A 136,717-nucleotide genomic window follows, 5' to 3' on the forward strand; every position below is an offset into this window, starting at 1 on the left:
TTGCAGCATATTCTGCTGTAATAACCGAAACTATTACCCTGAAATCAAGAACAAACTGCTGGTAATTGCCCAAAACATTAATACTCTCTCTAGTACAACTTCTGCAGACTGTAATTTTTATCCATGGTACAGTAGTGATTACACAGCAAACACAAAACATTTTTACAATGTGGTATTCTGGTTGCAACTAAGTAAAGTAGTGGAATTTTTTAAAGCATTTTAAAATCACACCAACATTTTTTAAAGGGAACATTTTTCATCAGATGCAAAATTCACTTTTTCATGTTGTTTGAACATTAATGTGTGTTGGCAGTGTATGTACAAATCTACCCTATAATGATAAAAATCCATGCAGTGGTTTTTAAAAATAATATCACCTTTTTCAAATCGAGCCATTCTCAGATGCCTGTCGGTGTGGCGTCACACCCACAGAGGCTGCTCCCACGATAGTTGATTGACATGAGCGTCTTACCTCAGACCAGCTGTCACAGTCCAAAGTAGCCTTTCCTTATAACGTGGTAGTTAGGAAGTTTAGCGGCTAAATGCGGCTAAAGTAAACAGGCTCGTCACTCCACAGAGAGAAGAGAGGGGCGGGGCGAGCAGAGCTCATTTGCATTTAAAGGAACAATCCCTTAGAATGAGATGATTTTTGCAGAGCTCATTTTGACAAGGTAAAAAGGGTGTTGTTTTACACAACCATTGAGAATTTTAACAAAAGTATATTATAGACTTTTCATTAAGAAGCTGAAGAATCATATCATCTTGTGGAAAATGGGCATCCGATGACCCCTTTAAATAATCTAACCAAAATATCCACCTTATTCTTCAACAAAAAGAATAAGCCTACGGCAAATCTTCCGGTTCAGTAACCACTACAGGGAAATAAAGAGAAGAATAACAACGTGCAGTAAACAGTAAAAATGTTTGTACTACAAAATAGTGTGTTCATAATTAAGGTAATGCATTAAAATAATATGCTAATTGTGTGTTTACACCAAACACAAAGCAAATATGTGCATCGCGTTTCTTGCTTTTCGTGTCAGTTGCGTGCATAACAGGGCGCAATCAACTGTTGTGCCTGTTGTGGAAATCCCAAATATGCTGGAAAGCCAAACGCTCGCGTGTCTTCATAGCACCATCCAGAGGTGGATAAGAATTAATCTAAATATTGTGTTACATTTTACTACTGCATATACACTGACTTCTCTGTCATCTCTGTTGCCATGCTAATAAAATACAACTACCACTACAGCTGATATTAATTGCTTTCTATGCTCCAGATACCAACTTTGTCAATAAGCTCTTCACTGATTGGCTTGCGCAAGAACGCCTTGTGTGAATTTTCCAGTCGAGCTGAATTTTTTCAACTTGCACAAAAGACGAGATTGAAGTGAATATTGCATATTCGCGGCAAACGAGTTGCGCATTTTGCATCATTTGCGTTACCCAGGATGAATTAGCCTCTATTTGTGTCTTTGCATTGACTTGTAATTTACTCTCGTGAATAATTACATTTGTGTTTGATGTGAACACAGAACGGAACGGAATGTATCAGTGATACTTCTTTGATGTGGATTTTCTGCACGAGATCCCTCTGGCATCCAGTATGAATGAAACCCATTCTATTTTGTGTAAAAAAAAAAAAAAAAAAAAAAAAAAAAAAAAAACCTCTCTCAAAAGAAAAATTAAGCAGACATATTAAACCACACTTTTTCCAGTGTACAGATGTTTACGGTAGTATTTTGTTCATTTGTTGCAAAAAAAAAAAAACAAAACAAAAAAAAAACCACATTGAAGTGGCAAGATATCAGAACCGATCCGAAAACCGTGGTTAAAAACCAAGGTATGTATTGAACTGTGGACTAACTGTATTGTTGCATCCATAATATTCATACTTTCTGGTTTCATACTTGGCACTTCAAATTTTGCTTATCTGCAACGTTTTAAAAAAAACGTACTTAACCCGAAAAACATCTGTCGCATTAAGATAATACATTAAAATAATATGGTATACACACCAATTTGTAATATCAAGAAGCAAAACGAGCTGTTTTGTACAGCTAAAAACAGCTGGATGCAGATGAGACTGAAAAGCCAGACCCATAAAATTTACATAATATTTTTCTTCTTATGGGAAAAATAAGTCTGATAAAACATTTTGCCAAAATAGCCTATCAATCATGTTTATGAAAACAAAGCTAGATCAATCTACTTTCACATTATGTAAAAAAAAAAAAAAAAAAAAAAACAATTAGTAAAAATATCTAATTTGTGAACTCTTGCATCTCTTCTCTTGATATTCCAAAATATTCAAATCGAATAATCTACATCCATATTTTGCGATTTCATACTTGGCATTTCGAATTTCGCTGATCTGAAACGTGAAAAACGTACCCAACGTGAAGACACATCTATCGCGTTAAGTACATGGATTTTAAGACCTGAAAAAAGTTTTTACAAGGTACCTGTGTTTGCTGGTTAGCAGCATAATCTTGACAAACGAACTTATTGAGTGATTTATCAAAAGTGCAGGTGATAACCAACATTATTGCACCATATTAGCACGTTTCACGGAACATAACAGCAGGGAGACAAATGTGGTTTCACAAAAAGACGGGACAAGAGGACAGTTGGACATATGGTGTCTGCCGCTCCTCCGCCTCAGACGGTTTGATCCACCACATGCCGATAGCGCGGCGGACCCTCGTGAGCCATTTCCTTCACATGTTGCTAACGGTTTTCCACCGACACGACTGGCCTTTTGAAGTCCCTTTTAAGAGCACAATTATTCCCCCTTCCAGACAGTACACTCACTTCTCACCTTTTTAATAAGCCACTCATAGACAAGTGTTTGCCTCTTTTACTCGCTCTCTCTTTCTTACTTATTACTAAGTGCTCCCATAAATTCCCTGTCACTTGGCTGCAAACACGGTCGCCCCCCTCACCAGGTTGATTCTCCTAATAGTTCTGAGTCACTGCGAAGGGGCCTCCACACTTTGATTTTCAATGAGTCAGGTGTGACTGAATATAAAAGAAGCCATTAGAGCAAACGAGACCGAAGAGCCTCGAAAGTCCCAAGGCTGCGTTAAGAGCGTTAAACTAATGAACTCGTGTTCTATTTACAGTCTGCTTAACAAAGAGAATGACAGCGGATCATGGAATGATGTCATTAATACTATCATATCGTCTATTATGATATACAATTACTAGCATCTGGTTCCACTTAGGCGTATCAGATTATGATGGCGATGCTGTGGAGGTTTGAAGAACGCCTGCGGTCGTTCTGAGGGCGAAATGCGTCGACAAATATAGAGATGTAATTCGAATTATTACATGTACATGTCATATTCATCATCTTGTTTTCACAAATAGTGTCCTAATTTTAAATACAACAGTTATTATTTTATATACATTGTTCTGTTATTCTTCTGAAGGCATTTTTAAATACAAGACATGCTGCATAGCCTACTTCGACTTCACTTTTGACTTGTATATCCTCAAGACATTTTCTAAGGAATATTGGTCAACAGCACCATCTAGCTGAGACAACACATACTTTGGTGTACGACGCTAAAGGTCCAGAGCAGAGGTGGGATGCGGAGGGATTATTTCTTGCGACAGCAAAAGAACAGCTGAAAGTCTTAAAATTAATCCGCGACGAAGTAAACAGTTTTCCACCACGGAGTTCTAAAACTATAAAACTGCTACTGGTATTTCTGCCAACTTCGATGTTTAGTCTTCTAATTTAGATGGTATTCTCTTTGATAAAAAGTTAGAAAGGGGCATTTTAAACGGGTCGACCACAGGGTACAAGTGGTGACATTACCCAGAATTCAGCTGGCATGATATCTAAGAACATTCTGCTGCTGTGTGCTCTAAGTGAGATGGACTATTGTCTCTGGATCGGCCTCAGGCGCTGACAGTTGTTCTTCTTGCCAGAATGGCATCTAAAAACATTGACAGCAGCCTTCTTCATCAAAGCAGCAATTTTATGAAATTACCAACAGGAAATGGAACTCACATGCCGGCCTGTATTGTTTTTGTGTTAGTTTTCTTTGAGAGAGCTGTAAAATGGAGACGTATTAAATATGAAAGTCTTCAATTTGTGCAGCATTACTTTTACAGCTTTGGGATTTCAGAAAGCATTGTGAGCAACTACTCATTAAAATTCTACAGAATGATTAAAAACAATGTTTTGTACTGATTGTAAAAATGTATTAGTAGTACTTATTTTAAAGTGTTACTACAGAACTGTTATTCCTAGTTTGAATTCAAAGCAAGTTTGATTACGACACATAAGAAGCTCAAGCGTCAAGTTACAGTGATCCTGCAGATTGTAAAATAAAATGTAATAATAATAAAAACTCTTTTGCAGAATTACAAATTGCTATGAAATTGAAGCCAGGGTTGAGCTTTTCTTTTCAGGGTTCAGCTGCGTCTGTGAACCTGTTTTTCAAGCTGTGTTCACATTTGTAGAATACAAATTACGAACCTGGAAAGCATTTTGTCGCACAAAATGTTATGTACCCCTAGAACAATCTGTAATATATCAACCTTATATAAACTACGCTACAGTGACAAAACTTCTCTGAACTCAAAGTTAAACCCAATATTTTTTTTTTAGATTTTTTGCTTCATTGAAGACAAATAAGAACCAATTCATAAGTTTAATAACTAGGAAAAAATACTCAGCCAACGACATGTGGTCTAACTTAAAAACAAATACAAATACATACGAAACAACTCAAATGACTATGAACTGAAACAACACTTATAAGAGCTTAATAACAACATCATGGGAATTCAACAGGGCAGTTTGATATTTTGCATTCAAAATGTTCACTTTAGAAACTGATGTTATCAGACATTTTCAGATGCAATTGGTGCTATATGATTTATGAAAAATGTGAATTTTGAACTTGCAAGGGCACTCTGCAAGCATCTGTAATGGATCAGAAACAAAAAGCAAAGTTGGCACAATAGTGTTATTTCTAGGTAACGGACACATTAATACAAAACTGGTATATTTTCTATGAAAGCAATTACTCATAAACAAGTTTATATTTTATGTGTCCCTCAAATTACATTCAAAAGCTACAAAACTACTAAAACAGGTACTGAGCTTGGCTTTAGTGCATGGATAAATTCCATCTACACCATGCTCTACAGGTGAATAGCATGTTTTCAAGTGCGACTATGTATTTCTTAACAGTTAAAACTTTTTAAGTGGCAAAAAAATCCTTTGTATGGCCCACAGTTTAAGTGGGGAAGTGTGTTTATGCTTAAACTGATGTAGTTTACGTATTCCATCACATCTTTTTCAAACCTTACAGTTAAGGTCAAAAGTTTACAACCCTTTCAGAATCATTTAAAATATTAAATATACAAAATACATGCTGTTGTTTATTTAGTACTGACCTGAAAAAGATATTTCACATAAAAGATGTTTACATATAGTCCACAAGAGAAAATAATAGATGAATTCATAAAAATGACCCGATTCAAAAGTTTACACCCCCCTTGATTCTTAATACTGTGTTGTTACATGAATAATCCAGGGTTGTCTTTTTTTTTTTTTTCCCCCATGAGTCGCTTGTTTGTCCTGAACAGCTTTTTGAATTTGAAGATTAGGGTAAATTTAACTTATTTTGTCTTCTGGGAAATATGTATCTTCTGTAGCCTCTGAGGGGCAGTACTAAATGAGAAATATGATATTTAGGCAAAATAAAAAATAAAAATGTATACATCTCCATTTCAAAAGTTTTCACCCCCGGCTCTTAATGCATGTTTTTTCCTTTTGAAGCATCAGTGAGCATTTGAACCTTCTGTAATAGTTGCATACGAGTCCCACAGTTGTCCTCAGTGTGAAAAGATGAATCTCAAAATCATACAGTCATTGTTGAAAAGGGTTCAAATACACAAAAATGCTGGAAAACCAAAGAATTTGTGGGACCTAAAGGATTTTTCTGAAGAACAGCAGGCAGTTTAACTGTTTAGGACAAACTATCACTAAACAAACAAACAAAAAAAAACGCTCAAGGGGAATCAGAATCAAGGGGACTTAAACTTTTGAACTGGGTCATTTTTATAAATTCAACTATTATTTTCTCTTGAGGACTATATGTAAACATAAAGTGAAATATCTTTTTCAGGTTAGTACTAAATAAACAACAACATGCATTTTGTATAATCCCTCTTATTTTGGTAAAATAATTTGTACTGATTCTGATGAATGATGATGAAAACTGACCTCAACTGCATTTGTTGTAAAAACCACAACTACACTGAAGTGCTAGGGCTAGCGCACCCCTCACTGTGCCAATGGAGTCTTTAGTACACTACTAACTACAGTAACTGTTTAACGTGCGGTGACTTCATTACTAACTACAGACAACATATTTAGGATGCGCAGGCAAATTGAAATCTAAAATTAAAATGTTGTAGTGCAGAAACCTGGTTGGACCAAGTGTAATGCTTAAGAAATATAGTGCAGCTTCAAATATTACGGCTGTGAAATACTACCACAGGCCTTAAAAATGAGCAGAGGCACATGGACCCATTAGGTGTCCTAGAAATGGCAGGTAAATGCTGGCATCAAAGAAAGACGACTACGGACTAACAAAAGTGCATTTGCGCATGGGCATTTTGTTAAAGCACCTACTCTGAAAAGTGGAGAATTCAACGCTACTGAAAAAGGAGAACAAATATTGAGCCACTTCACTTTTCACAGCATGCAGATACTACAGGTGGCTGCAATTTTAGAAAGTCCGCACACTACGCGGAAAAACACAGAAAACATGGTTGTAAAAGGTGCATTGCAATGGACTGCTATGCAGGCAAACATACCCTGTGCTTTGTTTTTTTGCATTCTACCCCAATGCAAACTGACAACAGGATTAAATACTGATCATATTTTTGGACAATGTACAAAAATAGACCAATTTTCAAAACAGATTGCTGAAAATCATTGACTGTAGATTGTGTTTCTTTGTCTGGCACTGTGTGAGCTAGAAGATTGTGTGCAAATCAATTGTTTTCCTCGTTCCTACGTATCCAAAACATCAGGGGAAAAGCCAATGGTGATTTCAATTGCAGTGTTTGACTACACATGTCATTCTGATTGATGGATTCTGGACTGTAGTTCTCAGATGAATATCCTTTGATCACTGTTTTTTGGCAGTTCATGAACAACTGCAATACTGGCTCCTTCACTTGGCCTCGGTTGGCATTTTGCACATTACAAGTATCTGCTTCAAAGCCTTTTGCACATCTTCATCCATCTGACCCTAAAAAGAAAGGTTTGAGAGTTTAAAAGTGCTATTCTGAACTAAGTGAAAAAACACAAATCATTTAATAACAAGTTAACAGTATATAGACAGAAGCAAACTCAAATGAATAAGTTGAAATCAAAAATAAAGAGGGAGAATTTGATATGTTGATACGTGCTTCACTGTACATAAATACAGACCTGGACAGCATAAAGAAGGTGCATCCGGTACACTGAGACAATTTCATGGTGACGTTTCTTTGACTCCTATTGTGAAAAGAAAGCAACTACTTTCAATGTTTGGAAATCAGCTGTACTCATGCAATACTTGCAATATCATTTTCTCTGTTGATTACACAATACTGTATAAATGTGTGGGGTCAGTAACATTCTTTTAAAAAAAATTACTCAGCAAGGAAGCATTAAAGGGATAGTTCACCCAAAAATGAAAATTCTGTCATTAATTACTCGCCCCCATGTAGTTCCAAACCTGTAAAACCTTCATTTATCTTCAAAACACAAATTAGGATATTTTTTATGAAATCTGAGAGCTTTTTGACCCTTTCGCAACTGAAACATTCAAGGCCCAGAAAGGTTGTAGGGACATTAAAATAGTCAATGTGACATCAGTGCTTAAACTGTATTGTTATGAAGCTATGAGAATACTTTCTGTGCACAAAGAAAACAAAAATAACATTTAACAATTTCTTCTCTTTTGTGTCAGTCTTCATCGCACGTTTATGAGAGTACCGCGAGGCATGTGAGTGCTGCTGCTGATGCAGGAGCCGGCTTGTTTCAGAAATAGAACGTCAATCTCTTGATTGTTTGTATATTTTGTTTCATGCAGATGCCGTCTGAGTTCTATGTCAGAATGCTGGCTCCTGCGTCAGCAGCATCACACGCATCCATCGTGATACTCTTGTGAATGTGTGGCGAAGACTGACACAGAGGAGTAGAAATTGTTGAATAAAGTTGTTAGGGGTTCAAGCGCATAGGGTTGAAACTTGTTAGAATGGCCAAGGTTCAGGAATCTCCACGTAAAAAACTCATTGGGCAGACCAAAACCGCAAGTCGCAGAAACACGAAACTTGGAGGGATGGTATAATCACACTGTATACAACGTCACCTAGGCTCGCCCCAATCGGCCTAACAGGGGTGATACGGAGATCAAAAGTACAAAATCGCTCCTTAACCATTCGTCACAGGCTCAAGTGTCTTGTTGGAATCTTTGGCTCACGTCAGACAAAATTTGTCTGTCACTCTGGCAAAATTGTCAGGTATTTTGCCTATTTTGAAAAATCTACTTTTGCAAACTAGTCCTAGGTTTTTCACCCGACTGGAACCAAACCAGTGCAGGAAGATTCTCTGAAGAGTGAATATAAATAAAATGAAAAAAGTTGTCAACCCTCTGTTGCAAAGGGACGCCAAAATATTTGAAAGGGGCAGGGCCACCTTTACAAAAATGGCTATAACTTTTGAAGAGAATGAGATATCTTCACCAATCTCGCAATGTATATGTAAGACCTGAATCTGAGGTCACATGGAAAAAAAGCTGTGGAGCTTGGCCACTTGGTGCCGCTATAAGAGGGAAAAAACAAAACCAGCAATAACTATGCAACCGTTTGTCCTATCGACGTGAAAATTGGTACACATTGTCTTGGTCCAAAGTGCCACAAGCGTCTAAGGACATTTGCGTATCTCAAAAAACATGCTCGCCACAGGCCGCTGAACTTTGAGCACTTATTAGACAAGGTTAACTGAGGGTGATCAGAACAAAACTCTGTGGGCGTGTTTGACATATTTTTCAAGGGTGTAAACGACTGCATATTGCATGGTTTTTCACACATACACAAAATATTTGTATCATATGACAGACACCTCATTCCGAAACGACTTTACCTCTAGAATCTCTCCTGTCAATCAAACCATTAAATGATTAATAAGATGTCAATAAGATGTTACTTTTGTAAACAAGTCCTAGGTTTTTCCTGTCAATCTGGAAAAAAACACTGTAGTACAATTCTCTGGACTCTCTTGGTCAATAATTCTCAAAAATATATTGCTAGCTATAATGTGGTCATTTAGAAAAGGGGCCTGTCCAAATACACCCCAAAGCCAATAAAGCCTAAACAAATTTATGATTTATCATGATTTAAGTGATTACAGGCTTGATAACTAATATGTAATGTCTTTTTTCATAAGTGCTTAAATGTCTTAAAGCGCTTGAACTCCGAAATTGCAGGGTCAGAAAGCTGTTGGATTTTATCAAAAATATCTTAATGTGTTCCGAAGATGAATGTAGGTCTTACAGGTTTGGACAACATGAGTAATTAGTGAAAGTGAATTATGCCTTTAAAATTCATTACAAACTCTGAACAATTGCTATATGTCCTATAAAGAAATACAAGATTAAATGCCATTGTAACGTACAGCAAGTTGATATTGCAGTTGTTTGATCTGCTGCTGGAGCGAGTCCACCTGCTGGTTTTGTTGTCTCTTAGGAGTGCTAGTGGTGTACGACAGCTGTGAAAGGCTGTTCAGAGCTTCCTTTAATTTCATAACCTCCTTTGAGAGCTCATCAATCTGTAGATAATTAACAAACACGACACATTAGTTGTTAACATGACACATCTGCATCATTTAGACAGGAACACGAGTGGGAGAATAAAAAAACAACAACAAAAGAATTCACCTTTTTATTCTTGTCTCGCTCAGATATCACATGGTTTTCCACCTGCTTCTTAAGCTGGACAATGACCTCCTGAGCCTCCCTGTACTTGGTATTCAACGCACTGCACTCCTGCTCTCTAGACACTGCCAGCTCCTGCGCTGCTTCTCTCTCATTCCTAGCATCCTTCACCTCTTGCCAAGCGGTGGTCACCTCAAGGGCCAACTCATCCTGTTTCCTAAGAGCATCTTTTAGTAGGTGGTTCAGGTGACTTATCTCACCCTCCAGCGTTTTTCTCATTTGCTCATATTCAAGGCGAGATAATGAATCATTTGGAGTTACATCCTTCTTAACTGTCAGTCTGCTCTGCAAAGCGTCCACCTGCGAGGTCTTCTGGGCAAGCTGCTCTTTAAGAACTTCAACTTCTGACTCAAGGTTCTTCATGGCGTTCCCCAACGACGCCACAACCTGGGTGTGGTCTGCAATAGCCACAGACGATTGTGCCTGGTTTTCAGCGTCTTGTTTAACCTGGGCTATTTCTTTAAGTGCAGCTTGATGCTTCGCCTCAGTGTCCTTCAATACTTTCTGCATGTCCTTCATCTTGAACACCAGCTCTTGAATTTTCTGCTCATGCTCTTCCTTGGTGACACAGGCCACATCTGCCTTGTCCTTAGGCTCTGAAGCTTTGGACTGCAGCTGGTTGCGGGCGGCGCTAAGCTCGCTTTTGGCCTCGCTGTACGATTTCGAGAGCTCCAAAAGCCGTCGCTGCAGCCCATCGATAATCTCGCCGAGCTCTGCCTTCATCTCCTCAAAGTCTTTGGCAGCAGCTTCCACCGGCACAGTGCCACGAAGAGCCTCCTGGAGCATCCTGATCTCCTCTTGAGACTCCTTGTACTTCTCGATCAGCAACGCTTTCTCCTGGTTGACGTCCTCCACCAAAGTATCATAGGTGTTTTTTAGTTCTTGACGCTCTTCCTCAGACAGACGGACCATTTTGAGCTGAGCCTGGAGGTCCTTTATCAAACAAGAATCTTGCTTTTGCTCCTCCTGCGATATGGCCAACTTTTCCTTCAGGTCTTTGACCTCCTGCTCCAGGCAGCTCTTCAAATACTGAAACTTCTGCACCACATTGTCCTCTTGTAACTCCTCTTGGCATTTTTGGGTATCTTCACCCATGCTTTTAGATGCAACTTCAATTTTCTCGAAGTCAGTGTTCAGTCTTGCTTGAAGGGTGCGGTTCTCCATTTTGGACTCTAGAAGTTTAGTTTGCAGATTCTCCAGCGCATCCCGCAGCAGTCTGATTTCTTTATCCGCACTAGGCCTTGTGTCATCCTCAATCTCATGTTTGATTGGAGAGCCGCTGATGTCCAGAACAGACAACTCTGAAAGATCCTCTTCGTCACCAGTTTGGATATGCACATCGCTGGAGAGCTCGAAATCAGCACGGGTGGAGTGGTACGAGGCATTCGATTCAATGCTGTTTGGACGGGAACTTCCCTGGCCTTCCTCTCCTTGAGGAGCTGGACGTTTCTGCTCAGTGAGAAAAGATAATGACTTATTTCCAAATGCTCTTTACTTAAAAGTGCTGTGTGCAATTTACACCAACCAAACAAATTTGTAAACATTTCCACTCAGGTTTCCCAGTCTAGCAATGTTTACACAGGCAGTCTTAAAGGAGAAGTCCACTTCCAGAACAAAAATTTATAGATAATTTACTCACCCCCTTGTCATCCAAGATGTTTGTGTCTTTCTTTCTTCAGTCGATAAGAAATTATGTTTCTTGAGGAAAAAAAATCAGGAATTATCTCCATATAGTGGACTTCAATGGTGCCCCAAAGTCTGAACTTCCAAAATGCAGTTTAAATGCAGCTTCAAATGGCTCTAAACACTCCCAGCCAACGAAGAAGGGTCTTATATAGCAAAACAATTTATATACTTTTTAACCTCAAATGCTCGTTTTGTCTAGGTCTCTGTGAGCTCTTGATTTTTTTTTCGGTTCAAGACAGGGTATGTCGAAAAACTCACATCTCGGTTTCTTTCCCAACTTCAAAATCGTCCTACATTGTTGAAGAAGTACTGACCCAGTGTTTACAACATTCAGAGAAGATCAAACGTCCTTTACAAAAAAAAGGTAAAACAGTGATGTAGGACGATTTTGACGTTGAAGAAGAAAACGAGACGGGAGTTTTTCGACATACCCTAACTGTATTGACCCGGGTTACACAGACTACGAGACAAGACGAGTGTTTGAGGTTTAAAAGCCAATAAATTGTCAATTTGTTGCTAGATAAGACCCTTCTTCCTCGGCTGGGATCATTTAGAGGCGTTTGAAGCTGCATTTACACTGCATTTTGGAAATTTAAACTTGGGGGCACCATTGAAGTCCACTATCTGGAGAAAAATTCAAGAATGTTTTCCTCAAGAAACCATTTTTTTATTGACTGAAGAAAGAAAGACATGAACATCTTGGAAGACAAGGGGGGTGAGTAAGTTATCTGTAAATTTTTGTTCTGGAAGTGGATTTCTTCTTTAAGTCTGGCCTGACATAGCAATATTTTCTCCAAATGAAGTCATCCTACAAGGATTTTAGGTGATTTTGATCACAATTTTTACAGTTTTACCTTTATTATTTGGGCAAGCTGTTGGTTTTCCAGTGAGAGAGAGGCTATCTTTGCTTGCAGGGCTGCAATCAATGTCAAATCTGCATTTCCAGAGAACTCCATCTGTTTCAAAACAGAAGGACAACAAGAGATTTTTTAAAACATATCCTTTTTATTAGACCTTAGACACCAAAAATGCTACAAACAGATTACTCATAATCTGTTGCTACACTGAGATAAGTCATGCGCAAAATACCACAAATTGTCTCTAACATAAGAGGCAGTTTTAAAGAGAGTCATTACATCTCTAAGCTTCAATCCTTACTTAAAACTCTGTAAGGTCACATTAAAAAAGATCCAAAGGTTTGCGTCACTCGTTGAAATTCAAACACGATGCGCAAAGTTAAAACAAAACTCATCCACAAGTTCGAGGCCAAGACCGGTGGTGTGGAAGAGAGGGCTGCTTTTGTGTCCCCTAAAGCAAGGTCCTTCACCTGGCCAGGGCCAGTAAAAATGCAGCTGTTAAAATGGGTTCCAGAGAGCAAAAGTGGCTGAAGATCAAAGCAGCTGCCACATGAAGGAATATTAAAGGGCTGTGCGGTACTCGCCTTGGGCTCAGTCTGCTCCACAATCTGCTTCAGATCTTCAATGGTCTCGAGCAGCATGCTCTTTTCCTCATGCAATTTTTCGATCTCTTCCTTCAGCACAGCACTTTTCAGCTCCTCCTCCTCCTAAACAACAAACAGGAAGTGAAGAACACCCAGTTAATCAGGTCACTAAATAATGAACAAAACATGAAACATGGCTATGGATTAAATAAATGCACTTTTTTAGCACATAATACTAATACCCCTCAACACTTCTTTAGTATTTTACCTTGTAATTGAATCTTTTGGATGAATCACTTTTGCTGGACAAAGGAGTTTCAGTTGGAGTAAAATATGGTGGTGAGAAGACACCAGCCGACTGAAAAATAAGACAAAGGTAAGCTTACAGAGACTATGGACACAGAAAAATAGTTAAATATCAGTTGTACATTCAAAAGTCATCAAAAAAAAAGTCTTTTAGAAAGTGCAGAGATCACTGATTTAGCACTATGTGCTTTTACCTGGATTGGGCTAATGGGAGGAGGAGGTGCTTTTCTCTTTTTGGGGGTGGAGCTTCTGTCCTCATTTAACTTTTGACCATGCTGAGATTGTGTGCGTGATAAGGAGAGTGGCAAAAAGAGAGAGGAAGACGAAGTAGAGCGTTTAGGTGGTTAGTGAAATAACCACTTTATACTTAGTTTGGAAAAAGAAAACAATCATCACTACAGCGTGAGGCAAACTTCAGTGTGTTTTTCTATCAGTGCATTGTGGGAATGTCTGTCACATGTGAAAAGGGAATGAAAAATCACTACTGTTACTAGTGAACTACGCATTCAGTTAAAATGTGAATTTTAAGCATCTACGGAGAACCTTTACAGGTTCTGTCAGTCAGAAAATAAGAAAAACCATCAAGTCTGAGTGGATGAAAATGAATGAAATGAAAATGAACTTGCTTACCTGAGGGGTTCTTGCTGAAGTCTTATCTGCTCATACAAAGACACACGAGGAGAAAACATGGAGTGGGGTTATGATGGGAAAAATGAAAATGACATGTCATTGCCTGGTGCTAACATTAGTCATGCTCTTCTAATCTTTCCTCGTTTCATTATTTCATAAACGCATCTAAAAATTCTGCAAAAATATTGATTAACTCTCCCGTTCACTCTCTGGACATGTGTAGAAGCAAAAGGCATTTTTTTTTTTTAGAAAAACGCCACTAGATGGCAATGTTGAGCCAAAAAGCTACTGAGGCCACAGAAAGGAAAACATTCAGGATGACAATCCACAAACAAATAATATCAACTGTTTCTGTAATACCACTTGGGAGAAAAAAGTTATGTTGCAGAACCCAGGCTTTCCTCAGTGAATATTTTACACTGAACAACAACAGGCTTGTGGTTACAGCCAAATCGCAGTTGTGCTGATGTGATGTTCAGCACACGACAGCTTGTGCAAAATTAAATTACAGATCTCGCACTAATATGTGATGAAATGTTACTGTTGTTCAGTTTTGAGTGGAGTGTCTTTTGGTTATTATAAAACAACAACACATGCACTCATATATATATATATATATATATATATATATATATATATACATACATACACACATAAATATATATACACAGCTGAACTCAAAAGTTTACATACACCTTGCAGAATCTGCAAAATGTTAATTATTCTACCAAAATAAGAGGGATCATACAAAATGCATGTTATTTTTTTACTTAATACTGACCTGAATAAGATATTTCCCATAAAAAGATGTGTACATATTGTCCACAAGAGAAAATAATAGTTGAATTTATAAAAATGGCCCTGTTCAAAAGTTTACATACACTTGATTCTTAATACTGTGTTGTTACCTGAATGACCCACAGCTGTTTTTTTTTGTTTAGTGATAGTTGTTCATGAGTTTCTTGTTTGTTCTGAACAGTTAAACTGCCTGCTGTTCTTCAGAAAAAATCCTTCAGGTTCCACAAATTCTTTGGTTTTTCAGCATTTTTGTGTATTTGAACCCTTTCCAGCAATGACTGTATGCTTTTGAGATCCATCTTTTCACACTGAGAACAACTGAGGGACTCATGCAACTATTACACAAGGTTCAAATGCTCACTGATGCTTTAGAAGAAAAAACAATGCATTAAGAGATGGGGGGTAAAAACTTGAATTTAAAACTGAATTTGAAGATCAGGGTAAATTTAACTTATGTGTCTTCTGGGAAACATGCAAGTATGTTCTAGCTTCTTAAGGACAAAACTAAATGAAAAAAATATGATATTTAGGCAAAATAACAAACATGTACACATCATCATTCTGTTCAAAAGTTTTCACCTCCCGGCTCTTAATGCATGTTTTTTCCTTCTGAAGTATCAGTGAGCGTTTGAACCTTCTGTAATTGCTGGAAAGGGTGCAAACACACAAAAATGCTGAAAAACCAAAAGAATTTGTGGGACTGGAAGGATTTTTCTGAAGCAGTAGCAGTTTAACTGTTCAGGACAAACAAGCGACCCATGAAAAACTATAACTAAAAAAAAAAAAAAGCTGTGGATCATTCAGGTAACAACAGAAATAAGTATCATTTTATAAATTCAACTATTATACTTCTTCTGGGCTATATATAAAAGTCTTTTATGTGAAATATCTTATTCAGGTCGGTACTAAATAAAAAATAACATGCATTTTGTATGATCCCATTTATTTTGGTAAAATAATTAACATTTTGCAGATTCTGCAATGTAAACTTTTGACTTCAACTGTATATAATGTTCATGCTAGTAATAGTAACAGCAGTAGCAACAATTTGCAATTACAAGCAGCTCCACAAAATACTGACCAGTGGTATTTTAATAATTTGGAATGTGAGCTTTACAAGAAAATTGAGTTAACTAGCATCGTGTTTGCATATGCGTTTACCTGACTCAGACTGCTGTCTGTGTAGGGCTGTATTGAGAATGGTTTGGACCTCGCTGCTGCCCGACAGTTTAGCATAATGGAGCACGTCATGTCCCAACGAGTCCACCATTTGCAGGTCAGCTCCCCTCTGCACCAGCAGCTCAACAGCGGCTGGACAGCTGCTCTCACTGGCCAACAGCACTGCAGTTCTGCACAGGTAACAACACGTTACACTACTGTCCAAAAGTTTGCTGTCAGAAATTGATACTTATATTCAGGAAGGATGCATTACTCAAACTTGCTGAAAAAAAAACATGTACTATTGTTTCCTCAAAATAAATAAAAAAACACAAATTTAAAAAGCACCAAATCAGCATATTAGAATAATTTCTAAAGGATCATGTGACACTGAAGACTGGAGTAACCCAGCTTTGCCATTACAAAAATAAATTACATTTTAAAATATATTACAACAGAAACGTTTTTAAATTGTAATAATATTACACAATATGGTAACTTATTTTAAAAACATTCAAAAAAAGCAGACAGCAAGCTTTTGAATGTCAGTGTTCTGTACGTTCTGCCTTAAGATGGATTACGCTACTGTGCTGCAATGTAGTTACACTGTTGCAGTGCCGTTTCCTCTGAGGAGGCAAGGAAGGTAGTGTCTCCACAAAATACTGGATGAGAAAAAATTCATAGTACAAAAATAAAACAACGACAAATTTTTCTAAAGAAACATTATCCAACAGCGACACCTGCATGTAAAGTTACAGCAGCAGTCTGCGTCTCTCGCCTCCCATGAGTCCACTGAGTTTTAACACATCCCCTAAAGCATGCGGTGGGTTTGGCGGAGGGTGACTGAATGAGTAAATGAATGGGGGAAAGTCATATGAGAGGAGGCAAAGCCTGTGATTGGTTAATGTGATAAATCCTGCCTCTTGCATTTGTGTGCATTCTGCGTTCACAAATCAGTCTGAATGAATTACATAATGGTGTTAAGATATAACCACTTTGTCACGTCAAAATAAGACTTAAAATGGCATAAAAACATGATCTGTGGTAGTTTTTAGTGAGTAATCAGCTTAGTGAAATGTAAAGTAAATCTATGTGTCTGTGAATATTTACAGAGCTTTGATGACTGATGATCTGAAAAATTCAAAAATAGTTACAAGTCAAATATTAAATATGTTGTTCACACATAAAATATGTTTTTTAAATTATTACTGCCTTAAGTTATTAATTTGGAATAAATGTAAAATGCTTAAAAACACTAACTTGATGAGATTCATACTTGGCTTTAATAAACAGAATACTGATTACATTGTTAATGTATAAATTTCAAACAGAATAGTTTTTTTTCTTTTTCTGATAGTGTAAATAATGTTTATACAACCAAGAAAATGTGACCTGGACATTAATTTACATTTGATTAAAAAAAAACAAAAAAAACTGAAGACGTTGCCTTCTCATTTCAAAGCACCACTGCACACCACCACCTTGTTGGCATCCCAATTAAGTTTATTTAGCTGACTTGACACTTTATGACAGCAGGATGCAATATTTAAACCAAGAAACTTTTGTTTTCAGCAGTCTCAATATTATGACTGATAAGCAGAACCATACCTGCCATTTTTGTCTCTAGCGTTGATGTCAGCGCCCCAGTCCAATAAACTTTGGCAGACCTCTGTGTGTGCATGCCTGGCTGACAAAAGCAGGGGTGTGAAGCCATCCTAAATGAAAAAGAGCTTTGAGTCAATATCATTTTTCGTCAAACACCATCTTCTGCATGTTAAGAGGCGATGTTATAGTAACAGACAGTACATTCGACAGAACAGAGCTCAAGCATTAAACAGCGAGACATCATCAAAATGTATTACAGCTTCAGACGACTAAAATCAAATGAAGTATAACCTGCATTAAAGTCTACATGATAGTAACGTACATACATGTAGGAAGAGGAAGAACTCAATGCTCCCCGCCAGCGACCTCAAAGGTCACCGGGGTTCTGCCAATTATTCCAGAGTGAGAGAAACTGACACCTCATCGAGGCACATTCAGGGTTTCAGGGCTAAATTTGATCTGCAAACCTGAAAACTGCACTGTGGTTCTGTACAGCATTGCACGAATGCACAGGTTTTCTGTTAAAACTATTACAAGAGCAACAACAAAAGAGGCTGTGCATTCAAAAACATTGTGAGCTGTACAATAATGTTTGAAATTCCGCTGATGTTATGCTAAATTTGAATAATTTATAAAGAAAAACAAGAGTATCATTAGTTTTCCTTCAGGAAGCAAGAATTGGAAGTCTAGACTTTCTATGTAAGCTCACAACATTGTGCCGTTTTTCCCTGGAACATGCGAGGAAACTGACACCGTGTTGGTGCTGATTTATCGCACAGACATGAACATTATTTCATAAGCTCTTTAAGCGCGTGTTCTAGGTACAAAGGTTTCTTTAGATGCTTTTCCTTTTGTAGCTTAACTGGCAAATGCTTAGTCATTGCAGTCCAGGGGATGGTTTTGAGCTCATATGGCATTAAGCAGAGAAAATTAAATGATTTAGTACAATCTTATGCGTTGGCTGGTTTCTACCCTGGCATGTGTTGACGAGCCAAAACCAGATTAAATTTAACAAGCTAACATTTAAGACATCTGGAAGGTCAGCGCTCAGCCCAAAAGGTCAGGCAATGCTATAATTGCAATTTAAACTAACAGGCACATTTGTGCACCCAATACTTGGGTGATAAAACATAAAATAATTACCTATTTTGTAGCTATTACACATCACAAGGTGGTCAAGGTGTTTAAATCACATTATTTTGTATATTCTACAAGTGACCTGTAGGTCAATTGACAAATTGTTGTGAATTCTTTCATTTTTTCACAAGCCATTCAAGTTGAAAACAAGCATTTTTCTTCACACAGCAAACCACATCAATGGCAATTAATTAGTTTATAACTGCATCAGTACTGATAAACACAGCACAAGGCAGCTGTGGAGAAAGTTTGCTTACAACAAATACCTGGGGGGTTTTTCACAACCATGCTAATTGTATCAAATGACTGGTTTGTTTACATAGTGAGTCATATATTTTCATTAACTGTAACGTAAAACAAGTTTTGTGAGAACACCCTATCAAACAAAACATTTTATAAGGAGGTGCCGTGTTATTCCGCTCAAAGGCCATTTGTACACTACCAGTCAAAAGTTTTTGAACAGTAAGATTTTTTTTTATGTTTTTAAAGAATTCTCTTCTGCTCACAATGCCTGCATTTATTTGATCCAAAATCCAGCAAAAGCAGTAATATTGTGAAATATTTTTACTATTTAAAATATCTTTTATTCCTGTGACCAAAGCTAAATTTTCAGCACCATTACTTCAGTCTCCAGTGTCACACGATCCTTCAGAAATCATTCAAATATGCTGATTTACAGTTCAAGAAACATTTTTAATTATTACTATTATCAATATTTGAAACAGTTGAGTACATTTTTTGATAGAAATTAATATTTTTATTTAGCAAGGATGCTTTAAATTGATCACAAGTGATAATAAAGACATTTTTAATGTTACAAAAGATTTCTATTTCAGATGAATACTGTTATTCTGAACTTTCTATACTTCAAAGACACATGAAAACAAAAATTCTACTCAGATGTTTCAAAATAATAATAATATTAATAATAATAAATGCTTTTTGAGCAGCAAATCAGAATATTAGAATGGTTTCTGAAGGATCATGTGACTGGAATAATGAGGCTAAAAATTCAACTTTGAAATCACGGGAATAAATTATAGTTTAAAATATATTCAAATAGAAAAGTTATTTTAACTTAACTTAATTATAAATTATAAATTAATTTATTTCAAAATTTTACTGCTTTTGTTGTACTTTGCTGTAATCTTACTGTTCAAAAACTTTTTACTGGTAGTGTATATATAATATACTTTTTCATATTTTGAATTAGCTTTTAATTTTTGGCATTTTTAATTTTACGTATTTTAAGTTTTAGTGTTTTTTTATGTGCTTCAGTCATTCCTTTTTCTTTTTAAATTGTAAAAATATTTCTGTACTTTGGATCAAATAAACATATGAATTTTAAGTTTTAGTATTTTTTTTTTTGTTGCTTCTGTCATTTTTAATTAATTGTTTTAAATATTTGTATATATTTTAAATAGTAAAAATATTTAAATATATTGATCAAATAAACACAGGCTTGGGGAGCAGAAGAGACTTTTTAAAAAAACATTTAAATTCTGTTCAAAAACTTTTGAAAGGTGGTGTAAATACCATAAGATACTAACATGCACCTTTTAGGGTTAGATAAGGTACATCTGTACAAGTTTTTACTTCTAAATGTACAATTTTGGCACATTTTGGCTCATAGCATATAAACTTATCAAAGATAAGTTCAATTCATCCAAAAATGAAAATTCTTATTTATTCACCCTCATGTCATTGCAAACTTTTAAGACTTACTTTCTTCTGTGAAACACAATACAAGCAATGCAATTTTTTTACACAATATGATATTTTTGTTTTGCTTTTGTGTGTCAGTTTCCATTCATTGAAACTGCCTTCAAAATGATACCCTTTGTGTTCTATGGAAGAAACAATGTCACAATATGAGTTCACAATGACATGAGTAAGAGTAAATGATAAAAGAATGATAATTTTTTGGGTGAATTATCCCTTTAAAATACAACCACATTTTTGCAAAGTAAATTAGGAACCTTTGCACATACTGCACGCCATATACTCCTGAGGGTTTAAGCATCCCATATGATGCAAATGAAAAAGTACCATGTGTGAGTTTTCTAAATTAGAGCCAGTGGCTTTTGCAAAACTTTAGGTGAGTCAAAGTTTTCCATCTATTTTCCAGCTCAAAGGCAAACTCCTAGATGGGATTTAATCGTAAAAGGAACACATCAGTGGACTCGTCCATTGCCAACAGCTTGGTTTTTGAAAATAATGCCCAGTGTCTTCTGTGCGGGCATCAAAGAACCATTATTTGTGCTCGAGCCCAGAATGCTATTGCGACATTGGGCTACGTTTAATAATTTAGCAGTCAAAAGCAGGTATTTCAAAGCAATAGGCTGAGTGGGCGAGAATCATGCAGGAATGTGCCAAGCTTGCCTCAGAGGATGACGACGGTGGATAATCAGTGACCGAAAGCAGAAGCAGTCTCTGATTCACATCTACTCTGACTCTCTCATTCTCGTTACTGTCTACTGAAGCTCTTCAGTCACGGTTGTCTAAATGAGAGAGCCACAGCTTGAGGGTTCGTTGCCTCCCACACCGACCCTCTGTCTCTGAGTAATTTACAGATTGAGAAAAGAAAAATGGTTTATTTCACAAGAGCTGCTGACATTGTGACAATTGAGATGTGTGAATTAGAGAATAGGTGATAATGTCGCATAGCAGACAATGGCTGTTCATTTAGCAGACAAGCACTATGGTTAAAGAAACAGTTTACTCAAAAAATTATAAATGATCATTTTGCTCAAAATTTGCTCACTCTTAGGCCATCCAAGATGTAAATGAGTTTTTTTTTCATGGGAACAGATTTTGAAATATTTAACACATCACTTGCTCATTAATGAAATCCTCTGCAGTAAATGGGTGCCATCAAAATGAGAGTCTTAACAGCTGATAAAAACATCACATGACTATAGTTCATTAAAACAAACTAGATTTCTCCTTTGAAAAATATGTCTTGTCTGAATCAGGAGCGAAATATGCACAGATCATACGCGATTCACAAGTGAAAACAGTCCAAAACAGTTCTAAACTAAACTTTTTCACAGGAGGAAGCGTTATTACGCATTACGTAAACATATGTTGGCCAAAAAACATAGTTTAAGTTGAAAACACCTTAATGATGTATTTGTTTCTTATAAATACACAACTTTTTACTTCACAAGATGTTAACTAATGAATTGAAGTCATGTGGGTTACTTGTGGATTATTGTAATGTTTTTATCAGCTAGGGATGCTCATTTTAACCGGTTAACCATTAACCAGCAGAAACAGTTTCAATCAGTTAAATGGTTTCAAAGGTTATTTTTTTTAGTAATTCATCAAAATATTTTAAAACGTTTGCTAGATTGTTCAAATAAAATAGTGTTTTTGAGAGAGAAACAAACAAAAAAAAGATCAATTGCGTAGACCTATAACGTTAAGTCGCATTTTATCATTAGGCTACATTCAGAAATAGACCTGATGCAGATGCAAAATGTTTACAAACACTATAAACATAGGCTAGGTTATTTTAGTTCCCCTCACTCCACAAAAAAATCCTTTCACTTTAACAGTATTCAGAAATGAACAAGAATTAAAAATATAAGAAGCTAGGCTATATAAACAACAAGACAAAATGAATTAATTTAGGGTAAACAAAACTGAAACTAATGTTTGGTCTCTTATACGACACAAATCCAAATGTTTCTGTATTTGAGATGTATATCTGAATGCCAAAATATTATTTATTATGTAAACCTGGTTTTATACTTCACTCGCATTTCAATATCCATATACAACAAATTGTTTGGTATAATATCACGGCAGGACGTCGATAACGATTAAGCAGTGTGATTTTTACAAATGTTTGGGTGAATATTTTATTATGATAATGAAAAAGCTGCATTGTCAAGTTAGCAATGTGTAACTGTGTGCATGTACGTAAACGGTTTGCTTATATGTGTGTACATTCACAATAAAAACAAATCTTTGTTCTTTTGTAAAATAAAGAAAAATAGGATGTCGCTTTCAGCCGTCTTCCTTTCACGCAGCACAAAATAGCTCTGCATAATAGCTACTTGTTGCACAGCTTTTTCTTTTGTTTTGTTAATTAAGTAAAAATATTTATCGAATAGGTCTATTCATTCATTATGTAGCCTAGCTTTATGATGTTTTTCTCCGCTTGCAGAAGCATTGCATGTGCGTGATGTGTCCATGTGAATCCTCATGTTCTGTTGTTTTCTGCTTTTTGCGCATGTAAAATTAATCCCTGGAAAACAAATGTTGGGATTTTTAACAGGTCACGGTCACTTATCCTTTCTAAAATGATTACATTCTAATTTAAAATAATCTTGTCAGTTAATGGTCAATAATCGGTTAACGAGCGTCGGCTGTGAGTTAGGAAAAATAACCTAAATGAACATCCCTTTTATCAGCTGTTTGGACTCTTATTTTGACGGCACCTATTCACTACAGAGGATCTATTTGTGAGTGATATAATGCTAAATTTCTCCAAATCTGTTCTGATGAAGTAACAAACTCATTTACATCTTGAATGGCCTGATCAAATTTTAATTTCTGAGTGAACTATTCTGTTAAGTAAAAGTTTATAAAACATGTCAAGTAGGATTGGAAACTTTTTCCATGCTAAATGCAAAAATATATCCTGCATTTTGTTCTGCTACCTGCAAAAATGGATTAAAAGAAACTTGACTTTAAAGGACTTTATGCTTCTGCTGTCTAAAAAGCAAAGCGGCTCATTATAAATCATTCACGTCACAAGCCATTTTTCCCTACCATACATTTTAGTGAAGATGACTTAATGAATGTTGTTTAGATGTTGCCGCTTTCTTCCAGCAGCCTCCCCTGACGGAGCACAGCTATTTGATGCATTATTAGCATGAAATATTTCTCTGGAGTTGCATCAGGGTCGTACATCCTTCCCCGCAGTCAGTCTAATCTCTGGGATAAAAGCGCAGTGGGTCTTAACAGAAAACACCACTATTAAAGGATAACTGTGAATAATTGTGGATTTATTTCTCAATTAAAATAAAGTCTCCAACCATCCAATGAATGTTGAATAAGAATAACGTGCTTCTTATAGATACCCAGATAAGGCATATGCATATTAATGAATTTCTGACACAGAGGAGTAAATAAGGTCAGTATGATGGGCAATAGATTAAAAAACCACACTGAGGTATAAAAATTCTGGATATGCTAGACTGCAATTTTCTTCTGTTGCTTTGAAGTTTTTCAGTTGCTTAAAAACTATATGTAATATATACGTATAACTACATAACAGACATTTAAAAAAAAAAAAAAAAAGCTGGATTTTTTATGTTTTTTTAAAGAAGTCTGCTCACCAAGCCTGCATTTATTTAATTCAAAATACAGCAAAAACAGGAACATTTTGAAATATTTTTACTATTTAAAATAACAGTTTTTTATTTGAATATATTTTTAAATGTAATGTAATTCTGTGATTTTAAAGCTAAATTTTTAGCATCATTACTCCAGTCATATGATCCTTCAGAAATCATTCTAATAGTCAGATTTGCTGCTCAAAAAACATTATTATTATTATTATTATTATTGTTATTATTATTATGTTTTATTTTGTTAAAAACAGCTGAGTAGAATTTTTCAGTCTTTAGCATCACTTTGGTCAATTTAAAGCATCCTTGCTAAATAAAACCATTAATTTCTATAATTTCTTTCCTAATATATATATATGTGTGTGTGTGTGTGTGTGTGTGTATATACATATGTATATATACTGACTCAAAGCTTTTGAAAGGTATAAATATTAATGAAGATAAATGCTGAACTTTGGATCTTTTTATTCATCAAAGAATCCTGAAAAAAAAATTATTCAATTGTTTTAATATTGATAATAATATAATAATAATAAAAATGTTTCTTGAACAGCAAATCAGCATATTAGAATGATTTCAGAAGGATCATGTGACACTGAAGACTGGAGTAATGATAAAATTGAGTTTTGATCATAGGAATAAATAGCATTTTAAAATATATTCAAATTGAAAATTGTTATTTTAAAAAGTATAAATATTACAGAACTCACAATACTCAATTTGATCATATAAATGTAGGCTCGGTGAGCAGAAGAGATTTTTTAAAACAATAAAAAAAAAAATCTTTTGACTGGTAGTGTACATATTCTTGCAGTTTGAATTGAATAAGAAATCAAATTGTAATGTATTTAATAAGTATAAATATTATAGATTTTACTTAATTTATAATTTTTACTTTGTAATTACTAAATATTCATTTATAATTATAAATAACTTTTATACATTTATTTAAAAAATAAAAGTTATTAGCACTCTGATATCTTGTATAAAATCTCTCTCAATATACATTTTTTTACAGTAATACAAATGTTTCTTATACCAGATAGATTTTTATTTGTCCCTACTACCTGTAAATAAAGAATACAAACTCCTTTTGTAGTACTAGTCAGTGCTCTTGTCATTACCCAGAGAGAAACCATTTAAAAGCAGCACTGTGAGACTCTCAGAGGAATAAAAGAAAACGCACTGTAGAAGAAAAACAGAAAAAACAAGAGCAGAGCAGACAAAAAAAACAACCTTGGACAAGCAATCTCCCAGTAACAGTGACCTCAAGTGTGCCATGGGGATTTTAATCAATGCAGGCGAACACGGATTCAAACCCACAGAGAACAGTGTCTCCGAGGAGTTGTGTTTGACAATGCACATGTTTGAGGTAGACCACAGGCAGTCTTGAGATGCAGCAAAACACATGCAGACAAAGACAGGAAAGCCATTTTCTCAGCAGTTCAAATAGCATAAGACTATACATACCGAGTCCTTAAGATTGACGTGACACTTGTGCTCGCACAGAAGCTGAACTATCACAGTGTCTCCGCTGGCAGCTATAGAAGAAAGAAAGAGAAGACAGATAATCAGAAGCAGTTCTTTATTCTCAAAGAGACACAAATAGGAGTTTAACAGCTGGGCAACAAACTTCTTAAAGAGTAATTACTGTGAATACTTCAAGCTTTCCCACAGAGAGCAAAACCAGGCTCATAGTGTGTGACAGCACTCATTCCCTAACAATTATTAGCGCCCCCTTGCAAAAATTACACCATGTCCTGTTTCTCAACCAAACATGGCCATATTCTCATGCGGTGGATGTACATAAATGCATCCCCCCCAGTAATGTAACGATTGCTCTGCTTTGTAGTTTATATGAAACCATGTTTTGCTTCTTGTTTTTCTCTGTGGGATAAATGACATCCTGCCAGCAGACTTCTGACCTCCAGGTGGCTAAAAGCTCCTCGCTCGCCATGGCCTATCCCACCCCCGTTCAATCCCTAACAGCTGGCAAAAGGCTCAATTATCAACAAACACACTGTCAGGGTTTCTGTTTGTTTTTTCCCCCACTACACCTCACTTTTTCTATAGAGAAAGTGAAATGGGCTTGCTTGGGAGCAATTTTCCAAACGAAGAGTCTCTCCATAAATAAAAACATGATTTTTCATTTTGAGTTTGCCCTCTACACCTCGCAATTTGGTGCAAATGGTCTACAATAACATTCTGTGCTTAAAAGTAGAGTGGCGGTAGCAAAGTCGTGGGGTTAATAATTGGAAGTGCACATTTACGCCACGATACCACCCCAAACACACAATCGATCCTCAAAGAGGTCTATTAAACCAAAATAATAAAAGAAAACAAGACATACTGAAGATAAAACCTGTTGCTTGTCCTTGAATTGCTCCTCTAAGTTTTTCCAAGAAGTGTTAAAGGGGTCTTAAACTGAGAAACCAAAATTCCCTTGATCTTCTGAAATATAAAAGGTCATTGTACTATAAAAACATCCTGTAAGTTTAAGAACTCAAAAGTCAGTAAGAACTCGGTACTTTGTTTGCTTCATTTTACCACGGATTTGTTTACAAACAAGGCATAATGTGACTGAAAACTACTGCGTGCAACTACAAAAAAAATTTAGGAGCACCAGTACGCCTGACCCGATCATCATATTTGTGTTTGCGCTGAGGGACATATCTCACAAATCCTTTCATAAACGAAGTGAAGACAGTGTATAAATAAGAGATTCATTGTGCAGTGTAGAGAGCTTTGTTGATTATAATGGAACTAAGAACTAAGATGCGTGACAGCTTTTAATGATTTTTAAAGGAGTTTGTCAATGAGACATTGATTTAATACAACAGTTAAATAAACAAGAAGTTAACATTAAAGGAGAAGTCCACTTCCAGAACAAAAACTGACAGATAATGTACTCACCCCTTGTCATCCAAGATGTGCATGTCTTTCTTTGTTCAGCCATAAAGAAATTATGTTTTTTTGAGGGAAACATTTCAGGATTTTTCTCCATATAATGGACTGATATGGTGATAATACACATATAACCCACATTTGTGTTCTTCTGTGCCACATACATTTTTAAAATTTACATAAAAGATGGCATACTTTTAATAAAGTTAGAAAAATGCCATTACAAAGGTAAAAACAAAATTCCAACAAAAGGAATCAAATATTACCTTGTAATGGGAAGGCAAATTTTTGATCAGATTTTTTGATTATTGATTAGAAGGTGCTCCTAAAATACACTTTTACTATCATACAACCAGTTAATTGTCTTAAAGGATTTATTTGTGTACACTTTCTTTCTTTTTTCTTTCTTTTATAACTGTACTGCACTAATGGTTTGATGTTTTCTACTGTTTAAGAAAACAACATAAAAATAGATTTGTGAATCGCTCTAAAATCCTGATCTAAAACGAATGATTCGCAAACCCACACCACAGTCCCGATCTGAATTAAATGATTCGCGACCCACGTTCAAATTGCATATCACACATTATTTGATTTGAATCATTAAATTCGCTAAATGATTCACAAACCCGTTTCGATCTAAATCAAATGAGTCGCGATACGAGATTTGAAGTCCCATTGTGAAACAAATGATTCGCGATCCAATTGGAGCGCTTCAAAATAGTGAATCATTTTGCGACGCAATTGCTTAACTGATTCAGAGTTTCTAAGAGCTCATTTCGCCCATCACTACGTGCTTTTTAAAATCATCACAAGCGATGTCGAAATTCAAAAATGAATGGCTCTTTTAATTTGATCTGGTTTTTACTAGTGAATCGCTTGAAATGAACGATCAAAGTCACGACTTAGAATCAATCTGAGCGGTTCCAGCGTAAATGACTCAATTGGTTCATTTGGTCATCTGTTTCTTCTTTTCGCATCTTTAGCCATGTTTACACAACACAGTCAGTACTACAACTGGCTTATTTTCTAACATTAACTGAAATAAGCCAAAAAAGGTATGATGCTTTTTGATTTGCGTGAATTTTTCGTAAAAAGGTATGTGCTTAAAATTTACTAAATTAAACACTTATTTCACTGATACACTGTCTTTCAATAATTCAAGCACTTTTCAAGTACCTTTTCAGGAATATTGCTATTTTCAAGGGTTTTCCAGGCCTTAAATTTCTGTTATTACAGATTGTTTGATACGTACTGAGTATTTATGCGTTAACCTAAATTACAGCAGCATCCATCTGTGAAGGTGGCAGACTGTCAAACATGGGGCGTTTACTTCAAAGTCTATAATCCGTCATGCATATTCATACAGGGTGAGATGAGGGGATCAAAACAGAAAATAGCCTATTACTTCTAAATTATGTTTTTTGATGTAAAAATCTTGATAACATTATAAGTGGACCTTGGAGAACAGCACAAATAATTTAAAAAAGCAGTTTGACGACACCTTTAAAGTAAGTCTCACCTGCGTGATGGAGAGCCGTCCTCCCTGTGCTATCCTGCGTATCCACCACACACTTAGTCTGTAAGTAGTAGTAAGAAGTGCATTAAATTATTCCGTCAAACACATCATCTAAAACCACCATGGCATGTTCTACCCAGAAGGAACAGCTAGACACCAATTATGACATTTCAATCAAAACAGCTACACTTTTCTCCAAGCTGTTTTTTTTTGGTGCGAGTTAATGATGTGTGCTCCTATTAAACATTTAACAGCATGTCATGCTGGTCTTCATGGATGAACAGGCACAAGGCATTTATTTGACAGGCATTATCAGAGGAGAGGTGTATTATATTAAACCTGACTGCGCCAGCCAATCAGACCTAAAATTGTGTAGACGTCCCATTAAATGTAATTACTGGCTCACAGAAATTAACCCTGTAGTCCATACTGCCAGTATTATGTAAACGAGATTCCATATGTCTCCTTAAATCCCTCAATAACTTGTCTTGTATGCCTAGATAAACCAACAATTAGAGAGACTCTTTTTTGTCATTAGAAATGACTAGCCTTGTAATCTACTCTGTGGGAAATTTAGCCAAGAAATCATTTTTATATTCATGGAACATTTCAGCATAATCCCAATGCACTGGGGACATTAGAGCATTTGTTGTGTTTAGGAAGCCAAGCAAGGAGTTTTGGTTTGTGACTGTTGGATGAAACCGAATTACTTCTGTCAGGCCCTTTCATTAGTGTAGCAGTGAATTCTTCTGTTTCACAGGATCTCCAGGGGAAAAAGGCTAATGAATTCAACGCCGGCCTGGTTGTGTAAAGGAGAATATATTTCCAAGGCTTTACTCTGTAAAACAACACCATTCAACATTTTTTTTACTTAAGGAACACTTTTAAGGTTGGAAGGTTAATGCAAAAGTTTGGGGTCAGTATAATTTGTTTTAATGTCTTAAAATCTCTAAGAAATCTTTAAGGCTGCATTTATTTGATCAAACTACATTAAAATCAGAAATATAGTGAAACACTATTATTAAAATGCAAAATAAGAGTTTTATTTTAAAGGAGACATCGGATGCCCATTTTCCACAAGTTGGTATGAATCTTTATGGTCTTCATTAAATGTCTAACATACTTTGGTTAAAATTCCTCAATGGTCATGTAAAACAACACTTTTTACTTTGTCAAAAACAGCTCTGTTCACAGCGACCAATTTCGGTACATGTCTTTTTAAATGTTAATGAGCTCTTACCATTAAACATAACCATTACAATCAAAAACAAAACTAATCTACTGCGTCCTCAGGTGGCTCTGATGTCCGGAAAAAAATTAAGACTCTTATGTTCACTTTTACATCCAAATACAAAACACCTGCATTGCTTATGAGACACTACTGTTGCTACAGCGGCTCGTGCACGGAAAAAATGGCGTACAGCGTACAACTGGCTGAGGGCAAAATGTGCTAATACGGGACAGTCCATCAGTGGTCGTGGGCAGGGCCTGAGCAGTATGATGTTATACTGCGCAGGAAATCAAATTGGCTTGATAATTGAGACTGTTTAGAATTTTTGGGAATGAAAAAAAAAAAAAAGGAGTGAATGAATTTTTATCATTGTACAGTGGTTGTGTTTACACACTGCTAAGACACATTTACATGCGCCTTTAAAGGGGTCATCGGATGCCCATTTTTCACAAGTCGATATGATTATTTAGCGTCTTAATGAAAAGTCTATAATATACTTTGGTTAAAAATTTGCAATGGTAGTGTAAAATAATACCCTTTTTACCTAGCCAAAATCAGCTCAGCAAAAATCATCCCATTCTGGTCGAGGCTGCTTTAAATGCAAATGAGCTCTGCTCGCCCCCGCCCCTCTCTTCTCTCTGTGGAGTGACGAGCCTGTTTACTTTAGCCGCTAAAATTGCTAACTAGCACATTATTAGGAAAGGCGATCGCAAAGATTCATTAAAAAACCCTTATACTCACTTCTGCTGCAAGTGAAGCTGGATCATAGACGGATATATGTAGATTGGGAGGTGCATTCCCTTCACAAACAAACGTAATCCACTGCATCTTCAGCAGCTCAGATGTCGGGAGTAAATGACGACCACTACGTTCATTATTACATCCAGCAACACAACACCTCAATCGCTCAATTCTTGTCTAACTTACATCCCTGCTCCGGCATCAAAACATGGAGGTTGGACTGTTACAACTTATCTGAGGTAAGACGCTCATGTCAATCAACTATTGTGGAAGCAGCCTCTGTCGGTGTGACGCCACAGCGACAGGCATCTAAGAAAGGCTCGATTTGAAAAAGGGGATATTATTTTTACAGATTAATTAAAAACCACTGCATGGATTTTTATCATTATAGGGTAGATTTGTACATACACTGCCAACACACATTAATGTTCAAACAACATGTAAAAGTGAACTTAGCATCCGATGACCCCTTTAATGTACTTTACAATGTAACTTACCACCGTGTAAAAAGTAATTCATTAAATGTGAAACCACAAATGTGAAACAATATATTACTTAAAATACTTGTGTTTGTATTCACTAAATTAGATTAAAAAGAAGTGGTGTTTATGTTTTTTTTTTGTTTGTTTGTTTTTTTATAAAGATAACCAGCTCACTTTTCATGCAAATCATTTGACAAAAAAAGTTGTATAAATGTTAACAATTACATAGCCTGTTCAAAACTGATAGTGATAGGTTTTTGGATATTTTCTGAATTTTGATGTCCAATGAGATAATATTCAAACATTTTCTCCAACAAGGAGACATATTATGCCACTTTTTACAACATGTAATTTAAGTCTCAGGTGTCCCCAGAACGAGTCTGTGAAGTTTCAGCTCAAAATACCCCACAGATCATTTATTATATCATTTTAAAAACGCCTATTTTGAAAGGAAGCAGAAACTCTGTTTTCTTTAAACACGCATGTCACTTTAAATGCAAATGAGCTGCTGATCCCCGCCCCCTTTTCCCGAATAGGACTGTGCCTTTACAGCTCGTACCTCAGACACTCTACTAAAAAACATCTGTTTGGTTTTGATTATCATGTCTATCACTCTGAAATCATGCGTTTTAAACCACATTAGTTTAAACTTATGAGATATGGTTTTCTGGGTGCACACATGCGAAGCACACGCACAGAAAACGGCTGTCACACAGCATGCGAGTATTAAACTAAGTTCTCTTTCATGTCTTATTGCGCTTAAATGGTCAAATACACACAGGTTTATGTTAAAAACACACTAGTTACAAAAACAATCGGTTATGTATGTTAAGGTAAACAGCTGGGAAAGAAATTGCATGTTTGTATTAGATCTGGCAGCAGTGTAATATACAGTAGATAAATCAATAAATTCACTGCTCTAGGATGGTAAATAGTGTTCTGTGCTCGTCTGTGGAGTCAACGACAAAACAGTTAGCGTGCTTTGCTCAAACTTTTGCCATGGCGTTAGAACTGGTACACCAGTGTTGTTTGCGAAAACAAAATGCAAAAAAAACAAACAAAAAAAAAACAAAAGCAAAAAAAAATTCACATGCTTGCAGAAAAAGGCTACTGGGATGTCGTTTTTTCCACATTTTCTGGATTGGAAGATGGACCAGGGACCCGATTATAGCAATTAAAAACTGAAAGTCAGATTTTCATGATATGTCACCTTTAAGTGTGTTTTACCATGTCCAAATACTTTTTAAGTGAGATTTATGAGCCCTACTGCGTGAATACAATTTCTGGAGCAGGGTTAAATTGCTAATATTGATGCCACTTTTAATCCATGCTGACAAAGCCAATACTGGCACCCATTAGTGAACAGAGCTGACATTCTGTGGGTATTTCAGATCTATGCAGCTCTGGTAGAATCACATGGAACAGAGAATAATTCGCCAGTGATAATAAAAAAGACATTAGATAAGGTAACCGGCGCTTTACCAGACCGAGCGGAGTCTTCGAACATGCCAACCTGCCCACACACATCCAAACATGCAACACTCTCCAAGCTCACAGAGGGAGGCCGTGGGATTTGCTAGTTTACGAAACTGCAGAACAAAATCTGCTTCCTTTGTTTAGCTGGCACACACTGCATGGCTGTTGTTCCCATTAGCATTCGCTTCATCTGTGTGTGTGTGTGTGTGTGTGTGTGTGTGTGTACATCGAACTCTCAGTCTATAATTCAAAATCATTCGAAAACATCACCTGAAGCAACTTTTTGGCACACTCAGGATGGTTGTTTTTGGCAGCAAGGTGTAAAGCAGTAAACCCTAATGTGAATAGAAAACAAGGCTTGTTAATTTACATTTTGTACTTTACATGTTATTGGCGTAACATAAAAGCAATGCGAGAAAACATGTTGATCTAGTTGTAACCGACCTGACGCGTCCTGTAGAGATACATCAGCCCCGTGAGCCAGGATGACAGCAAGGCACTCAGCTTGACCTCGTGTGGCTGCTACATGCAGACTGAAAAAGAAAGGGGGGGAGGTGTCATGAACACTTAATTTTAGTTCCAGATTAGCAATGCCACTCACATTTGGTCAGTTTGTACAGCATGTATATCTTGTCTGTAACCTACATTTAGTAAATAGAGGGTTCTTTGATTTCAAAGGTAGGTCAATGACATGCTCTACATGTATGCATGTCCTAAGGCAATTGTAAAGCATTCTAGTGTGAATGAGTGACATTAGATCAATCCTTTTTATTCTGTGTAGCAAGTCAAGCAAAAAGCAGCAATTAACACTGATGCCAAAATACATTAAGAGCTTCAGAACGTGAAAAAAGGCTGCATATCATGTGTAAACAATGATATTTTTTTAGGATTCTTGAATAAATATAAAGTTCAAAAGAACAGCATTTATTTGAAAATTAAAACATAATGAATGTCTTTACTGTCACTTTTGGGCCCTATGATTTCCGCAATGTGGAAAACGCAAAAAACGGAATTGCAGAATCCAGTCAAAAAAAAAAAAAAAAAAAAAAAGGAATTTACTGTATAGCGTGGAATGTCACAGAATTTGCCAAATTTTGGATGAATAAATCAAAACTAGGTCTATACAATTAACGGATGTCTGTGAATATTAAGCAGAAACTTAGAGGTCTTTACAGCAGCTCATCAAAATCAAAGTTCGGTTTAAATTGAAGAAATTGTGACTATGTTACTTAATGTAATAATAGTTCTACTACTCCTAATAAAATTATTATTAAAACATTATTTTTAAGAAATGTTTACTAGAAAAAAAATTACCAGAAAAATGTAAATACACAACACAGTATTTCTAAAATAAATAAATAATAATAATAATAATAATAATAACAACAACAATTTTTTTTATATTTTTTTTTTAAATATAAAAATCAGGTAATTAGAGATGCTTTTGAGTATTAAAATTTAATGAAACCATTAAAATGGAATCTAGAAAATTAATGGAAAACTGAATTTGGTAAAAATAAAACTGAATTTGAGAAAAAAAATTAAAATGCATTAACTGCATAAGGAGTTAAAAATTTATTTTTTGTTGAACTGTTGATAAATTGCTGTTAAATTGTGTACATTTCATGATTTCAATTAACTAGACAAGCTTTTCGATTAATATTTTTTTAATATGACCATTAAAACAGAGTGTAGAAAAATTAAAATGGAATAAAATGGAATCCAAACAAATTAAAACAGAATTTAGGAAAAACAAATAAAACAAATTTCATAGTGCCATATTTTATGCATCCACTCAACAAAAGAATACATTTCTATTAAAAAAAACAGGGCCCCAAACTTTTAAACTGTAGTGTACAGTATGTTTTTAATGCACAATTTGGAGATGTTATTTACATCTTGGTGTTTCCACCTAATATTACCCTAAACTAAATAAAATTAATGACTACATCCCAAAATTCACAGTAAAATACATGACAGGAAACCCAGCTAAAGAGTAATAAATAATCATGTGTGGGTGAACTATTTCTTTAAATCCTTCATTAGTCATGAAATCTCTGACCTGAGGGCACAGAAAAAAAAAATGGGAGGGTTGAAAGTTTCCTTGTGATTAAAAAGTTCGGCGTTCTCTATCACTTAATAAATAGCTTCCACTGAATCACGTTAGTTTGATATCTACCACCTCTTCATTAATTGGCTCTTTAGAGGACAAACTTGAGAAAACGCTAATTAATCTACATGAAATTGATTACAACCTATCTGGAAGATAAGGATCAAGACGCACTGGGATCTCTCTTTTGGGCAGTAATAATGCTAAGAGTTAAAGCTACACAAGTTGTCCTGATAATGACCTTGATAATTATGTCACTCACGACAGCTACATGAGTCTGACCTTTAAATGAACAGACCAAGAACTTTAAATATTCAAATATGGCAATTTAAGCACAATATGCATCACTCTAATGCTATTAAAGGTCAGTCCAGGAAAAACGACAGTATTTTTGGAAGAATTAAAGCAACATACACTGCCGTTCAAAAGTTTGGGATCAGTAAGATTTTTAATGTTTTTTAAAGAAGTCTCTTATGCTCATCAAAGTTGCATTTATTTGCAACTAAAGCTGCATTTTCATTAGCAGTCTTGAGTGTCACACGATCCTTTAGAAATCATTCTAATATGGAATTTTGGAACGTGTGATACTTTTTTCAGGATTCTTTGATGAATATAAAGTTAAAACGAAGTCTTTACTATTACATTTGATCGATTTATCACATCCTTGCTGAATGAAAGTATTAATTTCTTTCAAACAAAGACAGAAAGAAAAAAAAATGTACTGACCCCAAACTTTGAACAGTAGTGAAAATTGCTACAAAAGATTTCTATTTGAAATAAATGCTGTATTAAAACATTACATTAATAAAGCATTTTATTCATCAAAGAAATCTGAAAAAATATCAGTTTCCAAAAAAAATTAAGCAGCACAACCGTTTCCAACACTGATTATAAATCAGCATGTTAGAATGATTTCTAAAGGATCATGTGGCACTGAAGACTAAAGTAATGATGCTGAAAATTCAGCTTTAAATGATAGAAATACATTTTATTTTAAAGTATATTAAAATAGAAAACCACTATTTTAAGTTGCAATAATATTTCTAAATATTACTTTTTCTGTATTTATAATCAAATAAATGCAGCCTTGATGAGACTTCTTTACAAAAAAACATTAAAAATCTTAAAAACTTTACAACAGCAGTGTACATCACTTCTGCTTTCAAATTTGCCTGAAACACATTTTTACCATTTACAGAGGTAGTTCACATAGAAATGAAAACTCATTATTTTTTGTGCCATCACCTATAAACTTTCTTCTGCAGAACACAAAAGATGATATTTTGAAGAAAGTTGGCAACCAAACATTTCTAGTTACCATTGGTTTCTATTGTATGGGGAAAAAAAACTAGATGTTTCTCAAAATGTCTTTTTCGTGTTACTTTCTTGGTTAAGTTCTTTAAATTATGAATCTTATTCACAAGCATCACTAGATTTAATTAACTGTAAAAGTCAATTAAACGTTCTGCGTTTTTAAAAAGGTAGAGCTAACACATTTGCTGCCGCATTTGCCTTGTGCTTTTGTAATTAACATGATCAAGAGCTCTCTCGCAGTCCTTTTCAAGGTAAATAACATGATCACCAGAGCATATGATTATCAAATCGCACAGGGTCTCGTGTCCGACTCCTTCATTATCAGGAAATTATATCTCCATGACGACCGTGACGGTTCGGAAATACAGTGAGGCTCTGTGTTCTGCATGTGCCTCTCTGGCTCGTGAACCCTCTGGAGCGCAAGCACTCGAACACAATGAACTCCTCAAATGGGCAGATAAGGATTTATTGTGAGCCTATGAGAGCGCTTCGGCTCAAGCCATCCTAACGCAGGACACTGGAGACTCATTCAGGTCGGCAGTGTCTGAGTTACTTACAGAGTGAAGAGAGCAAACGCGTCTTCTCTGCACTCGCTGGAGCTCATTCATTGATTCATCTCTGCTGTGCTGCTTATGGAAATGTTTTTATTCTTTCTTTCATCTAACTGATGTTTGAAGGTTTTTCTTATGCAACTCAAATATAATGGTCAAAATCATGCTGTCCACATTATGAATCTATATCCCTAAGCATTTTGGTTGTGACTTTTAAACGTTTATATACAAGTTAAATCCAAGAGTCAGTTCTGCATGAGAAAACTAAAAACATTCTTGCTAAAATATTAAAATATTGCTAAATGTTGAACTTCTGATGTCAGACTGTAAAAACGTGGAGAGCAAATTCCTTTATGGCGGATTTAAATTTCCTGTTATTCTCACAAACACAATAAATCTGTCCACAACATTTCAAAACATGTATATTTTTCCCCAAAATGTAGACACAAGCATGTAATTATTCAGGTTGAGACTCCAATAAAGAAAGAAAATCCTATTCGTCTCTGCCAAAACAAAGAAACAAAGCATTCAAACTTCTTTGAACTAGTATAACATATATTTAAGTGTCCTTCCTTTGACTTCTAAGAAAAACAAGTCCAAAAAGCTAAACTCTGATATCAGAATTTCAAGTGTTTCCAAGTCATTGTCGGTTAAAATGTGTGTCATGCATGATTTTAAAACTGGATGACTTGCATAAACAAAACGAGCATTCACTTCTGAACATCTGTGTGCCTGTTACGGTAAATAAGAAAAAAATTAAGGCTGATGTAAATGCACTGAAAGAAAGCGCTGATGGGTTGAATGAAGGACTAAATTTGTTTGACTGGGGTTTAGATTATCATTTTTACAGCTAAATAAACACTCTGATGAATGGATGTGAAAAAGCATAACTCACATCCCTCCTTCAGCTGGATTGTAAACACACACATACAAATTCATTTTATGCACTTCTCGAGTGGACTGGAGAAGACATAGTCTGGACACTCTCTCAAAACACTGCTGAAGACACAATTAGAGTGGTCAGTGTCTGATTAAAATTGGAAGGAGAGCGATTTCAGTTCCAGTACTCACGCAGACTTGCCCTCGCTGTCAAGCTTGGTGGGACAGGCTCCTTTCTTCGACAGGAGGGAGGTGACTTTATCTGCTTCTCCATGCTCCACTGCACTGAGGAGACGCTCATCGTTCTTGTTCCATTCATGGGCCTAGAGAAGAACAAGGAGGGAAAATATTTAAAAACATCCTCATAGAAGAAGGACAGATCTCACAAGTTCTTCCCGGTTATTACGACTTATATGGCTTAATATATCATAAATGATGACTCTTTCTGAAATATGTAGAAGAAAAACCATTTTGATGCCATCACATGGTTCCACTTTCTGAGCTACTGGCGCTGCCTGTTGCTATTTTTACTCCACACAACTCAGAAAATAATATACTGATACAATGCCACGTGTGGCTTTTGGTTGTGATTTTCAGTCGAAGAGCAACAGGAGAAGCGGCGTATGTTTTCACTGCTTTCCTTGCGACAAGAGGAGGAGAAAAGAATGGGAAGATGCCTGTGGACGAATAAAACTTCTTAAAGACCTGCGTCTTTGTTCTCTCCACTTTAGCCCTGATGCCTTTAAGGCTTTTAGTAGACCACAGATACTGAAAGAACTTACAAACGGCAGAGGCAAAAACACTAGATGTCATACTGGCAGGATGAAAACATGCAATGCTTGTCATGACACCGCAGCCACTGAAGGAGTTTCTCAGCGCGGATTTTACTCGATATCTGGGAGTGTTTAGACTCCTTGTGGTGTAAATCAATGGTACAGCATTTGGTTTAAGCCTGCGCTTACAGCTGAGGTCAAAAGTTTCCATACACCTTGAAGAATCTGCAAAATGTTAATTGTTAACAATGCATTAAGTGCCAAGGGGTGAAAACTTTTTTGGAATTTGAAGATCAGGGTAGACTGAACCTACTTTGAAACCTATCTTCTGTAACTTCTGAAGGGCAGTACTAAATGAAAAAAGAAAAAAAAAAGAATCTTCATTCTGTTCAAAAGTTTTCACCCCCCAGCTGTTAATGCGTAGTTTTTCCTTCTGGAACATCAGTGAGTGTTTGAACCTTCTGTAATAGTTGCATAGGAGTCTCTCAGTTGTCATCAGTGTGAAAAGATGAATCTAGAAATCATACAGTCATTGTTGGAAAGGGTTCAAATACACAAAAATGTTGAAAAACCAAATAATTTGTGGGGCCTGAAGGATTTTTCTGAAGAACAGCAGGCAGTTTAACCGTTCAGGACAAACAAGGGACTCAGCAACGATCACTAAACCAAAAAACAAACAAACAATTGTGGATCATTCAGGTAACAACACAGTATTAAGAATTAATATTTATGAAAACTTTTGAACAGGGTAATTTTTATAAATTCAACTATTATTCTTTCTTGTGGACTATATGTAAACGACTTTTATGTTAAGTATCTTACTCAGGTCAGTACTAATTAAAAAAATAACATGCATTTGTGGACCCCTCTTACTTAGGTAAAATAATTAACATTTTGCTGATTCTGCAAGGTGTATGTAAACTTTTGACCTCAACTGTATATCCATCGTGGTCACTGTATCAGTATTTTATTAACAAGAGTTGTGCTGCAGTATAAATAGCAACAGGTACCACCAGTAGCTCAACGGGTGCAACCAACTGACGGCATGGAAATATGAAATAATGGATTGTTTAATTAACCTGGGTTTTCTACTACATGTTTCAGTAAAATACATATACATTATATTAACCTATACAAGTCTTAATACCCAGGGTTCCCTTTAAGTGGCGTTCAGTTCAGAAAACAGCAAATTTAAGATTCAGAATTGGTTCAATTGGCCAATTTGAACAATTTGTAATGAAAAAAAAAAAAAAAAAAAAAAAAAAACTTTTTTACTGCTGGCCTCAGACTTTTGGCCCACACTTGTAGCTTATATGACAAAGACTTATAATAACAAACAAAAAATGTGTGGTTTTGAAAGTTTTTCCATAAAGTGATTTCTCTAGCCCAGAAACAAGGGTTATGGGAGCTGTTAAAACACCATTTCATTTTCCTCTTTAATTGATGGAGCGAATCCGGTCTTAGGCAGTTAAAATTGTCTGTGAACTGGAAATAAACTTTGCCATTGTTTTAAAAGAGCAAATATTTCAAGTTCATGATTGATATCGGCTAAAAGCATTTTTTCCTCTCTTCAGAAGACCCAAATGGAAATCAACCAGCTTTCCCCATTTGTCTTCACCCATGACCTTTGAAAACTGTATACTTATAAGTCAAGCTCAAAGAACATGAGTTTGAACAAATGAGAGAGCATGTTGAAAGAGCTTTTACACACTTTGAAAGAGGCTGAAGAGAGAAAGACGAAAGGGTGCAGATCAATCACAGAAGCCGCTCTTAGTATGGCTAAAAGGGGAATAGAAGATACGCCTCCTCCAAACTTCCAGCATGAAAGAATGATGCAATGACACCAATGATGCCTTTGCATCTCAAGCTATCTGATTCAAATAGGGGTTGGCTATGCATTAAATCTAACAAGAAAGACACACTAGAAATTCTTTCCAGGGGGCGCTAAAGTCTGTGCATATTACAAACCTACCAGTCACAATTACTCATACTGTATCACTGAATAACAGCCCTTCGTAAATGTAAAAAAAACTGATTGCTATTGACACTTGTTGATCCATACAAACAAAAATTTCCATCTAAATCAGTGAGGTCAAAAAGAAAGCAATCAAGCAACAACGGATGAAGTCACCTGAATTTCACCTATAATTTACAGGCATCTCAAAGGAAATGAAACGCCTGCGGCATGAATCATATTATTTCCTTCCAGTTCTTCTGAAACCTCACAGGCACCGCAGGAACGGATGAAACCGTTTCCTAACAAGGGCTTATTCACAGCTGAGATTCAAACGCAGGCAAATCTAGTCTTTGTAGCTGTGCATGACAGTGAAACAATGCCTAATGTTGAACATAGTAAATCAGAGCAACTGTCTGAAGACCGTCTTTGAAGTTATCAATGCAGGAAACCATTTTGAGAAGTCCACAGATACTAAAAAGTTGAACAAGCCAGAATGCAATTGCTCTAAATGTAGTCTAGGCAGTGAGCTGAAAGCAGACCGCAGAGGTCAGCCGGCGAAACGCAGAGGCCACCGCTTAAATCTGTCACTATTTTTAAAATGCAGTGTAACATTACACGAGCCACAGTAAACCCAGCACTATTTTTGGGAGCTGCTTGACTTTGGCCTACTATCGGCAATCAGCTGATGCTATTTAAAGTCAACTCATGAAACAAATGAAGATCATTTCTAAAAGAAACAGACAGCATTTCTAAAGAAACAAAGACTGAATTAGCCTCCTGCCGCTCATAGACGCTCAAACATCATTAGCAGTGTATTTCAGAACACATCGACTGAAACTACATTTGAAAACAGACATGCTGAGAAAATCAATATGGGTCTATAATATTCCCTCTGATGCTGGAGAAAAACCAGGATTATTAGTACATTTTGTTCTGAGGTACATGTTTTTGTTTTTCTACTATGAACAGTTACAGCAAAACAAGAACGAACAGAAATTCCAGTCGAAAAGAAAGTGAACAGCAAAATAGTGTTTAACAAACCGTTCTTGACAATGATAATGAAATAAATAAACAGTAGAAACTCTCAGAAAAGTATGTATATGACACATATTGCAACACCAACGCAGAGTTTGGGTTACTGAGTTACTACAATAAAACTGAGCTACTGAGTTTCCACAATAAAAATCTAGTTTTGCTTTCGTTCTTTGAAATTTACGCTTCATATTCACATTGGTTTCAAATGGCTAAAAAAAATAAATAAAAATTTAAGGAAACATTTAATTTAGTGATGTTAAAAAGGAACATTTTTTTTTAAATAAATAATATCTATAATAAATTACAGATAAAAAAAACACCACCAAAAAAACAAAGAAAATACCTTCACCATACATATACAAACAGTAACTAAAGGTCTTCACAGCAACCCGTCAAAATAAGTTTGGTTTAACTTGAATAAACTATGACAGAAATATATTACTCAGTGTGTGGGTAAATATGTAAAAAAAAAATAATAATAATAATAATAATAATTATAATTTTTAATAACAAAATTAATTAATAATAATAAAAATAATAAAAAAATATATATAAAATGTATTAATAAGAAAATGAATGGAAAACACAGAATTTCCTAAAATAAAAAGTGAATTTGAGAAAAAAAAAAAAAAAACATAGGGCCTTAAAAATATAATTTATTACAACTTTAATAAATTGCTCTTAATTGTGTAAGTTTCATAATTTTAATTAATAAAATATGGTATTTGTTTCATATTTCTTAATTTAACCATTAAAAGATTCTAGGAAAAAAAATGGAATCCAGAACAATTAAAATGGGAAAAAACTTAATTTGGAAAAAAAAATAACATGGAAATTGGTTAAAAAAAAACAAAACAAAACAAAAAAAAACTGATTTCGTAGGGCCCTATGTATGGCAATAATATTTCATTTTTCTTTCTGCGATATAGAGAATGCATAAAAATGCATGTTTTGGATTACTGTCCTTAATCTGACAGAATAATGGTGCACAAATGAAAAATAAATTATAATATAATGCTGGAACAGGATGCAAAACACAAGCAAGAATGTAAGATGACATAACCGGCCGGCATTTGCTATTGCAAAGGACTGCTCTAAACAAACATCACTGTCAGTCTACTGCCAAATCTGATATGATAAGCTTTTAATCTTATGTTAAGCGGAAAAAAGCTATAGCTATAGCTATTTAGCTATAGAAAGATGTGAAAATCTACATCAACCTCCAAAAGAAACTTTAACAGCCTGGAGATCTCCGTTTGTCATGGTGGGCCTTTGCAAAAACAGGAAACACTTAACATTATCTCAGAAAGGCCTGTTGGACTAAATAACCACTGGAGAACAGGGACATATGGCACAAAAAATAACCTCCACCCATTGCTCAGTGTAAGCATTTAACTTTTATCTGATGAAGGCCCTCTTCAACCGTGCAATATTTAGAGCCAGAGGCAAGACAAGTGGTTTAGATCAAACGGTTTTCATGTTGAATTTGCGTTATCTGCTCATAAACATATGCAGTTAACCAAGTAGGAAAGAACATGGCAATTTCATTATTTAGACATTAGGAATCAATGGACATCAGACATACTTCTCTAGCACTTTGTATAATCTCCCAAATACACCGCCTGTCAGTAAAATAAACGGTAGATAATTTTAGTTCCTTGCCCACTGTGAAAACAATGTAGGCGTGTTGCCAAGTTGTGATCCTTGTACTTGACATGTCATCCTGAATATTTTCAGCACGCTAGGCCCTAATGCTAAACCACACAAAAGAAGCATAACAATGTGCTAAATAGAAAACTGACCTGGTGATGAATGGGTTCATACGGCTTGTACCTGTACATTAGCCAACTGGATCAAATACTCATGTACCACATCAGGCCATGTGAACCAGCCGTTGGCTTTCAAACTAATAGCTTCTCAAATTCGAAAGCGGCAGCCGAGCACCTTGAGAAAAGTCTGGACTATGACCTCTTATCACACGCGTCTCTGTTCAAGCCTGGCACTCGCCGTGTTCTCCGTTTGAATGATTACACTCACACCGCTAACATTTGGACTGCTTCTCTTTCTTGGATTCCTGAGATGATAAGCTCAGAGCAGCATGGCAAAGGCTTGGAAAAGCACATTCCTGTGTGAGAATGTTTAAACCTCAGAATCACTCGTTCACGCTATTATTATTACTACATGAGGGATGATCACATGGCAAAAAAGCTTCAATGTCCAGATATGCTTTAACTAAGAAAAAAATATGGCAATTTTCCATCGCTTTCCTCTTTGATGCTATTTATTACACTTTATTAAACTTTTACACTCATCCCAGGTTCTCTCACTTACACCTACATATCAAAAAGGTCTATGGGTGCACAATTCAAAAGTTTGGGGCAAGTACAAAACTTTTTTTTTTTTTTTTTTTTTTTTTTTTTTAAAGTCTCTTTTGCTCATCAATGCTGCAGTTATTTGATCAAAAAAGGCAGTAAAAAATGTAATATGAAATACTTATATAATTTAAAATAACTGTTTTCTATTTTCATGTATTTTTAATTAAATTGATCCTGTAATGACAAAGGTAAATTTTCTCCAGCCATGTGATCTTTTAGAATATTCACTTGTTAAGTCTGACGTCAAGTGTCACCTTTTCCGTGACTTCCGGGTCCAAATACTCTATCAGATGACACGAGAAAACAATAAACGGCACTAATTATACACTCACAATGTGATATAATACTACCAAAAAAATTATAATCCTACCCTTTAACCCCATACTGAAAACCCATAAATAAATATAAAAATTATTTGTGTTTGGGATGCTGTGAGCATGGAGACTGTAGTGTACACCGTAAATTTGAATTAGTAAATAAAAGTAAATAAAAGTAAATTTTAAAAAATTACTGACCACAAACTTTTAAAATGGTAGTTAAAATGGTAAAAGATTTCCATTTTAAATAAATGCTGTTCTTTTTATTTATTAAAGAATCCTGAAAAAAGGTCACACGTTCCAAAAATATTAAGCAGCACAACTGTTTTCAACATAATAACAAATCAGCATATCAGAATGATTTATGAAAGATCATGTGACACTATCTGGAGTCATGAATGGTTAAAATTCAGCTTTGCGTCACATTTTTTATAGAAAACAGTTATTTTACATAGAAATATTTCACAATATTACTGTTTTTTTGATAGGTTTTTGATCAAATAAATGTAGCCTTGATGACCTTAAGAATCTTATTTAAAAAACATGAAAAATCATACTCATCTCAAACTTTTGAACAGCATATATATACAAAATCCACAGAGGTAACACAGTGGAAAAAAGATCTTTCTGCAAACCCCCTAGTCCAAAAAGACCATTAAAGCTGCTTGCTCTGAAATCTGAAAGATGATGTAAATGAAATATGACGGCTTTAATATTTGTCCATTCAGCCGGCTATACCAGCGATGCCAGTTCAGGAGGGTGAAAGTACACTAAAGACATAATCTCCCTCTTAATCTCATTATTAGACTTTAGCCATGTGGCATATTGATAAAACCCCAGTGAATAGGGAAGAGCTTGAGGGGTTGAAACGGAAGGATCTGGATATCCATTCAGGGCTTTACCATGCATTAGCACGGTCTGAATGCACATCTTTGCAGTGCTTCACTGTACAAAAGACATCCCTATAGAACTGCTGAGATGTCTGAGTAAAAATCCTTGGTTTAGATTCATGCAAATGGTCTGTGCAGATAAACAACAGCTGTTGAAGTCTCTCTGTTATACCCTAAAGCTTGTTTTCACACATATATGTTCTTAAAACCTGGTTTTTGAACAGTGCCCCAAACCACTAACTCACTAAAAGCATACTCTACTCATATAACCAACCGCCTCTTCCATAAAGAGCAGAAAGTCTTTTTGTGGGAAACTTTTATTACATGGTGTACAAATGCCTCCCTTTGTTTCACAAAGTTCAGAAGTGAACGTACCATGGAAGTTCAGAGATTTGAGTAATAACTGCATCTATTTTGCCAGAAACTGTTATAGAAAGGGGTTCATCTGTGGATTAACCTTTAAATAAATCCCAGAGATGTTGTCTAGGTCCAATCTGAAGCAGACCTGAGTAATATGAGGGGCAAGTATCTCTAGCTCTGGGAAATAATTGTGATGTTATGACTTCCAGTACTCTCTAATGCCAACCATATGAAGCTTTTTTGCGAAAAACAATGCATCTTTTCTACTAAACTACATCTGCAGCTGCTTAAACAATTGCACAATGTGGGGTAGTTTACATTGGTCTGAATAGATATGAGGATTAAAAAGACAGAAACCACATGACTTGTTTGAGGCTCTGCGAACAAGACTTAAAATAGACCTTTCGCACATAACTTTGCACATTCATTATCACATTCCACCAAACTCATCCGCTCAAAAAGAATGTGCTTTTTAATCCCTTGAACTTGAATTCAGTCCCAGGCCAAATCTCTTGGAGGAACTCTAGAGATAATTTGCCTCTGAAAAGAGATGAAACAAAGGGTTGGAAGACGTTGTAGAAAGTAAAGTTTAGAGGGCATAGGGACTGAAAGTCCAGAAAAGCTCTGGACTGGTAGTGATTAGAGATCAGTTAGATTTATATGCAAAAGTATGAAGTGTACAAATAGATTTTTCATTTTTTAAGCGCTGTCAATCAATGTAAAAAGTACAAATGTCCTGAATTAATTATACAAAACTGATATTCATTTAACTAAGAACTTTTACACTACATTATTGTGAGTGACATTTCTGGTGGTGACATTGCTCCTCATTACAGCTTTACTGCATGTTCGCTGTGGTTGTCAACAGTCGCTGCTGCCATTATAGAACAACACTGTTCTTCTATGTACAGCTCTCATCTATAGCTCACTCACCATTGCAGTGATAACCTAAAATAAAATGCACTCAAATACACCCCCACTCCTGACATACATTCGCCGAAATACAGATGCACTTTTTATATCATGTATAAAAGTTGCTTCACATTATGCGAGTCAACTTCTAGACCAACAACCACTGCTTTATAACTACCTCTTGGCTGCCATGTATATGAGTGAATTATTTTGCACGGTGAAAGTAGCACTTGTTCATTTAAAATGGTTTATTTAAAACTTATGTCCTTTTATCTCCTTGACATTAACCCTAAAAGGGGTGACATATCCTGGGGGATACAAACATTTGAGAAGCTGTTTGGATACGCAGTGAAGATCTCATTTCTTGGTTTCATTTTGAAAGGGTGTATGTTGTGAATATTTAGATGTGGTGACTTGGTTACAACATTCTTCGTTTAGCTCACAGGAAGCATTTAAAACTGCATGGCAGCCTGTAGTGGGAAATTTTCTCACCCTCTGATAAAAGTTGAACTAGTTCACATATTTACACGTTTCCTGTTTAAAAAGCTGTTGTTCAGCATTAGCTTATTAGGCTTACATTAAAATGAATCCCTTTAATTCATGAATTATGAATTAAAGGGATAGTTCAAAGGGATTGTTTCTCTTCGACAGTCCAAAACTAGTCCAATAAAGTGCATCCATCTATAATAAAAAGTGCCTCACATGATTCCAGGGGATGAATAAAGGCCTCCTGTAGTGAATCGATGCATTTTTGTAAGAAAAATATTAATATTTAAAACATAATAATCTAGCTTACACCAACTGGTAGTACATGGATGAAGCTTCAGGTGGATGACATATGATGTCAGTGTTGTGCATGAGTCGCTCAGAACTGACTCACTTTATTGGACTCGTTTTGGACTGTTGAAGAGAAATATCCGCCCATTGCCATGATAGAGTTTGGGAGAGCCAGGATCATTTTTAATGTAACTCTGATTGTATTCGTCTAAAAGTAGGAAGTCATATACACCTAGGATGCCTGGCAGGTGAGTAAATACTGGGCTAGTTTTGTAATCTGTCTCTAAATGGGTTTACAAAAATTGGGTTGTGTGCATACTACTCAACAAAATTTGCGTCATGTGCACTGTACACTGTCCGTTGCGTACGCATAAAAAGTAAAGTTCACTTTAGGCTGGACAGTCAAGGTTCCATATTTGGTAACTGTTTTGTAGTGATATTGTGACAGAAAATGATTGATTTGTGACAGAAAACCGCATCGAAAATTTCAATAGAGTTTGGGTGTAAGCCAGTGGTATATAGTTCCCAAAACAAAATCTGACAAGAACCACAATTTATGTGATATCAACTTCAAATTTGGAACATAACTTGGCTAGACATATGGCTTTGATATTATAGCAATGCGACATACTTTATAAAATATTTATTTCATATAAAAAATATAGTATACTACATTATCTTTACTGTAAACTTAAACTTCTGTAACTTTTTTATACTTTCTTTTTTTTTTATTCTTTCGCTTTGTATTGAGTCCCAATAAAATGGAAAATACGAATAAGATCTCTCTTTATGGTTAAAATGATAGTTCACCCAAAAATGAAAATTCTGTCATTAATTACTCACCCTCATGTCGTTCCAAACCCATAAGACCTTCATTCATCTTCAGAACATAAATTAAGATATTTCTGATGAAACTCAAGAGCTTTCTGACCCTGCATAGACAGTAATGCAAATACCACGTTCAAGGCTCAAATAAATAGTAAGGACATCAACAAATAGTCAATGTGACATCAGTGGTTCAACCTTACAGGAGAAGTTCACTTTTAAAACAAAATTTTACAGATGTTCATATCTTTCTTTCGTCAGTAAAAGAAATTATGTTTTTTTGAGGATAACGTTTCAGGATTTCTCTCCATATAGTGGACTTCTACAGTGCCCGTTAGTTTGAAGGTCCAAAATGCAGTTTAAATGCAGCTTTAAAGGGTTCTAAATATTCACTTTGTAAGCACTGGTCGGTACTTCTGCAGTGATGTAGGATTATTTTGAAGTTGGAGGAGAACATGAGATGGGGGTTTTCGACATACTTGACATAACTGTCTTGAACACAGAGTATACGCAGAGCTAGACGAGTATTTGAGGTTAAATAATGATCGATTGTTTCACTAGATAAGACCCTTCTTCCTTGGCCGGGATTGTTTAGAGCTCTTTGAAGCTGCATTTAAACTGCTTTTTGGAAGTTTAAACTTGCAGGTACCATAGAAGTCCACTACATGGAGAGAAATCCTGAAATGTTATCCCCAAAAAACAATTTCTTTACGACTGAAAAAAAAAAAGGGTGACAAGGGGGTGAGTACATTATCTGTAAATTTTTGTTCTGGAAGCAAACTTCTCCTTTAATTTTACGAAGCTATGAAAATACTTCTTGTGTGCAAAAAACCACAAATAATTACTTCAACAATTTCTCCTCTTCCATCTCAGTCCATGATGGATTTCATCAAAATTATGTTAATTTGTGTTCTTTAGATGAACGAAGGTCTTACGGGTTTGGAACGACATGAGGAAGAGTAATTAAAGACAGAATTTTCATTTTTGGGTGAAGTAGTAATGCGACTGGAATCTGGCCTGGCAAAAACATGAAGCGAGTACCTCTGGGAAGACTCTTCATTACAGGATTTACGTATTGTTCAATCATCCTGCTTAATTGCGTAAACATTTTAATCACATTTTTTATAATTAACGTAACTGATAATAAATCTCATTAAATTACCAGCCCTACTATTTCCACCAGGTGACACCCACAGTCTTCGTCTTAAGATAATGTACTTAAAAAGAAAAGAGCATAGCTGAAATAAATTGCGTTGTTGTAAGCAATCAACACAGACACAGAGACTTATCTGGGATGAGCCTCCTGAAGCAATAGTAGTCCGAAGCCAGTTTACAGAGCCAGACGTGCTTGATTCATCCTGACGGCTAATTTCTCAACCTGGAAAGCCTGTCATTACTTCATCACAGACAACTGTTACTGAGATGAGTCATGACTAAACCAATCTGAAAGCTCACAGAATGTCTTGAGGAGTCACTGAGGAGATACAGATGGGCCATCTTATAATATCAAGACCGCACTTTATCAAACCACAATTACATGGAGGGAAAACAAAGCAATTAAAACTGCAGTCTGGGACAGCTAGGCCAGAGGGCGTAATATGTGGACCAGAAGGGATGTGAACGGAAAGGCCTGAGGTTAAAGAGAGGGGGGTGTTTTTGGGGCTAGATTTGCTAATCTCTAAAAGCCGGGCAGCTGGGTCTGGGCTAATACAGAAACCATCTTCTTAGTGCGGATACCTGCTGTGCCCATTCTCATCCGCTTTACTGCCAGATTCACTCTGATTGGTCGTTTGCAGATTTATCTGATTGGTCCCGAGAGCAGTGAACATTTGATTGGTCAATTGAAATCTGGACTTAAAGAAGAGAAAATGTATGGGGGTCAGTTGTTTTGAGTAGACAATGACCAGACATGTCAAAATAAAGCTCTCTTTTACTGTTAAGTTATTTTTAGTAAACATTTCAATGTTGGGCTGGCACGACCAAAGATATGAAATTAATACACACCTGGCACTGTCAATAGAAGGTGCTATTTATAAGGCAACCTACTTTTGGAAAGGCTATGGGACTGTTACACGGGCAGCCTAGACTGTGATCCATTCCCTTTAAGGTTTGAATTAAGCAGCGACCGACTGTGCATATGAAAGGTGTCAGTGTACGACAGAGGATAGAAAGGAATTAGCGTCTGGACAGTCTGCTACGGCCGAGCAAATACAGTTAAAGACTGATGGGGGGAGGGATGCTACATGTGTGTTCACTACGAATACTTTAACAGGCCCTGTGAAATAGCATAGACTCAGATTCAACCCACAGAATAAATATTGCACAGAAGACATTCGTCTCTGCCATTTGAGGTTATACAATGCAAGGGTTGTGTGTTTTACCCTCACATGGCAGAGACCCCGTTTCTAAATCCCCTGGCAGCCATATCTAACTGATGAGGTAATTCCACAAAGCAAAGCAAGCCTTATCACTAGCCAGACAACCCTGCCTCCGTCCTCAACCAGTTTAACCTCAACACTGGGCTCATTTGATTGTTCCCATAATGGACACGCTGACCTTAAGGTGAAACCAAAATTCCATTAACAACATTATGATGCCATTTATCCATGTTTTTTGTTGACTAACGTTTTAAAGGAAGAGTAAAATGAGTTCTTATCTCCTCTGACAACTCGGGATAGATTCAGTGAGGGTTCATCACGTTGAAGGTTGTAGTTAATGTGGAAAAGGGCTGGGGTAAGGACACCAATTAAGCGCTGTGGACATGACTGCATTCCAGATGAGATAAATCCAGTCTGCTGGGAGTCTTGTCATGACTTTCTTACAGGAAAATGCTTGGAAGAAAAAAAGAAATTAGCAGCTATTTGGTTTCATGACACGTTTAGTTTTGCATTAACATCTTGACCTGATTGTTAGATGCAAGACCGCACAAGAAGCAGGCTAAATGTCACGTCAACACTAGAGAATAAAACCTAGTACAGTCTTGTGAAAACTTTAAATAATATCTACAAGAATGTAGGTTATGGCTTGCATGAAAAGATACAACTTTTAAAGGTTCATAGTTTATCCAAAAATAAAATTAGTTCACTTTTAGAATTAATAAATTCCTGATAATTTACTCACCCTATGTCATCCAAGATGTTCATGTATTTTATTCTTCAGTCAAAAAAGAAATTAGGTTTTTTGAGAAAAACATTCCAGGATTTTTCTCCATAAAGTGGACTTCCATGGGGATCAACAGGTCCAAACTGCAGTTTTAGTGCAGCTTCAAAGGGCTCTACACGATCCCAGCTGAAGAGTAAGGGTCTTATCTAGCAAAACGATTGGCTATTTTCTAAAAACAATAAAAATGTATGCACTTTTTCACCACAAATTCTCATCTTAGACTAGCTCCATGACAGCGTCTGCAGCTTCACGCTTTAGTTCCTAATTTTCGTTAGTCCTTCGTCTGTGTACCCCGGTTCAAAAAGGTAGGTTAGGGTGAAAAACTCAATCTCATTTTTTCCTCCAACTTCAAAATCATCTGACATTGTTGTTTTACCTTTTTTTGTAAAGGACATTTGACTTTCTTTGCATGTTCCTTTTGTAAACACTGGGTCTGTACTTTCACCTACGTCACGTGTAACTACTTAATGCGTGAGGTAGAGCTTGTGCAAATGAGCTTTTGTGGTTAAAAAGTATAGAAATTACAGTTTTTTTCGCATCTGTGGCAGTAAATTAATCACATTATGTTTTAATCAAATTAAACAATTATTATTATTATTAAGTTATTGTAGTTATATGGCGCTCAGTTTTTCTTGTTGTTTAACACATTTGGCCAAAATCCCATGATATAAAAGATGAACCGCTATGCACAGGATATTTATAAAACGTAGGCTACAAAAGTACACTGGCTACAACTAGATGGCAAATTTCTAAGACTCTTCTCCGCTCTTTAAACACATAAAACATTAGCCTTTATAGACAGTGTTTCTTGAGTAAAGCAAACACTGTACTTATTCATAACTCAGTTCTTTATTTAAAAAACTGACGTCAAACGTGTCTTCAAACTGCGTGTCACGGCACTTCATTCTGAATGGAGGCGAGGTGTAGTTATGAGGTTTGACTGACAATTTGAAGATCCAATGGCATTACGAGATCTAGCCACAAACTCTTTTGAATGCTTTTCATTGGTTAAATATTTGTGAAAACCGATAAACAGACATAATGATGACCAATAGCACTAATGTAAAATAATAAAAATGAAATATAATAGAGATTTTTGATAATTTTCCATGGCATAGTGGTTGGGAAACACTGGTGTAGAACCATTTGAAGCTGCATTGAAACTGCAGTTTGGACCTTCAACCCATTGGCTCCCATTTAAGTCCACTACATGGTGAAAAATTCTGGAATGTTTTTTTTCAAAAAGCTTAATTTCTTTTTGACTGAAGAAAGAAAGACATGAACATCTTGGATGACATTGGGGTGATTAAATTATCAGGAAGTTTTTATTCTATAAGTGAACTAATCCTTTAAGATTTCATGGTTCGGTTTAGGTTCAGCGCTGTTCATTTTTGTACAACCTAATTTCTTATGCTTTCTCAATCTCATAGAAATGATTATGACTTCTCATGAGACTGGGTTGGAAAATCATGCTTCAAAGTTCATCTGATTTCAAGCGTAAATGACACAGATCTGCTAAATAAGGATCATCTAGGCCATTTCCCTTTTATTCATTTCACCAGCTTCCTCTGAAAAACAAGAAGTGCAAATCAGGACAACTAGAAGCATCACTGTTCTAGTAAACAGATAAAAGCCCATATAACAGTGGATAGCAAATTACAAGTGAAATGTTCAAAACATGTACCAAAGTTTTCTTGCAATCTGCAAAACTTTAAGCAATAAACTGTGCATTCAGGCCACAATGTGCAATTAAATGTTATCCAACCATTCATGATACAATATTTCCATTGCATCATCTAAATTAAGGTAACAACTACATGAGATTAAACAGAAAATCTGTGACCCCATTAATTACATTACACAACATTGTTAATTTATTAAAAAGTTGTTAGAGACAAGCTAGTAAATTAAGAGATTAGACTATAACATAAGCAGTCTGCAAAACATCAGCTAACATCTAGTCTCTTACATGGGAAAAGAATCCCAAGCAGGAGTGGAGGTTTTCCAAATGTTTCCTGAATGACTTAAGCAGACCCTGTGTGAGTCCATGAGCAGATAAAAGACAGCTCTCATCATGTCAACATAGCAAAATTAGATATGTGTCTGCAATTGATTTGTGCACACAAAAGGTCTATTCTTTCAAGTGAATGACAGAAGTCAAATAGAGCCGCTATCCTACTGAGATGCAATAAACCTGGTCTACACCAAGCTGCTTTTAATGTCTTGTAACTTACACATAAGGTCTGGAATTTCATGCCACCTCAAGCAAGGGGCTAGAAAAAGCCTTTTATGATTCTCTCAAACATGCCACAAATACCAACAAATGTAATAATAGCCCTATCTCTCAGTCTTTGTTATGCAATATGTTACGGGTAAACCAGGGATGTTCAAATTAGAGTACAAACACATGAAGTGCTGGTCGAGTAACATCACATATATTACAAGAACTTGGCAATCAGCTGCTATTATAAAAGTATTTATCCTGGCAGTTCTAATCTCCTGTTTTGCTCAAGAATGAAAGCCTGGCCTTACACAAAAATTCCTGTACGGTTCTGGACTGACACACAAAACCCAAAATAGAACCAGGAGAATATTTAGTTTCTCTTGTTCTTGATTTACTTCTTTTTCTAGAAAACACCCTGTATGGCAAAGAACTGAAACACGACTTTTGATTGGTGAGTGTAAAAGTTACAACTGATACTAAAATACTAACAGACCTGCAAGTAAAATCAAGAGCAACAACTTAGAGGTAGTGCCATTTTTTCTTTACTTTTCATTAATAAACCAAATATATTTATATATATACACATGCACATATTTATACACACACACACACCTACAGCAAACTGCTGTTCCACAACCAAAAACACATTTAAAAAGCATTTTCTGTAATTAAACACTTTTTTTTTATTTAAAAAAAAAGTTATTTGATAAAATTAAGTGTTTATATGTGTACAACTGTTCAGAACTGTGCTAACTAACCATGTGCTGGTTAGATTTTAAGCTAGGTTAAAAAATGTCTAAAATTATCACTACCAAAACATCTGGTGACGTTTCGGTAGTGACTGGTTTTTTTTTTTTGGGGGGGCGTTATCCCATAAAATTGTCACCACCGAAACGTCATCATTGTTTCGGTAGCGACAAAAGGGAATGCATAAACCTTTTTGGGGGAGAAATAAACTACATTTTAGTACAGGTAAGCAATTTTTTTGTATTTTAGTATGTTTTAGTAGTGTTTTAGTATGTGGGTTAAAATTCTGTAATGTGATGTGGTCACTACCAAAACATTACTGTCACTACCGAAACATGGGATGTTCTGTAAAAAATAAAGTAATGAATCATCAACTAAGACGCTATGATAGTTTTTGGTTCAATGTACATTTAAACTAATAAATCCTTAAGTTTGAAATCAGCATGATAGACTTTTTGCCTTTCACAGGGTTCGTACAGATACTGTAAAATTAAATTCCAGGAATTTAAAGGACTTTCAGCACTGCTTTTTTGATTTTCAAAGGCTTCAATCAGAGATCTCACTTGTTGAACAGTGTCTTCCATTTCAAATTCTAAAAAAAGAGAAACAGATAAATTAAAATATACTAATAAAAAAACCCAAACCCCATCGTACAACCATTGTGAAATCGCTCTGAAATCCTGATCTGAAACAAATGATTTGCGAACCCACACTGAAGTCCAAATCTGAATCAAATGATTCACAGTCCATGCGCCGAAGTTCCAAATGAGTCATTTGAACAATCAAATGAGTCGCAACACGTGTTTTGAATTCCAATCTGAAACAAATGATTGCGATACACGATCCGGTTGGAGCACTTCAAAATAGTGAAGAATTTTGTGACACAATAGTTTAACTGATTCATAGTTTCTAAAAGCTCCGATTCATCTTCTTTTTAAAATCATTACAAGCAATGTCAAAATTGGAAAATGACTGGCTCTTTTAATTTGATCTGGTTTTTGCTAGTGAACCATTTGAAATGAATGAGCAAAGTCACAAGTTTGAATCGATCGGAGCGGTTCCAGAGTACATGACTCAATTGATTTGGTTCATCTGTTCCTCTTTTTGCATCTTCAGCCATGGTTACATGACACAGTCAGTACTACAACTGGCTTAGCTCAATTGTTTTCTGACATTAACTGAAATAAGTGAAAATGTTTTTTGAAGTGCGTGAATTTTGCATGAAAAGATATGTGCTTAAAATTGACAAAATGAAACATTTCACAGATATATTGTCCTACAGTAATTCAGGCACTTTTCAAGTACTTTTTCAGAAATATTGCTATTTTTCAAGGGTTTTTCAGGCCTTAAATTTCAAAAAGTTAAATTCAAGTACTTCAAGCACTTTAAGCACCTTGTACGGACCCTGCTTTTACAAAGAAAAATTGGATTCAAAGTACATCAAATCTCATAAATCACACTTGAAATATTGTTAAAATTGTAAGTGTTATCAACTTATCTCTAAAAACTTTTAATAAAATAGAAAAATATATATTTACAAGTAAGAAAAATCTTAAGAGGTCAATGTTACACATCTAATTAAATTACATATTACTGTGTTCCAGTAGTGACAAATTTGGGGAGAGGACAAATATTCCAAAACTTTCTGAATATACAATATGAGAATTAACTGCACAATTACTAGAAATGTGTACCTTGGATATTATACAATTTGCATAAACACAATATTTGTGGGAAAAGACACACTTTCCTACTCTGACTTTAAACCAATTCTGTAGAATGGCCCATATATACGTAAATTATATATGTTCATATATATATAGCATTACCTATGAACTGAGTGAGTGTATTTCTTAATAAAAAATGTCAACGTTTTGTTCCTAGGCAACCACATTGTTGTGCAAGCAAACACCCACCATTTAGTACAGATAAAAAAGTGAAGCATGTCTTAGCCACCATACAAGGAGAAAATCAATATTATGAGCTGTGAATGTGAATATGGCAGGCTTGCTCTTAACAACATTCCGTGCAATGTTGAAAATGCCACTGTGACCATGTGCTGGCAGAAGGTATATTAAAACTCAGCTTAGTTCTGTGGTTTGATGATCACATAGAATTTCACAGTAATCTCCTCTCGCTGACTCAGCCCAAGTGGCAATGATTTGGCAAGCCAAAACATGCAATTATAAGCAATAACGTTTCATTCGAGCACATTCCAATAGTTCAGCCTAAGACTGATGAAGTTCTATTACAGGCTTAGAAATGATTGCTGAATCACATCTGGTGGCAGGAAGCTCCTCTGAAGCTTGTTTTTTTTTTTTCATGCTTTTTTAGGGAGAGTGCAGAAATTCTCAGCCTTAAAATTATACTCCCGGTTATGACTCAGTCATCATAATAAAGCTACAGACATGTCTGATTCTGAGTCATTCACCCCAGTCTAGAACATTCACACAAGTTGACTATGACTATAACAACACATCAGATTCCAAATGAATGAACATATATGAGTAAACACCAGTTGTTATTGCATTGAGGCATTGTTTATAAGATTCTCAAGTATCAAACAAGCTAAAAGCACACTAGGTCATACTTACATCACTTTTCCTAAACTTTGCCTTCAGGCTCTTCATATTAGTCCATTCAGATTCCAACAGATCCCAGGACACCTGAATAAAATCAAACTTTAGTTAGTCATACACACATACTCCAAAACAAACTGTCGATTAATACAGCGGAAACCAAGGATCAGGTCAGCACTGTTATTAATGGCAAAACTCAGACCAAGCTCTTGGAGGCAAAACACAGAGGTGGATCAAGTTACAGTGGCCCCAGTGGCAGGAGTACTAAATCTAATGTGTGGTCACTGTACAAAGTTTACAGTGTCAGAGCATTTTGTGTTCGTATAAAATCTTGGAGTGTCTCAAGAGTCCTGACACTCCGTGAGCTCCATAAATACACATAAACCGGGGTCAATGATATTCTTGGATCTTCCTTAGGAGTCTCCACGGGAAAGTGAAAAGTTTGGATGGGGTGTTCAGAAAGACTCCAACAAGATAAGAAAAGCAAACAGGACTGACCGCGCTTCAATGAGGAACAATGGCAACATTGTGTCCAACTATAGCTGACAGGAATGATGACTGTAAACAACATTGGCATGTACATCTAACACTGAAGCGAAATTACAGCTATTTTATTATTCGGTAGCGTAAAGTCTCAAACGCTCGCTTCTGAAGTTCTACTAGAAACAGCCTGAAATTTGACGGAAAAAAAATGTACGGGAAAAGAGTGTTTAGATTTCTCCACTTACCCACTTTGCAAAAGTTAAGCCGGACACACAGACCTCAGGGGTTTGTTGCTAACACACTTTTCCGAGTGGTGTTAAGTGCTTCATAAACCATGTAGTGCTATTTGGACTCGCAGATATTAGAAGAAAAACGGCAGAAAACAGCGGCGGTGGGCAACAGGGGGAGAAACCAGGAGCAAAGTTATTCACCGACAACAATCCATTCAAGTGGTGCTCGCGCTGCCTCTGATTGTTCCCCGGGCAGATAGACTGACGTCACCATTCATGTGTCCTCGTGACCAAGCACGACTGTACACACTTACAGTACACGAGACACATTTTACTCTCCCTCTACTAAATTTTACTGCTGTAAGCAATAGTGTTCACTAAACATCTGCGTGACTTTAATTAGAGTAACTAAAGTCAATCCCTGTATAATGAGTTTAAAAACATTTCTCGACCAGACTTGTTGAACTTTATGTATATAATAAATATAAAAATGTTAACTTCACGGTTAATTATACACAACATTTTTTCCTAATATCCCAAAAATCAGTGAAATCGTTTTTTATTTAGGTGTGCAATTTGTAAATGCTTGCATAGTTGAGATTTTTAATTCATAACCGACTTTGATTTGTATGAAAAACATTTCTCGACCAGACTTGTTGAACTTTATGTATATAATAAATATAAAAATGTTAACTTCACGGTTAATTATACACAACATTTTTTCCTAATATCCCAAAAATCAGTGAAATCGTTTTTTATTTAGGTGTGCAATTTGTAAACGCTTGCATAGTTGAGATTTTTAATTCATAACCGACTTTGATTTGTATGAAAAACATTTCTCGACCAGACTTGTTGAACTTTATGTATATAATAAATATAAAAATGTTATTAGTGTCAATTATACACAACATTTTTTCCTAATATCCCCAAAAAATAAGTGAAAACTTTTTTTTTATTTAGGTGTGTAATTTGTAAACGCTTGCATATTTGAGAATTTTAATTCATTTTTTTTTTGTATGAAAAATTTACTATCAACTAATTTGTAGCTTCACTGAAATACTGCAAAACGTCATATCACACGTCACTACTATCGCACATCAGTGAATTAAAATCTAATGAGGCATTCATATATTAATTCTGGTGCTACTCCTTAAAAGACGAACCCATCTTTTTTTATTAAGCTAACGTCACCGTTTTATCGCTGTAAGAAATTATTACTTGAGGTTGAAGACGGCAGTGTGTCTGAGGAAAGCAGGGGAAGCACTTACTGACGTCAGTAATCGTTTGAGAGCAGATATCTAATGCATACAGGCAATAAATAGAAGTTGTGAGCGTTGCAGTAGCCTACTTTCCACTGGGACCACAAGGGTGTCCTCGGGGTCTGAAGCCAAACGTGCGGATTTGATATAATTGACCTACTATCCGGTGCGGCAGTGCTGGGGAAGGGCGCCGCGAGGTGGACACGTCCAACGATTATAAACACGTAGTGGCTACCAATGGACTTCGTCAGAACACGTTCATACAAACGTACAGTACAACACATATGGCATCACATAGAACCGAGGAAGAAAAATAGCTGCTGAGCTGACAGTTTCTTTCTAAACACTAAACCACTAGGGACAAATAAAGGCATGTATTAGAATCACTGCTCAAGCACATCCATGCTTCATTATGTAATTTTGGCTTTCAGTGTACAATAAAATGTGCTGGCAGTAGGACTAATAGACTGACAAGCAGCCCACCCCTTGTAATTTTCTCAGAGCTGCAACACATCTGTGGTCATGCCGCACCAGAACAAAGAATAACACCAGCAATACCACGCTTGTCTCTTAGTGTGGTGGGTCTGTGCGTTGGTGGTCCATTGCCACAAGCAACACAGTAATCAACACAACAATAAGTTCAAACCACAGGTTATTTAGGTTACTTAGCAAATACACGGTCTTAGGAAGAATATGAAAGGAGCTTGCAAAGCGCAAAACAGCCCAAGGCTACATAGAAAAAGTTGCAACACAAGTTCAGATTGTTTTTCTTTTTGGAAAAATACATGAAAATATTTACAGCAAGGTCAGTAAGACTTTTAAAGCAATTAAATACTTCAGCAAGGATGCATTAAATAGAAACATAATCTTACAAAATATAACAGTTTTAAATAATTGTTGTAAATTCATCAAAAAAAGAAAAAAAAAAACACAGATTTTCATGTTTTTAAAGAAGTCTCTTCTGCTTACCAAGCCTGCATTTATTTGATCCAAAATACAGCAAAATCAGTAATATTGTGAAATATTTTTACTGTTTGAAATAACTGCTTTCTATTTGAATATATTTTAAAATGTAGTTTATTCCTGTGATAAATTTACAAAAAAGCTACATTTTCAGCATCATTACTTCAGTCCGTCACATGATTCTTCAGAAATCATTCTAATACTGATTTGCTGTTCAAGAAACATTTATTATTATTATTATCAATATTTAAAACAGTTGAGTACATTTTTCAAGGATTCTTTGATGAATAAAAAGATCCAAAGATCAGCATTTATCCGAGGTAAAAAAGCTTCATTATACATATACCATTCAAAAGCTGGGGGGCATTTCTTTTATTTAGGATACTTTAAATTGATCAAAAGTGATTTATCTTTCAGATAAATGCTGTTCTTCTCAACTTTCTATTTATCAAAGAAACCTGAAAAAATTATACTCAGCTGTTTCCAAAATAATAATAATGATAATAATAATAAATATTTTTGAGAAGCAAATCAGAATATTACGATGATTTCTGAAGGATCACGTGACTATGCTAAAAGTAATGTAATGATGCTAAAAATTCAGCTTTGAAATCACAGGAATACATTAAATTTTAAAATATACTCAAATAGAAACCAGATAAATAGCAAAAATATTTCGAAATTTTACTGTTTTTGCTGTACTTTGTATCAAATAAATGCAGGCTTGGTGAGCAGAAGAGAGTTCTTTAAAAAGCGTTAAAAATCTTACTGTTCAAAAACTTTTGACTGGCAGTGTCACGATTTCTACAAAAATATTACACAGCACCGCTGTTCAACATTGATAATAATAAGAAATGTTTCTTAAGAAAATCATTATATTAGAATGATTTCTTAAAGGATCATGTGACACTAAAGACTGGAGTAGTGGATGCTGAAAATTCAGTTTTGCCATCAGCTAAATAAATTACATTTCAAAATAGAATTCTACAGTCTATTTTTAACTTAAATTAGTAAATAAAATCCTTCTTTTTTATATACAATTTATGAAATATTGGCAAACATATCAATAAATGTGAATAAAACCACTGAAAATGTAGCTTACTTCTGTGTTTGGAAGTGGTGCCATGCTTCTCTTCAGTGTAGTGGATTTTTTTTTTTTTTAAATTAAAAACAAGCAAATTCATAGACAGCAGGCTTTAAATTAGGTGAAATGATCCGGAAGCCAAAAAAAAAAAAAAAAAAAAAAAAAAAAAAAAAACATGACCTGACATGTGATGTCCATCGTAATGGATGCTTTTTTTTGGAAAGATTTCACAATATTGCTCTTTTTACTGTTTTTGATCAAATAAATGCAGCCTTGGCAATCAAAAAAATTCTTACCAATCCCAAACCTTCGAACATATAGAAAACACACTGAAACACAAAAGCTGATGAAAAGTAGAAAAATAGAAGCTATTACATAAAAAAGGTCAAACCATTGTTCTGGGAAAAGAAACAATATAATTAATACATTTTATAATTTTATAACATTGAAAACGTGACAACTCAACCCACAAATTATAAGTACATACTTATTCAAAACAATCATAGGGTGCAGCATTTCCTGCTTATTTTGTTCCACTGTAAACTACAGCCAAAGATGACAACATTTCTACAGTCTCGCCCAGAATGATACCAAATGGCTTACACAGTACAAAATAATTAGAGCCTTTACCAAAGCCATGTGTTTCTGCATATTCATTGAAACAAGAATATGCAGAGGACTGTTTATTCTGCTTCCCCCACTCTCATCCTCATGGCCAATAAACTGGTTTATCCCCTCATACAGTGGCTAAATAAAGGTTTGGATTGAAGGAAGGCTTAGAGCTGACACGGCCCTTCACCTCACTTCAATAACTGAAGCTGCAGGAAGATTCCACTGAGCTGCCAACATACCGGAACAGCTATATTTCACAAACCAAGTACAATGAAGCTCACCTTTTCATCATAAAATTTCCCAGGCTTGAAATATGAAAGGTCCCAACAGGGATTCAGTGGGCTTTTGTTTTCCATCGGTGTAGACAATGCATCTACTGGTCACGCAGTTGGTGGTAGTAAATATTTCAGTAACAATGAATATTCAACATTGGAAAACAGCTTTTCATCCATTATGAATAATATATCGCAGAAATACATGCAAACCAGGATTTTAATAAGCATGTCAAAATATGCAAGCACGCATACACCACTCCTACACTGAACAGTTTAAAACTAAAAAACACTCAAAAGATTTCAAAACAACACTGAAAGCCAAATGAGAACATCAGTAATTACTTTAGACGCACTCTGCTTGGGTTATGTTTGGAGGGTTGTTCCTAAAGGGCCTTACACAAAATTAAAAATGTAAAGAAATAGAAGGTGTCAGGCACGGATCACCTCATATAAACAAACACCTAATCTCTCAAAGGAATCTTTTTTTTAAATGATTTCAAGTGCATGCTTGATAATTGAAGTTTTCTGTCCAGGAGGGGGTAGTACTGTTCTGTTATAACTACCACGCAATTTCACCCAAGTCTTTTGGCATCCTCTCTCTCCTCTCGTCCTCCTGCGACGAGCAGATTTGGAGAGGGTGTTGCATCATGTGCTTTCGACGGAAGACCTTTGAATGTTATCCACTTTGAGCGCCTGGCAAAGAGCGTATTCAGCATAAGTGCACAAAATATTCTGATTATATTGACCGGTAACTTGTGTGTCCACTTACTCTGATTAAAGTAAGCATCCACAGCAAAAAGATTTTAGCGATTCCCATGACTCAAGGAGTTTGCTGCATAAATAGAAGCGCTGTCCTTTTACATTGTCTTTAATGGTATGACACTGTTTAAAAGACGGCAGCTGTGGTTACCAAAATGTACTTAAATATAGCAGGCTACGTTTTAAGATTTTACGGATTCATAAAATACGTCAGCTATTTCATCCGTTAATTTTATATACCAACATCCGTTGTGTACGTTTTTAAAACCACCGTGAAAGCGGCCGTGATGAATTAAACTTCCACAAGATTAAGTAAATACTAATACCTACCTTATTTTTGTCGAAAGAGTGGGCACGGACATTCGTAAATTTTATGGCTTCTGGTCTCAGCTGTTTTTAGCTGCAAAACATCTGGTTTCCCTGGTGAAAAAACCAGCATATGCTGGTAGGTATGTGTTTGATGCTGGTCCTTTGCTGGTTCATGCTGGTCGTTGACCAGTAACATGACCAGCAAAAACCAGCAAAGGACCAGCTTAAACCAGCTAAGGACCAGCATAGACCAGCAAAGGGCCACCTTAAACCAGCTAAGGACCAGCATAAACCAGCAAAGGGCCAGCTTAAACCAGCATCAAAACCTACCTAACCAGCATTCCAGCATTAAAACATACCTACCAGCATATGCTGGTTTTTTCACCAGTGTTTGCTGCTTGATATTGCATATTGGCGTTTCTTACCATGCTATTTTAATGTATTATCTTAATTATGAACACACTGGTTTGTAGCGCAAACAGTTTTACCATTTATGTACAATTACAATGTTGTTTTCTTCACGTTACTTCCCTATAGCGGCTAATAAACCGGAAGTCTTCCATGCTGAAGAAGGTGGATAAAAAGAATACACAGTCATGTACACAAATACAAAAAAAACATCATGGTAACACACCAAATACTGCTAAAATAAGGCAATAAACGTTAATTTAACATATAAAACCCGAGTGTACATAATGGAAAAGAACCCCAATTATTTAAATATAAAACCGTCAAATGTACGCCGTCGCACGTAATGGTGCCCAGATAGCACACGTACGTCTGTAAGATGTCAGTTTTACATACATTCTAAATCATAAACATCTTAAAGACATCTAATAGACGTCTATTTGACATCTCATAGGAAACGTCCAATAGACGTATTGCAGATGAGCAAACTATGTCTTGCAGATCCCTGGTGAAAAAAACAGCATATGCTGGTAGGTATGTTTTGATGCTGGTTTAAGCTGGTTCTTGGCTGGTTTATGCTGGTCCTTTGCTGGTTCATGTTGGTCCTTGACCAGCAACATGACCAGCAAAAACCAGCAAAGGACCAGCTTAAACCAGCTAAGGACCAGCATAAACCAGCAAAGGACTAGCTTAAACCAGCATCAAAACATACCTACCAACATATGCTGTTTTTTTCACCAGGGATGTAAATGCAGACATCAAATAGACGTCTCAGAGATGTACATGTGCTATCAGGTCTGGTAATGTCAATTTATGGTTTTTCACTTTCATTTCAAGATGATTTTTCACTTCAAAAACTGTACATCTAACAGTATATTTCAAATGAAATGTCTCATTTGATTTATTACAGTTTTTAATAGTGCAAGAATTAGCTATATAGTATTCACTGAATCCCATTTTCATCATGTTTTCCACCAAAATCACTGTTTGTTCTTTGTCAACTACTCTCTGAAGCTTGACTTTAGATGTCAATTTCATTTTTAGAAGTAAGAAAAATCTTTCATCTTTGTTGTACACATTTTCGGATGCGCTTTCAAGTGGGCTATTCTGTCCTCGACTTTGTGCAGGGTTTGTTTAATGTCCTCACCAGGAGGTCTCTGCTTGTTTTTGACACTTTGAATTATTTTGAGGAAGTGTCTGATTGTGTTTGCATACAAAGAATATTATAAAAGCCAGTGGGGGTTTAGTTGACGTGCTTTGGTGATAATGTAAAATGTGTTCAACGTAATGGAAAACATGACTAATTAAGCAACTCAGTCATTAGCTAGTGACGTTTTGAAAATTTCATCTATCAAATTGGGGATGAAACTTTGTTTCGGTTGGCAAACAAACCATAAAAAGGAATTTGATTTCATTTCATAAGTTTCAACAGCCAGTGTAGGTCAACTTCCGAACTTTGTTTAACCATAACAAGAGTGTGTCCATAATAAAGCACAGTGGAAATGTGTACTTTATTGAATTTGTATGAATGCAATATCAGATACATTTACACAATTTTACTTGTTAAAAAATGTTTGAAAAATAATCCAGTATTGCTTTGTGAATATATATTTAATGTTAATTCCAAAAACATATATATATTTTTTTGTTACAGCAATCTAAACTAACAGTATGCATGCTTGAAATGTTTAGCTTCTTAAAAGGTTGTGCCGTTGAATTGCTTTTTTTTTAGTATGGTATTGATCCAGTTGATGTGTTTTTGGGAGAGAAAAGTGAACACAGTTGGTTTTTTGGGATTACCACATTCTTTTGTCCCTGATACTACTCCAACTACGTTTTTCTTACATTCCAGAGGTCCACCGGAATCCCCCTAAAAAAAAACACAAGACCTTCTTCCTTTAGACAGGTAAATGGATGATTTCAAAGAGTCTGCAACCAGCCATAAATCAAAGACCACAATATGACATACCCAACAGGTGCCTGTCTTTTCTTGCTTGCCTCCTGCACACAGCATGTCTTCGGTGATCACAGGATGTCCATTGTAGTAGAGGTTGCACCGCTTCCGGAGCATCACCATCACCTCTAACATTTGCAGTTTATCAGAAGGTTTTGAGTCTTTCACATTAGTAGTTCCCCAACCTGTCACAACACAATTTGTTCCAAGTGGAACATCTTTTTCCTTTTTAGGGATTTTTTGGGGTTTTCCTTTCACTTTTTTGTTTAGCTGCAGAACAAAAGGCAACGCACAAAAGCAAACTGTGAAGAAAAATCATACGTTCACCATGTCTACAAAATAACCACATTCAGTTCATTACCTTAATGAGCATGATGTCATCTTGTTTAGTCTCCGCATTGAATGTTTTAGGGTACTTATAACTGTGGATGCCAACACGCTGAGCGCCTTTACTCACTTTACTCAGAGACAGAGATCCTATGAGAACTGTCACAGATGAAGTGGGTGTTCTGAAATAGAAAACTAAATTTAGTGTGTTTAGGTGCGGATACTTTATTGTGAATACCTTAAAGGGGTCATCGGATGCTAAGTTCACTTTTCCATGTTGTTTGAACATTAATGTGTGTTGGCAATGTATGTACAAATCTACCGTATAATGATAAAAATCCATGCAGTGGTTTTTAATTAATCTGTAAAAATAATATCCCCTTTTTCAAATCGAGTCATTCTCAGATGCCTGTCGTTGTGGTGTCACACCTACAGAGGCCGCTCCCACGATAGTTGATTGACATGAGCTTCTTACCTCAGATCAGCTGTAACAGTCCAACCTCCATGTTTTGATGCCGGAGCAGAAATATAAGTTAGACAAGAATATCTCTGATTGCTTGATGTAATAATGAACATAGTGGTCGTCATTTACTCCCGACATCTGAGCCGCTAAAGATGCAGTGGATTACGTTTGTTTGTGAAGGGAATGCGCCTCCCGATCTACATATATCCGTCTATGTTCGCGCAAATCATTTGTGATCCAGCTTCACTTACAGCAGAAGTGAGTATAAGTGTTTTTTTAAGAATCTTTGCGATCGCCTTTCCTAATAATGTACTAGTTAGCAAGTATGTACGCATGTAGCGGCTAAACACGGCTAAATGTGGCTATAGTAAACATGCTCGTCACTCCACACAGAGAAGAGAGGGACGGGGCGAGCAGAGCTCATTTGCATTTAAAGCAGCCAGAACGGATTTTTGCAGAGCTGATTTTGGTAAGGTAAAAAGGGTGTTGTTTTACACAACCATTGAGAATTTTTAACCAAAGTATATTATAGACTTTTCATTAAGACCCTAAAGAATCATATCAACTTGTGGAAAATGGGCATCTGATGACCCCTTTAAACGAGAAGTTCACTTCCAAAATGAGAATTTACTGCTAATTTACTCATCCCCAGGTCATCAAAGATGTTAATGTGTTTCTTTTTTCAGTTGCAAATAAAGTTTTTTGAGGAAAACATTCTACAGGGTTCATACAAATACTGTAAAATGAAATTCCAGGGCTTTCAAGGACCTTTCAAGCACTACTTTTTTGTTTTTTAAGGACTTTAATCAGAAATCTCACTTGTCAAACAATGTCTTCTTTTTGAATTCTAAAAAAAGACAAATTGGTAAATAAAAATACACTATAGGCTAAAATAAAAGTGAAGCACATGCAAAGTATTACTGCAAAGAACATTATTTTATATCAGGAAACAAAAAGCGCAAATCATACACGATCCGATTGGAATGCTTCAAAACAGTGAATCATTTTGGGACACAATGGTTTAACTGATTCAGAAGTTCAAAAAGCTCAATTTCACCCATCACTGCGTACTTTTTAAAATCATTAATAATTAATCATTATTATTTTTGCTAGTGAATCGCATTAAATAAATGATCGAAGTCACAAGTTTGAATCAATTGGAGCGGTTCCACCATAAATGACTCAATTGATTCGGTTTATCTGTTCCTCTGTTCCCATCTTCAACCATGTTTATGCGACCCCTTAAGAAAAAGACGTTTATTCAAGTGTGCTATTAGTATACTTCTTTTAAACTAAAAATAGGAAAGTGTACTTTTAGTCTACGTTTAACGTTCTACGTTATGTATCTCTCAAAAATTGACTTTATGTACTTCTCAGAAATATACTTAAAATGACATTTAAGTATACTTGACTTAGTATACTGAGAAAAAGTCTAAATATACTTGAGCTATATTTATGCTCCTAGAACCTGTGTTTTCACTGTTATGCGGTAGGGGGCACTAGTACACATCTTCTGTACAGAATTTCCAAAAAAAAAAAAAAAACCCAAGTGAAAAAGAAACTAAAACAACAAATGCTTCCACATGTAATCTAACAGGATCATCAGACATAAAACAGCATCAAAACCGTGTAACATTGTGGAATAAAATGTCGACCTCTTTTTTTCAGGTTTTTGCTCAAAATGTTGTTTATTTCTTTATTTTTTATAAAACTCACCCACATTTAAGTGTTTAAAAAAAAGAATGCATGACGCTAGAATAAAATGTTTTTGTTTACAAGCAGATATCCTGTTCTTTCTATTGATGTTTTTTATCTCCAGATATTAATTTAACAAAAATATATACAAATTAATATCTAGATAGGGACATAGTAGTATACTTAAAGTATGATGTAAATTTCACTTGAAGCACACTTACGAGTATACTTGCAGTATAAAGCTACTAAACTACACTGTAAAAAATAAAAAACACAATTTGTTGAGTCAGCTTAAAATAATTTGTTAACCTGCTGCCTTAAAATTTAAAGTTCAGTCAACTAAAATAAGTTTATTCAACTTGAAATGTTAAGTTGTACTAAGTAACAAAATTTGAAGTTGATTCAACTCAAATATCTAAGTTGTCACTTAGTATAATTTAACATTTCAAGTTGAATAAACTTTTTTTGAGATGACTGAACTTAAGATTTTAAGGCAGCCAGGTTACAAATTATTTTAAGTTGACTCAACAAATTGTTTTTTACAGTGTCGTTGGCTAAAAACTCTTTGGTTGACACACGTTATTTATTTATTGTTAGGCATATGGCCTGTTAGTTTTTTTTTTTAATTTATGCAATATACTGGAGCCAAACCTGAGAAAGTAGACCAGAATATTCCACTGCGTTCCTGGACATGCAATTTGTGTATTTGTAATTCATAGGCGGGGATTATGCTAATTGTGAATGAGCGTGCACTAGCACCCTTTTTACTAATGATTGGAATTCATTAACATGCACAGGTTTAATAATCAAATTGGATGTTTATGAAGCATTTGTGAATCCGGAGGAAAGTTTTTGGGAAGGTCTGTATTACGCACAAATTACTGAGAATTTACTCATGTATTTACTGAATGAGGCCCATTGTTAGTATTGCTACTTAGCTCGTTAGTTTTATGACATTAACTGAAAAAAGTAAAAAGATATGTGTTTTGAATTGTTGAATTTTGCGTGAAAAGATGTGTGCTTATCAGTGATAGGAATAATGGCGTTATAAATAAACGGCGTTACTAACGGCATTTTTTTTCAGTAACGAGTAATCAAATTACTGTTTCTCCAGTTATAACGCCTTTACCGTTACTGACAATGAAATGCAGCGTTACTATAATTTATTACAGATTATTATTTATCTTTCAGTTCATCTGAATGGATGTGCATCATACCTGTATTTGATGAACCGTAAACTCTAGTGTAAAGGCACATGACTAGCCGTCGCTTTGTCTCACACACATGCAAAGAAAGATACAGCGTGAGTGTCAAAATAACGGTGTTCCTTCGGAATTCTTCAGCTTTTAACAGCTGCCGGTTTCTCCGGGAGTAGGCGGAACTAATGGCTGGCACTCACCTATTATCGTCCCTGTTTTGATTTCAGCAAATCACTTCGAGCGAACACAGACAACGTGATTAATATTCATGAACCCAGCAGCTCATTAATCCTTAGTGCATTTTATATTGTTATTAGTAGTAGAATTCATTGTAGTTTTGTTATCTTATCAGTATTTTTTTTTTTTCCTCCTTTTTTATAGAAACACTAAATGATAAACAATATTTTAAGCACCACCACCAGTCCTAAGTTCAGTCAACATGACAAATATGCATTCACATATGGTTATTCACTGTCCACAGCAACATTAAAATAAATTATAGTAGATTAGTGTACAATGTTTTAATAATTTTAATAATTTATTTTATTTAGTGTCCATTTCATTAATTTGACATATTTATTATTGGGGACATCCAAGTTATTATTAGACATATTTGAGTTTTTTTTTTTTTTTTAACACAACAAGTACTTTCCCTGATAGTTAGTTCGTTTTATAATGATAATTATGTAACTAGTTACTAACTCTACTATTTGTACTATACTATTTGTGAGAAGTAACTAGTAACTATAACTAATTACTTATTTCATAGATATGTTGTCTTTCAGTAACTCAAGCACTTTTCTAGCAACTCTTCAGGAATGTTGCTATTTTCAAGGGTTTTCCAGGCTTTAAATTTCAAAAAGTAAAATTCACACATTTCAAGCATTTTAGGGACTTTTTTAGGGATTTTTTTTCCATATAGTGGACTTTTGCAGAACTGTCAAATTGCAGTTTCAGTAGTGCTTATTTATATATTTATATTCTCCCCTGAAAATTATATTATGCTTCACATAGATTGTACAAGTAAATAAATAAATATTAATTACAAACTTAATATAAATAAAAATGAATCAAATAATAATTGTATCTTTAATTTGATAATTGTGATATTTGTAGATTTACATTTCTTTTTTTGAAAGATTATATTATACTTCAGAAAGATTTGAAAGTGGTTGCCTTACATTTTACAAAATGCTGCAGTTAAAACCCACTGGTTGTGAATCAGGATTCCTCCACACACATGGGCTTCATCCTTCTGAATGGACACCATCCAGGGTAGAGGTTTTTTTACATCTTTGCCTCCAATAATGGACACCTCAGAGCATACTGGAACAGATTCAACAAAAACAAACTGATGAATATGTAGCGTGAACTTTTTAATCAAACTCTGTGACAAGTAAATAACAATTACCTGCCACTTTGAAAAAGGTGAACGCCAGGAAGTAATACACAATCAAATATTGGCAAAAATCCATCTTGCTGCCTGTTCTCAGCCAAAAGTCAATGTGTTGTCTCAGACATCCAACAATGTCAAATGTAAGAGTACTGAGGAAATAACTGGTTTTCAATGCACATTTTGGTTACTTTGTGGTCAGAGCAACATCAAAGGGTGTGTGCGTGTGGGAGTGCTTGCTTGCAATGTGATGCGTCTGTTTTTGCATATTTTAACAGGTTCACATTTACTTTCATTTATCTGTTTAAAGAATACAAAACCAAACGAGAAATGCAATTATATTGCAATAATTACCTTATGATCTTTCTGTAAATGGTGTTCATATGAGAGCATAACTTTAAAAATAAAAGTGCTTTAAAGCTGTGGGTGAGTGGTAAAATCTCTGCTGACTCTGTGGCATTGTTGATTAAAAATGAAAATAATTTTGACCTATATCTCAATTTACATTGACAGAAAGCCACTTTTATAGAACAGCAACTGTTGTCCCTAAAGACATCCTTACTAGCAGATTGTATTTTACAAACTACTGGGACAAGCTGTTATTTTCTGCAGTAATCAACAATATCGATGTTGTAGATCGAATGTGAGAGTCCACCTTAGAGTAAACAGAAAACACTGCAGCATTATTAGATTCTTTCCAAAGTCTCCCCTATTAAAATGAGTCTAAGAGGGGATCTTTGTGACATGAGTTCAGACATGTGTCTTGAAAAGAAAAGTCTCATCGGGGGACATGTAGCCCTCACCGAAAGATTGATGTGAAGCTAAAGTGACTAACAGTTTTTCACACCTTCAGAAGTAAAGCAGAAGCTTCAAAGCAGAACGCACGGGTGCAGTCTCCTGCTGCGCCCACCTTACAAATGTGTGAATCACAGCTGGAGATCCAAATGAAGAAGACTCAGAGGTTTTCATGTCAAGACAGAAGAAATAATAGATCTATAGAGTGAAAAATGAAACCGCTTTTATAAAAGCGAATTACCATACTTGCAAATGAGAACATTTTACTTTCTTTGACATTTACAAATATAGAGCTTTTAGAAAAATTATGCTGTAAAGAATTTCAGGGTGACTGGAAATTATATTATTGATGTTCACATTTATATTTATCATATAATAATATGATAAAAACGGTAACTCCTGAGGTATAGGAGGTGATAAACAGGGGGTAACACATTACAAGTAATGTGAGTTACGTAATCAGATTACTTTTTAAGTAACTAGTAAAGTAACACATTACTTTTTAATTTACAAGAAAATATCTAAGTTACTTTTTCAAATAAGTAATGCCAGTTATTTTTTTCCAATTTATTCATTGAAAGTGCTCCTGTCCCCATGTTGAGAGAAATCAGGAGTAAGAAGTGAAATGTGAACAATCATTAATTAATCTTACAGAAAACATATTCAGTTTTCTTCAGAATGAATAAAAACAGTAAAATGTAACACAGAATATGACGCAAACCAGCAATAATTAAATGTTAAATAATACAAATATCCTTTTTTGTATTTACTCCCATTTTATTAACCAGTGTCTTTGCTGCTGACCTTCGATGATCGAATTCAACCATACTAATAAGCAAAAAAATTCTCAAGATAAACTAACATTTGTTTTTATTTTGTATTGCTGAAAAGTGTTGAACTTTCTTCTTCTGCGTTCTACTGTATCGACGTGAATTTACTTTCCTTCAGCCTTAGGCTTTTGTTGTAAATTACTTTTACGTTTGACAAAAACAGAAGTTTTTATATTAAAAACAAACAAGCAAGCCCTGTCCCGATTTAAAAAGTAACGCAAAATTAACGTAACATTTACTTTCTATAAAAAGTAATTAAGTAACTTAATTAGTTACTTTTTTAGGGAGTAACAAAATATTGTAATGTATTACTTTTAATAGCAACTTTCCCCAACACTGGTGTTAATTCTGTTCAAATCAAATGACTTTGGGAAATCGAACCGTTCATTCAGCATAGAAAACGAAGTACATATTTCCATATGTTTAAAATGTGGTGTTCTTGGGAACAAACAGACCCTGACACATTCTTCCAGATGATGCTGGCCAGATGTGCAATCAGATTTGAGAACACCTTTTGAACATCTGCTGATGATCACCACACAGAGCTAATGCGCATCAAAATATTACCATGACAAAAAGTATTCTTGTATCTTCATAACAACGTGAACGTGTTAGTTGCCTTGCTGTCTATGCAGGGTCAGAAAGCTAATTTGTTTTTCAAAGACGAACAAAGGTCTTATGGGTTTGGAACGACATGAGGGTGAGTAATTAATGACAGAATTTTCATTTTTTGGGTTTACTTATACAACACGCATTGGCATCCTGTTGAATTGCTCTCACTAATTGATTTCCCCAGATCAGAGAAGAACCTTTCTAATCTTAATCCAATATAGACTCAAGAAGCACACAGCTCCTCTGTCAGCACACCAACACAATACTGGATGTGGGATTAAAACCCCAAAACTGACAGGAGATCCTCAGGGGCTGTCAGCATTATTCAGGCCACATTACACATCTGTCATAACGTAACCGCTGGCAACAGTTATTGCCTCCATTACAAAGGCATCATCGGATTGGATGGATTTCAAAAGCGGCTAAAAGTTTCATCAGCGATGAGAGGTTATTAGAGCCAAGTAATGGGACTCTAATCTTAAGTAAATTGAATTGATCGTAATTAGCACACGCCACACGATTCAGTACCACACAGACATCCCTTTAAAGATCTTTGACTGTGAAGTGTTTTTCTTAACCTTGATGTTCTTGGAATTCCGATGTGGTTTTGTGTTGTTGAAAGATCTAACAATCAATGAGCGCCTTTCTAAAGCGTGTTGCACAGATGCTTTCGTTAAGATGAGGGATTCACAAATGAATACATTTTATACTTCAATTTCCCATGAACTACTTTCTGTGGCAGTCTTTAGGCCAAACATGATAGAGGGTTTGCACATACATCATGGTTTGGGCAGTTATTCAGATGTGCAGCCATACTGGAGATACTCGGATGTAAACAACAGCATAAATTGCACGGTCAGGGTATTAACGAATATGTTGTTCTGCTAATGTATTCTGTCTAAACCACTGAAAAAATGTGTAGAAGTTGTTAAATCATATAGAAAAGGACTTAATAAGCAAGAAAGGGTGCAATATTTTGACAAACTAAAGTTAATAGGTGGTAAAGATATGTATGAGCAGTATTAATTAAAATATTATTCCAATATTTCACCTACCTGACCAGAAATTATAAGAACACAACTGTTGTCAAGATTCTGGAAATACTTTGTTCAGTTTGGCCAACCACTCATGCCTTTTGTTCCTCAAAACTGTTTTTTTGCACACTTCTTCTTGATTTGTTATGACTTTTGGCAGTCTATTACTCTAAATGTTTTAAAATTATAAGCTACACTCTGGGTTATTTTTTCAACCCAGCCTGTTGGGTCATTTTGTTGTCTTATTTTTTCCAGCGTTGGGTAGTTTTAGTGTTACCCAGCTGTTCTGTTATAGTGGCTGGGTTTACTTAAAGGAGAACTCCACTTCCAGAACAACAATTTACAGAAAATGTACTCACCCCCTTGTCGTCCAAGATGTTCATGTCTTTCTTTCTTCAGTCGTAAAGAAATTATGTTTTTTGTGGAAAACATTTCAGGATTTTTCTTAAATATAATAGAATGGTATGGTGCCCCAAGTTTGAAATTCCAAAATGCAGGTTAAATGCGGCTTCATACGATCCCAAATGCAGTTGTAAACTATCCCAGCCGAGGAAGAAGGGTCTTATCTAGCGAAACAATTGGTAATTTTCATAAAAATAATACACTTTATATACTTTTTAATGTCAAATGCTCGTCTTGTCTTACTCTTCCTGAACTCTATGTATTCTAGCTCGAAACAGTTAGGGTCGAAAAACTCAGACCATATTTTCTCCCTCAACTTCTAAATCACCCTATATCGTTGTTTTACCTTTTTTTTTTTAAGGGTGTTTGATCTTCTTTGCATGTTCACTTTGACTCGGTCGGAACTTCTGCAGCGATGTTGGATGATTTTTGAAAGGATTTTTGAAGTTGAGGGAGAAAAAATATGTTTTTTCGACATACCCTAACTGTCTTGAGCTGGAATACATAGAGTTCAGGAAGAGTAAGACATTTGACATTAAAAAGTATATAAAGTATATTTTTTAAATAAAAATTACCAATCGTTTCGCTAGATAAGACCCTTCTTCCTTGGCTGGGATCGTTTACAATCGCATTTGGGATTGTTTGAAAACTGCATTTTGAAAGTTCAAACTCGGGGCTCCATATCAGTCCATTATATGAAGAAAAATCCTAAAATGTTTTCCTCAAAAAACATAATTTCTTTACAACTGAAGAAAGAAAGACATGAACATCTTGGATGACAAGGGGGTAAGTACATTATCTGTAAATTGTTGTTCTGGAAGTGGACTTCTCCTTTAAATTCTCTTCAGGAAGAATCCTCCTCAGCGCCGCCGATTTGGTGGACTTCTTCAGTGAAATTAAGGTTTGTATATGTTTTATTTAAGTCTATAAAGTCTTAACTGTGTTGTAAATGATTTTGTTTTACGCAACGCATCATACAGTGACGAGATGTCAGTCAGCTAAATGCGTCAGCAACGGTCGTTTTGCATTGAGGGAAACGCCTTGCCTTGCATAACATAAACTGATTTATTCGTTATAATACTGATTCAAATTAACTCTGCTGTTAAAATATGTTCTCAAAACTCTGTACCGTTCGTTTATGGGAAGGTCATTCGTCAGTCACGGCATCTTTCAAACGTGATGCGGCGGTTTGAAATTCGCAGTTCCCGCGCCGAACAACATCTCATCGCCAGCTCAGATTTCAGCGACACACCGGCACGAGAATCGGCACCATTTCGTTTAAAAGGATAACAAAGAACGGTTCAGTACACTTTAATTAAAACGTTAGAAGGTCTCCGTTCAAAACTACAGCCAGTAGGCACTATTAGTTCAGTGAATGTCTGTGAGTTCCCCATTCATAAACTCTCAATGACTTTCTTTTAAAGTCATTAAAAGAGAAGAGAGTATAGGAGATCTTTTTAGCATGTTCCTTGTTCAGATCTGCATGAATGGAAACACATTTAGCACACTACAACTCATCTATACAACTATGGTTTGTGCTTTTCAGCTGATTAAATTGGCTGTGCTCATGCCTTGGCAGAGAAAGTCAGAATAATCAGGCAGCTTCAAATAAATGCCCTTGATGCAAACCGTGTGGTGTCTTTTTCATCAAGGAATTCTTGTGCTTGAAGGCGTAATTACAGAGCTCAAGCACCTACAGAGTATTTATTCATGGACGTGGAAATCCAAGAGGCTTTATCTAATTCATGCCTTTGGCATGACAGCCATTACTTAAGAGGCTATTCCCCGAGATCTCCCAAAAATCACTGGGGTATTTATATGTTTGTATATTTATTTGCTGAACCTAAAGTGATTTGTCAAAAGGACGCTTGTGAAAATGGCCTGTAGAGACAGTGATTCAGCTCATGGATCTTCTCTGAGGACAAAATGTTTTCATTTCATGGCTGAGGAAACTTGTAGTCCATCCAAATATGAAATTTTTGTCATCATTTACTCACCCTTATGTTGTTCCAAACCTCTTTGACTTTCCTCTTTCTGTTGAATGCAAAAAACGTATTTTAATGAATGTTTTGTCCGTCTTTGTCCTTACAAAGAAAGGTGGCCAATGTTGTTTTGGATTTTAAATATCTGGACAAGAAGACGAGATATTTTCATTAAGGAATGAATATTCTGATATTTCTATTTATGATTAATGCATCCAAACCCATCTAGAACATTTTGTAGTGAAATGTTCTTGTACAGATTTAATAACAGAACATGGAGAAAGAATAAAAGCAAATTAGTTGTTTTGTGTTCAGTCAATGAAAGACAGAACTGCTAAATAGAATGTCACAGTGACATGCCACAGTGACAGCTCTATACACCTTCATTCCTCTCAGTTATTTTTGGCATGTAATTAATTTGTATTTCAACCTGTCATAGTCAGCAATTGGATTAGGTTACACAAATAAAATGACACGTCCAAGTGAGTCTCACAGACATTCTGAGTTTCAGTCCATCTGAGGTACTCACTTATTGAACAAACTACAGTTAGTGATTAAGTGCTAATGTGTTTCCACCAATGTAGATCCAGCAAGGCCCTTGTTTGCATCACCTAGGAATTGGTTTCCTTTGGGAAATAAAATGACAGAATGGTGTATCAATCGACTAAATGAAAAAGAAGATGCGGCACAGTGGGGAGCAGCTACCTGTGACAGGTTTGTGACTCATCCATCACTCAGCCTGAAGCAAACAACAAAGTCAATTACTCCTTAAGACAATGCATGAAATCCAACCTAACTGAAAACAGCACGGCTTTCTTGCACTTTTGGTGGAACATGGCTGAAACTCAATGTGACAGAAACATAACGTGAATATTTACGTACACAGAAAGTGTCATGTCACTCATGTTCAGCTTTGAAAACAGGAGTCAAGACAGTGTACGAGTACAATACCATTCATAAAGGACAGAGGAAATGCTCTGAGGGAACAAGAACACTGCGCTCCACCCTCAGCTATCCATGTCCCTTGTTTGGTTAAAAAAAGATCTGATGAATTATTCATATGAGCACAAAAAAAAGCTGCTGTGGAGACCTAATTAATGATTGATCATTGGACTTCAACATTCTCAATATGCACTCAGATTAATAGAAGTCCTGCCAAGAGTGATGGTTGTGGACCGCTGGAGTCAATAAATCCCTAATACTAAGGATTTGTTCCAATTTTAAATTGATTTTAGAATGTCAGAATTCATTTTCATCTTTACTTGTTTCCAGATTCAGGATAAAGGAAATGTTTCAGCTGACACTGTCTGAGAGCAGGACTGTGCCTAAAGCTACAAACCTTTACAAACTTCATAGTAAACTCTACAGTAACTGTAGTATATTTATTTGCTGAACCTAAAGTGATTTGTCAAAAGGACGCTTGTGAAAATGGCCTGTAGAGACAGTGATTCAGCTCATGGATCTTCTCTGAGGACAAAATGTTTTCATACACTGTAAAAAATAAAAATCACAATTTGTTGAGTCAACTTAAAATAATTTGTTACCGTGCTGCCTTAAAATTTTAAGTTCAGTCAACTAAAATAAGTTTAGTCAACTTGAAATGTTAAGTTGTACTAAGTAACAACTTAGATATTTGTGTTTGGTAAACTTAACAGATGGGTAAGTAACCCAGCTGCCTTAAAATTTTAAGTTGATTCAACTCAAATATCTAAGTTGTCACTTAGTATAATTTAACATTTCAAGTTGAATAAACTTTTTTTTGAGTTGACTGAACTTAAAATTTTAAGGCAGCCAGGTTACAAATTATTTTAAGTTGACTCAACAAATTGTTTTTTACAGTGTAGTCATTCAAGCCTGTACTATAGTAAAGTAACAGAAATATATGATAGCTTACTCAAAAATGAAAATTCTGTTATTAATTACTCAATCTCATGTTCCAATCCTGTAAGAACTTCGTTCATCTTCGGAACACAAATTAAGATATTTTTGATAAAATCTGAGGGCTTTCTGACCCTGCAATGCAGCTGAAACCTTTTATGACCTAGAAAGGCAGTAAGGACATTGATAAAATAGTCCATGTGACATCGGTGGTTCAACCGTAATGATATGAAGCTACAAGAATACTTTTTTGTGCAAAAATAACGACTTTATTTAACAATTTCCTCCGTGTCAGCTCTCGGAATATCATCAAAAATCTTAATTTGTGTTCCAAAATTCACATTCCAAATGTTCTTATGGGTTTGGAATGACATGATGGTGAGTAATTAATGACAGAATTATTCATTTTTAATCCTATATATAAAGCCCAATCAGCCCAATCAGAAGTATCAGTACTTACATAGAAACCTATACAAAGTAGCCAGAAAGAAATGCTAATTTTAAAGAAATACATCAGATGGATTTAGAGGCTTTTGCATCTGAACTCTTCATATATATAATTTATATACATGGGAGGTTGGGGTAAGTTGAGCCAGTGGGTAAGTTGACCCACCCCCTGTATATTGGCAACTGCACACTTTTACTCTCATGCAACCATGTATTTTGGAATCACATATAATTTCTGCCAGACTGTTAAAAGGAGGAACAAATGGAAAGAGTGGAAGGCACACATTTACTCTGAAAACAGTTTTTGGCTTGTCAGAGTAGAATTTTTGCATAACAGATGTAATGGCTGTTACATCAAAGCAAATTTATCCAGGTCTAAAAATATATATGATGCATATTAGTGATTTAGCAACATATAAAACCACGCAAATCATTTTGCTAAATATTAGCCTGAATTGGTAAGCTAGCTAGTGTTTTCCAAAATGCCAGCTATGGGGCAAAGTGAGCCAAATGCCGTGGGGTAAGTTGAGCCAGCACTTTAACTTACCCCACCATAAGGCACTGAAGTTAAGTTAAATCTCTGAAGATTAAACTAGTATTTTAATGTGAAATTACGCAACTGTTTTTGTTTATGATATATACATATTATTTGCAGTTTATTTGATGGGGACAGTGTACAAGTGCAGCAAATCTTTCCCTGAGAACCAGAAGATGCTTTTCACCACATTATAATCAGATATATCTTTCCACATATAGTCTCTAATGGCTTGTTCGACATTGCAGAAAAGCTACCATGCCAAGAATCTTTTGACTAAAATGTTTATTAGTTTCAGTGACATTTATTGCTTCATTCTAATTCAGTTTTTATTTAATTTTACTCAACTCACTTTTAGTCTGTTTTTTTTTTTTTTCTTGGGAAGGTTAAAACTTTGGTGTTCAACATATTGTTTTAGAAATGCAAAAAAAAGATTGAAAATGATACTTTATTTGATTGGATTATTTTTTTAGGCTTGCTTTAAAAAAAGAAATATGACTCTTTGTAAAATGAAATTTAATTATTAAATTTGTTTTTAAAAGAGGTAAATCATCTTTACATCTTTACAATCAGATTCAGTCAAATAGTCAGTTTAAACCAAGATGGTGCATCTTACCCACTGACTTCGGAGTAACTTACCCCTAACCTGGGGCAAATTGAGCCACAGGAACATTTTTTTATAAGAAGCCATATTTTGAGAACGCTTTGTCCTAGATACATCTAGATGTATTCATTGTACTTCTGCCTCATTTTCCCTTATCTTGAGGACCACATAAGTAAAATGGCTCATCTTACCCTACTCTTCCCTATCCAAATACTAAATATAATAACTAAAACAATATAATTATAATAACAGCTTTAACTAAATAAATAAAAACATTATGAAGAATTTTGGACCACGTTCCAATTTAATTTCGTTTGTCCAATTCCTGAAACTTTCATTTCTCACTCGTCACTTGCACCTGCACATTGAAAAGCCAAGCTCCGCCACTGGCATAGAAGCGAAAAATTGAGCCTGTTCTATGTTATGATGAGTATGATTCAAACTGACCTTTGAAGTTGTGACAATACCTGACGTAACATCGTTGCCAAGAAACTATTTTGATAGGTAGGTTGCTGTTAGAAACTGAGTCTTATTATTTAACACCAGATGCAAAATCACTAAAGACAGTGAGTCTGGTAAGCAATTACAGAATTACAGAAATTCTTCTGTGGAACATCTTGGTTCAGCTTTAACAGACTAGACCTTCATATCTCTGCTGCCTCAAATTTATTATTTAACTTGAACTATGGAAAACATTGGACTTGCGTTCTGTCTACGAAGTAAAAAATGTTGAGGTCGAATTTAGAGTTTTACAGTAAACATGTTTTTCAAAACCAAACATATTTATTTAATAGCATAAGGCAGCATGATAACTGGTGCCTGGTGCTAATAATTAGAAACCTAATGCCAAGGGGGTATAATTTTGCTAGTCTGGTCTCGTATCTGTCAGTGTATTACGATCAGAATGCCATTATGAAAAATGCTTTAATCAGTTAAACTACACTACAAAATGGCGTGAGAACAGGTGAAAACTTTCAGCATGTCAGTCAAAAAATAGCTGACCTCTATCATATTGAGAAGGAATCATTTCAAAAACAAACCACTTCATATGTGACCCTGGACCACAAAACCAGTCATAAGGGTCAATTTTTCCAAATTGAGATTTATACATCATCTGAAAGCTAAATAAATAAGCTTTCCATCAATGTATGGTTTGCTATGATAGAACAATATTTGTTCGAGATACAACTATTTGAAAACCAGGAATCTGAGGGTGCAAAAAAATCTAAATATTGAGAAAATCACCTTTAAAGTTGTCCAAATAAAGTTCTTAACATTGCATATTACTAATCAAAAATTAAGTTTAAATATATTTACAGTAGAAATTTTACAAAATATCTTCATGGAACATGATCTTTACTTAATATCCTAATGATTTTTGGCATAAAACAAAAATCAGTAATTTTGACCCATACAATGTATTTTTGGCTATTGCTACAAATAAACCCCAGCGACTTAAGACTGGTTTTATGGTCCAGGGTCACATATGCAAAGTATCTTTTATGTCCTGAGGACACAATATAAAAGATAAAGTGAAAATAAGGGCTAATAGTATCTTTTTCACTATACCATGTGTGTAAAACATGAGACATCTTGCACCAACCTTTTTGAAACAGTATGAAATTATGATAATAAAAAACACTCTTATCCTACTTATTAAATTCTACCATCATTACACTTCCCTGAAAGTATGCCAGTGTGGTTTTAATGAATTGCTTAGTTGTTTACCTAATAGCTATTAGGAAAAAAAGATACTGAAAGTCTGAAGAACAGATCTGTGTAATTTTAAACTAATTTTAAACCAGCACACATAACGACTGCAAGAAAAACAAGAATTTCAAGACTTTGAAGAAGTCTGCAAGAAAACTCAAACTTAATTCCCTCATGTGACAATTAGCTCCGTCTCCTCTATCTGCTCAAATAATGCTTTAGAACTCAATATGGTAAATCAGTTCTTAAGTCATTAAAATGTTAATTGTAGAGTTTATCAATTTTTTCACTCTGTTCAGACCACCGCATCACAGGGAGCACACTCCGTGTGCTGCGTAAAAGCGCACGCCATCCAATCCATTGACACTTGGCTCTATAAAAACGCAGCGAGCTGTCAGTGCGCGTAAAGCCACACGCAGGCAACAGATTTGTGCGATAAATATTATTAAAATGCGGTTATCATAGTTTGGTTTATTTACATTGACCTCCTAAATATCACTGTTGCCATGTACGCGCGCAGACGCTTTTGTACGCGGAAACGTAAGATGGCAAAGACAGACAGTGAAGACGACAGAAGTTGGAATGATAAGACTGAGGAGTGAATAAATCGACCAAGATGGGAAAATTACACTAAAAACGAGCTATGCAAAAGACTTTCAAGATGCAAGACGAGCGCACCGAGTATGCGTCTGGGAGTCTCCCGTTAAGTGAATACAACACGAGCTTCACGGAGAACAGGACTAATTTCTCCTGGAGTGACTTTCAAGATCTCACCGATTTGGATAAACCCGATTTTATGGGAGACGGATCTGCAGTCCTGAGAATAATCATCTCTGTCATTTACTCGGTTGTGTGCGCACTGGGTTTAATCGGAAACATCCTCGTCCTTTATCTCATGAAGTCCAAACAAGCATGGAAGAAGTCTTCTATCAACCTCTTCGTGACCAGTTTGGCGGTCACAGACTTTCAGTTCGTTTTGACGCTTCCCTTTTGGGCTGTGGAGAACGCCATGGATTTCACTTGGCTGTTTGGGAAGGCGATGTGTAAGATAGTTTCTTATGTTACAGCTACGAACATGTACGCCAGCGTGTTTTTCCTCACGGCTATGAGCGTGGCGAGATACTGCTCCGTGGCGTCGGCGTTAAAAAGTAGGAGACGCCGGTTGCGTTTCCCCGCGCAGTGGATGACTATAGTCATTTGGATTGCAGCGGTCGGTGCCGCTCTGCCAAACGCGATATTTTCAACGACCGCCACGGTGTCCAACGAGGAACTGTGTCTGGTGAAATTTCCTGACAGGAGCGGGGACGCGCAATTTTGGCTGGGTTTATATCACGCGCAAAAAGTACTTCTGGGGTTCCTCATTCCGTTCGGAATAATCACAATCTGTTACCTGCTTCTCCTACGCTTCATAACGAACAAAAACGTAAACACCTCTAGTGCTAAAAGGCGCTCAAAAGTGACTAAATCTGTGACTATCGTCGTTTTGTCTTTTTTCCTGTGCTGGCTACCGAATCAGGCGTTAACAGCTTGGGGAATCTTAATAAAACTTAACGTAGTGCACTTCAGTTATGAATATTATGCTACACAAGTGTATATTTTTCCAGTCACAGTATGTTTGGCACATTCAAACAGTTGTCTCAATCCCATTCTGTACTGTTTAATGAGAAGGGAATTCAGAAAAGCGTTGAAAAAGCTGTTTTGGCAAATTACCTCGCCTTCAGTGACCAACATGAGACCATTTACCGCCTCCACGAAGCCGGAGCAGGATGAGCACGGTCCCGCGCTGGTTCCGCTCAGCCCCGCGGAGCCCGCGCTTATTTTTTATCCTCCGGGGGCTGTTATGTACAACGGCAGAAACGACCTCCTGCCTAACAGCACTTAACGAGTTGTTGGTGATGAGGAATATTTCAGACTCAGACAAAATGGCTAATTAATTAGTTCTTAACATTAAGATTTTTCACCGCCAAATAAAAGCAGACTAAAGTCGTCCCGGTCTGGAACACCTCGTAGAAGTGGAAGGGAGCCTCCCAGTGCAAAACCTTTCTTAATTGCGCGGTTCTAATCCATTCTGGGTTTACATTTTCACCCTCTCACTAGTGAGAAAACCTTTTCAAGCGTGAGGAAACAGCTCATTATTCCATGCGAATCACACAAACTTTGCTCCCTGTTTAACTCGACTTGGAACTGTGAAAAAAACAATCTAATTAAGAAATGTTTGTGTAAGTATTCATTATAATATCTGACAGACTTTGCACAAAGCACAACGTGGAAATAAAAATACATTTGCATTGTTGTTGTTAATTTTTTTTCAATGTGTCAACAATATCTTAATTATATTAACCTATTAATCCACAGTAAGGTACAAAATATGTATTTTTGCTCAAACCATTACCCAAAGCAAACCATTAGGCCTACATTGCTAATAAACATCTTACATCAGACAGTGATGGGTTGCAGGTTTTTTTGGAATTTAAATTCTATATATTCTATATAATATACTAGCCTGACAAGGTCAGGAGACGGCTAAGACCAGCAAACCATCTTAGGCTGGTTTAAGATGTTCTTTTCCAGCAGGATGAAGATAAAGTGGATCATTAAGAAGGTATGTTATCATTACATGCCTACATGTGAACTTGTGTACATTTGGTCAATTATTTGACTTTACTGATTTGTCCAACCTTGTTGTCAGATTAAAAAATAATTAACACCACCTACAAAAAAATTGTTTGTCCTAATTATATATATGTGTATATAAACGTATTAAATAATTACAAGCTGAGACAAATAAGGTAAATCTGAAATGTTAGAACCCAGTCACTGTGTTGTTCGAAGTGAATATTGTATGGGGTTTGATAATACTTGTTCGCTCAAAAACAATTAAGCTTAAAACATGCATAAAAAAAACATCCACACCTTTCAATTTTGTCAGCTGTTCTTTAAAACATAATCTTTCTTTCAGCTTGACTGATGATGAAAGTTGTTTTAGAATGTGGCATGGGAATCGAAATGCGCAGTGAAAGACTTGATGGAATCAGCTAACAGTCAAGCAGAACAGTAGTCTGGTTTTCTCAGTGAACAGAAGAGATGGACCATATGAAATAGCGAAAGGGTGTTTATTTGAGGCTTAATCTGTACATCACATAAAGACAGCTATGAAGAGGCAGCCAATTAAGGATACTGTTGAGGCAGAGAGAACCACCACAATCACACTGCCTGCTAGATTGACCAGAGCTCCAAGACCAGCTCCCACTATGACCTGAGCCAACTGTACCATGCAGGTAAGAGCTGCGCAGTCCATGCCTGTGCCACGGCTCTCCAGAGCTGATTCATCACTGCCCAGTTTCCTTTGCTCCTATGACAAGAGAGGCACAATGCATGAGGGTTCCACATAGACCTAAAATATCAGAAAATATCTATACAGCATTGGAAAAAGAAGATCTGATTCTATCTGAATTAACTTAAAATGAATTGCAGATTCCAGGAATCCTTGCAGACAGCATTGTTTGCTCTTTGATATAGTTCTAAGGTTGATGATACACAGAGGAACTTTTTAGTAGTGCTGCCAAACGATGTTGCTTGGGCCCTTTTCCATTGAGAATGGGCAACAAATTTCTCACCTGGCTGCCCATTGATGGCAAGCTCAAAAAGTTGTCCTGTGTATCATCACCCTAAGAAAGCATGTTCATAAACCTCTAAGCAAATTTCAAGCTCTCACGGTTACCAACACAAAACAGTGAGAACAATTCAAATGCAAAGTTGCATTCGCAGGATTTAAACAACATTTTGATTACAATTCAGTCTTAGTTTCAGTTTCACGGAGGGATTTAGATTTGTAATTACATTTTCTGTTTCCCTGCAACTTCATTAATGCTTCAGATATCTCAGGGATTATATAGAGAGGCCAAATAAAGCGAAAAATAAATGTTTAAAACAACTGAAGCACCATCTTGAATTAATGTTCTTGGTAAACATCCTGTTTTTTTTTTTTTAAAAAAAAAGGTAAGGTAAAACTCACAGTTATATATATACTACCAGTCAAAAGGTTTTGATTGGTAAGATTTTTTATTTTTATTTTTAAAGAAGTCACTTCTGCTCACCAAGCCTGCATTTATTTGATCCAAAACAGTACAATTTTGAAATATTTTTACTATTTAAAGTACCTGTTTTCTATTTGAATATATTTTAAAATATAATTTATTCCTGTGATTTTAAAGATGAATTTTTAGATCCTTCCGAAATCATTCTAATATTCTGATTTGCTGCTCAAAAAATGTATTATTATTATTTTGTTGAAAACAACCGAGTTGAATTTTTTCAGGTTTTTTTCAATGAATAGAAATTCAGAACAGCATTTATCTCAAATAAAATGTCTTTACCATCACTTTTGATCAACTGAAAGCCTCCTTGCTAAATGAAAATATTCATTTCTATAATTAAAAAAAATATATATACTGACTCCAAGCTTTTGAACGGTATAGTGTAGAATGTAACACTAGCTTTTTATTTCAGATAAATGCTGATCTTCGGATCTTTCTATTCATCAAAGAATCCTGAAAAAAAATTTACTCAACTGTTTGAAATTTCTTGAACAGCAAATCAGCATATCAGAATAATTTCTGAAGGATCATGTGACACTGACTGGAGTAATGATGCAAAAAATGTTGCTTTGATCACAGAAATAAATTACACTTTAAAATATATTAATATAGAAAGCAGTTCATTTAAATAGTAAAAATATTTCACAATCTTACAGATTTTTCTATACTTTGGATCAAATAAATGCAGGCTTGGTGAGCAGAAGAGACTTCTTTATGTGTGTATATATATATATATATATATATATATATATATATATATATATATATATATATATATATATATATATATATATATATATATATATATATACACACACACATACAAGCTCTACAAAAGCAATCTAACGTAATTTCAATTCGAATCAATATTTAGCAATATCAGAGTTTTATGTATTTACTGATTTTTGGCAAGTATCATTGTAATAGTCCTGATTATCCTGTCAGGGCTTATTTTGAGATAATGACTAGCTGAATGTACACTAGCCCTTACTGACAGCCCTAAAACTGTCAATATACTGTTTAAAATGACTTTTTTTGTTTTGTTTTATCACTGACCTCTTCAGCCTTGTGGTACTCTGAGATGAGGTTAAATGGGATTGTGTAGAGAGTGCTGGACATGACTCCAAACACACAGCACAGCGTCAGCGTGGCCACAATGTTTGGAAACAGGCCGATCAGACCGGTTCCCAAACCAAACATAAAGTAGCCTAGGAAATACAGTCCCTTGAGGCCAATATATGGCAGGAGCAGCCTCTGTACATCTGGATGGACACATATGGAAATCATTTAAGCAGACTGCAACAATGGCCTTCAATATGGAACAAATGTTGAATCGGATGAATAGCAAACACAGATTAACTGATCAGACATATTCACATCACTGATAAAACATCTTCACCGACGAAGCCCTCTGAAATGGCCTTTTTACCCTACATACGACTTGAAGTCCTAATCAGAATGACAGGATGTTGAAAAGGACTGCGATTCTCTCATCAAAACAGATTAATAACTCTGAAAAAGCGTATTATCCAATTTCAACCCTGAACTGTCTTGGTATTATCAAAGAGTAATTGAACAGTCTTCTTTTGTCTGGATGCATTAAGAAAGTGCAGGTTTAATAAAGTCAGAAAGAATGAACAGTTGAGTCATAATTCAATATTACTCACATGAATAGAGCGCAGAGGAGACGGCGTTGATGCACAGGCCCCAGCAGCCCACTTCAACCCCTCTCTCATACGTCGCATAGGAGGTGGAATTGTGTTCAGCGTATGGGTTCCCCTTATATACAATCTAAAGATAAACACACAGATCCCAGGGATGTTAAATAAGATAAAGCACGTGACAACATCACATCCTAGGTGATCTTCTGTCACATGGGGTAAAAACACTAAGTACAGAGCCAGAGAACCTCTTCACAGGTGTCTCTGCTTCCATTATGCTACTCAGTATAAAGTACAGGAACATCACAAAGCTTTTTTTCAATCCAGACACCACGTGGAAATTCAAAGGTACATCATCCTCTGCTCCGCTGTGATCTTGTGGGTTCATTTTAAGGCTACTGAGGGTTTCTTAGCTCAAACAAACCTTCGATAAGGTTCACATGCATGCATAAGCCAAAAACCTATTTATTCAGGTCATTTTCAATGTCCCTCAGCTTTCAAAGTTGAAGTCATCATATTAATTTCACCATGTCTTTTGTCACTGCCATCTCACAGTGAAGATCATATTCTCATACAGCTGGTTAAGTTTATGTCTATTCACTGCATCAATGGTGAAATGGCCAGTTATTGACCTGAATGCTTTTCCACTTTGTTGAGGTCAGCAGAACAACTTTCTGTACACACTGACTGCCTACAAGGAGACTTACTCATTTATCTCAATTCAGCACTGAACAAACTAGTTGTGTGAGGGAAAACAAGATGAAGCAACGGCTACCTTTTAACCACGAATCAAAGTGTCTATTGATCTATTCTTCACTTTCAAAATGTGACTCTTTCAGGAGTACTACATTGAAATCTAATGGCTTGGTAAATGAATACAGATGGATGTTAGAGATATGATGATAACTTTCTCATTTATTTATTTATATCACATAAACGCAACCTTGGTGAGCAAAAGAGACTGCGATTTAAAAATCGTACAATCTTACGATGTTTAAAGGGAACCCTGGGTATAAAGACTTGTATGGCTTAACATAAATAAAGTGTCTTACTGAAATACGTAGTAGAAAAGCCATGAAAGATTTACGTTATTTAAAAATCCACATCATTTTATACATATTTTGGACTGGGGGGGGGCAACATTATTTTGATGATGTGAAATGTTTGCACTCAGTGAGCTACTGGCACTTACCTGATGCTATTTTTACCGCAACTTAACTCGGAAAATAAAATACTGATACGATGACCACAGCTACTGAAAGAGCTTACAGGTGGCGATGGATATAAGCGTAGGCTCCCCACAAGGAGTCTAAAAGCCCCCAGATATTGAGTGAAACCCATGCTGAGAAGCTCCTTCAGTGGCTGCAGCGTCTTGACAAGTGCCGGCATCTAGCTTTTTTTTGTCTTTGCCATTTGTAAGCTCTTTCAGTAACTGTGGTCGACTAAAAGCCTCAAAGGCATCATGGCTAAAGTGGAGAGAACAAAGACAAAAAAATAATTAGGGGCACCAGTGCGACTGACCCGAACAGCATATGTGTGTTTGCGATCAGGTGAGCATCGGTGAATTCATTCACCGCTCAAAAAACCTAAGTTTTGTTCCGTGCCGAGTTCTGCAAGTGCACGAATCCCCTCATTATAACAAGGTGTAGATAGGAGATTCTTTTAATGATTATTAAGGGAGTTTGCAAATGTGATACATTTAATACAACAGTTCAATAAACAAGAAGTTGATTTTAGGTGACTTACATTGCCTGACTATAACACTGTTGTCTGATTTTGCTCTATTTCATCGAAAATCGTTTCATACAGTCACAGCTGAGCAAACACAGCGGTGTTTTGTTTATGAATGAATGTGCATTTTAAAAACAAATCTTGTGAGATTCATGATTACCCATTCATAAAGACAGTCACTTGCTTTATTCCTGAATGAATCAGCCGTTCGAACGAATCAATTGAATGAATGATTCAGTGATAAAATCAACTGACTTGCCGCCACCTACTGGCAGTTTTAGTTTTATTTTCTAAAGTATAATTTCAGTTTAAATCATTTGTCATATTCAAAAATGTATATTTAACAACATTAATTTATAAATTTAATTGCACTCATGCCACTTCTGAGGCTCGTTAAACATCTGAAAATACACTACAAGCCATTTTTGTTTCTTTGTGCCACATCCGTAGTACAAATTAATTTTGCTTATACTGATTTCATATGATTGGTAACGTATTCTCCTTGTTCTTTTTCTGTTTTAATTAGAAATTTTAGAATTTGAATTTGACATGAAAGATGATATACTCTAATAAAATTAAAAAAAGCCCCTGTAAATCACTTTAAGGAGTCAAATATCACCTCGTAATTAATCAGAAGGTTCTCCTGAATATCTTGACTGTGGTCCTAAAAAGAAAAGTATAGCATAGAGCCCTGAAAGACGTGGGTCTTTAGAAAATTTTATTCGTTCACAGGCATCTTCCCATTCTTTTCTCCTCTTCTTATCGCTAATAAAGCAGTGAAGACTTACATTGCTTCTCTTGTTGCCCTTCGACTGAAAATTACAACCAAAATGTGGCATCATATTGCTTATTCTGAGTTGTGTTGTGGTAAAAATAGCAAGAGGTAGCTCCCCGAGTGCAGCCATTTCAAGTCATTGAAATAACGGCGCCCCCCATAGTCCAAAATATGTATATATGTATAAAACGATGAGGATTTCATGGGTTTTCTACTACATTTCAGTAAGAGACATTATTTAAGTTAGCCATACAAAGCCATACAAATTTCTGATTACAAAATCAACATGATTTTACATCCAAGAATAAATCAAATGGTAGTTGCCTTGCAGTTTTAAGTACCACTGTCAGTCGGTATTTCAGGGATTCCAACTGAAGTCAGCATATAAATTTTTTTTGGCTGTTCTGAGCTCTGTCTTTAAAGCTAGAGATGTGCAAACAAACGAAGCACAACTCAGATTTCTCATTCACTCACCTGCCCCATGAAGTCAGTGAAGAAGAGCATGTTGCACAGGAAGGCCGTCCAGCCTAACAGATGACTCACACACAGACAGCGGTAATGGCTGGGCATGCTAATCATAGCTGACAGTAGCGATTTCAGGGTCATTCTTTTTTGTACCTGAAACACAGTTAAGCACACAGGCTTATAATAGCTTTATTCAGTGAGCTATGATACATACAGTACAATAGACTGTGATCACATGAATCATCAGGTTTTCACAAACCTGTCAACTTCATGCAGTACAAAGGTCTTATAGCTGTTTCTGCACATTGTGTTTTGAAAAATATATTTTTTGCAGTTCATAAGGTAGCTATCCTTTAATGTAAACAGTCTGTGAAGTTGTTAATCAAAAAAGATCACGAAAAGGACATTGTCTTTTAAAAGAATTGTCTTAACGAGTCGTAATATTTTCAAATCTTCTCCGTTACGATCTACATCACTCGGTAACATATTAGCATAATTCCTTCCTGTCCGCAAAATACAAACAGTCTGACCTGCTCACAAACACTTGCGCTAGTTAGTGTGTTTACATCATGTGGAGAAGACGCTTTGTTCTGCACTGTCAAAGCGAGTTTGTTTTGTTTTCTTTGCAGAACGATGATGATGTGAAGAATCAGTGGTTAAAATTCATTTTTTCCCATGATACCACAGCACTACAGTTCAAACCTTTTGTTGTGTGCTCATTGTTTTACAGAGGTCTACTTCTCTAATCTTGGCTTTTATCTTTGTTGGCTTCTAATGGTCTTTATTTGGACCAACAGGCATGTCCAAACCACAACCTGTAAGTACGATTTATACATTATGCGTACATTTTCAAGTGAGTGCTCAAAATGTCTAGTTTTTTTGTGCTAATATGTAATGTATACCTAGTGCAGCTTCAGTTTACCAGGTAAACCACAATATTATTGTCTTAGTTCTGATAATCCGCTGTAAATCAACTGTTTCCTAAGAATGTGTTGATTAATGTAGACTGTTGTTCTAACTACTTTGTTTAATAATAAAGAATGTAACTTAGACATATTTTGGTTTATAAACTGTGTGGTTTCATCAGTTAGTCACGTTAGCACTCTGCTAACGTATCCACTATTATTAAGTTAACTTTAGCTATGGGCATGATTCACTTGTGTAAGTGTTAAAATGTTTTTATGTCATTATTTTAAGAACGGATTGGAGCACTATATTATTATTTTATGTAAATGTGCATAGGGTTGCCAGGTTTTCACAACAAAACCCACCCAATTTCTGCTCTAAACTAGCCTATCGCATTTCGAGGGGGGTCCCCTGTTAAAAATCACAGGGTGTAAATTTGGTAAATTTGCACTCCAGGGGCTAACTATAATGTTATTGAGGTTGCTTCAACCTGCGACATTAAAAACAACCACAGACTTGGCAACACAGATGGCAGCGCTCGTTAACTTGCTCAAGTACTCCTCTCTGTGCCAATCACAACAGGTTTGGCCAGATGACCAATCAGAGCAGAGCAGGCTTATGGAAGGAAGGGGTTTACATTTTGCTCAAAACTGATTAGAACGAACTGTTTTAAAATCACTGGCAAATGACTCTGTATAAATGTATATTCTGAGAAAATTACAATGTTTTCTGACCTTGCATTTAAACCTGTTGTAGGGGAGTCCAACACAATATTAGATCACTTAAAAAAAACATATGACCTGCTCTTTAAGAAAATAATAACCGTTTTCATAACCACAAAGGGTTGTTTTCATTACTGTGATCACATCCGTAGTGATGGGGATCTTTCTATAAATAAATCCAAAAGGCCGCATTTAAACTGCCTTTTGGAAGTTCAAAATCGGGGCACCATAGCAGTCCATTATATGGGAAAAAATGCTGAAATGTTTTCCTCAAAAAACATAATTTCTTCACGACTGAAGAAAGAAAGACATGAACATCATGGATGACAAGGGGGAGAGTAAATTATTTGTAAATTGTTCTGGAATTGGACTCCTCCTTTAATTTGTGTTCTAAAGATGAACGAAGGACCTACAGGTTCGGAACGACATGGGTGAGTAATTAATGACAGAATTTGTATTTTTGGGTGAACTATCCCTTTAAAAAAATTTTGGCTTCTCTAGAGCCAAAAAAAACTTTGTCAGCCTCAGATTTCTCGCTTTGCATCTTCATTTAGCCTGTTGTACTGATTTAGTATTTAAACACACTCATGCATGAAATGCATCTGATGTCTCCCATAATGTGAATACAGTTTCCCTCAGGTATTTACAATGCTCTCCGTGTTTCATTGGAGACCTTTATCAGCCTAATTAAGCCTGTGTTCTATCTGTCAGCCTGTGAAACAAGTCTCCCATCACTGCTGTACATGAACAAGAACTATATGTTCTGAACATTTTGTCCAAGAGCAGAGTTTGGTGGAAGAGAACTCTTTCCCAGGGACAGATGGCAGATTATGTGAGGTTTGTAGCAGGTTAATGATTGTGAGACTCATCTGGGGTTGAGACTGACAGGATTAGTGAGATTTAGAGTTCCGTTTACCTTTGTGGCATTAACAATTCGATATGAGCATTAAATAGAAAGTAAAGTTTGATTGAAGTTACTTTGGAATTGTGTGTATAAAACTCCAATACACAGTGTAAATATTTTTCCATGACCCTATAATCTGATTAATACAGACAGACAGCATTAGTAAACATAATATTAGCTTACCTGGGTTCATTTGTATGATGTATATATACATAATTCCAATAATTCCAGACATTTTCTGCATGAATGGAAAGCACAATGACAGACAACAACAACTTGAATTCAGGTGGTAAAGTGCATTGCACAGAGCTATATCTGGGAAAGATCTAAAAACGAGCTGCATTAAAGCTCTACTCGGTGTGACTCACTAGCATGACAAACTGCAGTCTGGGTTAAGGACCACAGCGGAGGTTTCTCAAAGAGCATGCTCAATTATTATGATTCAGAAGGAGCCATTGAATGGTGATCTGAAACAGGATTTGAGACACTCTAGTGGTGATCTAAGACTCTAGGGTCCAAATAGTCTGAAATATGTGGTTTACAGTATGTTTGTAAAAGTTGAAAAAAAGAAAAGAAAATAGATTAAATATTTAAGATTCTGACCTATTCTGGGTCATTGATCAAATAAGTAAATGTATGTACTCTTGTACAAACAATAAGATGTTCTTGCTCCCATGGAAACCAAGATGCTCTCTGCATTATTATTATTATCATCATTATTATTTTTATTATTATTATCATACTTTATTAATGTGTATAATAATACATGTTAAACGTTTAAATATTATTATTATGATCAGTAACAATAACAACAATATATTATTATTATTATTATTAATTCAAATTTTCCTTAAGTAAATGTATGTACTCTTGTACATAAAAGATTTTCTTGCTTCCATGGAAAAACAAGATGCTCTTTGCATTATTACTATATATACAATTTTAGTATTATATCTTATCTTATCTTATCTTATCTTATCTTATCTTAATAATAATAATAATACATATTAAACTTTTAAAAGTAATAATAACATTTTATTATTTACAATATTTATTATTATTATTATTATATAATTTTTAATTAAGTAAACGTGCACTCTTGTACATACAGTACAATAAACTGTTCTTGTTTCCATGGAAAAACATGATGCTTTTTTGCATTACTAGTATTATAATTCTAATTATTATTACTATTAATATTATTACATTTATTTGTATAATAATAATAATAATACTACATATTAAACTTTAAAAAAGATTATTATAAACAGTAACAATAACATATTATTATTATTATTATTATTATTATTATTATTATTAATAATAATAAATTCATTTTCATTAATTAAATAAGTAAATGTAATGTAATGTGAATAATCCTTTAAAACTTTAATATGTATTATAATTATTATTATTATTATATTTTATATATAAAATTTTATTATATTTTAGTTTATTTGATTATTTACATTTACAAGTATTATAATTATTGTTATATTTTATATATGAAAATTCAAAATTTCGCTTAAATTATAATGCTGAAAAAATGCTTTTTTTGTACTAATACAAATGAAAAACATAATTATTTTCTAGTGGTCTCAGAATTGTACTCGTTTATATGAGATGCATATGTCTAAAATCCCCTGCTATATTATGTAACTATTTTTAATATAAAACCTGGGCCTGCTTTAATACGTACTGATCTAATAATATACAGTGTGAACTTTGAGAGCCGAGCACATTTTTCACACCTTATAATTAAGTTACACACAATATGGCCATAATAAGTAATTATAATGTCATCACGTCACCACAAAGACCTCTTAATATGCCATTATCTTGTTTTTAATAAAACGGAAAAAGCATGTGCTCATTTTCATTATCGACCAAACGAGGAATTGTTTCTGTGAAAGGCACGAGTATCCAGCCTAATTACAGCTCCCAAAGGCGGATGCTCCAAGGTCTGAAACCGGTCATTAAAACGTGAGGGGAAATTGGGTGCAGACTGAAGCGAAGAATAAAAGCCACATGAAAGGGATTCAAGGTAACACACATAACCAACCTCGTTGTTAGGCTGCTTGGCACTGGGTGTGACTGCATTGGCTTCACTCAGGGCAGAAAATGAGCGCTGCCTCATTTCAGGCAGAGGTGGTGGCTCTTTGTAGACCGCGCCGTAGCCGTTATGACGTGGGTCTTCCAGGAGCAGCGAGGTGGCTGGACAAGAGTCTGAACCGTGATCTTTCATCAGTGGTTTCTCCGGGATGCTGAAAAGGTGCATGGTGAGAAAAATCCCCCAGGTCAGTGACGAGAAAAAATAGATAACTTGGTATTCTGAACCCAGTACGACACCAAGCGCAGAGTGACCCCAGTCCATGGCTCCAATCAGGTATCCACAGGCTCCACCTAGACCTGCAAGGAAGCACAGCAGATTGCTTTGAAAACTCAACTCAGGAAATCAAACGCAATTCGAAGTTTCAGTAGGATGTGCTCTGTTTGTACAAACCAAGATGCTTCTACAAAAGAAAGTCACAGCACTAAAAGTACTTTTTCAAGTGTTGTTCTTGTTTTAGGAAGGAATAAAAATAGTAGCTCTTGTTACACCAATCACAACAGTGACCTTTATAATGGAATAATGTGCATGAAACAAAACAAGCTATAAAAGTTTATTTACCAAGAAATTATTTTGAATAAACTTGTTAAAGGGTCACATGGGTTTTCGAATGGGTTATCTTTTTTTGCTGTTTGTAACATAGCTATTCTTCAGTGTAAACAGTCTGCAAAGTTGTTAATTTAAAAAAAAGTGCACGATAAACAAAGATATCGACTGCGTCTCATTTGGAAGGCTGCATCCTCCGGAGGTCGCATTTGAAAGCTGCATGCGTCATCGGGGAGGTCTCATTTAAGAAAAGGAACCGTTAAATTGCAAAGTAAAAACGAAATTATAGTATTTTACACCTCGCAAGGAATAACGGTCAATTTTATTATGGTTACTTTTCTTAAATAAGACATCCTTAATGACGTGTGCAGCCTTCAAATGCGACCTCCGGAGGATGCAGCCTCCAAAATGAGACCGTGTCATTGTCTCTCAGAGCTGCCTTAAAGAGTCGTTAGATTTTCGAATCTTCTGCCTGTTACTGATCTACGTCACTGGGTAACACTTTTGCATAATCCCCGCCTGCCCACGAAATACGAACAGTCTGACCTGCCCACAAACACTTCTGCTAGTTAGTGTGTTTACATCATGTCAAGAAAACACTGAGCTCTTTATTTGGACTAACAAACATCTCCGAGCCACAACCTGTAACTACGATTGATATGTATGTATACCTATATGTATACCTAGTGCAGCTTTAGGTTTCCAGGTGTCTTGCTGAAATAGTTCTGATAATTCGCTGTGAACCAACTATTTCCTAGTGTCATTAATGTAGACTGACGTTGTTCTAATTACTTCGCTTCATTATAAAGAACATAGACATATTTTGGTTTACCAGCTGTGTTGTTTTATCAATTTGTCACGTTAGCACTCGGCTAACGTATCCACTGTTGTTGTTTTGTTAAGTGTTTACAGTTTAGCAGCTAAACTTTAGCTGTGGGCACGATTCGTTTGCATAAGTGTTCAAATGTTTTTATGTCATTATTTTAAGAACGGATTGGAGCACTATATTACTGTTTTGGTGCATGCTTTGTCAGTGGTAGCCAGGGTTGGCAGGTTTTCACTAGAAAACCCACCCAATTGCTACTCAAAACTAGCCCTCGAGAAAAAAAAAAAAAAAAATTATATATATAGGGGCTAAATATCACATTACTGGGGGAGCTTCAACCGACAGACATGAAAAACAACCCGTGGCAACATCGTTAAAGAAGCCCAATTCCACGGGAAAACCGCAAACTTGGCAACACTGGTTTCAAGGGGGATCCCTCATTAAAAATTGTTTTGGGGTGTAAAATACACATTATTTTGTCGGGATTCCCCTAGTAAATTTGCATTCCAAGGGCTAAATATGACGTTCTTGGGGTTGCTTCAACCCGTGGATATCAAAAACAATCATGGACTTGGCAACACTGATGGCAGAGCTTGCTAATTTGCTCAAGTACTCCTCTCCGTACCAATCACAACAGGCCTGGCTAGCTGACCAATCAGCAGAGTAGGCTTATGTAAGAGGCTTACGCTCAGAACTGATTGAACAAATCATTTCAAAATCATCGAGAAATGACTGTATAAGTGCATATAAAACGACTGTTTTCTGACCTTTGCTGCATTTAAACCTGTTGTAGGTGACTCCAACACAATATTAGGACACCTTTAAAAAAACCATACAACCTGCTCTTTTAAATTTTTTTCCAGTAATAATGAAGTTTTACAAAATGCTGAAAAATATTTCTTACCTTTATATATAAAAACAATGTGTTCTGTGACATTAATGGGACAGTTCACCCAAAAATGAAGAACTATTAAATACATTTTTGATTTCTTTGTGCAAAAAAGTATTCTTGTAGCTTCCTAAAATTGATCCACTGATGTCACATGAACTATTTTAAAAATGTTCTCACCACCTTTCTGGACCTTGAACGTGTCATTTGCATTGCTGTCTATGCAGGATCAGAAAGCTCTCGGATTTCAAAAATATATTCTAAAGATGAATTATGGATCTTACGTGGTTTGGAACGACATGAGGGTGAGTAATTAATGACGGAATTTTAATCTATTTCTATTAAATTAAAAGATACACTACTGTTCAGAGGTTTGGGGTCTGTTAAATATACAGTAAAAACAGTTATATGGTGAAATATAATTACAATTTAAAGTAACAGTTTTCAATTGTAATATATTTTAAAATATAATTTATTTCTGTGATGCAAAGCTGCATTTCCAGCATCATTACTCAAGTCTTCAGTATCACATGATCCTTCAGAAATCATTCTAAGACGCTGATTTCCTAACCCAGAAGCATTATATTATCATTAATGTTAAAAATGATTGAATTCATTTTTAATCAAACATTGATTAATAAAAACCTCAAAAGCATTTACAGTAATTGAAACATTTTTGTTTTTATAATAGACAGTATAATAGATATATACACCTCAACAAAAATATAAATGGATATAATAAATATTTTAGAATCAAAAAGTATCAAGTAGTTTGAGTGCAGGTTGTTTCAGGGCTGATCGAGTGAGCAATATAGTGAGTGATAATAAAATTATACAATTTTGACAAAATACAGAGAAAAGCTAATTATACACTTAATTTAAAAAACATTTTAGTGATCATAAATTGGATATTTTCTTTTTGTAATGTTTACACTGCAGGGCATATTTTGACCCATTTTGTCTCAAGAATTAGTAAAAGTAGACCAAAAAACAAAAACAAAAACAAACTCTGTATGAAAGGTTATACTTAATTACAAACAACCACACACCCCTGAGCCACAGTAGCAATCCAGTCATGTGTCTCTGAAGCTCTCAGCTCCAACCCATGATCTCAGCACATGACTGGGCCTGTTTGGATTAGTATACCCTGAGTGCACACAGACCCCTCAGTGCCCGAGCACCATGAACACAAAATCACTGCCAAGTTTTACTACAACTGGATTACAGTCGTCAGGAAGTTTTTGCAAGCATTTGCTTAATATTTGGGGTGCTGTTTTTCTTGATTGTAATTGTGCATAAAAATAACATGAAATCATTTATAACAACAGCATCTGGATAATTAATATAACAAAGATCAGCGAGTAGTGTCTTTTGTGGCGTAGATGTTATTCACACGAGACCGAAAGCACACGTGCCTCTAGTAGCCTGACTAATATGTTGTTTTCACTCTTTTTTCAGAAGAGATTTAACCTGTGATGTCTTAAGATGGCTTTTTTCCTTTTCAGGTTGTGGAAGTTCATGCGTGACAGTGATGAAACGCACAGGGGGAAAAAATCCTCCCAAGACTTCAAGATTTTGACCAGTAAACAACTATGATTTTACAATGAGTTTAGAGGACACAAAAGCAGATGTTTTTTGATTTCTTGTTAATGCAACCAAATCCCCAAAAGGCATTACCACTGCCATACAGAAAGCAAGATGTTCGGTTACATCAGTAATATGGCACCAAAGTGTTCTACCGACCATGTTACAGATGCAGAAAGAGGAAACGGCTGTTGCCATAGTGCCAAACAATTTCACATAAGTACTAATTCTGTCCAAATTAAACACTTGGAAGCTTTCAAAAATACTCCTAGGAGAAACTGTTTGAAACAAATACTGTCAATCAGCTTCACATTGCAGAACAATCTGTAATGCTCTGGTTCCTATAGCGGTAATTGCAGAGAAACATGTGCATCTTAAAAATTGCACATCATGAAAATAATGGGTTTTTTCCTAAAGAACTGACAGGATAAAAATGGCAAAAGCAAAAATATGTATCAGAAACAAAGCAGCCAGAAAAGTATCTGGAAATGTGTCCACATACTTAATGTGATGGCATAGTGTTGGATGGCATTTTTTAATTTAATGAGTGCAAAAAGCAAGCAGACAGTTTGTTTGCTTTTTACCCAAATGCTAGGTTCAGCCTGCTGGGTCATTTTATTGAATTTTTTAAAATACTTTTACCCAGGTTCGGAGTAGTTTTTGTACACTAAAAATTGCTGGGTTATTTAAAAAAAAACTGTGACCCAAATGCTAGGTTCAGCCAGTTGGATCATTTTGTTTTTTTTTTTTTTTTTTTTTGGTAATACTTTTACCCAGGGGCCGGGTAGGTTTTGAGCACTAAAAATTGCTGGGTTATTATTATTTTTTTTAAACCCAAATGCTGGGTTGAGCCTGTTTTGTCATTTTGTTGGGTTATTTGTAATACTTTTACCCAGGTGCTGAGTAGTTTTTGCATACTCTAAAAACTTCTGGGTTATTTTTTTATAACTTAAATGCTGGGTTCTGCCTGTTGATTTATTTTATTGGGTTATTTGTAATACTTTTACCCAGGTTCTGGGTAGTTTCTCCACACTCCAAAAAATTGCTGGGCTATTTTTTTTAAAACCCAAATGCTGGGTTCAGCCTGTTGGGTCATTTAATAGGGTTATTTTTACCCAGGTGCTCGGTAGTTTTTGCACACTTTTTTTTTTTTTTTTAACCAAGATGCTGGGTTCTGCCTGTTGGGTCATTTTAATACTGGGTTATCTTTAATACTTTTACCCAGGTGCTGCGTCGTTTTTGCGTACTCTAAAATTTGCTGGGCTATTTTAACCCAAATGCTGGGTTCAGCCTGTTGGGTCATTTAATTGGGTTATTTTTTTATTTTTTTTACTCAGCTGCTGGGTCATTTTTAAATGTCAATACTAATTATGAACCCCCTGACATACTTACCCGGCACTCTAAGCTACCGTGCGCTCCACTGACTACAATAGGAGCGCTATTGATAATGCTCCATTGTTGCAACTGTAAGCGTGCTATGCGTTTGACGGGTTAAAACTTAAATGTGTGACAGACAAGATGGCACGAGGAAACGCTGTTTTTAATGCAACTTTTTAAACATGAATATAAGTCATTAACAGATGAAGTAATGAACAGGAACAACCTACTGATAGCAGTTTTCTTTCCACAGATTTCCACTGGTTGCTCTTGCTGCTCCTGCATGTCCTAAAACCTTTACTGAATGTAAAGACTCACTTGACATTAAATTAAAAAAATATATAGTAAATTAACTGTTCTTGTCCTATATATAAACTGATTTTACAATGCATTTATTATTATTTAAAATAAAAAACCTTTAACAGGTTGACTGACCCAGTACTATGTCAAAAATCAACCCAGCTAATGGGTTAATGCATAAAACCCAGCATGTGTTCTGCGTAATATTTACCCAAAGCTGGGTTGCCAAATAACGCAGAAATGGTTGTTGTTAACCCAGCATTTTTTAGAGTGTACAAATAGTCCTTCACAACAGCACAAAAGTACGTCAAACTGGCTTTATGTCATAATGCACAATGCTTCAGAACATCTCCACAGCAACAGAAGAGTTAGGGACAGAGAAATGTCAGTTATGGAATCGTCAAGGTAACTAAATAGCACTCAATAAGACAACATGAAGTGTTTAAAGCAATTTCTTCTGTTAAAAACAAAACAAGTCTATTGATCTTGCTTTACAATAGTTCAATGCGCTTTGAACGATCAGTAGAGACATTTTCATCATACGGAGCAAGGCCAAGCTAAACATTCATTGTTGCTCCTTACCTGTGAGTAAGGCATGATAATGAAGCCCTCTCTCCTTATCCCGATGAGAACACACATCAAACAAATAGGCTTTAATGGGTCCATCAATGAAATCTGCCGCAAAGTCAAACATCACCACTCCAAACATGACCACTACGATCGCCCATGTCCTTTTAACATTTCTGTCCTCTAGTACAGCTGGAGGAGAGAAACAATCAAGCTTAATCAAAAGCACATTATACATCAAACATAATGAAGAACACTAAATTGTAGTAATGAAAACAGGATTTTTTTTTCAGCATTTTAAATGTATGTGCTTGGTAAATAAGTACTCTTTATTGCAAATGATTACAATTCTAGATTTGTTGTATTTAATACAAAATAAGATAGAAATTCGTAAACACTTCCCTAATGCTGTAAAAAAGAAATCCATGCGATGTCTAGCTGTGTTATATTCCTTTCTAACTCCACACGACTATTTCTGAGTCACATTTCCTTTAGTCATTAAAAATCTATTTGATATAATGTGGAAAAACACAGTAGGAGAGAAAAAAATAAATCAATTGTAACCAATTGTTTTAAAATTATTTGCAGTTCCTATATCTGCTTACCCTTCCTTTGTTGTTCGTCATTTTATTTTTCTTTCTTTCTTTCTTTCTTTTTGTAAATTCCAATCTAACAACATTAGTGGTCAAGGGATATCAGTTGCTACACTCTTAAAAATAAAGGTGCTTTAAAATGTTCTTCACAGCGATGCCATAGAAGAACCATTTTTGGTTCCACAAAGAACCACTCAGTCAAAGGTTCTGTAAAGAACCATCTCTTTCTTACCATTTTATAATCTGCAGAACCTTCTTTAACCACTAAGAACTTTTTGTGAAACAGAAAGGTTCTTCAGATGTTAAAGGTTCTTTATGGATCCATTTAGACGAAAAGGTTCTTCTATGGCATTGTGAAGCACCTTTATTTTAAAAATTGCATTCCCAAACTGCAGATCCCAGACAAAAGTAGCTCCTGCTTTCATGATCTGGCCAGATCCATAATTTAGGCTGCACCTACCTGATGTGACCGCATCTCCATTTAGAAATAAAGTCAGGCCCACTAACATCATAATCCCGAGTAAGAGTATGTACGGTCGCCTCCGGCCCCACGGGGACCTACAGTAGTCGCTTGCCGAGCCGATGACAGGCTGTAGGATAAAACCCAAAACGGGGCTGATGAGCCACACCAGGCTGTACAGGCGTCTGGGGAGTCCAACGCTTAGCAACACCGGCGTGACAAACGCCGCCTCGACGGCATAGCAGAATTCCCTTCCAAACATGACCATGCCGTGCATGATAAGCCTTCCCCTGGAGCGCTTCGGAGGCTCCACCGCTCCAAACACAGCTGGTTCCATGCAGTCCAAATAGTCTTCTTTTGGCCCCGAGTCCACCGGGTAGTGCTCCATGGATGCGAGCGGGCTGTCCGGTGCGGAGAACCTGCGAGGTTGGTCCTCGGTTAGGAGAGTCATGGTTCTCGGTCTTGAAACTTTTAATTCCTACTGCATAGCTGAGCGGTAAAGTTGGGCTGAGAAGTAAAGGAGGTGGTCGTCTGGTTGGGATCAAGGAAGTAAGCCTCGCTTTTTTTCTTGGTTTTTGTTGCCAAAGCCGTTGGTGGAGTCTGTTGTAAGCATGTGACAAAGATTTAGACCTGCGGATGTTCTTCTGTTCCTCCTACTGGGTTACAACAGGTTCAGAGTTCAGAACTAACAATTCATAGTTAATGAAATAGCAAATACCTCTCAGATAAAGAGAACAGTAAAGCATTTGGGGAAATGTAAATGTTAACAGAGACTTAACAAGCATTCTTTTGTAGTCTTGCATGGCAGGATGGCCGATTAGGTAAATCAAGTGACGTACCATGTGATTCCTCGGCAGACAGCTTCAAGGGAGTTGGAAAAAGAAGGGAATGCATTTATTGCAGAGTCAAAGCACACAGCTCTACGCAAATGCTCCCTCTCTCTATTCACACAACTAACCCCTGCTGCTTTGGTTTACTTAAATCTGTCATGAGACATTCACTGAGTCTCTTCAAAAATCATGTGAGCTTCTCACAGAACATCATCCACTCTCTCTTGGACTTAATCTACAGAGGTCGAGGTGTGGATCACAGGGAACCGGTCAGATGGTGCCACATGGATTAAAATGCCACATTCCACACATATCTCTACGTGAATGAGAATCGATTTCAGGCTAGAGTAGTTATGAAATATCTTTATGCAGCTCATTCTTTGAGTTTATCAATACTATTTGACTTAGAAAAGATGATTCAGAATGTGCTCAAAAGAAGTTTTGTTTGAAACCACATACAGTGTTTGAAGTCAAAACTCTTTTAAAATCTCGTTTTACAAATTCATTATTATTTAATCACAATCTTCAAGCATAAGAAAATGAGTCATGAACTGTACAATATCTGTTCTAAATTTGAAAATACACTACTGTTTAAAAGTTTGGGGTCAGTAAGATTTTTACTAAGAAATTTAGAATTTAGACATTTTAAGTGTTGTTTAGAGAAGAAATTGTTGAATAAAGTTTTTTGTTTTCTTTGCGCACAAAAAGTATTCCCGTAGCTTCATAAAATAATAATTGAACAATTGATGTCACATGGATTATTTTAACGATGTCTTACTGGGACAAAGTCAGAGTTAGAAATGTCTTGAAAGAAATGTGCCTTTTTTTCAATAAAATCGTATGTATGCAAATTGTATAATATCAAAGGTACACGTTTCTAGTAATTGTGCAGTTAATTCTCATGTTGTATTTTCAGAAAGTTTTGAAATATTTGACCTCTTCCCAAATTTGTTACTACTGAAACACAGTCATGTATAATTTAATAAGAAGGGTTATATTGACCTGAGATTTTGCTTACTTGCTTTCTTCCTTGTAAATATATTTTTTTTTTTTTTTTGCTATTTTCAGAGGTAAATCAATAACAATATTTTTTAACAATATTTCAAGTGTGATTTATGAGATTTGTTGTATTTTGAATACAATTTTTCTTTGTAAAAGGCAAAAAGGTGATCATATTGTTTTTAAAATTAAGTTTGAATATACTTTGAAGCAAAAACTATCATAACATCTTGGTTAATAATTCAGTACACTTTCTTTTTGACAAAACACCCCATGTTTCGGTCGTGACAGCACATTTTCAGTAATAAGAGTAATGCTTTGGTAGCAACCACATCACATTACAAAATATTAACTTGCATACTAAAACATACTAAAATACAAACAAATTTGCATAACTGTACTAAAGTTGTTTATTTCCCCCAAATATAAGGATTATGTGTTCTTCTCTGTCACTACCGAAACAATGATAACATGAGATTTCTGTTTCAGTAGTGACAGTTCTAGATGTTTTAGCTTGCACATGGTTAGCTAGCACAGTTCTGAACAGGTGTACACATATAAAAACTAAATGTTAAGGAATAACTCCCAAAAAAGCGCTTAATTTTAGAAAAAAGGTGTTTGGTAGTTACACACAGATTTTTCATACTTTAGAACACATTTACCTCAAAGCAATGGTTCCTATCTACTCACCATGTAGGTATGAAGGAGGGGAACACACGAATATTTCCTGATCATAAATGTAGGGGTGTAGTTAAAATCAATCTCAGCCAATGGACTTAAAACTTACACTGTTTCGGTAATGACATGAAAATGCGAGACACTCCCCCCGCCATAATTTACAAAGAAAGTATAAAATATAAAATATTTTTATAGGGAACTTCACTTTTTAAAAGAATCAAAAATATCCTTTTCAAAACAGCAAAGGACAAAAATTATTTCAATATCATTTTTCATCATATCAAGTTGAAATTTAGGGGTTAGGGTTCAGGACAGCCACCTCCCAATTTAAATTATGATTTTATATATATTAAGCTTACTAATACTTTAAACATTATCGTGGGTTGCAGTAGATAATAGAAGGATCTTAGCAAACATTTAAGATTTGAATACTTAAATGCTTTTTAGATGTGTTTTTTTGGTTGTGGAACAGCAGTTTGGAGCAATTCTGTAGAATTCTGTAAAACCTCACCGACACCACTTACAGTAAATACACGCCACAAAAATGGCCACATGTATCATAATAAAGACCACTACCATGTTCACCAAGTGTTAAATTTTTATACAACTAGTGATAATCATGACAGAAAACTTCATCTTAAGCTGAATCATTAACTGGTTTAATCCCAATACGATTATCTTAGGTCATCAGTGCTGCCTAAAAATTAGGCAAAGGCAAATGTTTCACTCAGTTAATTAGTTTATGACTCACACTCAGCTATTCTTGCTGAAGGCACTTATTAGTCAAGGATTTCAATTTGTAACCAAAAGCGGTACACTTTAATCAACTACAAATAAAAATGCCCTCAACAATATTACTATTAATTCAAAACAGTCTTAAAAAATAAGTGAATACTGAATATCTTTGTTGAAAGCCTGATGAGGTTGCTGACAAAAATAGGGATGTTAAGATTAAAACAGAATATTCGAGATAGGCTTTAATTAAATCCCACTTGACTTTCCCTGCAGCAATTACAAATAAGAGTCAAATTTTTTGGACGTTTTAACTTAAAAGCCCAGGATCATTTAGTCCACTTTGACTGCAGCACCCAGCGATTCACAAGGGAGAGTAATTTTACTCTGAAATGCCCCCTCACTCAACATGACATGAGGAGTTCAAGTGCTCAGATTCCCGTGCTGCATCATTGGCCACAAAGTTTAATGATTCTCCAGTCAAGAGTCTTTGATTTATAGACGCGCTTTAGCTTCGTTACACTCCACGATACCGGCAGACAAGAGCTGCTCTATTTGCGCTTGCTCGAACCCGTACTCCTTTAGCACAGAGCGAGTGTGCTCTCCAATGAAGGGGTCCCGGAAGCGGCAGGGCTCTGCAGGGGAGCGGGACAGAACAGGTGCAGGTCGAGGGCTAATTTCTCCCTGAGAGTCTTTGAAGAATGACCCCCGTGCCTTGTTGTGGGGGTGAGAGAGTACCTTATCCACTGATAGCACAGGGGTGACACAGGCATCTGTTCCATCGAAGACCTGACTCCATTCCGCCTGCGTCTTGGTGGCAAACACCCGGCTGAATGTTTCCCTGAGCTGCGGCCAATCAGATATGCTCATTTGCGCCGGCAGGTCAGCATCATCCAAGCCCAAACCTGTGGTGAGACGGAATTAGTTAAGGGAGATAAGAAGAGAAAAGAAATCAATAAAGGAGTTTAAAGGACAAAGATCAAAGAGATCATGAAGGACTATGAATCTAGAAGCCATTAGGACATTACACTGGCCACAGTAGGTGACTTATAGAGACGCTCTTCTTCTGAGGGTCAAACACGAATAGCAATCGAGTCATTACGGTTTCAAAGCAAGATTAAGCATGCTGCATTTGCACTTGGGTCATCAGGACGGAGTGTGAATGCCTATGCACATACTAATAAAGCATCCTGTGGCTTCGTCCTAATCTTTGCATGCCTGTGCAAAATCGACAGCCATGTGACCCTGAGAAAGGTATATTTCAGGTGAAATAAGAACAGCTAGATGTACAGATGTACACTGTGTACTGTGTGCATATTGTATTGTGTTCCGACAAATAAAATGCAAAAAAAAAAAAAAAAAAAAAAAAAACGAAAGAAAATACAAATAAAAGAATAAGAGAAGAGAGATTCAAATAATAAGAACATAAAACTCAAAAATATGAGAATCAATAATTAAAAAGCATTAAAAAATAGCTAAAAATTAGATAATATTGTAATAAATATAGTAAATATTTAGTATAGATATATAATAGATAAATAATAAATATTTAAAAGTTAAAGAAAATAAAATGCAAAAATATGAGATTAAAATAATAACATAAGACAAAAATTATTTATTATTTATATTAATTAGATGATTAAATATTTAAAAGTTAAAGAAAAAAGAAAAAATATAAAGACGAAAAAACATGAGAATAAATAATTAGAAAGAACAAGTCTCAAAAAATATTTAATATAGATAATAGATAAATAATAAATATTTAAGTTAAAGAAAGTAAAAATGCAAAAATACGAGATTAAAATAATAACATAAGACAAAAATTAGTTATTTATTATTTATATTAATTAATATAAATAATTAAAAAGAACAAGAAAAAAATGAGAATAGAAAAAAGATCTTAATTTAAAAAAAAAAAAAAAAATAATAATAATAATAATAATAATAATAATAATAAATAGCTAATATAGATAGATAATAGATAAATAAATAATACATATTTAAAAGCCAAAGAAAATAAAAATGCAAAAATAAGACAAAATAATAACAACATAAGACATAAATGTGAGAATAAATAATTAAAAAGAACAAGAAAATAAAAAATGAGAATAGAAAAAAATGGAATATAATAAATATTTCATAGTTAGATAATAGATAATAGGTAAATAGATCATCATACATTTTTAAAAGTTAAAGGAAATAAGTGCAAAAATAAGATAAAAATAATAAGAACATAAGATGCAAAAATATGAGAATACAAAATTAAAAAGAACAAGAAAATAAAATAAAAAAATGAGAATATGAAACAAAGAAACAGAAAAAATAAGAACAAAAAGCAAAAATAAGAAAATAAATATAATGAAAAATAATATGAAATAAAAGGCAAAAAATAATAGAATAAACAGAAAAAAAAATGCTCAACTAAAAAGACAGAAAAGACTGTTTTTCTATTTCATTTTAATATTTTCGAGCTCTTTTTTTAAAGATGTATTTTCCACATTAGGATCAACGTTTCCTACCATATTTCACATAAAGAGTGACCATATTGACTTTTCAAAGATTAAGATAATAAGGGGTTTTGCGCACCAGCCATTGAAGCTGTCAGGCACATATCTGGCAGCATGAATTCATGACAGCATGAAGATCTCATGACATATTATCCAGGAAGATGTCAAAAGCTCTTCTTAAAGCTGTCTACATACATGACAGTTGTTTTTAAAAACATCCATGATGACTGGAAAAAAAAAAAAAGAGCTGCCTGCAGGCTTAAATGAGTAAATACTTAAGATTTTTCCATTGGCAAAATACTAAAATTACATCAGACAGCTATAAGTAGACAGCAAGCATTTATACCGCAATTCACACCATGAGAACATCCATCATAGTCAGAAAAAGACACTATATTAAAAAGAAATATAATGCACTGACCTTGAATAAGTTGTTGATAGAACTGAGGTTCAATCGCACCCACTGCCATGTACTTTCCATCAGACGTACGGTAGGTATCATAGAATGGCGCGCCACTATCCAGCAAGTTTTCCCCACGTGGACGATTCCACAGGCCGAGGCTACGGGATTTCCACATGAAGGAGCCAACATACGCTGCACCTTCAACCTACACATAAACCATAAAAACATACTGTGTGATGACATAAATACAAGCATCATCATGCTGAATTTTTGGTATAAAGCAATAATGTGCTTATCAATAAGGAAACATTATGTAGGCTAATGAGGATTAGAACTGTAGAGTTGTACATATTCATCATATTACAACACATTTATATGCAGAAAACAGATTATGTATTTACATACATGAATGCACTGAACAAGATAGAAATGTGGTCCGACGGGAAGATTTGAGCAAGTTTGTATTACAAGCACACCACTGTGAAACACAGCGTCCATTTCTGTGGAGGTTTGCAGTAGTTTGATTTCCACATCATGGCACAGCAGGACTCGAAAGCAACCATATCACGAGAAATCAAAATGTCTTTGATCTTTTATGCATAATGAAGCTTGATGTCCTATGAAAACATAATGCAACCTTCAAATATTTCAAAAAGAGCATTTATCTAAACTAAACATCAAAAACTGAGTCAATTTTGCAGTGAAATACGGAATTCATCAAATGCATGACTGTCCACGCTTATGAAATATAGATTGCATTTATTTAACAAGGTCCCTGATCTTTCAGTCTGATGTAAAGAGTTGTGACATATTTCAGCACTGATTTTATGAACCATTCATAACGTAATACTGCACAGTCTACACAAAACACGGGAAAGTAGAACAATACGCCCTCAAAGGTTGTGTGAGCAGCGGCAGAGAAAGCAATATGTGCAGTTAATAATTTTACATGCAATGGGGACATTTCTCGAAGGGACAGCAATAAAAAAATCTGGCTGTTTACTTCAGAGAAAGGGTAAAACTGGCAATGAAAAACTAGATGATGACTGTGTCTTGCACAAATAAACTCACTAGCATAAGTAGACTTATGTTAAATATGTATGATATGACCCCTTTAAAATATTAGATCTTGAACCAAATCGGTTCTGAATGACAAATTGGGCATCAAGTCTCAGGTTAAAGGTTTGGTAGCAAGCTCTCCAGAAACATTTTCACAGATGAAAAGAAACGTTTGTAGGTCAAATTCCTCCAGACTGATGCATAAAAATAAACATACATGCATTTCAAAGTGTGACCTCACAAAATTAAGTTCAGTGTGGATATATTTTATATATTTCCCAGTGAAGGCAGCCTTCAAAGAGACGTTGACAATCTGGGTTTCTATTTGCGCATATGATTGGCCTGGACACCAAGAAGTCACTCTCTCAGAAGTCGCTTGGCCTAAAATCAGTCACATTATGCCTCAAAAAACTATTTCTTCATAATTTTACAGTTCATACTGGTCAGAGAAAGACATTTAAATATAGTTCTGTAAAAATAATGAGTGGGGTGTGCGATGTATATCGTAATCGTTTAAGCGATATGCGATTTGACATTAGAGTGTTTTCACTACACATCATCAATTGGCCATATTGGCGCCACTGAATGTAAACAATGCCACTGAACCGAAAAATACTCATATTTTGCTGATTACTGCTGCTAAAAATGGTCAATTATTGTCATGTTTTGGGCTGTACTAATCATTTAGACCAGGAAAAACATTTGGAGCACTATAGACTGCCAAAAGTTATAACAAATCAAAGAGAAGGGTGCAGAAAACTGTCCGAGGAACAAAAGGAGTTTGTGGACAGCTAAAGTGAACCAAGACTTCCAGGGTAAAAATCCTGACAACATTCGTGTTTGTTCTTATTTCCAGTCAGGTAGGTGAAATATTAGACTAATATCTTAATTATTACTGCTCCTACATATCTTTACCAACTATTAACTTTAGTTTCTCAAAATATTGCGCCCTCTGCTGCTTATTAAGTCCTTCTTTATATGATTTAGCACATATTTTTTCCATGGTTTAGACAGAATAAATTCGCATAACAACTTATTTAGTAGTACATTAACCGTGCAATACCTGCTGCTGTTTACACCGATTATCCCGCGCATCCGGGTAACAGACCAAACCATGAAGTACACTACCGTTCAAAAGTTTGGGGTCAGTACATTTTTATTGTTTCTTTTTTTTTTTAAGAAATTAATACTTTTATTCACCAAGGATGTATTAAGTTAATAATTAAAAGTTTATTAAAAGTTAATAATAAATAATTTATATTGTTATAAAATATTTATATTTTCAATAAACACTTTTCACTTTTCAATGAACTACTTTTTTAACTTGTTATTCATGAAAGAATCCTGGAAAAAAAAAAAAAGAAAAAAAAAAAAAAAAAAAAAAAAAAAAAAATCACAGGTTCCAAAAAATATTTGGCAGCACAACTGTTGATATTATCCAACATTGATCATTCTAATAATAAATCCGCATATTAGAATGATTTCTGAAGGATCATGTGACACTTAAGACTGGAGTAACAGCTGATAAAAATTCAGCTTTTCATCACAGGAATAAATTCTATTTTAAAGTATGTTAAAATAAAAAACATTATTTTATATTTTGTAAAAACATTTTTTTAATCAAATATTAAGCATAAGAGACTTCTTTTTACAAGTCTTACTGACCCCAAACTTTTGAACAGTATTTTTAATCAAATAAATGCAGCCTTGATTTAGCATAGAATAGAGTTCACTGTACTTTAGCTTTAAAGACTTCAGACAAAATTCAAGTCTTTGTATGTTTATCATTTGATATAGTTAATATCACACGAAGAGTACATTTTTCTACAAAAATCAGCGCGATTGAAAATGTGATGATTTTATAAAACAGTCCGATAAGTTCATATTAATTGACATTTTAGACAGTTTCGTCAAAGAAAGCAGTTTCAAACAAAGCCACAGAACTAAATAGTGTCTCTGAGGAACACACGTCGTTGCTTCGTTACTGAATCAAAGAGCCGTTTAAACGAATCGTTTAAATGAACTACTCAATCATTCACTTATGCTGTGATTTAACGCTATCTACTGGTCATTTTATGTTTATATTTAAAGTATATTTTCCCCTTTTTTCCACAAAATCATTTCAAATATCAGTATTCAATGTTTTTTTTTTTAATCATCAAAACATTATTGTACATTTTGTACAGTAACTGCAGGTTAACTGCATTCATGTCCTGAAATGCCACTTAAGATTCTGTGCACCACTGCATTGCAAAGACATTTTTTGCTAATACTGATTTAATTCGATTGGTAACAGCCCTATGGTGTCTTACTATTTGATTTTATTGATGAAATATAAGAATTTGACACAGAAGATGATGCATACATTTAATTAGGTTAGAAAAAAAATGGCCTTATGAAGGCAGTTCATTTCTGTTACTCCCGCAAACTAAGAAATGTACAGAATATGAAGAATATCAAAAGCTTTGGGAGTCAGCTGTCCACGGCAGTCCTAAACCTGTCTAAGTATCAGCACAATAACATGCTCAGCAAAACACTGTTCAATTACTGTCCTCAACAAAATTCCAAAAAACATCCAGATAACATTTTTGGTCATTATTGCACACTTCTAAATGTAATATGTGACCCTGGACCACAAAACCTGTCATAAAGGTTGATTTTTTAGAAATTGCAATTTGCACATCATCCGAAAGCTGAATAAATAAGCTTTGTTAGAATAGAATGTTTGGCTGAGATACAAAAATGTGAAAATATTGAATTAGAGGGTGCAAAAAAAATCAAAATATTGAGAAAATCACCTTTAAAGTTGTCCAAATGAAGTTCTTAGCAAAGCATATTACTAATCAAAAATTAAGTTTTGATATATTTACCGTAGGAAATTTACAAAATATCTTTATGGAACGTAATCTTTACTTAATATCCTATTCTTTTTGGCATAAAAGAAAAATTTTGACCCATATAATGTATTGTTGGTTATTGCTACATATATACTAGTTCTGCTTACGACTGGTTTTGTGGTCCAGGGTCACGCATGTTTTTTCCTGACTTGTTTACTACAGCTCGCTTGTTTGGATGTCAATGTGAAGATGACAGTGGTCAAACACAGTTTGACATTTAAACCGACAATGTACATAGCCCTAAAACAAATGTTGCGTAACACAATTATGAAATGCTAATGAAACACCCAGGCCGCCTCTTAAACTTAAATGTATTTAAATGAAATCTTTAAAAGCAAAGTTTGCAGGGTATAATACATCCAAATTGGCATGCAAGTGAAAAACTATTTGCCTACCTTGCAGGTTAATAACACTGACGTCGCTAAAGGCGGCTGTCAGTATCAAACGACAGGTTTTATCAAAGAGTGGCAAGGTGACTCTCACGGGAACATGTTTTAGATATCTTTACTGCCTAACAGGCAAACATCTAATCATCATTACCACAGCTCCCACATTGACACTAGCTTAGCGCACACACAGCTATCAGGAGAAACTCTCCACTTGCGCTGCAACTCTGCTCCAGGTCTGAATGTCTAATGTGAGAGGTGCTTCAATATTGGATTGTCACATATTAAGCTTTATATTTACCACTGTTTATTTCCTTAAGGGCTTAAAGTGGCAGAGATCAGACTGTGTCAGAGCAAATTACATAACCTCAGTCGAATTAGAGCTCCATTTTCTGGTTGAGGTTTTCTAATGCATAAAAACACACTCAGGGCTAAGTGAAATGTCACATTTAATTAACAAGCAGAATAGCAATTGCTAATCGCCATTATTTTCCAGCAGAGAAAACCTAGTGTAGCGTGAACAAAACATAGCACTTTAATGAACTGACCAATATGCCAGCAAACCTTAAATTGCTTTTTTTCAACCGCTTCAACAAACACCAGGGTTAACACAGGGGTTTATCACAGCAAGTGTGAACTAGGCTTTATGCGTGCTAGATGATTCAACACACAAATCAAAAGGAAATTACTCACTATAGTAGTTAATACTAGGGGTGGGCGATATACCGGCAGACACTATTAACCAGTAGAGATTTTGGACTATCGTCTCTATTGCAGTTACATGCTTTGCGTGATGTTGCTGTGCTACATGGTCACGAAAAGTAATCCTTTGTATGCGTTTTTAAGCATCGCGGTTTAAAAACAAGTGATTTTAAGCAGTTGAAATGCAACTTTCACTCTTTGTTATTTTGCAGCCATTTGCTAAAATCATTTAAGTTCATTTTTTTCCTCATTAATGTACACACAGCACCCCATATTGACAAAAAAACAGAATTGTTGACATTTTTGCATATTTATTAAAAAAGAAAAACTGAAATATCACATGGTCCTAAGTATTCAGACCCTTTGCTGTGACACTCATATATTTAACTCAGGTGCTGTCCATTTCTTCTGATCATCCTTGAGATGGTTCTACACCTTCATTTGAGTCCAGCTGTGTTTGATTATACTGATTGGACTTGATTAGGAAAGCCACACACCTGTCTATATAAGACCTTACAGCTCACAGTGCATGTCAGAGCAAATGAGAATCATGAGGTCAAAGGAACTGCCTGAAGAGCTCAGAGACAGAATTGTGGCAAGGCACAGATCTGGCCAAGGTTACAAAAAAAATTCTGCTGCACTTAAGGTCCTAAGAGCACAGTGGCCTCCATAATCCTTAAATGGAAGACGTTTGGGACGACCAGAACCCTTCCTAGAGCTGGCCATCCGGCCAAACTGAGCTATCGGGGGAGAAGAGCCTTGGTGAGAGAGGTAAAGAAGAACCCAAAGATCACTGTGGCTGAGCTCAAGAGATGCAGTCGGGAGATGGGAGAAAGTTGTAGAAAGTCAACCATCACTGCAGCCCTCTACCAGTCGGGGCTTTATGGCAGAGTGGCCAGACGGAAGCCTCTCCTCAGTGCAAGACACATGAAAGCCCGCATGGAGTTTGCTAAAAAACACCTGAAGGACTCCAAGATGGTGAGAAATAAGATTCTCTGGTCTGATGAGACCAAGACAGAACTTTTTGGCCTTAATTCTAAGCGTTCTATGTGTGGAGAAAACCAGGCACTGCTCATCACCTGTCCAATACAGTCCCAACAGTGAAGCATGGTGGTGGCAGCATCATGCTGTGGGGGTGTTTTTCAGCTGCAGGGACAGGACGACTGGTTGCAATCGAGGTTGCAATTGAGCATCTCTGGAGAGACCTAATAATGGCTGTCCACCAACATTTACCATCCAACCTGACAGAACTGGAGAGGATCTGCAAGGAGGAATGGCAGAGGATCCCCAAATCCAGGTGTGAAAAACTTGTTGCATCTTTCCCAAAAAGACTCATGGCTGTATTAGATCAAAAGGGTGCTTCTACTAAACACTGAGCAAAGGGTCTGAATACTTAGGACCATGTGATATTTCAGTTTTTCTTTTTTAATAAATCTGCAAAAATGTCAACAATTCTGTGTTTTTCTGTCAATATGGGGTGCTGTGTGTACATTAATGAGGAAAAAAATGAACTTAAATGATTTTAGCAAATGGCTGCAATATAACAAAGAGTGAAAAATTTAAGGGGGTCTGAATACTTTCTGTACCCACTGTATGTGCATGCTGTCTGAGAGACTGCACGCTGTCAGAAAGGCACGTACACGTTACTGTAGAACTGAGTAATTTTTGCCACTTTATCCACCTTATTTTTCCCGTAAGAGCGGGCACAGCCATTTGTAAATTTTATGGGTCTGATTTTTCGTTTTGCTGCTATTTTGAATAAATGCTGCTCTTGTTAACGTTTTATTCATCAAAGAATCCTGAAAAATGTATCACAGGTTCCAAAAAAATATTAAACAGCACAACTATTTCCAACATGGATAATAAATCAGCATATTAGAATGATTTCTGAAGGATCATGTGACACTGAAAACTAGAGTGATTGCTGATGAAAATTCAACTTTGCATCATAGAAATAAATTGCATTTTAAATATACTAAAATAGAAAACTGTTATTTTAAATAGCTATATTTCATAATATTACATTTTAATGTATTTTTGATCAAATAAATGGAACGTTGATGAGCATAAGAGACTTCTTTAAAAAACATTAAAACTCTTACTGAGCCCAAACTTTTGAATGGCAGTGTATATTGTATTACAGCTGTATATTAGTGTCATATGGACATTACTTTGATACACAACAGAATATTTCCTAATTGTAATACTGAAACAAGCATTTTCTGCAAAGCTGCTTTGAAACAATATTGTGAAAATGGCTATATAAATAAACTTGAATTGAGTTTTCCTCATCTCTTTATTTTTTCCCTTTCTCATTTTCAGGTTATAACTTTATATTGACTCAATAAATGTTTTTAGCATTCTATAAGCTACATCATGTGACTCCTGCAGATCACGAGTAGATACACAGCTGATGTAGACTTTTACAATCCACTCTCTCACACCATGGAATCGTGCTAAGAACGCAATACATGCCTTAGAGCAAACACTCTCCTCAGAAAAAAAGTGAGAAAATGTCAGATGCTAATAATACAAGCATGTAAGTTTCACAAATATTAATAAAAGTAGGATATGTAAATCTGTGAAGGTTTATAATTAACCCCTATAATGTGTTTTTTTTTTAAACTGCCACATTTCTAATAGTGATTAATATACAGGGGAGGCCAGTGAAGTACGAAAATCTCAGCAAGCTGAGAAATTGCAACATCAATATTGCAATTTCTCATGCTTGAGCAACCTATTCCTTAGCGGCACTAGTTTTCATACTTTACTCGTTAGCAAGCATAAACGAGCTTTGCAGCCAAACAGTTCCTAGTTTTAACCACAGGTCCAAATTCAAATGCATAATATTTGTGAATAAGTAGCTTTAGACAGTTTAGTTTCTTGATTTTTTTCCAAAGTGAATTACATTTAGGCTCTCAAGGATCCAATGGAGAACGGGCAAGAACACGATATTAGCAATTTCTTACTTACTGGATCATCCTACTTGGAAAATAACCACTCTAACAGTACTCACACCTACCTGTGGTACTGAAAATAGATAGTGCCAATATAACCAACTTAAAAGGAAAAACCAAGCAATTATTGGAAAATCTAGATCGCAGAAAACTATTGACGGGCTGGTCAGAACATGGAGCGATCGTATTGAGATAAACAAGACTTGTAATTGCTTCATTCCTTGCAGTGAATGGTCAAAACAGGTAGAGGAAAAGAATTTTTAACACTGTGTGAGGGGGGCGATCATTCGATTGTTAGCATTAGCTAACCAGCCCAGGAAACAATCACATTCAAAAGAGTCTGTAGGAAACAGGGAGTTGCTCTACTGGTATTTCAAAAAGAAGCTAATAACAATTTGTCAGTAGGAACCCTTTTTAAGATGAGGTGCTGTATCTCACCATGCTGGCATCAATGATCTGGCCTCGTCCTGACCTGCTCCTTTCTAGGAGAGCCAACACAATCCCAAATGCACACATGAGACCTCCTCCAGCAAAGTCTGCTACCAAGTTCAGTGGAGCATAGGGTTTCTCTGAGGTACGGCCCAGCATGGACAGCAAGCCTATTACAGACAGAGATTGACAGGGACATGCTGAGAACTTCAGAACGAAGAATAATTACTGTAAGAGTTATTTTTAAATCATAGTTAAAGGTCAGCTAAAAATATCACCAATTAAGCCACTTGCATCACAAGCAAGCATTTGTTTCCTCCTTCTGTGCTTTCAAACTGGTTTAAATATTATTGCCTGTTCAGTGATGTTAAAAAAAAGTGTAGCGAATGAACAAAAACTAAAAGAACAATGGGAATTATTAAAAGTGAAGCCATTAAATAATTCAGCTTTAACACACAAAGACTTACCAAAGGCCAGTGTCACTACAGATAATTAGGTTATAAATGTGCATTGTACTGTCAGATAAAAGGTCAAAGCAAATAGACAACAAAGGGCTCAAAAAATTAAATCAAACTCGTGCATTATGCAATAAAATGGTCTTTGTGTTCCCATCTAGTTGGGCCAGTCCTGACCTACACACCCCATGAATGCACCTGATTGAAATATACCATATAATACCATGGCAATGCATGGTAGTTGATGTTAATAAATAAAAAGCATAATATATTTACAATTATATGTCTGGCAATGACGTCAATAAAACTGTTATTAAATGCATTGATGGTTCTAAATGTAAATATGGTGTTGTTGTTTTTTGACTTAAAGCAAAACTGAAATGCACCTGCCAGGATGACCTTACATGAATGCACATATGGCTTTAATTTAATATTTTTACAGTTGGCAGATGGTTTTATCCAAAGAACTTAAAATGAATTCAGAAAGCAGAAAGCTGAAACAACATTATTAATGCATTTACTGCCGCTACGCTTGAATATATTAAGAACATTAGGCCTGTACATCCTGCACCGATTCGGGCTCATATATCCAAGCTTATAGGAATAAATTAATTTAAAACGTAAGTACTGGACACCACAAGGCTAAAACTGCACCTTATCACTTTGGTTGATTAGCAGAAGTCAGTTTCACAAAATGCTAAAAATGAATATTTCATAAAATCTACACATACGCAAAAACTGCAACTAGGCTAAGTGATATATTTTAGCATGGAAACTCTCAAATTTACTAATATATGACTGCTTTGGGGCACAATTTATTTTGTACACTACGAGTCAAAAGTTTTTGAACAGTAAGATTTGTAATATTTTTCAAAGAAGTCTCCTCTGCTTACCAAGCCTGCATTTATTTGAAATTTTCCATTTTCCATTTTCGAAATATTTGTACTATTTAAAATAACTGTTTTCTATTTGAACATATTTTAAAATGCTTATTCCTGTGATTCATTATAATATTCTGGTTTGCTGCTCAAAAAAACATTTATTATTATTATTATGTTGAAAACAGAAAGTTCAGAAGAACAGCATTTATCTGAAAAATACATCTTTTGTAACAGTATGTCTTTATCATCACTTTTGATCAATTTAAAGAATCCTTGCTAATTAAAAGTAATAATTTCTATAATTTCTTGCTGAAAAATTATACTGACTCCAAGCTTTTGAATAGTATAGTGTACAATGTTACAAAAGCTTTTTATTTCAGACAAATGCTGATCGTTGGATATTTCTATTCATCAAGGAATCCTGAAAAAAAATATACTCAACTGTTTTAAATATTGATAATTGATTGTTTCTTGAACAGCAAATCAGTAAAAATGTAGCTTTGATCACAGGAATTAATTAAATTTTAAAATATGCATTTATTTTAAATAGTAAAATTTAATTAGTAAACAATTTAATATCAATACTTTACAATATTACTGCTTTTGCTGTATTTTGGATCAAATAAATGCAGGCTTGGTGAGCAGAAGAGACTTCGTTAAAAACATTAAAAATCTTTTGACTGGTAGTGAACCCACAATAATTGTGTAAATTAATTATCAAATGCATTTTTGAAGTCTTTGAAAGCTGCATTTTAAATCGATCTGGCACAAAAATCTGAAAATTTGAAAGGACATGATGACTCTGAAGCTGTGTAAATCATTACATATTAAAAATTAAAATTCATATAAAAATGATCTCATGCTTAAAGATCAACACAGCATAATTTCCACTGAAATTTTTTTAATTAACAGCACCACAGATCCATACTGCTAGTTTGCGTTCATGCCTCAGTGTGGAAGATACAAAAGTTAAACTCTGCTTGTAGGAAAAAACTAAGAAAAGTTTTCCAGATATTTTAAACTTCACATAGCTCAAGCTCTGTCATCTACTCTGCTTTACAATCACTGTGCCTGAGGGCGTTCTGGGAAAGCTTATTAGCCGGCTCCTCTGCACCTGTTTAACATCGGTCTTTACCTGACATGGCCAGGTAGTTGATATCATGCCCGGCAGCCTTGGCGTACGACCCGCTCTGACCGTAACCGGTAAGTCGTGCGTAGATCAGGCGCGGGTTCTCTTTAAGTAAATCTTCAGGACCTAATCCCATCTTCTCCATAACACCTTAATTATACCAGAGAGATAAAAAAATTAAGCATGAAAAGAAAAACAAACCCTGAAGGTAAATACATTTGAATTTAGAGGTCCAGAGGTTATGCTGTAGCAAATTATTCTTGTTTGGATTTAAAATCAGGAAAGAAATGGCAATCACCCATTTAAGTCAAGAACAGTTTTCCCCCTGTTAATCAGCAATGCTTTCATTAAAGCAACTAAAATTATTTAGACAATATGGACTGAGGGTAACGGTTAAAAAAAATGAAGAATAATTTGCAAACAAAAAGAACTAATTATGATAGAACATGCTGTACCATCTTGCATTAAAATGAAAGAACATTGATTTATTTTGTAATTACTGTTTACCACAGGGGTGCTCAACCCTGGTCCTGGAGATCGACTTTCCTGCAGTGTTCAGCTCCAGCCCTGACCAAACACACCTGAACCAGCTAATTAGGCTCTCAAGGAGCACTTGGTAATTACAGACAGGTGTGTTTGATTAGGGTTGGAACTAAACTCTGCAGGAAAGTCGATCTCCAGGAACAGGGTTGGGCACCCCTGGTTTACCAGAATTGCCATAATAATTAGGGATGCACCGATACTGAGCTCCTGTACTTGTACTCGTACTCGTAAAATGCCCCGATACCAAACGCCGATACCACATCATGTGACAAGTGCGTATGCAGGCAAAGAAACACAGACAACAAAACAACAGACAGCAGAATGGAGTCATTAGAGATTAAGGATGTCTACGAAGTATGTATGCAAGTAATATAATGTTAAACATTCAGTATTAAGCTTGTATAACTGGTGCGCGTCAGCTGACAGGCAAAGCACGCAGATTGGATTGAGGCGGCCAAGATGTGCGGGCTTTTCGAGTTAATATCCCGCCTTGACATCACTGGAAAGATATGTCAAAAACAATTGAAGTAAATCAATGCACAAGCTATTTAACGGTATAGAGAGGGAGCAAGAGAGAGAGAGACAGAGAAAGAGAGAGCGCACTGTTGCATGATCTTCATTGATGTTCGCACATTTAGCACCTGTGTGAAATGCAATAGGCAGTATGTACTTGCGCATGTTTTGCTTGCTTCACAAGTGTTTCTCCATTATTTGAGTCGCTTTGGATTATAGCCCAAATAGCAGCATATTTCAGATAAAAAAAAAACATGACTTATATTTCTGAAAATATCAGAGTTAGGAGATTCATAATGAGTGGTTTGCGTGATTACAGTACTGAGCCGCTGCAATGAAGCAGTTTAATGCTATTAAATTTAAGATAGAGCAAGAAAAAAAAAAAAGTGAAAGTAACAAAACACATTTTAACGGGCATAATTAAGTGTAAAAATAAAAATAAATAAGGGATATATAGTCAACCCAAAAATTATTCAGACAGCAGATATACACCATCTTTTGATAATTTTTGATTTTATTTTTTTTTTATTATTATTATTTTTTTTTACTAGTGGGTGCAGGACACAGTTTATGATAATGTGATCTAAATACATTTTGGTTTGACTGTATCTATTTGATAAATGAAGTTGACCAACTAACATTATACATATTCTTTTAGTTTCTGTACCCTATATTTTACAAATCTACCATTAAATTTTAAAATATCGGTACTCGGAATCGACAAGTACCAAAAATAAAAGTATCGGTATCGGGCGAGTACTGGAAAAAGTGGTATCGGTGCATCCCTAAGTTCAGCATTAAGTTCAGCAGAAGCAACATTATTCACTATTAGAACTAGACAAAAGAAAACATAACAACAAATATATTTTACATATTAAATAGGTGCTGTTATTAAAAAATTAGTCATGTTTGCTTCTTTTAATGAAGACACTAACCTTTACGATAGGGCTCCAGAACCACATCTGACTGGACACAGAGTTTTTTCAAAACAGCGACACCTTTGGGATTCTTCAGATTCAAGGCCACTGATTGTTTGCCTCTTGCTTGAGTATCTACAGTCATTGCCACCTTCGTCCGATCTACCCGGATCACTCTTGCACCGAAGTCCGACAGTATCATCCCGCAGAAGGGTGCAGGGGCCAATCCTGCAAGCTCAATTACACGCACTCCTGCCAGAGCCATAATGGAACCTGTTCCTATTATTACAGGTGAAAGAAACACTTTTAAATTACTATGCAGTGTAAAAGTGTTGGAAACACACTCAATTACAATATATTACAGAATGTGCGACGCTGGGAAAAATATATATTAATAAAACACCATGTACAAACAACTGACAGTTGTTATTTGGGTGACAGTTCACTCCAGCTGTCCATTCCAAACTTATTATTAAACCAGTAAACGTTCAGTATCACTACATAACAACAGCTCGTTATGAATGTTTGCGGTTCAAAAAACACCTGTGAGCAAACAACACAAGATAAAACACTAGGAGTCATGACTTTGATACAAAATAAACACTACATACCTTTTAAATTTTGTACTTCGAACCACACGACTCGGCGCGTGTTTATGACGCAGGCGCACAGGATTGTGGGTGTTGTAGTTTTAATGAGCTCTCTCGTTTGCTCTCTCTTTTTGTTATTTTCATAAGGTCCACTCATTCAGAGGGACACTATAAAAGCGTTTTCATCCAGTTTCAATTGTTTGGTTCTAGATTTGAATACCCTTTTAAAATTATTTGTTTCCTTGTCATTTGATATGAATGGGTCTGTTAAAGCGTAAATGTAACGTTCTGTAGATAATAATGATTTATGAACACATTTTGCACTGCCACAATGGTCTGTCTCAGTGGGTAATGCATTTACATGACACGGTGCAATGAATAATATTGTTTATTTTATTTAGCCTAATCTTTCCGTTTCACTTCGTATTTCAAATTCGGCTTTTAAAATGAAGGATTGATCTCTCAAAAATAATATGTCATGCCTTAATGCAGTTCCCAAATATCCAGCCAGGAATGAATAATTCAAAATGCGCTAAATAAGTGACAAACGCGATCAGATTGAAAACAGCCGCGCTCAATATTCCATAAATAAATGATATTTGTAAGCCAGATTTGAACTGACAGGAAATATTTTGAAGTCTGGCAATAAATGAATTTCCCAGCACCGTGCTTCATTCATGCACGAGTTGAGTGCACAGCCTTCACACAATAGCAGTCTTGCACAATACATCAATTAATTAATTCAATAGTGGCAACGGGAAAAGATACACAGCACAAAATATTAAATATACCGAGGAGTTTCAGAGATTACAATTCTAAAGATGTTTTGAATGTTTTATGTATTTTGTGGGTAAACACTCAGCAGCAAGGTCAGTCTCAACTGACCTTGACTCAATGACAAACACTTCCAGTAGCACATTTTTAACATTCATTTACATTACCTTGGCTTACATGCAAATCCCACTGACTTATAACTGCACTCATTTTATGTTCCCCAGTTACATCAATTAAAGCATCTTTGCAGCAGAGCCAGTTGAGCGTCTCAATTATAGACCATCTGTTCCTTCACCTTCATGTAGTTACCGGACCTCCAGATCCATGAGGATCCTTTTTTTCACTGTTCAGTATGACTTTTAGTTTTTTAATATATTTATTTATTTTATATTTACTTCTTTATTATTAAACAATAAGCCGAGGGCAGTACCTGCATGATTTATTAATGCTCCAGTGCATGGTGGGAGCTCACAAATCAGCAACATCGGCCTAACATGTAGTGAACTTTTAAAAAAATTAAACTTTTTTTTAGTATCTGTGAGTATTTTCTTAGTATTTGTGGATTATTGTTATGGTTTTATCAGCTGTTTGTACTCTCATTCTGACGGCACCTATTCACTGTAAAGGATCCATTGGTGATGTAATTTTAAACTTCTCCAAATCTGTTCAGATGAAGAAAATCATCTACACTACCAGTCAAATTTTTTTTTTTTTTTTATTAAGCCTCTTCTGCTCACCAAACATGTATTTATTTGATCCAAAGTACAGAAAAACATACAATTTTATAAATATTTTTACGATTTAAAATAACTGCTTTCCATTTAAATATGTTTTAAAATGTAAAATGTGATCAAAAATGATGATAAAGACATTTATAATGTATATTTATTTATAATAAATGCTGTTCTTCTAAAGTTTCTATTCATTAAAGAAACCTGAAAATATTCTACTATTCTGAAGGATCATGTAATGATGCTAAAAATTCAGCTTTGAAATCACATGAATAAATTACATTTTAAAATATATTTAAAAAGTAAAAATATTTCAAAATTGTACTGTTTTGCTGTACTTTGGATCAAATAAATGCAGGCTAGGTGAGCAGAAGAGACTTTTTTTGGGTGAACTATTCCTTTAAAAGCTCCATATCAAACCTACAAACAAAGCTTGGCTCTGTCTTTTAGCTAAACAGTCCCAGTGTAGTACATCATGACACTTTTTTATTGTTCTACCACAATTCATACTGTATATCAAGATGTTATTCGAATCACCAAATTATATCAAAATGATTCAGCACCAATTAACACCTTTTATCTTACAGGCATGTACGTTTCAAATCAATACAGCCAAAGTAACATGACAGCAACTTTGCAGAGTCATTTTGAATTCATTGTCAGACTTCCAACAGTGTCGAGGCAATTAAAATCAACCTTATTCTCACTGAGAAGGCCTAGTTTTGCTTATAATTTCTTGTCGGTTCATGAAAGAAATTTGATTGCGCTTCAGATGAAAGGAGCTGACATGACTTGTCGCTGCCTAATGAACTGATGAAAGCGAGAAGTGCCCTCTCTTTGAGGACAGAAGAGACTCCAGCAGTCATTTAACTAATGTTAGTCTTGAGTTGGTATATTCAATGAATTCAGCTCAGCACAAAAGCATCTATTTATGTTTGACAGCTCTGACGTTTCACGTTCCTTACAAGAATCTCATTCATTTACTGCATGGCATTTTGATCACATTTCTCATAATGAAATCAGACATCGGAAAACAGAAAAGCTCTCCTAATTTTCACCTTCTTTGAGTTAAGAACTTCAGCAGTATTATCAGTACAACAAAGCATTTCTTTGTCAATGAGTAAAAATTGCTTCTGAACTGAAGTTTACTTTTTGACGTTAGCTCTGTTCCAAAACCTAGTAAGCTGCCTTGCTGCTTACTGCCTGGTGAGGACTAATACGGAAAAGAAGCAGTTGTTTAATAAAATCTCCATTTTTGTTTTCTTCGTGCACAAAAAGTATTCTCGTAGCTTCATAACATTAAGGTTAAACCACTGATGACACAGGACTATTTTAATGATGTCCTTATTACCTTTCTGGGCCTTGAATGTGTCGGTTGCATTGCTGTCTATGCAGGGTCAGAGTATGTAGTCAGTGGCACTAGACTCAATAGACTAGATTTTAGAACAGAACACATGTCATGGTTGCTTAGAAACAATGTGTGTGGTTAAGTAGCACAGCAAAAAAGAAGAAAAGGTACAAAAGAAAACAATATAAGGAATGTTCTTTTCCACAATAAGGAGTGACATTTTCAACATAATCCCCAAAGACTCCCAAAATACTGCATTGCCATCTGCTGTTTATGAAGTATGACATTTAAATCTATAGGTGTGTTTGTTCGGAAGCTAAGTAAAAAATTCAAATGCAATGATTGCCAATAATGTGTAGGTAAAACTGAGTACATATAAGAACTATGTAGTCAGTGGCAAATGGGATGTCAGAATCATTGATGGAAAGAAAAAACAATGAATTTCATATAGAGAATAAGCATGGAATCATTCGAATGCCACATCATTCTTCAGTACTGGGAAATGGATTCATTTTAAATGGCCAAGCAGAGAACAAGGAATCAGATGGTTTATATTCATCCCAGCTACACTCCATGTGTCAATTGTGTGGAAGCAGGAACATCGCAAGGACACACAGAATAGCTGGTTTTCATAGAAATTATGTATAGACTGTTTAGCACACATCACATCTGATATCTTGCCTGGCTATTGTGTGCCATGTATTTTTTTTATTTACACTGTAAGTAGAAAAAAAATGTCTTTCTCTCATTTAAAATGCAAAGCAGAGAACAATTCGTAAATTCATATCTCTCTCTCTCTCTCTCTCTCTCTCTCTCTCTATATATATATATATGTAACCTTGTAAACAAAACAAAGGGTGTGTTTTGCAAGATTTCAGTTTTATGAATGCAGATCATATAGGAATAGTTATGTTCTTCGTTCATTATGATGATGCCTTTTTTGATTAATATATACACTAGAAAAAGCTGTGTTAGCAACTACCCAGCACTGGGTGGCATTAAAACAACCCAGGGTTGGTAAATGTTTAACCCAATCTTCTGGTTAGCTTTATTTAACTCAATTATTGTTTAAAGATTACTATGGCTGGCTTAAAATGAACCCAAAATAGGTTGTAAACTTAAAATCAGACAAATAATATTACTTAGGCATCAGCAATAATCAAAAGGTGAATAACTCAGCTGCTAGGTCATTTTTACAGCCCACTTTTCTTCCCAAAGATTCCTGTTTTGGTCAGTTACCCGGATAACTGGCCATATCGGCGATACTCAGATGTAAACAACAGCATGAATTGCAAGTTTAAGGTTCTGAATACGTTGTTCTGCTAATTCATGCTGTCTAAACGACAGAAAATACTTGTGGACGCTGCTGAATTATATAAAGAAGGACTTAGCAAGCAGGAAAGGGTGTAGTATTCTGACAAACTAAAGTCAATAGGTGGTAAAGGTACATATGTGACCATGGATCACAAAACCAGTCATAAGGTTCATTTTTTCAAAATTGAGATTTATACATCATATGAAAGCTGAATAAATAAGCTTTCTGTTGATATATGATGTATTGTTAGGATATGACAATATTTGGCTGAGATACAACTATTTAAAAATCAGGAATCTGAGGGGGCAATAAAATCAAAATATTGAGAAAACTGCCTTTAAAGTTCTTCAAATAAAGTTCTTAATGTATATGACTAATCAAAAATTAAGTTCTCATACATTTACAGTAGGAATCTTAAAAAATATCTTCATGGAACATGATCTTTACTTAATTTCCTAATGATTTTTGCCATAAATGAAAAATCAATCATTTTGACCCATACAATGTATTTTTGGTTATTGCTACAAATAAACCCCAGCGACTTAAGACTGGTTTTGTGGTCCAGGGTCACATATGAGCAGTATTAAGATATTAGCCTAATATTTCACCTACCTGACCTGAAATGATAAGAGCAAACACTAATGTTGTGAAGATTCTTGCCCTGGAAATCCTGGTTCATGCCAACCACAAATGCCTTTTGTGCCTCAGACAGTTTTTGCACTCTTCTCCTTGATTTGTTATAACTTTTGGCCGTCTATAGTACTCCAAATGCTTTTCCCGGTCCGACCAGTTAGTACAGCCTCAAACATAACAATAATTGACCATTTTCAGCAGCAATAATCAACAAAATATGTCAGTTTCATTCAGTTCAGTGTCATTGTTTACTCTATTAGCTCCTCTAGCTACATTTTCTGAATGTTTTTGAAGATTTTACGATTGTAAAAGACCTGACATTGACTAAAAATACTGTGTATGAACTGTTCTTGTCCTGTATGTATAAAAAAGATTTTAGAGTAGATTTTATTATTTCAAATAAAAAACCTTGGATGGGTTAACTGACCTAGCAACACTGTCAAAAATGACCCAGCAAATGGGTTAATGTATGAAACCCAACAAGCTGGGTCAAAATAACTCAGCATGTGATCTGTTCAATATTTACCCAGCGCTGGGTTGCCAAATAACCTAGAAATGGTTGTTTAACCTAGAGTGTATGACCAAATCAAGTTTATGAGAGCTGCATGCCAAACAAAATCAGCTTTGTAGTGTGAATTAAAAAATGCACTTTAAATTAGAAAAGTTTGCAGTCATGGAGATGGGCATCACTGCCAGTGCTGTAATTCAGCAAGAGTGTGAAGCTGACATTTACACATTCAGTCTGGCTTTTTTTCAAATTCATGTGGATAAAGCAGATGCTCCAGAAGACCTGGAAAGGGTTTGAGGAGGAGTAAACATTCCCGATTAAGCAACTGGGACATTTGTATTGATCTGTTTAATTAACCCGAAAGAATCTTTATTTGTGCAGAGGACCTTGAAGGTTCAAGTTCGTTTTATCCTCCCATATCTTGCTCACATATCTTACAGAGCTTTTAACTGAAATATTCTGCATAATCAAACATTCCCCAGCAGCAACACAGATTCTGTTACAAGTCTGCTCTATAAATGTCCTCAGCCTTTCTTATTCATATTTCCATCTAAAATTGCACAGCTCCTTCGAATGATATAAATGTCTCAGGAGAGGTCTTACTTAGCGTTTTTATGAAGAACCTTTTTGCACATCTCATCTGCAGGAGAGACACTTACATAAGAGGATTAAGAGAAAATGCCACCGAATATGAAATTTAGGCTTTGGTTAAGTAATTCACTGCTGTATTGCATTTAATACTGGATGAGTAAGTAGGCTACCGTCTGTACGTATAGAGAACAGAGTGGAAACATTCACATACTGAGTCACTTCATAATATTTCATAACTACTCAACAGCAAAATCCACCAGATATATTAAAATGGACCAGTTTAATGTGAATAAAGTGCGAATCGAGTGGAAACAGATGCATCTACAGTACATACTGTAATATGCAGATATGGGAAATTATTCATTACTTTTCTATTTTATTTCAAACAAATGTTAAATTAGTTAAACTGGCATGAATAATCTTTGACTAATGATGTTTAGAGAAACATTTTTTCTTGTTCTTTGAAAAGCTGTCTGCAAATCATTGTGAATTTTCATGTTAGCTGACTTGTGACATTTACACTCAGCTGTGTTTACTGGTGTGCACTGTCCTACATGAAGACAGGACAGTAATATAAGCAGGATGTTCTTACTGTAATTTGAGATTGACTTGCCTGTGATTGCATTTTCCCCAGTTTCAAAAAAGTTCAGTATCATTACCATTCCTTAACATCTTTTTTCAGTCATGCCCGACTGTATTGTGATGACTGTGGCATATATAGAAGAATTGCATGCATGATGTTGTTAACTCGGAATGAGATTTTCTTATGCACGTAAGTACTTTTGAACATTATATTAATTTAATAAGAAATGAATTCCTTTTGAGCAGAGTTTCTGATATGTCTATGTTATAGTTTGAGAATATATTAAAGGCAACACTGTTTAAATTAGTTTTTATGTTCTTGATTATTCATGCTGTCCACTGTTCAGAAATTATGCGGTGGTGTTTAATATTCTTGAAGATCTCCTCTGTACACAGTTAATTAGGTATTGCGCAGGGATCAAAGATAGTGCCAACTGACAGTCCTGCTCTTTTCATTCCTTTATGAAGTTTTGTGGATGTGATTTAAATTTTGTATAGATACTTTGGGAATTAAAATAAAATAAAATAAATATCTAGCTCTTTTCACTCTTAGTATCTTATAAAGGCGCACTGGGTATTATAATAAAATAAAATAAATATCTAGCTCTTTTCATTCTTAGTATTTTATAAAGATGCACTGGGTATTAAAATTAAATTAAATTATATTAATTTAAATTAAATTAAATTAAATGTAAAAATCCAGCTCTTTTCACTCCTTCAAGAAATATCGCAGATGTCTTTTTCACCGTTAGTACCTTATAAAGATGCACTGGTTATTAAAATAAAATAAAATAAAATAAAATAATAACCCAGCACTTTTCAGTCCTTCATGAAATTTTGCAGATGACTTTTTCACTGTTAGTACCTTATAAAGATTCACTGGTTTTTAAAATAAAATAAAATAAAATAAAATAAAACAAAACAAAGTAAAGTAAAATAAAATAAAATAAAATAAAAACCCAGCACTTTTCACTCCTTCATGAAATTTCGCAGATGACTTTTTCACTGTTCATACCTTATAAAGATTCACTGGTTTTTAAAATAAAATAAAATAAAATAAAATAAAAATAAAAATCCAGCACTTTTCACTCCTTCATGAAATTTTGCAGATGACTTTTTCACTGTTAGTACCTTATAAAGATTAACTGTTTTTTAAAATAATAAAATAAAATAAAATAAAATAAAAATCCAGCACTTCTCACTCCTTCATGAAATTTCGCAGATGACTATTTCACTATTAGTACCTTATAAATATTCACTGTTTTTTTTTAAATAAAATAAAATACAAATCCAGCACTTTTCACTCCTTCATAAATTATTAAAATAAAAAATTTTTCAAAAAAAAAACTTTTTTAACTGTCAGTATCTTATAAAGATGCACAGGGATTTAAAATAAAATAAAATAAAATAAATAAAAACTAGCCATTTTCACTCTTAGTAACTTGTAAAGATGCACTGGGTATTAAAATAATAAATAAAATAAAATAAATACATAAATAAATACATAAATAAAAATTCAGCAATTTTCACTCCATGAAATGTGGGAGATGAGTATCTTATAAGGATACACTGGGTATTAAAATAAAATAAAATAAAATAAAACAAAAATGAAAAATAAATAATAAAATAAAATAAATAAAATAAAATAAAAATTTCCCTCACATTCTTATTTTCATTTGAGAAAAATTAAGTATTTTCTGACACTATACCACAACAAAGATGTTTACTAGCAGTGTGACCCAGTCAACAGGACAGTTTAATGGGTTAGTGTTAGATCACTAAAGACATTTTAAACAGCACCTGACTACTTAAAATGCTTGTCACATTACTAGACAAATTATGTTTTTTTAAAAAAAAAAACTTATGCAGTAATATAATTTCACATGCACCTGTATATTTAAAATTCATCTCACACTGCCTCTGCCTCACTGAGCACCTTTTGGCTTTAGTGATTACTGTCACATAATGTTCTTTGTGTTTCCATCTGTGCATCGATGGGGGTGAGCAGCGGGTATGCATCACATAAAAGCATCAATCACATGAAAGCAGCAGAGGACAAACGCAGTGCAGTATTAAAAAATGTTTTCATGCGTTTCTCTGGGCTTTTCCTAACGATGATTGTGGTCGGATGAGATAAAAAATGAGTAAAAGCTTGTTAAAAATGAAAGAAAGCAATTGGAATAAGTATCAAGAGTCTTCAAAACAATTTCAGAGCAGGTCTGTCTTGTTCAGCAAGGGAACCTCGTTCCTACTGTTCTTTACATCCTGGGTCCGCAGTGGTCAGGATGTTGGAAAATAAACTGCCTTTGATCCTTATAGTGAAGATTGCATCATCCATTCTGCAAGGAACAGAGACAACAAATGTGTGGAAACAGGTTGTAATAAAGGAAAGAGGCAAAATTCACCTACCTAGTGACGCACAACGCAACACCCCCACATACCTATGATGGAAGGAGAGATGCTGGAATGTCTGGTTCAGCTAAAAGATCTTCATTCAATTAGTATCGCTGCACCTACAGAGCTGAGATCAAAGCAGATTTATCTATGTGTCCATTCTTGGGATCTTATATTGTGTGCTTGTTTTTCTATTAATCTAGCATTCTATTAAACAGCTGCTATTAGTCTAAAATGGTAAAGACTAAACTAAAAACTGAAATTAGTTGACAAATGTAAATTTGTGCTTACAAATGAATTTCTATACAAAACTTTAAAAATACATTTCTATATATTTATAAACAGCATTTGGATCCTATTTTATGGAAGCTCGTTTCTGCCACTGAATAAAAAATAATATGTCACAATTCTGACAGTTTGTGTCATGCAATTCTGAGAAATAAACTCGCAATTCTGAGTCAAAACTTGCAATTCTGGAAAATAATCTCGCAATTCTGAGATATAAATTTGCAATTCTAATTTTTTTTTCTCAGAATTGTGATACAAACTCGCAATTCTAAAATATAAACTTGCAATTCTGGGAAATAAACTCAATTCTGAGATATAAACTCACGATTCAGATTTTTTTCTCAGAATTGTGATATAAACTTGCACTTCTGAAATATAAACACGCAATTCTGGGAAATAAACTCACAATTCTGAGATATAAACTTGCAATTCAATTTTTTTTTTCTTTGAATTGAGATATAAACTTGCATTTCTGAGATATAAACTCACAATTCTGATGTAAACTTACAATTCAGATTTTTTTCTCAGAACTGTGATATAAACTCGCAATTCTAAGATATAAATTCACAATTCTGAGATATAAACTTGCATTTCTGATTTTTTTTTCTCAGAATTGTGATAGAAACTCACAATTCTGAAATATAAACTTGCAATTCTGAGATACAAACTCACGATTCAGATTTTTTTTTCTAAGAATTGTGATATAAACTCGCAATTCTGACTTTTTTTCTAAGAACTGTGTTATATAAACTCGCAATTCTGGGAAATAAACTTGCAATTCTGACTTTTTCTTAGAGTTGTGTGATAAAAACTCACAATTCTGAGATATAAATTCACAATTCTGAGATATAAACTCATAATTCTGACTTTTTTCTCAGAATTGAGATATAAACTTGCATTTCTGAGAAATAAACTTGCACTTCTGAGATATAAAGTCGCAATTCTGACTTTTTTTTTCTACGAATTGCATGATATAAACCCGCAATTCTGGGAAATAAACTCACAATTCTGATATAAACTTGCAGTTCTGACTTTTTCTCAGAGTTGTGTGATATAAACTCACAATTCTAACTTTTTTCTCAGAATTGTGATAAATACTTACAATTCTGAGATAAAACTTGCAATTCTCACCTTTTCTATAGAATCGCGTCATATAAACTCGCAAAATTCTGACTTTTTTCTCAGAACTGCCAGTTTATATCTTGCAACTCTGACTTAACGCGTAATTGCGAGTTAAGTCAGAATTGTGAGATTTAAATTTGCAACTGTGAGTTTATATCTCACAATTCTGAGAAAACAAGTCAGAACTGCGCATTTGCAAAAAAAAAAAAAATTGAATTGAATTGAATTGTGAGTTTATATCTCGCAATTCTGACTTTATAACTCGCAATTGCAAGTTTATATCACGCAAATGTAAGACAAAAAGTCGCAATAACCTTCCTGAATTTCAGCTCCATCCCTGAACAAACACACCCAAAACAGGCGGAGGGGAGTGTTGTGCATTATAACCAATCACACACGATTCTGTTGAGCTTAAGAATGCAACGGCCAGTCAGAGGTGTTCAGATGAGTCATCGCTGAAATGTTAAATGCAAGCGCATGCTGGCTGAATTCTGGACTGACAGCGGATTCTCTCATCATTAAAAGCACAGATGTACTTATGATGTAAGTAAGAGATTCATTTCACAGTGTAGACAGGCAGCTTTAGTGGTTATAACATGTTTATAGTAGTAAATCTTTGCATCATTCATATATTCATTCAAAAACGCTTGTTTCAAGCCAAACCGTGTGATCAAACTTCCTTAAGGATACAGCATTTACACACAGAGAACAAAAGACTGGTAATGACACACATGGACGCCTCCTGACATTTAAACTAAAGGGCGGCAATAAATTTGTACATCTTCATACAAGCCAACTGTGTCATGTAGGAAATCTCACTCTGATGTCAGATCAGTTGCTCTTCCTCACACTGTGTCAGCATGATTTCTAAGCCAATTAAGAATAATGAGCAACACCTAAATCACCATATGACGTCTGTGTTAACATAGGCAACACAAACTATTACATAGGCAATACTACTCTTTCGTGCTTTATTTAAGCATTCAGTCTTTATTTGAGCTTGTTTTTGAGACATTGTGATTTTCCAGCCGTCCCCTGTTGCTCCACATGTTTTGTTCAGCCACCATTGTACTGTTCACCAGCACGAAGGTGAATCAGATTTTGGTATTACTATATACAACAGGGTGCTGTTATATAAGCTATAAAATATCTAGGTAAATTTCAGACATCAGAGAGCTGACAAAAGAGAGCAATTCGTTCTCAGTCAGAACAAAAGTCATTTCAAAAGTACCACATCAAAGCGACAATGAATCTTACCTTGGCTGAAATAAGTATAGCTTGTTGTGAACCGTGAATACATATTGGCTCGCAAACTGTCATCGTGACTTAAATGGCCAGTTCCTGTGTAAATATGATGGCTATAAAGGCTTTTATGAGAAGCAAACTAAATACATCCCCAGCTGCTCAGATACAAAGTCAACTCCGCATCTGACATCCTCGTAATTAAGTGATAGCGTGACGGATGTTTTTAAAAAAGCTCTCTAATGGTTCACAACAGAAAGCATATTCCTCTTGTTCCATGCGCTTTGCAATTTTCAGAATAAATGACTACCCCGCTAGTGATTACTGTTCTTTGACCAGTCAAAAAAAATCTATATTCTGATAAAGTAAAAACTAAATTGTTTTTTTTTATAACAATTGCTTATGATTTATCATGCATGTCTTTGTTTAAATAATAGACTGTTATTTTTTATCATATGCAACAACCTGCATATACCTCATTAATTTTTTATTCAGCTAAGATATTTTCAAAGCACTGATAAATTTGAAATGACTAAAGTTGGTTTTCTGTTGTAAACTTTTATAATAGGTACTAATAAATTAAAATAATTAACTCTGATTAATATGGCGTAACCAGAAGTTTCAAAAACCTTTTAAGTAATAACAGAGCACGTTGTGTGCTTTGATTTAGCTATTTTAGCTATTTTTAGCTATTTTAAATAATTCAATAATTAAGTCACCTTGTGGCCCTCTTTGGAAGTTAGTGAAGACCCTTGGTTGAGAACCACTGATTTACCTCTCCTCCTTTTATCCGTTTCCGACTAAAAATATACAATAAATTAAAAGTTAAAGGGGTCATTGGATGCTAAGTTCACTTTTACAAGTTGTTTGAACATTAGTGTGTGTTGGCAGTGTATGTACAAATCTACTCTATAATGATAAAAATCTATGCAGTGGTTTTTAATTAATCTGTAAAAATAATATCCCCTTTTTCAAATCGAGCCATTCTCAGATGCCTGTCGTTGTGGCGTCACACTGTCAGAGGCGGCTCCCACGATAGTTCATTGACATGAGCGTTTTATCTCAGATCTGAGCTGTAACAGTCCGACCTCTTTGTTTCAATGCCGGAGCAGGGATGTAAGTTAGACAAGAATATCTCCGATTGAGCGATTGAGGTGTTGAGTTGCTGGATGTAATAATGAACATAGTGGTCGTCATTTACCTCCGACATCTGAGCTGCTGAAGATGCAGTGGATTACATTTGTTTGTGAAGGGAATGCGCCTCCCGATCTACATATATCCGTCTATGTTCGCGCAAATCATTCGTGATCCAGCTTCACTTACAGCAGAAGTGAGTATAAGGGTTTTTTGATCGCCTTTCCTAATAATGTGCTAGTTATCAAGTAAACAGGCTCGTCACTCCACAGAGAGAAGAGAGGGGCGGGGCGAGCAGAGCTCATTAACATTTAAAGCAGCCTCAACCAGAATGAGAGGATTTTTGCAGAGCTGATTTTGACATGGTAAAAAGGGTGTTGTTTTACACAACCATTGAAAATTTTTAACAAAAGTATATTATAGACTTTTCATTAAGACCCTAAAGAATCATATCATCTTGTGGAAAATGGGCATTTTTTTATGACACGTCGTTATGAGAAAAAAAATGTAATTTGAACAAGATAATTTTCATTTTAAAATCTTGTTATTATGAGAAAAGATGTCATTTTAACAAGATAATCGTTTTACCAACATAACATCTATTTTTAATGAGAAAAAATGTTTTAACGAGAAAACATCTCATTACGAGAAAAGATGACATTTTAACTAGATAATTGTCGTTTTGATGACATCTCATTTTTACAAGAAAACGTAGTTTTAACAAGAAAAAAATCTTGTTATTACGAGAAAAAATCTCGTTTTAACAAGAAAAGATGTTTTATCAAGATGTTATATTGTTTTAACAACATCTCACTATTACGAGAAAAGATGTCGTTTTAATGAGAAAACATCTCATTATTACAAGAAAAGATTTTGTAACAAGATAATTGTCATTATAATGACGTTTAAACATCATTTTAACGAGATAATTGTCGTTTAATGACATATCTTGTTTTTACAAGAAATAAATATGTTGTTTTAACAAGAAAAGATGTTGTTTTAATGAGATGTTTTAACTAAATATCTCGTTATTACTAGAAAAGATGTAGTTTTAACAAGAAAACATCTCACTGTTATGAGAAAAGATGTTATTTTAACAACATCTCGTTTTTACGAGGAAAAAATGGTTTTAATGAGAAAACATCTTATTACGAGTTTTATTGAGATACGTTGTTTTAATGACATATCTTGTTATTATGAGAAAAGATGTAGTTTTAACAAGATAATTGATGTTTTAACGAGAAAAGATGTCATTTTAACAACATATCTTGTTTTTACAAGAACAGATGTTTTATCGAGAAAACATCTTGTTACAAGACGATGTAACGAGATGTTACTAAGATGACAAGATCGCTGAAAGGAAGATCACATGCAACAGCGATCATGAGTCAGATTCACATCTGTAACTATGTGGGCAAAACAATAAACAAACAAACAAATGTTCATTATTCACAATTGAGGTAAAACTTTCAGTTAATCGAGATTTTGATTTTAGGTTGTATCATCCAGCCCTAACTTAAAATATTTATCCAACAAGAAAAGTTTGAAATTCTATGTAATTCAAATGATCATGTTTATACATAGCCCTTTTTAAATATTTGGGTTTTTTTTTTTTTTAATAAAAACAGCATCTTGGTAACAGCATCATTTTTGTTAGATTAATATGAAATCATACTCAAACACACTCCATTTAAAACCGTCTCACATCACTGGCTGAAAATAACAGCAATTTCAAATCACCTTGACATTCGCTGACTTTTTAATTTAACCCTCCATTTCCGTATTGATCATTTGTTATTGTAGGGAATTGCTCCTGCAGTCACCTCCTCCAGGCCTCTTCTTTGTCCTTATATAGCGTGTGGTGAGTCATGCTGACATTCCCATATATACTGTTACACACTAGAAGCACGAGAAGGAATGAAACATCATTCACCTTTAAGACCATGTCAAGATCAGTTCACAAGACCTTGAGAATAATATAAGATCCAGGTTTAAACCACACAATTTAGAGTCTGCCAAATGGACCGGATCCCAATCTGTTGGGTCAAAGCATGGGCAATTACTCAAAGCCACCTGCTACAAGTTCAGCGCTGGGTTCCGGTGAAGCTCTCCACAGCTCTCTGACAAAAAGCAGATGGACTTCCAGCTGTTCCGTGATTATGAAAGTGTTAATGAGGTGTGCAAAATGATCACGTTGTACCAGTTTCTGTAGAGAAAGACCAGTGTAATAGATAAGAACATTTGACTGCGGTTTTTTTCACCCTTAAAGTAATATAAGTTGGGAGTGATTGGAAACAAAGGAAAAAGAAAAATGTTCAATGTTTTTTTTTTTTTTTTTTTTTTTCTAATGACAAAAATGCTGTTCACTTGGGAATGTATTGCACGAGAACTTCTTGTGTCGCCCTGTAGATGGCAATGTGTCCTCTTTAAAAACGACAAGGAGTTTTAAAGGGATAGTTCACTCAAAAATGAAAATTCTGTCATCAGTTACTCATTCCAAACCCTTAAGACCTTCGTTTATCTTCCTGACACAAATTACGATATTTTTGATTAATCCAAGAGCTTTCTGACCCTGCATAGACGGCTGAGAAACTGACCCATTCAAGACCCAGAAAGGTAGCAAGGATGTCGTTAAAATAGTCAGTGGTTCAGACAGAATTTTCATTTTTGGGTGAACTATCACTTTAAAAGAATGGTTCACTCTTAAAGTCTGCATCACCCTGGTTCCCGTAACAAAAAACCCCATAGCATTTTTCCACCAGCAAGCAGTAAAAAGATAAACGTCGGCTACAAACAAACTACACCACACTCGTTTAACTTCAATGTCAACATGAATAGAAAAACATTTCCTCTTAGTTAGAAGCAGACATCATTTCAGGCATTTAAACAAAAACCCATTGTCTTCAGGACAGCTGAATCCTAAGTGCTAAAATGCTAACTTGTTTCTGGGTTTTGGCCTACAAATTTACACTATGTCTGCGGCACTCAATAAAACTGATTCAGGATGTGGGCTGTCAAGTTCCACAATGACAAAAAAACACCATAAAACTGTAATAAAACCTGTCCGTGTGACTCACAAGCAACATTTCAAGTCTTCCGAAGCACATCGATGGCTTAATTTAACTCATTATTCATTTAAATCTAGCTTATTCATAAGGTTTGAGTCTGTTTACCAATGAATCAGTTGATTCAGTTCACAAAAACAAAAAAATTCGCTCACAAATTCGACCAACACTCGAGTTCATCTTACCGTCACTTTGACGAAGATATCATATGGCTTCCGAGGACCTGAAGAAATAATTGGATTAGATCAGAGTGACAACCTGTTGTATCAGTTACCCATTTCATTTTCTTTGAGACACACCTTTCGTTTCCCGCTGCTTTTGTTAAGGGGAAATTCAGCGGAGGGACAC

The 136,717-nt window shown here is 35.3% G+C and overlaps 5 protein-coding genes and 1 long non-coding RNA gene across 10 annotated transcripts; 1 reads left to right on the forward strand and 5 right to left on the reverse strand.

The window, feature by feature from the left end:
* Positions 1-6,110: 6,110 nt before the first annotated feature.
* On the reverse strand, positions 6,111-57,238 carry rai14 (retinoic acid induced 14). Of its 3 annotated transcripts, XM_051092817.1 has the most exons (18): positions 57,009-57,238; positions 56,296-56,367; positions 37,540-37,670; positions 32,938-33,026; positions 32,764-32,828; positions 28,567-28,624; positions 25,611-25,681; positions 17,644-17,750; positions 16,039-16,226; positions 14,080-14,105; positions 13,644-13,724; positions 13,412-13,501; positions 13,144-13,266; positions 12,557-12,658; positions 9,960-11,465; positions 9,698-9,850; positions 7,469-7,534; positions 6,111-7,286 (listed from the first exon to the last, which is right to left on the reverse strand). In XM_051092817.1, exons 2-18 carry the CDS (start codon positions 56,329-56,331, stop codon positions 7,209-7,211), a joined length of 2,970 nt encoding a protein of 989 aa, XP_050948774.1. In that variant the 5' UTR covers positions 56,332-56,367; positions 57,009-57,238; the 3' UTR covers positions 6,111-7,208. The 3 variants fall into 3 exon arrangements, with proteins under 3 accessions (XP_050948774.1, XP_050948773.1, XP_050948775.1); XM_051092816.1 differs by lacking the exons at positions 56,296-56,367; positions 57,009-57,238 and adding an exon at positions 42,915-43,057; XM_051092818.1 differs by lacking the exons at positions 13,644-13,724; positions 56,296-56,367; positions 57,009-57,238 and adding an exon at positions 42,915-43,057.
* Positions 57,239-64,177: 6,939 nt separating this feature from the next.
* Positions 64,178-69,834, reverse strand: LOC127152263 (granzyme K-like). Its single transcript, XM_051092836.1, has 5 exons — positions 69,712-69,834; positions 69,482-69,626; positions 64,978-65,125; positions 64,632-64,886; positions 64,178-64,532 (listed from the first exon to the last, which is right to left on the reverse strand). Exons 1-5 carry the CDS (start codon positions 69,773-69,775, stop codon positions 64,359-64,361), a joined length of 786 nt encoding a protein of 261 aa, XP_050948793.1. The 5' UTR covers positions 69,776-69,834; the 3' UTR covers positions 64,178-64,358.
* An 11,072-nt stretch (positions 69,835-80,906) lies between these two features.
* rxfp3 (relaxin family peptide receptor 3) lies at positions 80,907-83,222 on the forward strand. The gene has a single exon (XM_051092827.1). It carries the CDS (start codon positions 81,166-81,168, stop codon positions 82,402-82,404), a length of 1,239 nt encoding a protein of 412 aa, XP_050948784.1. The 5' UTR covers positions 80,907-81,165; the 3' UTR covers positions 82,405-83,222.
* A 399-nt stretch (positions 83,223-83,621) lies between these two features.
* On the reverse strand, positions 83,622-101,722 carry slc45a2 (solute carrier family 45 member 2). 2 transcript variants are annotated; one of them, XM_051092826.1, is made up of 7 exons: positions 101,036-101,722; positions 99,998-100,174; positions 93,846-94,192; positions 89,261-89,404; positions 86,287-86,410; positions 85,676-85,881; positions 83,622-83,871 (listed from the first exon to the last, which is right to left on the reverse strand). In XM_051092826.1, the coding sequence occupies exons 1-7, from the start codon at positions 101,484-101,486 to the stop codon at positions 83,659-83,661; spliced, it is 1,662 nt and encodes a 553-aa protein (XP_050948783.1). In that variant the 5' UTR covers positions 101,487-101,722; the 3' UTR covers positions 83,622-83,658. The 2 variants fall into 2 exon arrangements, with proteins under 2 accessions (XP_050948783.1, XP_050948782.1); XM_051092825.1 differs by having other exon boundaries at positions 83,622-83,874.
* A 1,992-nt stretch (positions 101,723-103,714) lies between these two features.
* amacr (alpha-methylacyl-CoA racemase) lies at positions 103,715-120,711 on the reverse strand. 2 transcript variants are annotated; one of them, XM_051092830.1, is made up of 6 exons: positions 120,664-120,711; positions 120,071-120,331; positions 118,086-118,229; positions 115,624-115,784; positions 107,203-107,389; positions 103,715-105,179 (listed from the first exon to the last, which is right to left on the reverse strand). In XM_051092830.1, the coding sequence occupies exons 2-6, from the start codon at positions 120,315-120,317 to the stop codon at positions 104,770-104,772; spliced, it is 1,149 nt and encodes a 382-aa protein (XP_050948787.1). In that variant the 5' UTR covers positions 120,318-120,331; positions 120,664-120,711; the 3' UTR covers positions 103,715-104,769. The 2 variants fall into 2 exon arrangements, with proteins under 2 accessions (XP_050948787.1, XP_050948786.1); XM_051092829.1 differs by lacking the exon at positions 120,664-120,711 and adding an exon at positions 120,474-120,584.
* Positions 120,712-128,931: 8,220 nt separating this feature from the next.
* Positions 128,932-132,311, reverse strand: LOC127152265 (uncharacterized). The gene is made up of 3 exons (XR_007825059.1): positions 132,186-132,311; positions 129,566-129,645; positions 128,932-129,463 (listed from the first exon to the last, which is right to left on the reverse strand). It is a non-coding gene; the product is annotated as an uncharacterized LOC127152265 (long non-coding RNA).
* Between the last annotated feature and the right edge of the window lie 4,406 nt (positions 132,312-136,717).

This window comes from Labeo rohita, chromosome 21, assembly GCF_022985175.1.
Source record: "Labeo rohita strain BAU-BD-2019 chromosome 21, IGBB_LRoh.1.0, whole genome shotgun sequence".
Lineage (NCBI taxonomy): Eukaryota > Metazoa > Chordata > Actinopteri > Cypriniformes > Cyprinidae > Labeo > Labeo rohita.

Excerpts from the sequence above, each read along its gene's own strand:
- amacr (XM_051092830.1), bottom strand. The coding sequence starts at position 120,317 with ATGGCTCTGGCAGGAGTGCGTGTAATTGAGCTTGCAGGATTGGCCCCT. Across the intron at positions 118,230-120,070 it reads TCTGGAGCCCTATCGTAAAG|GTGTTATGGAGAAGATGGGA; the intron begins GTTAGTGTCTTC and ends GGTATAATTAAG. Across the intron at positions 115,785-118,085 it reads CAACTACCTGGCCATGTCAG|GCTTGCTGTCCATGCTGGGC; the intron begins GTAAAGACCGAT and ends TGTCTGTAATAG.
- rai14 (XM_051092816.1), bottom strand. The coding sequence starts at position 42,953 with ATGTACAGGTACAAGCCGTATGAACCCATTCATCACCAG. Across the intron at positions 14,106-16,038 it reads CAGACAGCAGTCTGAGTCAG|ATAAGACTTCAGCAAGAACC; the intron begins GTAAACGCATAT and ends TTGTATGAGCAG. Across the intron at positions 7,287-7,468 it reads ACCTTCTTTATGCTGTCCAG|GGTCAGATGGATGAAGATGT; the intron begins GTCTGTATTTAT and ends CTTTCTTTTTAG.
- LOC127152263 (XM_051092836.1), bottom strand. The coding sequence starts at position 69,775 with ATGGATTTTTGCCAATATTTGATTGTGTATTACTTCCTGGCGTTCACC. Across the intron at positions 69,627-69,711 it reads CACCTTTTTCAAAGTGGCAG|TATGCTCTGAGGTGTCCATT; the intron begins GTAATTGTTATT and ends AATCTGTTCCAG. Across the intron at positions 65,126-69,481 it reads ACTGCAGCATTTTGTAAAAT|AACACCCACTTCATCTGTGA; the intron begins GTAAGGCAACCA and ends TTTCTATTTCAG.
- rxfp3 (XM_051092827.1), top strand. The coding sequence starts at position 81,166 with ATGCAAAAGACTTTCAAGATGCAAGACGAGCGCACCGAGTATGCGTCT.
- slc45a2 (XM_051092825.1), bottom strand. The coding sequence starts at position 101,486 with ATGACTCTCCTAACCGAGGACCAACCTCGCAGGTTCTCCGCACCGGAC. Across the intron at positions 94,193-99,997 it reads TTATCATGCCTTACTCACAG|GTCTAGGTGGAGCCTGTGGA; the intron begins GTAAGGAGCAAC and ends GCTTCCTTGCAG. Across the intron at positions 86,411-89,260 it reads TCACTGACTTCATGGGGCAG|ATTGTATATAAGGGGAACCC; the intron begins GTGAGTGAATGA and ends GTTTATCTTTAG.